We start from the raw sequence: 144179 nt of genomic DNA on the forward strand, positions 1-144179 counted from the left end.
TAACATATAAATATATTTACATATACAAGAATTACAAATGAAAACATGTTTTATGAAAAAGCAAAACACCAAAAATTAACACTATTGAAGATTCTATATTGTCAGATATATGTATGAATTGTCTACTTTTATTCACATTGATATTGTAAACTGTCAGCCTCATACCACAATCTAGTGTCGAGTTCGTATTTTTTTATACACAGAAAGACAGTCACAATTAAAATAAAGATGTAAACACACAGACCCCTTAAACCAAGGGCATTTGCAACAACAGTTAAAAAAAACATACAGACACGAACTCTACTAAAACATGAAGTGCATTCAAGTGTTTCTATAAGGTTAATGATTCCATTTACAAAATCCAATTATCTGCTTATCTTACTTCATTTCTGTTGTTTTCCCTCTCACCTCAAAAGTTTTTCGATAGACGAAATAAAACTTGATTCTTGTCCTCAGTCATTTGCATGTCCCTAAAAAGTTCTTGTCCTCAGTCATTTGCATGTCCCTAAAAAGTTCTTGTCCTCAGTCATTTGCATGTCCCTAAAAAGTTCTTTTCAGCAGTGTGATATAATCGAAGAGGCTCACGATCATTAAAGTAAGTAACCAGCTAAACAGGAATAACAACGATATTGTCACATAATTATATTTTGATACCAATTGTACTCAGATACACATCTGTCAAAATTTCTCTAAAAATATTTGCCAACACTGAATCAGAGATGTCTACACAAGATTCAAAATATAAAAATAAATTAAAAAAAGAGGCATCAACATGTCACAATACGTACTATACTGTGCTTACCTATACAAAGAAGATGTGGTGTAATTGCCAATCAGACAAATCTCCACAAGAGACCAACATAATACAGATATTAACAACTGTAGGTCAACGTACGGCCTTCGACGATGAGCAAAGCTCAAACCGCATAGTAAGCTATAAAAGGTTTATAAGATTGCAGTTCCCAATATTTTTTGGAACCAATATGCGTTCAAATTAAAAAGATTTACAACATCAAATCGTCTGCTATGGCTATACATGAAGAAACAACTATATGGATAAGGGTGCGCACTAAAAAGTAAGTATTTACTTAAACATTGAATGAAAAATCAGTACAATAGCATTACTAACACAAAACAAAACTACTGACAAAAGTACTGACAAAACCAGTACTGCAACAGTACTGAATTAATAGAATTTGTAATTGTACTATTTGTGTATAATAATAAACAGTACTGAATTAATAGAAAGTATAACATTACAAGTTTGCAGTATTTCCGAACAGTATTGATATGTAGAAGGGTAGAAATGTACATGCAAAAGAAGGTACGGTGCAATTGGTCGTGTATTCACCGGTCAATACAAAGAACTTATGAACATTTTCCCCAAGCCATCTTCCGTTTCATTTTGAAAAGTTGGTTTTTCCCGCTATAGTTTTGTTTTGTCTTGGAATTTATGTCAATTGATATCACGTGATTAATTATGTATTGTATCGTTCAGAAAAAAGGAATGTGAATAATAAGGTAAGTCTGGAAGATAAAATAACCGATTCATATCATTTGCAAATATACATATATATTCATATTTGTTCAATTTTAGTTTAATTAAATAAAAAGCATGAAATGATAATTAATATGAAGATAAAATCTACTTATTACGTAAGGGCAGAGTTGTTGTTTTTTTAGGGGGGGGGGGGTTTGACTGGATTAGTAAGTTTTTGTTGCTCACCTACCCCAAAGAGACATGTGTGTTAGTGTCATTACCTGCTTGGCAGCAATGCTAGTCATACACTTTTTCAATGAGGACATTTTCAGCCGAATCGGCCAACCCAATTTGGAATTATTGCCTTTGAAAGTCTTTTTTGATTAAATAGTTTCGATTGGTGAAGAAACAGTGATAGAAAGAAAGACACCTTATACGTAAAAAAAGAGCTACACATAATGCAACATGCTGGTAAATCGTAAAGTGATCCCTTCTAGAAGTAATTGGTCTTAAAAGACAATCATTCAAATAGTTGTTTGAACAAATTATGAACGATCGGGGAAAACTTAGAACAGAAAGTAAAAGTTCAGCAAAATAAAACCTAGAAATTAGTATATTGACAGAAATTGTCAAATGATATTGAAGTTATTGCCTTGACAGGTACATTTAAACAAAACTGTGATACATAATGGGATTCTTTATAACGCATTAATATATCTTAAACAGCTGGTACCTTTGATATATACAATCATATACAAAACTGTGATACATGATGGGATTCTTTATAAGGCATTAATATATCTTAAACAGCTGGTACCTTTGATATCTACAATCATATACAAAACTGTGATACATAATAGGATTCTGTATAAGGCATTGATATATCTTAAACAGCTGGTACCTTTGAAATCTACAATCGTATACAAAACTGTGATACATGATGGGATTCTTTATAAGGCATTAATATATCTTAAACAGCTGGTACCTTTGATATCTACAATCATATACAAAACTGTGATACATAATGGGATTCTTTATCAGGCATTAATATATCTTAAACAGCAAAATATTAATTTAAGCAACATTAACACACATAATTCCAGAAGAGCGACCAGGCTCGCACAGGCCTATTAGTGTATGTTTGTTGATATCATTTGCAAGGCTTTAGAAAAGAATTTAAAAAAATGATACAGTTTATAATGTTATCATTACCATGATTAATACTTTTGTGATTTTTACATCCAAAAAGCTTGAAGTTATAACAGTTAAAAATATCGACCTCAGTAGTTGGTTAAAATTGACAAAATACATTTCAGACTGACAAATTCATATAAAAACTCAAAAAATGTCTATACATTATATGTGTACTTCAACTTCTAATGTGAAAGGTGTATTCAGATTAGGATTTCACAATCACATTTGTAACACATTTTTTTGGTGGTTTTAGTTTTAAGTTTTCATGTGTTTTGAGAGAAAACATAATGCTGGTATCATTGCTGTCATATGTGTCAGATCTTCAGATTGTGTGAACCATTTTTATAAACGGATGAACGATTGCAAAGGAAAAGGTCTAGTAAGACCCCTTTTTGGCCCCATTATATAGCAGTTTTAAAAAATTGTTAAAAAGTTAACTTTTAGGTATTCATTTGAAGGTAAAATGCTTCTTCGACATAAATATGGGCTGTTTTTGACATAACTATTCACATTTATCGGATATTGGCATCATTAAGTATGCTAAATTACTTAAAGCTTCACAACTTAGTCAAATTTGAGACGGTTTTCGTCTTAAATGAAAGTGGCCGCACTTGTGTTCATTCTAAATATTGAAATGTAAGTTGCATTTCTTGATAATCCATAACATATATAAAGGTTGAGGATGAACACGGATGCGGCCACTTTCATTTTTGACAAAAATATCTGAAAAATGACATTTTTGGCAAATTTGATAGATTGTTCATATCTCAGCTTGAATCGGAGCGTTTTTAATGACCAAACCAGTTAAAATCTTTCAAATAAACTAATTGAATCAACTGAAATAGACACTTAGATGTTTAAAAAGTGTCCAAAATCTTTTGTCTGATGACCCTGTAATTTGAGACCAAAATCGGCCAATACTGAACCAACTCCTTTTGTGAAAAAAAAACCCCAAACGTTCCACCAGAGACCGTTGACGTCATCGTACGCCCCAAGAAACGACGAAAAACCTCAAAACACGTAGTAGCTTGTCACATTAGAGACACATGACAATACATAAGGGAAATATTCACAACATAAAGGTGTCGGCAATTCCCGTTACCCGATACCATGGTTTTTGCGACTGGTGATCAAACAACGCAAAATGATTATGCTGGAAAATTGATACTCGGACCATATTTGTGTTTTAAATCGTGAATATTTACATACAAGGAATAAACTGTATAGATTTTTGTGGTTCGTTCTGATTACATTGTACTCTGTTGATACAATCATTCTGACAGAATCACACCTATTTTACTAAGAGCAATGTACGTGAGTATGCATGTTTGTAAACACTCATTCAATATATTGCGACGCATTATGATTCTATAGATTGAACTTCATCTAGATATCTTTGTAAATAGCAAGCACAAGATACTTTCGACACGCTTTGCCTATCTTCGAATTCATTGATATTAATGAGATGCAAGCATTCATGAGGGTCAGGTGAGGATTAAGGAATTTTAAAAGAGGTTGACAATAAAGCCAACATTTTCAGAAATACTAACAAAATGTAAGATATATGCGAGTTACTCACTAAATGTATTCCATATTGGACATTTTTGTCAGTATGTACTGGCTTAATTATCCCGTTTCAAGCACATCTTAATAAACTTAAACCAGATGCTCCGCAGGGCGTAGCTTTATACGACCGCAGAGGTTGAACCCTGAACGGTTGGGGCAAGTCTGGACACAACATTCAAGCTGGATTCAGCTCTAAATTTGGATTGTGATTAAATAGTTGACACAGCATAGGTTTCTGACACAGAATGAATGTGTTCTAATGAAATTAAAATTTTTGTTTTCTCTTAGAGCAATTCACTATGCTGTTGAATAATAATCCTCTCAAAAAAATGTTTGAAGAAATTTTCTTTTTATTTATGAAATTTCAAATGAGAAAATTGAACCCAATTTTTTTAATCACATCCACCTTTCCCTTATTCCAAAACTAATCTCAATTAAAAGTTCTAATGGAGTTTGCGACAATAACTACTCATTTAAATACAGCATAAAATATTAAGATGTAAAAAAACTGCTTGTTATCACTGAATGGTAAAGATTATTTTAATTTATCAGTTGGTAGTAAAAAGTGAATATACATTGTATATTGTATATATAACAAAGATTTAAGTTGATTCTGGACAAAGAAAGATAACTCCAAATAAAAAAATTCTTACAATTAGATATTTCTTGCTTACTATTCTGGACAAAGAAAGATAACTCAAATTAAAAACAAAATTGCTATTTCACAATATTTTGCAATAAGATATTTCTTGCCATTGCGCAATACTGTGCAATTGAAAAGACTTGCTATTGCACAAAACTTAATATAATAATTTTAGATCCTGATTTGGACCAACTTGAAAACTGGGCCCATAATCAAAAATCTAAGTACATGTTTGGAATCAGCATATCAAAGAACCCCAAGATTTCAATTTTTGTTAAAATCAAACTAAGTTTAATTTTGGACCCTTTAGACTTTAATGTAGACCAATTTGAAAACAAGACTAAAAATGAGGAATCTACATACACAGTTAGATTTGGCATATCAAAGAACCCCATTTATTCAATTTTTGATGAAATCAAACAAAGTTTAATTTTGGACCCCGATTTGGACCAACTTGAAAACTGGGCCGATAATCAAGAATCTAAGTACATTTTTAGATTCAGCATATGAAAGAACCCAAACAATTAATTTTTTGTCAAAATCAAACGAAGTTTAATTTTGGACCCTTTGGACCTTAATGTAGACCAATTTGAAAAAGGGACAAAAGTTAAAAATCTACATACACAGTTAGATTCGGCATATCAAAGAACCCCAATTATTCAATTTTGATGAAATCAAACAAAGTTTAATTTTGGACCCTTTGGGCCCCTTATTCCTAAACTGTTGGGACCAAAACTCCCAAAATCATTACCAACCTTACTTTTATGGTCATAAACCTTGTGTTTTAATTTCATAGATTTCTATTTACTTATACTAAAGTTATGGTGCGAAAACCAAGAAAAATGCTTATTTGGGTCCCTTTTTGGCCCCTAATTCCTAAACTGTTGTGACCTTAACTCCCAAAATCAATACCAACCTTCCTTTTGTGGTCATAAACATTGTGTTTAAATTTCATTATTTTCTATTTACTTAAACTAAAGTAATTGTGCGAAAACCAAGAATAATGCTTATTTGGGCCCTTTTGTGGCCCCTAATTCCTACACTGTTGAAACCAAAACTCCCAAAATCAATCCCAACCTTTCTTTTGTGGTCATAAACCTTGTGTCAAAATTTCATAGATTTCTATTAACTTAAACTAAAGTTATAGTGCGAAAACCAAGAAAATGCTTATTTGGGCCCTTTTTGGCCCCTAATTCCTAAAATGTTGGGACCAAAACCCCCAAAATCAATACCAACCTTCCTTTTGTGGTCATAAACCTTGTGATAAAATTTTATAGATTTATATTCACTTTTACAAAAGTTAGAGTGCGAAAACTAAAAGTATTCGGACGACGACGACGACGACAACGACGACGACGACGCCAACGTGATAGCAATATACGACCAAAATTTTTTCAAAATTTGCGGTCGTATAAAAAATTATACAAAAGAGAGATATTTAACAGTAGTTAACGCTTCTCACCTTCTGAAGTAGGCTTTGTGCTGATCAATCAAGTTTTCTATGTTGTGTGCTAGAGGCTGTTAAAAATATCTTGTGCTAGTATCACAAGCCCAGTAGTCAGCACTTTTTAACTTTTTTGGATTCGAGCGTCACTGATGAGTCTTTTGTAGACGAAACGCGCGTCTGGTGTATATACTAAATTTAGTCCTGGTATCTATGATGAGTTTATTTACAACCACTGGGTCGATGCCACTGCTGGTGGAGATTTATTTCCCCGAGGGTATCACAAGCCCAGTAGTCAGCACTTTTTTGTGCTGATATGAATTTTCATTGATATGGTTATATTTATAAATTTACTGTTTACAAATTTTTGTATTTTTTGAATAACTAAGGCTTTTCTACCTAAGGCATAGATCACCTTAGCTGTATTTGGCAAAACTTTTAGGAATTTTGGTTCTCAATGCTCTTCAACTTCGTACTTTATTTGGCCTTTTTAACTTTTTTGGATTCGAGCGTAACTGATGAGTCTTTTGTAGACGAAACGCGCGTCTGGCGTATATACTAAATTTAGTCCTGGTATCTATGATGAGTTTATTTACAACCACTTGGTCGATGCCACTGCTGGTGGAGATTTATTTCCCCGAGGGTATCGCAAGCCCAGTAGTCAGCACTGTTCTGTGCTGACATGAATTGTCATTGATATGGTTATATTTATAAATTTACTGTTTACAAATTTTATATAAATTTTTTGAATTAGTAAGGCTTTTTCTACCTTAGGCATAGATCACCTTCGCTGTATTTGGCAAAACTTTTAGGAATTATGGTTCTCAATGGTCTTTAACTTTTATTTGGCCTTTTTTTTTATTACTTTTTTGGATTCGAGCGTCACTGATGAGTCTTTTGTAGACGAAACGTGCGTCTGGCGTATATACAAAATTTAGTCCTGGTATCTATGATGAGTTTATTTGCTATTAACAAAGATATCTATAGAATCATAAGCAGACCTGTTGACAAAGTCATTGCCAAAAAAAGATGACAAAACAACAGACATCTCCGACTTAACGAGATTGAATATGCTTTTGTGATATTCACCTATGTATTACTTGATATTATTTGTTATTGACATCTTCGTTTTTAAGGTGAATAAGACTTTAAATAAACTCATCATAGATACACACATTGTTGTCAATATAATTGAATTATATTTGACTGTCATAAAGGTAAAATGTTTAGCTAGCTATAAAGGGGGATTTAATCCACCATTGTCTACACAAGGAAATGTATGTTCCAAGTAAGTCAATATGACAGTTGTTTTCCATTCGTTTAATGTGCTTGAGCTTTTGTTGTTGTCAATTGATAAGGAACTTTCCGATTCAAAGTTTTTTTGAGTTTGGTATTTTTTGATATTTTACCTTTTACTTTTAGTTTGCATGTAGAATACGCTGCTTTTGTGATAGGTTGGTCTGTTAGGTAGACCGTGTCGATTTCTTTTTTTTATTGGCCAATCGAATAAATACGAACATTTATTTTCTATGTTTTTAAATAAAGATTCATCAACAGTTTATACATACAGATACATGTATATATACAAGTATAAGATACTACTTAAACACAAATAGTGCTAAAATAAGCACATCAAAAATACAATGTAAATCTTAATTTTTCAAGATGTATAAACATGATAAACATGATAAAGTCACTGACTTTCATTTACACGTTTGAGATGATTGAAGACAAGAAGAAATATATAACGCATGAATTTAATATTATGAGATTCTTTTAAATATTGCCAAACCTTTTCTGACAAGATCATAGAATATATGAACATTCAAATGTTTATGTAGCATCAATAAAAATAGTTTATTTTATACATGAACTTACGAATGCGTCGAAGAAAATGAATAACTATACACATTATTGATATAGGTGATAAAATGAAAAGTTTTGTTTTTAATAATTCCATTTATACTTACAAACTCGACTTCTTTTTACTAAAAGCCAGACGTGCAAAACAGAAAAACAACTTTGTTTATAGAAATCATCAGTGAAATTCGATTAAAAATATCAGAAGGCCACAAGCACACATTTTAATAACATTTAGATAAAACACAAAAAACCACCTAGTGTAGATATGTCTGATGTGATATAGGGTAGAGGCCAAGTATTTGTTTGAATATGGGTCTACAAATGTTTTATGACGTTTGATTTGTTCTGTAACACTTTCAAATATTTGAGAACATCATATAATCAAACAATTATCACTGATCTGTTTGTATTTACACACCGGTTTTATGATGGATGAAAGATAAGTACATTTGACTGAACAGATGTATTATGTTAAAAACATTAGTTGTTGAAAACCATGTTATGTAGTAATAACTATACTTACATAATAAGTAAACATCAAAACTATATTTATGAAGAGATATTTGTATTTACAAATGTACATTTAAAAGTAGCTGATAAACACCATGTACATCAAGCTACTGTAAAAAAAATCAGAAACACATTAACAACATTCTCTCTCTGAATCAGTTATTTTATTTGTGCATTCTTTATAATTCATTAGACTTAAAATCTAGACCTACATTTACTATTGATTTAACATTGAAAAGCTTTAAGATTACCATGCAAAGTTGTGAATGAACTGACATTAGTACAAATCTAATTACAGCTATGTACAATGATGTAGGTTATTCAAACTTTATCAAAATAGTACAAATATTATATTTTATCAAGTTATGACAGTTCCCTTTCAGAGAGGGACCAGATATATATATATATAATTCTTATATCATTTGCATATCTATAAATACTTGAATTGGATTGGTCAAGTAGACTTTTTCTATTGGTTTACACTTCGATAAACCATGTTTCCGAAACTACTTTTGTAATCTATTCATGCGCGATACACATTTTGGCAGGGATACTGAGATTTTCAGCAAGTTGAGATTTTAAAACAATTGCATAACAGTTGTTTCTATTCTAATGCATATATAACCAAAAAAAAAGAAATAAAATAAATGCACTAAAGCTTCGAAAATGTATAAAAATATAATTTAAATAAATTTCCGGGAAATTTTACGAATGATTTTGCGAATTTACGTCATGGCAAAACACGACGTCATACGATTGAAAACTTTCAGACGGAAGATTATTTCGTTACTTGTGCGCTTCCAATTCGCATAGTATCTAATTAAAATGATTTTTTTGAGGTAGGTGCTAGTTCATTTTAGATTCTGTTGCATTTATCGAACATTTGAGTTTATTTTAGAAAGTCAAGATGGCGGCGTACTCCTTAGTTACAACATGCCGTTGTGCTTTTGATGGTACATATAGTAGCCATCAAAGTAATAATGTAAATTAATAATCGCGTATGTTTGGATGAAGAATTATAAGGATTAAACACATTTTTTCTAGAGGTTATTGATGTGTAAACCGGGTCTCTAACTCACAAACTTGACATAAAAGTCCTTCGGACTTTTATTCAGTTTGTGAGTTAACCGCCCCGGTTTACACATCAATAACCTCTAGAAAAAATGTGTTTAATCCTATAATATTTATATACACAGGAAAAATAATAATACTAACAATCTGTTTGCAAACACTTTCAATATAGCCGTGTGCCTTTAAATATAAAAATACACTTTAAATGAATAATTTCTAAAACACAGGTTGATCTCATCCTGTCATTTAGTAAAATGTTCTATTTAATAAAACGAAAACAGATAATTTCAAAGTTAATTGATTACGGAAAGCAGCGAATTTACTCATTTGTGGGCTTATGCATAACAAATAATAAACTTCGTATATTTAAGGAGTTTATACAATCACCATGTTGATGCCACTGATGGTGTATGTTTCGTTTACGAGCTAACATCCAGCTCGATAGTCAACAATTCTCTGTTGTCATGAGGTATTATTTCTTCTAATTGCGTTTTAACAAAAGTCTGAATTATCCAAAGATTTGTACCCCTAGTTGAAGGTGACCTTAAAAATAACTGTGACAATTAACTTTATTTCCAATAGTTCTATCTAAATACACTGACATTATATGGCATGACTCTTTCAAAATGATCACATCTATTTAGGATTGAAAACTTGTAAAGGGGCTTCCTACATATGTTAGCTTTTTCCTCCCATTACGTTAACATATAACATGTGTTTAATATAACAGATTGTTATCACTAGTATATTGTAATTCATTCACGTTAATCATTTAAGTGATCAACTCATTGATTGTTTACAGCTGTCTTTAACTTGTTGTTTACAATATTTTTGTCTTGAATTATTCTATTTATAGCATGTATGAAGAGTTGACATATCTCTAGTTGTAACTGCTGTGTATTCTATTTCATCTGCAAGATCAGCATACGCGGAGTCTTTTCGTAGAGCTGTGAGAAACTCGATATATCCCTGTTCATTTATACGTAACAGTAATGTTATTAACGTCCTGTTCTTTTCCTGTGTGGTTTTACCAGATTCTATCTTTTCTCCATCATCAACTGACAATACCTCTCTTGATATTAGATGATCTACTATGCTCCCATGCTGAATACCAGTGATAACCTTGAGGTAATTCTTCTGTAGTCGAACTTTATACAACGGAATATTCCAGTCAGATAAGCCTACAAAATATAAAAAGTTTCTCAAAAGTGACTAAAATAAAAAAAAAATCAGTCTTGGTGAATAGTTGGACTATTATACTATCGGGACTGGAAACTGATCGGTCTTTTGAGATTTTATTGTCCCGATAGCGGATTATTTATTTTTTGATTGACAGCTTATTGTGTCATATGGTTAATTAGCCCTCGATATATGTAAACAATTTATTTCGATGAACATGTCAGTATGTGTATACTATTTAAATAAGTGGTTTTAAAATTTTAAAAATGAAATGAACAAATAAATTAAAAATAATATCAATATTTAATTATTATAACAAATTGAATATAATTACAAGCAAGACATGTTTTATATGGGAATAAACTAAATTAGTGCTGTTGAAAACAAATATGGTTGAAATGGCGACACTTTACTTGATCGCTAAGAAAACAATGTGTGGAAGGTTGATAGATCTTAATTAATCTTAATAAAAATAATAAGTGTGCAATTGAAATCAATGTCGAAAACTTCAGTTCAAAATTTTACCCTATAACAACAGTTACCTGGGTCTCATAAAATATTTTCATAGCTTCATTGTTTTCAAAATTTCGTCTTTACACGAAAAATTTCTCAAAAATGAAATTAGCTTGGTTTCTCTTTAGTCAGAAAAAAGTAAAATCACAAAAATACTGAACTCCAAGGAAAATTCAAAAAGGAAAGTCCCTAATCAAATGGCAAAATCAAAAGTTCAAACACGTCAAACGAATGGATAACAACTGTCATATTCCTGACTTGGTACAGGCATAGTTTAAAAGATGTTGATGTGTCTCTTCTGTTTAATTTCAAAAGGTGTAGTAAAACAGACTTTTAATATTGGGATTGGGATTACACTGATGTTGATGCTGGCAATTGTTCTGACGACCATGTGGAATCAACACACTCAAAGATGGCTAAAATGGTGTTCAGTGCCGTTAGTTCTCAAGTGTTATGACTTAATATTATTAATTCTAAATTTTGACAAATTTGATTCGTTTACGGATAGTCACATATTAAACCATATTTTCGAAGGTAGAGAGAAAACAGCGGATAGCAAAAGCATATTGCACGGTTATATTTAGAATATCTAAAAACCGATATACTTTGTGACGTCATGTAATGAATTACAGGATATTGTTAAACGATCTTAAACGTTTTGAATCAAATTATACCAGTGATCGATTATTTGACGAAAAAAAATCGTCAAATACAGAAGATGACAAACAAACAAAACTAGAGGCTCTCAAGAGCCCGTATCTCTCACCTGATTCTACTTGGGTTTTTGAAATCATATAAAAAGAAAAAATTTGGCTACAAAGTAACAACACTTGGCCAGCACCTCATTAAGAAAAGAAAAAATATGCTATGTTTGCTTTCATTCAATTCAGAGGTTTTCTAAAAGAAGACATGTGTATGTATTTCCCATAGGGTCCTATGCTAAACAAAGTCCCCTGCTGGAAGCCACATTGGTTGATGGATTGGCTACAAAGTAACAACACTTGGTCAGCATGTCATAAGGAACATTCATGCTATGTTTGACTTCATTCCATTCAGTGGTTCTCTAAAAGAAGACATTTGTATGTATTTCCTATTGGGTCCTATGTTAAACTAAGCCCCCCGCTGGGGGTCAACTTGGATGATGGATCTGCTACAAAGTAACAACACTTGGTCAGCACCTCATAGGGAACATTCATGCCAAGTTTGGTTTCATTCCATTCAGTGGTTCGAATCTCTTAAAGAAGTCATTTGTATGCATTTCCCATAGGGTCCTATGTTAAACTAAGTCCCCCGCTGGCGGCCATCTTGAATGATGGATCGGCTACAAAGTAACAACACTTGGTCAGCACCTTATAAGGAACATTCATGTCAAGTTTGGTTTCATTCGATTCAGTGGTTCGGATCTCTGAAAGAAGTCATTTGCATGCATTTCCCATAGGGTCCTATGTTAAACCAAGTCCCCGGCTGGCGGCCATCTTGGATGATGGATTGGCTACAAAGTAACAACACATGGTCAGCACTTTATAAGGAACATTCATGCAATGTTTGGTTTTATTCCATTCAGTGGTTCTCTAGAAGAAGTCATTTGTATGCATTTCCCATAGGGTCCTATGTTAAACTAAGTTCCCCACTGGCGGCCATCTTGGATGATGGATCTGCTACAAAGGGCCACAGACCACAATTAATTCCTCTATCAGTTCTTTATAACCTTTTGCATCATTAAAAAAATTGCACCATGCACTTTTGTCCAATTTTTTGTGTGTGTAATGTATTGTCCTAGTCCAAATATATATCCAAAATTCAGAAAGATTGAAGCAATCACTTTTACAAATTTAGCCAATACACATCCATACCCCTATTGACAAGTCAAGAGATGTTCCGAAAACTGTAAATATCACCTTTTTGCACTTGACCTAATCACTCATTCCATATCAAAATCAGTTAAAATACAACCTCCAAAAATTTATTTGACCTCTCTTCTTTCATTTCCACCCAAAAAGATTTAAGGAATGAGTGAGGAAAGGAAAGAAAAAAAATTAAGGAAAAATACACTCTAATTAAAAGGAACTATATTCGTGGACAACGAAAAGCGGGGTCATTAATTGTGGTCTTGGGCCTATTAGGGGCTTAAAACTTGACCAATTCTAATAAAACTTGGCATGATTCAAGCTTAGTATATTATAAAACAGCTTACAAAGTTTCAAAGCCATATGATACCAAATAAAAAAAATGTGGCATTTTTTATATCTGAATTTTGGGTGCTGAATTGTGGCGTTGAATTAGAACAATTAAAACTATCAAATTTGAGCTTCTAAAAACCAAAAGATACCAAAACTAACACTTTTTAATGTCTCTATGTATAAGTTAACATCTATTTAAAGCAACAGAAAGCATATTTCATGTATCAGACTTATGCAAAATGGCCAGAAGTTAATTTTATATGAGCCTGTGCCAAAAAATAGAGGTTTTCAATTAGGGTGAGGCCTTATATCAAATGTAATATTTTTCACTTACCACAATTTTCTGAAGTTGTTAAGTTATCAAACAAACGTTAACAGGTTATAAATGTACTTTTGATGGAAATATAAGTTTCAAATAGCATAACGCATGTGGATAAAATGGTCTTTAGCAATGTTATGCTTAAAAAAACAGATTGCCAGTTTAGGCCGTTCCCCACATTTGCATATTTAAAAGCATATAAATGATATGGGAGATGGAGATATACTTCTTTTTGCTAAAATCTGTGCTCAGATATGATAAAACATGGAGCCTGGATGTAACAAGACTGTCACTTTCAACTATATATACAGACAGTATGGTCTGATGCAAAGTTTATTTACTTTACTGTTTAAAAACTGAATGAAATGTCAGCCTCAAAAGGCCAATATTTAAACCACTAGCTATCCAACAGAAGAAAGTAAAGGTAGTCTGTGAAACAGAAATGGTTAAGCAACCAGTAATAAGTGTTTTTGATGTAGGTTCAGTGCAATCTGTTTTGGAATACAACTTTTAAGTGCATAGAACTTCACATTTCACCTGCTACGTATACTGACCGTTAGACTTAGACTATTAAAACAGCACATTTTGCACTCTTTTTATGTTTTTATCTACTTTTTTTTGTGTTCAGAGTTCACAAATAAGTTAAACAACTGAAATAAATACCACAAACACAAATAGATATCAGAAAAAAACTGTCAGAGAGAAATTAAGCATGCTGTTTTTGCAAAAATAGTGAAAAAAGTGAAAAAACTACATTTTAGGCATTTAACCTGAAAAGTGACTTTTTCACAAAATTTCTATCAAATGAAAGTGAAAATCATTTCTTCTCATATAGTTTGACAAATCAATACCAATAGATCATTCAGAAAAGATGCCAAAGTAAAAATTCTAAATTTGCTGAAATGCACCTCTTAGGCCACAGACCACAATTAATTCCTCTATCAGTTCTTTATAACCTTTTGCATCATTAAAAAAATTGCACCATGCACTTTTGTCCAATTTTTTGTGTGTGTAATGTATTGTCCTAGTCCAAATATATATCCAAAATTCAGAAAGATTGAAGCAATCACTTTTACAAATTTAGCCAATACACATCCATACCCCTATTGACAAGTCAAGAGATGTTCCGAAAACTGTAAATATCACCTTTTTGCACTTGACCTAATCACTCATTCCATATCAAAATCAGTTAAAATACAACCTCCAAAAATTTATTTGACCTCTCTTCTTTCATTTCCACCCAAAAAGATTTAAGGAATGAGTGAGGAAAGGAAAGAAAAAAAATTAAGGAAAAATACACTCTAATTAAAAGGAACTATATTCGTGGACAACGAAAAGCGGGGTCATTAATTGTGGTCTTGGGCCAAAGTAACAACACTTGGTCAGCACCTCATAGGGAACATTCATGCCATGTTTGGTTTAATTCCATTCAGTAGTTCTGTAAAAGAAGTCATTTGTATGCATTTCCCATAGGGTCCTATATATGTTAAACTAAGTCCCCTGCTGGCAGCCAACTTGGATGATGGATCGGCTACAAAGTAGCAACACTTGGTCAGCACCTTATAAGGAACATTCATGCCATGTTTGGTTTTATTCCATTCAGTGGTTCTCTAGAAGAAGTTCAAAATGTAAAAAGTTAACGACGACGACGGACGCTAAGTGTTGAGAAAAAAAGGCAATTGAAATAACAGCTTAAATTCAGCGTTATTGTCAAGGAGACAATATGATATACATAAAATGCCAACAAAATCAAATGACGATTTTGATACGTGACAAATATGTTCGGAAATTAATAATATAACAAATATAGCCTTTGTAATGAGGTCAATACAGGATATATCGACCCAAAGAAGTATATCGACCTTGGACTTCGTCCTCAGTCAATATACTTCTTTCAGGTCAATATATCCTTGTATCAACTTCATACAAACGCCATATTTGTATAATATACCTCAATGTAAGTTCTTAATTACGAACATTTATTTCTCGCCAATGCAGTAACCCTACCTGGCTTATGTATGCAGAAATTATCAATATTATACCTTCATTCTCTGCAGGTACTAATGCTGCACTTTGGCTCATTTCTTGAGAATCAAATTTCAAATCATTTGCAAGGTCATTATATCCATAGGCATCTAATCCGTCAACAAATACACCATACGTAGGTTCTCTCCTTTTAGTCACAATATCCAGCAATGCTTTGTTCTGATCATCTTGTCCAGCATGTTGTTCAATACGGCGTCTGTCATCAACTGATATCACCAAATTAGTCATCATATGGTCTAAAATCTGGCTTGTTTGTATGTCCTGTATGATTCTGTTTTCGTTTTCTCTGATTCTATCTGTTAATGAAAATATCATTTTATAAAAAAATAGAAGTTTTGTGGATCATTGAGTAAAACAATGCTTACAATTATTCTACATTGTTTTTGTGCATCACATTTCGTTGCCCTAAAAACATGATTATTTATAAGAAAATTGCCATGAAATGTATACACATATTAAATAAATTTGAGTGTCATTCGAAATTAAAAGTAAGGTGTCTGCTCTTTGGTCGGATTGTTATCTCTTTGACACATTCCCTATAACCATTCTCAATTTTATTGCACGAGAGGAAATAGAAAACATGTCAGTATATTATATTGATGTAAATAAGTTCAGAAAGAATGATCATGTAAAATTATCAGTATGAATTGGACAGATGACAAAATACACCCCTTCTAGTTGATGTTTCTTTCTGATTTTTGTGGGTTTTTTTCTACTTTTTTTTGCATAATATGTTTGCGGAGCTGCCATCACTCGGCCTTATTTAGCATGTTTTAGGAAAATAGTGACCAAGGTCCGCTAATGCAATGACTAAATACGTCAGAACAGGGTGGTAGAGGAGAGATTTTTGCTGAACTATATGGTGAAATACAATAGAAAAACTTTGTTTTATATATTTCCCTGATTGTATGGAATTTCTTTCAACAAACATAACGTCAGGGGCATTGTATAATAAAACTATTTCAGCAAATGTTTTATATATTTCTGTTATAAATCTATGATATACATATTTCCTGCACTGAATAACTGATATACATAATACCTTATAGTTCTTTGTTTTTTATTTACTCAAACCGTTCATATAGTATTACCTCTAACAATTTCTACTGCTTTAAGTGTATTGGGATCAACATCCTTTACAACCTCTTTTAAACACCTTGCTCCTTTACCAATATTTACAAAAGCTTGCTCAAGTACCCGTATTGTAGGTTTCACTGTTCTGTCTTTCCTCCATGTAAACAACACTTCCTTATTCTGTGCTGTCAAATCACGATCATATTTCTCTTTGATACTTTCTAAATCTTCTACAGACAGTCCAAGTTCTATTCCTAGTTGAAATACTATCTTGCCAATCAGTGGTGTTAATCTATCTAAAATCTCATCTGATGGAATACAATCTAAAATATCGTCAGGAATACCTATATAAAATAAAAATTAAGATAATCTACAGTGAATTTTCCAAAACTAAATCAAAGACTTGATAGTTAGTGCTACCCTGATTGTTTTTTGTACAGCAATGCGATATCAATATTAAAGTTAAATGTGTGTTATGTTGTGAGAACTTGGTATAGTGTTTTGGCCTTGCAGTCATGTTTGATGGTGGAGCAAGTATGCTGAAAACATCAAGGAATACTCACTAGAAGTTTTGTTGAAATTGGGTCAATAGTTTCTGTCTTGTAGAAGTTTGTTTTAAAAGTAGACGAAACAGGATAGCGTATCAATAAACTGTTGACAGAGATAATCTTTCGCATAGTTTACGTCGTTTAATATTGCAATTATGAACATTTGCACTGAACTATCAAATTACAAAAAAATGCGAAAAATACATTGTTTCTCAATGTCAACCGGTTTTTGATTAAGAGAATTCAACCATTTTTAAACACGAATCCATGAACTGCACACCCTAGTCTCATATCTTAGATGATTTGTCAGATTGAACATACTTTTGACCCTTATATTATAGACTAGATATGGAAGTCATTTCAGATCAACTTAGGGAACTTCCACATGTCTGATACATCTGAACCTTAACATTTTAAAAACAAAAATGTCTGTGTTCCCATTGTTTGGTGTCGACTAGATGCAGCTGATGTTTGAAAAGAAGAAGAAAATATATATTGCTGATTTTAGATGACAGACGTGAAAATGACACAAACTGGTAACAATTGCTCTCATCGGTTATAGGAATGTATAAGAATATGAGAGGAGGACTACAAAACATGAGCATTCAATTATTGCACTTATTACCTCTCTGATATGACTAAAACACAATAACGAAACAGTTGACCAATGAACCACTAAAATGAGGTCAAGGTCAACTCAAACCAACCAGACTGGCATCAATTTATTACATATATTCCATACACAACTGCTTAAAGTATTTGAGAAACGGACCTTATCGTGTTAACCTTAATCACTGATCCATGAAATGCAGTCGAAGGCAACATAAAGGTAGACGAAACAGAAAGTCTTTATTATAATATCATATACAGACCTTAATATATTACAGTACTTACTAGATTTAACTTGTTTTATCCGCCTTACCTGCAAATATAATAATATCAAAGTAGAGGTTCTCAAGAGTTTGTGTTGCCAACCTGTATCTACTGTAGTTTTAAGAAATCAAGTAAAATAAGGTTATAATTTATAGTATTACATATTATAGATTATTAGATGTTATATATTATTAGAACCTATTAAAATGGTTAAAATAATAACAATAAAACGTAAAATTTCCTTAAAATTACTAATCGACGGACAGCAAATCAACAATGGATTGTCTGAACATTTCAGGGTAGATAAATCTAATCCTGATGAACATGTCCACCTGATGTTAGATGTACTGCAAATCTAAATACACGGTTAGATTTGGCATATCAAAGAACCCCAATAGTTCATTTTTTGATGAAATCAAACAACGTTTAATTTTGGACCCTTTTGGCCCCTAATTCCTAAACTGTTTGGACTTAAACTCCCAAAATCAATCCAAACTTTCCTTTTGTGGTCATAAACCTTATTTTTAAATTTCATAGATTTCTGTTTACTTATACTAAAGTTATTGTGCAAAAATCAAGAAAAATGCTTATTCGTGCCCTTTTTGGCCCTAATTCCTAAACTGTTGAGACCAAAACTCCCAAAATCAATCCCAAACTTCCTTTTATTGTCATAAACCTTCTGTTTAGATTTCATAGATTTCTATTTTCTTTACTAAAGTTAAAGTGCGAAAACCAAATGTCTTCGGACGACGACGACGACGCCAACGTCATACCAATATACAACCAAAAAATTTCAATTTTTGCGGTCGTATAAAAATCTACTATAACCTCTCCAGGTTTTTTTTGACAAATTTAGTCATATTGACTTATTTTAGAATGATATTTTGGTAAACATTATTGCTATTTACAGCTTTGATAATATATTTAATAATATTCTGGGACAACAACCAATCAACAGGCTGTCTGAAATTTTAGAACAGATAACTCTAAACCTAATGAACATGTTAGCCCTCTGAAAGATGTGTTCTAAATGCTTTTGTTTCATAGACATAATCCAAAAACTGCAATCCGCCCTATGTTCTATGTTTACCTATGTCGGCTATGTTGGTTGGCAGGCAGGGACATCAAACATATGCATTTTTCTTTCTTTTAAATACTACAATTATGACTGTGGCCAAGTTTTTCTTATATTTATTCCATGTGTATCAGAGAAGAAAATTTAGGTAAAAGATAACGACGGACGGCGACGGACGCCAAGTATTGAGAAAAGCTCACTTAACTCACAGACTTGGCTCTGTGGACCAAGTGAGCGAAATATATGTCTAGGTAGGTTAACACGTCGTCAAGTATGTTCAAACAAGGTCGAATACGGTTCAGACTAGTACGAGTATGGTTCCGACTAGGTCGAGCGCTCAGACGCATACAAAATGTTGATTTCTGGTCGGGTAAAGGTTGAGTACAAGTTCTGCCTGTTAAATATTATGCAGGCTACAGTCGAATATTATTCAGTAAATATCAGACCAATTCGGACTGGTCAATAAAAATCAGTACAGTTGAGTTGATATACGCCATTTTAAACTTTCACTAGTTTGTACATGTAGTGTCAAGTCTGCATTGTTAATTCTTTTTACAAAACTGTTTGTAATTTCTATATACATTTTACAATGTAGTACGATGTAAATCAAATGCACAGCTTGGGTCAAGTCAGTGAACAAAAATTTGACAGATAATGTCCTCTTGAGAATAACTACATCTTCCCAAGCATAATACAACACGCAGAAATGATTTGACAACTTTCCAACATTGTAGACGAGAATAAAATTCATTACAAAAAGCTGTTTTGTTGATCTTATATTGCTGATCATTTAGTCTGTTAAGTTTCTCTATATTTTTTAGTTTTTGCTCAAACTCAAAACAAGATCAACAAAATCCTAATTTAAAGGCAAATGTTCTTGCTAAGGTTGGTAGTCTATTTTCAGTGTAAGACTCATATCAACGTCCGGTCTCTAATCGACGTCCCTTTTTAAAATGGACGTTTCAAAAGAATAACATTCTAAATTTATGGTCAATATTACAACCCTCTATTTGCATGATTGTTTTGTTATAAAATGTACGTCAAATATTTTGCTTCTCTATTCAACATCCGTTCTATAGACTTGTCGTATTGAAATCACACCTTCCTTAATAGATTGGCTAAACCTAAAACTCAAGAAGTTGTTGAAACATATTAAGTACTACATGTACTAAATCATAATATTTTCTATTATGACAAAAAAAAGCTATAAATTATTAAGGACAATAGCTTAATCTAAGTAGTCATCAGGCAATATCATCCAAATTTTCTTCATTGCAGATCTTGGCTATATATAATTTTCCTTTCTTTTCTATCTACTTATTTTAGTGTTTAGATATCAAGCAAAAACGCATAACTGGTAAACATTTTCATCAAAGGACAATCACCCTATAAGGAATTAACTGACGATTTCGACCGTTGAACTTATCTGTATAGCTTAATTGTCTTGCTGATCATTTCGGCAAATCAAAGATGTTCTCTATATATCTTAGTCTTAAAATAAAAGGCAAACATGGAAAAGAAGATAAAATTTGTCATGTAAGGGCAATTACTCCTATAAAAAGTTGTCTGACAATGATGAATAATATGAGTTTTGTGGTAATAAGTATTGTTGTAAGTTTCATAAAAATTGGTTGGGGCAAATTTAAGTAAGAGGACTAAAACAAACAAAATCAGCAATTTCAATTTGTAAAGGAGTATTACTCTACATGATCAGTTAAAGTGACACTCCAAAAATTATAAGTTGATCTGTGTTTTAAAGTATTTAGAATTGTGTATAAGTTTCATAACAATTGGTTGAAGCTAACTTAAATAAGGGAATGGAAATCACAAATTCTGTAATTTTCCATTTGTAAATGAGCATAACTTCAAACAGAACTAGCTAGAGGCTCTAAAACGCTTGTGTCGCTCACCTTGGTCTATGTGAATATTAAACAAAGGAAGCAGATGAATTCATGACAAAATTGTGTTTTAGTGATGGTGATGTGTTTGTACGTCTTACTTTACCGAACATTCTTGCTGCTTACAGTTATCTCTATCTATAATGAACTTGGCCCAGTAGTTTCAGTGGAAAATGTTAGTAAAAATTTACAAATTTTTATAAAAATTGTTAAAAATTGACTATAAAGGACAATAACTCCTTAGGGGGTCAATTGACCATTTCAGTCAAGTTGACTTATTTGTAAATCTTACTTTGCTGTACATTATTGCTGTTTAAAGTTTATCTCTATCTATAATAATATTCAAGATAATAACCCAAAACAGTAAAATTTCCTTAAAATTACCAATTTAGGGGCAGCAACCCAACAAGGGGTTGTTCGATTCGTCTGAAAATTTCAGGGCAGATATATCTTGACCTGATAAACAGTTTTACCCCCTATGTCAGATTTGCTCTAAATGCTTGGTTATTGATTTATAAGCCAAAAACTGCATTTTACCCCTATGTTCTATTTTTTTGCCATGGCGGCCATCTTGGTTGGTTGGCCGGGTCACCGGAAACATTTTTTAAACTAAATACCCCAATGATGATTGTGGCCAAGTTTGGAATAATTTGGCCCAGTAGTTTCAGAGGAGAAGATTTTTGTAAAAGATAACTAAGATTTACGAAAAATGGTTAAAAATTGACTATAAAGGGTAATAACTCCTAAAGGGGTCAACTGACCATTTCGGTCATGTTGACTTATTTGTAAATCTTACTTTGCTGAACATTATTGCTGTTAATACTTTATCTCTATCTATAATAATATTCAAGATAATAACCAAAAACAGTAAAATTTCCTTAAAATTACCAATTTAGGGGCAGCAACCCAACAACGGGTTGTCCGATTCATCTGAAAATTTCAGGGCAGATATATCTTGACCTGATAAACATTTTTACCCCATGTCAGATTTGCTCTAAATGCTTTGATTTTTGAGTTATAAGTCAAAAACTGCATTTTACCCCTATGTTCTATTTTTAGCTGTGGCGGCCATCTTGGTTCGATGGCCGGGTCACCGGACACATTTTTTAAACTAGATACCCCAAAGATGATTGTGGCCAAGTTTGGATTATTTTGGCCCAGTAGTTTCAGAGGAGAAGATTTGTGTAAAAGATTACTAAGATTTACGAAAAATGGTTAAAAATTGACTATAAAGGGCAATAACTCCTAAAGGGGTCAACTGACCATTTCGGTCAAGTTGACTTATTTGTAAATCTTACTTTGCTGAACATTATTGCTGTTAACACTTTATCTCTATCTATAAAATATTCAAGATAATAACCAAAAACAGTAAAATTTCATTAAAATTACCAATTTAGGGGCAGCAACCCAACAACGTGTTGTCCGATTCATCTGAATATTTCAGGGCAGATATATCTTGACCTGATAAACATTTTTACCCCCATGTCAGATTTGCTCTAAATGCTTTGGTTATTGATTTATAAGCCAAAAACTGCATTTTACCCCTATGTTCTATTTTTAGCCATGGCGGCCATCTTGGTTGGTCACCGGAAACATTTTGTAAACTAGATACCCCAATGATGATTGTGGCCGAGTTTGGATTAATTTGGCCCAGTAGTTTCAGAGGAGAAGATTTTTGTACAAGTTAACGACGACAGACGACGGAGGACGACGACGGACGCCGACGGACGCCGACGGACGACGGAAGCAAAGTGATGGGAAAGCTCACTTGGCCCTGTGGGCCAGGTGAGCTAAAAATTAAATGGTTGAGGAAAACTAAATTTAGAATCTGGAAATCAATTTTGGGACGTACGGACAAACGAACGGGAGTAAAACTTCATGCAACCTCCGCTACGGCGGGGGCGTAGAGGCAGCATAAAAAACTGATGGCAGAATTTATTGATACAGTCATCCCTTCGTAAATTTTACGGACGCCATCACGAGTTGGTTGACCGTTATGGAATAACCGTTTCAAAAATGATATCAGATATGTTCCTTATGTCATAACTACAATCCCCTTCCCTTTCATGAATATGACTATTTACTGGATTTGTTAAAGCATAAGCAACCTGGCGGTTGCCACATGTGGAGCAGGATCAGCTTACCATTATGGAGCCAACGAGATTACCCCCAGTTTTTGGTGGTGTTCGTGTTGCTTATTCTATCGTTTTATATTTTGTGTCATGTGTACTATTGTTTGTCCGTTTGTCTTTTTTTTCATTTTTAGCCATGGCATTGTCAGTTTATTTTTGATTTATGAGATTGATCGTCACTCTGGTATCTTTCGTCCCTCTTTTGAGACCATCCATTATTATTTGTGAAGTAGACACTTAATATGTATCTATAAGGTTTTGGTATTTTCAAATGAACTTTTTGATGTCAAGGTCAGGCGAATACTGCAGGACAGAAATGTACACCTTAAAACCAGTTATATGGATAAATCTGTTGTAGAGTTGTCACTGACTCAGACGTACTTATAAATATAATTATTTCTGTGACTGTATCTTGCATTAATTTGTAAGATCCTTTAATATAGATAATTGAGCTGATCTGTAACAATAACATCTCCATGCCTTATATATCATGTACTGTATTACGACGCTAGATTAAAACTGACGAGGAAAGGTAACACCTGGCCACCAACGTTTTATTTACGTGAAGCCAAGGTGGTCGTTTGGGCTAGCGCACCGGATACAGTGCAGGCGATTTGGTGTCACGATATCTCAGTAGCATGGGTTAAAATCCCAGCAAAGGGAAGAACAAAAAATTTGCGAAAGCAAATTAACAGATCTAACATTGTTGGGTTGATGTTTAGAAGAGTTGTAGATACATAATGTACACAGCCATGTATCACAATCAATGCTGGTGATGCGATGGATAAATCTGTATATATACAGTAAGAAAGCAAATTTACAGATCTAACATTGTTAGGTTTATGTTTAGACGAGTTGTATATATAAAGTACGATACATACAACTGACCACACCGTATATCAAATATAGTTATATACACAATATATAAAAAAGATAAATACAACTGCACCAGTCCACTGCAGTAATAACTTACCACACATAATTTATGTTGTGTTATTTCCATTTCTCTCAATCCGTTGTCCACTTCTGTGAATCGTATTTCATCATTCTCTTTCAAATGCATCAGTGTGAAAAACTTAACAAGCTGTGCATTTCCTGGGTAATTGTATTCCATATCATTCCATACCATCTCTTCCATTCCAAGATGGAGAGCCAAATCGTGAAGCATGCGTGTCTCACAATTAACAGACAGCCGGAACAATTCTTTGTCACTTGGAATCTGAGATAATGCATCTTCACTCAAACCTAATATTAAATCAAGAACACATAAGCTTTGTCAATAAAGTACGTTAATATATACACTGAGATCAGTTATAACTATTCAACATTGGAAGTTATTCAGTACGCAATATTAGCAACATATGTAGTAATCTTATCATAATTACTTTGAACTTATGTTCACAAAATACACAACAAGTGTTATCTGATATATAGCATATACTTTAATCTATTGATATCTATCATACAAATTGACTATTAAGATATATAGGATATATAAAAGTAGTTTACAGCAATTAATCTAAACTAAACTTGCAAAACAGAAGAATGTAAGATACTAGAGGAACAGTCAAACTCATAGATTGAAAATAAAGTGACCAACTCCATCGCTAAAATAAAAAAGACCAACAGACAAATATTAGTACAGAAGACACAACTTCAATAACTAAAGACTAAGCAACATGAACTTCACCAAATCATATACTTTTAATGTAAGGTTCCAGTACATGTATTTTATGTAGTTGTTAATTCAAAAGGTAAACATGTATTGCTTTTCTACTTATGTTCAAATATTGTGTAATCGTTATCAGCACGAAAGCACACCATTAGCAAGTTTATGAAATGAAATATGAAGTACATGTATTTTATGTAGTTGTTAACTCAAAGGGTACAAATGTATTGCTTTTCTACTTATGTTCAAATATTGTGTAATCGTTATCAGCACGAAAGCACACCATTAGCAAGTTTATGAAATGAAATATGAAGTACATGTATTCTATGTAGTTGTTAACTCAAAGGGTACAAATGTATTGCTTTTCCACGGATGTTCAAATATTGTGTAATCGTTATCAGCACGAAAGCACACCATTAGCAAGGTTTATAACATGAAATATAAAGTACATGTATCTTATGTAGTTGTTATCTCAAAAGGTAAAAATGTATTGCTTTTCCACGGATGTTCAAATATTGTGTAATCGTTATCAGCACGAAAGCACACAATTCGCAAGGTTTATGACATGAAATATGAAGTACATGTATTTTATGTAGTTGTTATCTCAAAAGGTAAAAATGTATTGCTTTTCCACGGATGTTGTGTAATCGGTATCAGCACGAAAGCACACCATTAGCAACTTAATAGCAAGGTTTATGACATGAAATATGAAATTGGATATTTTCATACCAGTAAGTTAAATGCTAAATGTTAAATGTTAAACCTTGTCAATAATCTGCTATTGCAGAGAGATAAATGATACATTTACCTGGACAATTAGCATCACACTGCTTTTGTTCCTGCAAAATAGAAAATAACTTTACAAGTATTCGTATAACTCCTGTAAGCAACCTACTTGCTCATCGGTCCACAAAAATACATTTCACTTTGTAAAATGTGTGAAACTAATGACACAAACACATATAATAAAAAAATATACAATATTGGCAAATGCTAATAGTTACTACAAGCAAAGTCAAGTAAATATTATCAATATAAATCTGCTCATCTACCTTACAAAAAAAGGTTAAACAAAAAGATGTCATATCAACAATATCATCCTTTGTCCCTCTGTCTGATACATTTTATGTTTAGTTACTATCATACCAACATCAGCAAGTTGGTACAGATATAAATTTGTCTCTGAATGTATGAACATGTTTACATAACAACTTAAAAGAGCTTGGTATGTGGCATATAGTTTGCTACTTGTTGAAGGCCTTAGGTGCTGAATTTTACGTCATTTGGTTTATGATGAAGAATTGTCATGTTGAAAATCATATACGATATCTTATTTCTTATATAGAGCTGAAAAATTTAATGTCTAACATACATGTATAATGCAAATATAATACCAATGTTCTGCAATAAGAGAACTTGGCGACATATGCGGAGGCTTAGACATACAATTCTAAATATCTCTCATGTATGTACCAATAAAAGTATATAAATACCCTTTTCTTGTTCCAAATACTCCAGTTAGTTTTAATGTTTTCACCGTGTTCACAAAAACATTCCTCAGCTTCTGAAACCATCTTGTGTTCTGATGTGAAACAGTTTAGTTTCGAGCAGGAATACTCGGTGTGGAAAGGTAACTTGCTGCTGGCTTTACAATGGATGGAAGACTGATAAAATTCGGAAATTCTCTCTAAAGTAACAAACAAACAATCTCGGACACTGGTGGCTATATCAGGTATTATCAAACCCTTGGAGCGCTTGTGGACTAGGTGCAATAAGATCTTATTTCCTTCTACGCAGACAACAATATCATGCTCTTTATCAACTGATAACCCAACAAACCCCGAAAACATAAGTTTCCTTCCTCTGTATTGTTTTAATGTCCACATACTGAGACATGCGCATATTAGACGGTTTGGTAAGGCTGGAGGTATGATGGTTCCTTTAAAAACGAAGGCCAAACTAACAGTCCTCTCTGGTGTACATTTTTGTAACAAGAAATCTGTATCATTTCTTTGGGTAAGCATACAGGGTACAAAGAAGTGTTCTACTGGTAGCCGGTTTCCTGTTTTTGTATCATATCTACGCTGTTCAGATACGATATCAAGGTGTATCAGCATATCGAATATGTACTCTTTAAATGGTAAAATCTGACAAAATTCTTTTTGTTCCCAAATCTGGTAGAGGTCTACTTTTTGTATCATTCCATTTTTTGACATCTTCTTGAAGGTTTTTCTTGTTTTATCTTCTTTTGGCCAGAATTCAACATCTATGAAAATGAAGGAAAAAAAATCAATCTAATGACTTCAAATCAAAACTAGAGGCTCTGAAGAGCCTGTGTCACTCACCTTGGTCAACACAGGACACAGATGGATTCATGACAAAATTGTGTTTTAGAGATGGAGTTGTGTTTTTAGATCTTACTTTACTTAACATTCTTGCTGCTTACAATTATCTCTATTTTAATGAACTTGGCCCAGTAGTTTCAGTGGAAAATATGAGTGAAAATTTACAAATTTTATGAAAATTGTTAAAAATTGACTATGAAGGGCAATAACTCCTTAGGGGGTCAATTGACCATTTTGGTCGTGTTGACTTTTTTTTAGGTCTGACTTTGCTGTACATTATTGCTGTTTACAGTTTATCTCTATCTATTATAGTATTCAAGGTAATAACCAAAAACAGCAAAATTCCTTAAAATTACCAATTCAGGGACAGCAACCTAACAATTGGTTAGTCGATTCATCTATTAATACAGATACATCTTTACCTGATAAACAGTTTCACTTCCTGTCAGATTTGCTCTAAATATTGCTTTGGTTTTTGAGTTATAAGCCAAAAACTGCATTTTACCCATATGTTCTATTTTTAGCCATGGTGGCCATCTTGGTTAATTGGCCGAGTTACTGGACACATTTTTTGAACTATATACCCCAATGCTGATTATGGCCAAGTTTGGTTTAATTCGGCCCAGTAGTTTCAGAAGAGAAGGTTTTTCTAAAAGATTACTAAGATTTACGAAAAATGGTTAAAAATTGACTATAAAGGGCAATAACTCCTAAAGGGGTCAAATGACTATTTTGGTCATGTTGACGTATTTGTGAATCTTACTTTGCTGAACATTATTGCTGTTTACAGTTTATCTCTATCTATAATAATACTCAAGATAATAACCAAAAACAGCAAAATTTCCTTAAAATTACCAATTCAGGGGCAGCAACCTAACAAGGGGTTGTCCGATTCATCTGAAAATTTCACGGCAGATAGATCTTGACCTGATAAACAATTTTATTCATGTCAGATTTGCTCTCAGTGCTCTTGTTTTTGAGTTATAAGCCAAAAACTGCATTTTACCCCTATGTTCTATTTTTAGCCATGGCGGCCATCTTGGTTGGTTCGCCCGGTCACCGGACACATTTTTTAAACTAGATACCCCAATGATGATAGTGGCTAAGTTTGGTTAAATTTGGCTGAGTAGTTATGGAAGAGAAGATTTTTGTAAAAGTTAACGTCGTTGGACGACGGATGAGGGACGCCAAGTGATGAGAAGAGCTCACTTGGCCCTTCGGGCCAGGTGAGCTAATACAAAATTTACTTATATTAAAAGGTACTACGAAAGTTATACTGCTCACCTAGGTCAAGACGTGAAAACAACACTATTTTGATACTTCAAAATAATGTCCTATTTTAGGAGTAATTAAACTTTCTTTATAAAAGGTATTCCATGATCAAAATAGAATCCTTTCTCATTTTGAAGAACATAATTACCCCATTACAAATATTTTATTTAGAAACCATGTAGTTCTCTAGTTATACCTACACGTTAATAACTATGAAATATCAGTTTCAGTTTTGACTTTAAAATTTGCAATCATGTTTTACAAAACGTAAGTTAAAACCTCCATCCTATCCAGAGGATATAAACATAATAAAATAGTTAGCTATAATCTAACAAGAATTAGTGACGCTATGAATACTTAAAGAAAAGATTAATTTTGACTAATTGTATAATAAAAAGTTCTTACAAAGTTTAAAAGATAAGTGAAAGTCACCAGTTAACAATACCCAATGCTCTAAATGTCTGGTAAACAATATTTGAGTATGTTGTTGTTTTACTACTAATTTTTATTATATCTCATTGAAAGTATTTACACACCAGTAATAAAAGATCTCATAACTTCCACCATAAGAAGGGGACTGATGATAACATTATCTCTCAGTTGTGGGGTGTCAAAATACACAATTTTCCCTAGAGAATGTTGATAATGTAGAAAATCGGTCAGCTGCTCAGGAGACAGGACAGACACCTCACTGATGGCATTTAATTCTTTAACTTCAACCAAAGACAGAATTTGTTTCCCTTCTGCCACCAATTCAGCGATCTCGAGCTCCAGTGGAACACATGCATTCGGCATCCTTTCACCCCAACATGGGTGGTCGAATGTAAGTTCTGTTATTGTTTTCTTCAGAACCTCTATTTCTGGGTCAGCTTGATCTTTGGCATTGACAAATATTAGAGGTCTAAGGACCAGATGATGTTTTCCCTCATGGTCTTTAAACAACTCTTCAATTCCACTGTAAAGCTCTTCCCGTCGTGTCTCAACATTCTCCTATTAAAACATAAAAATGTTCCGGATAAATAAACTTGAGGCTGTAAAGAGCATATGTCGGGAACATAATGTTTGTGTATCTTCAATGATGGAACATTCCAACAAGAAAATAGCTAGATTTATCTTAAATCTGCAAAGTAGATATATCTACTCTTACAGGTAAATTATTACACTTTTAACCTTGCTTCTATAATTTAAAAGATACCACTTGTAAAAAAAAATAAGTAACATTTAATAGATTGGCAATACACTTCAAACAAGCCAAGAAGGTATTAATAGTTTAGTATAGAGTACTTCAGGATTTGGGTGAAAATACGGAAAATGTTTTATTTGAATTTGCAGTTAAACAAAAATGAACTTCTTTTAAAATAAAGTATGTATCGTAATCATGCATTTCTTCTCCAGATGTGTTATATATCATGTTTTATTTCATCATCTGTTTAACAATGGTATTATGGTTTGGCCTGACACATGACCGAGAAAATATTAATTGTTGAGAAGTGCATCTGGTGCAGTACTACTATTCTTAATAATAAAGCTTCATATTGACAACATGATTGTTGAAATAAAAATAAGTTTAGTTAAACTTTAGCATGTAAACTTTAGCATGTAAACTTTAGCATGTAAACTTTAGCATGTAAACTGATAAATTGTATTTTACGTAAAAAAAACATGACTAAGAGTGGCAGAGCCAACTTATCTCCATGGAAATGAGATGACTATCCAATGGAATATTGATACAATTTCATACCAAATAATGTTTCCTTATCTATAAGTGGTACTTCATATCTTCTACTTTATTTATAGACCCCGTAATCTGATTTTAAGTGAATTACCCACAATTCAAAAAGGATCTTGTTTTTTTAAAAGTGTAGTTTAACAAAATTTTTGGTCAAGTTAAGATTTATAGACAAAACATCATTATAAGAATACAAGCTCTTATTTAAATATTGAACTCCTTGGAAAATTAAAAAAAAAATCAAAAGAATCAAATGGCAAAATCAAACGCTCACACAATCAACTGTAATATTATTCCTGACTTTGTACAGGCCTTTTCTTATGTCGAAAATGGAGGATTAAACCTGGTTTTTATGCTAGCAATTGGGGCAATTTGTACACATTTCAAAGTTTTCAAAATGACAATAACTTACTACCATATAGCTTACACTAGATCACTCACCAATGGTACTTTGTCCTTGTGAGTGGCAACAAACAAGATCTTTGGGATGCCTGCATATACAAGCTTACAATAGGTCAGGATGGAATTGACCCAATATTGCAAAAATACTACAAAATAAAATCAAAATCTGTCATAAAAGAAGTATAAAAAAGTATATATATTCTGCATTTTTCATAGTTGTGATACTACACTTTTAAAAGTTTTTCATTGTCTTTTGTCTTGTTAACCCATTATTTAAAAAAAAAAAAAGACTGAATACTTAGTCAACCTCATTTATTTAAACAGCTGATAATAGTCTTCCTTTAAATTGGATTCTCTGTCAAAAAGTGACAACTATTTCAGTGTATATGTATATTCTATATTGTTGTATTTGTTCTTCAGACTGTTTTATTAACACATAGTTTAAGGAAGGCATATTAAAAAAAAAGAGGTAACAATGCTTAAAAACGTATACAAACTAATATTTCACACCACCAAAATAATGGGCAGTTCAAGTTGCGGTCCTGTTTAGGATTTTATGGAACAGCCCTTGGATTTTGTGTTTGTTCTAATCGCTATATTGCCTTTTTGATTATTATTTATGGCCGAAAACAGTTATTCCGTAGTGTATTTCTTTTAATAAAAAAATAATTAAAATTAAAAAAATCACACCTGCTCTATCCAAAAAGATTTGTATAGTATATATAGTGTACCACTTTTGGGACGAATTATGTCAAAATTATGGAAATATCCATCAGCTCTAACTCAAACTGTGGACAATTAAAGGTTAAGAGGGTCTATAATTCAGTGTGACAGCTTTATATATACTAATTATTGACTTTTTTTCAAATGGACCAAATCCCTACTTTACCAAATTAAATGCTTGCTGGGCACAGTCTGATACGACCGCAGAGGTGGAACCGTGAACAGTTGGGGCAAATTTAGACACAATATTCAAGCTCAATGCTGTCAAAATTTGGATTGTGATCAATTTTTTGAAATAATATAGGTTTCTGACAAAAAATCAATGTAAAAGATCTTAAAAATCTATTCTCAAAACTTTTCAAAAATTGGAATTTGAAAATTAAAAAAAAAAAAATAAATATGAACCATTACAAGAATGCATACGCTGAAATGTCTTAAATATATAAGATTTCATATTATGTTGATAGTCCTAAATATAAAGCTTTATTACAACTGTCACACAAACTTAACATTAACCAAGAAAACTAAACATTGACCAATGAACCATGAAAATGAGTTCAAGGTCAGATGAACAATGCCAGGCAGGCATGTACAGCTAACAATTCTTCCATACAACAAATATAGTCGACCTATTGCTTATACATTGTTATAGATTAAGAAAAACAGACCAAAACACATAAAACTTAACACTGAGCAATGAACTGTGAAAATGAGGTCAAGGTTAAATAAAACCTGCGCGACTGACATATAGATCATAAAATATTTCCATACACCAAATATAGTTGACCTATTGCATATAGTATTAGAAAAAACAAATCAAAACATAACTTCGACCACTAAACTATGAACATGAGGTCAAGGTCAGATGACACCTGCCAGCTAGACATGTACACCTTACAATCATTTCATACACCAAATATAGTAAACCTATTGCATATAGTATAAGAAAAACAGACCAAAACACAAAAACTTAACTATAACCACTGAACCATGAAAATGAGGTCAAGGTCAGATGACACCTGACAGTTGGACATGTACACCTTACAGACCTTCCATACACCGAATATACAAGACCTATTGCTTATAGTATCTGAGATATGGACTTGACCACCAAAACTTAACCTTGTTCACTGATCCATGAAATGAGGTCGAGGTCAAGTGAAAACTGTCTGACAGGAATGAGGTGCTTGCAAGGTACCCACATACCAAATATAGTTATTCTATTACAATGTATTACTTATAATAAGAGAGAATTTAATATTACAAAAAATGGTCAAGGACATTGGACATGTAACTGACGGAAACTTCGTAAAATGAAGCATCCATATACAAAGTAAGAAGCATCCAGGTCTTCCACCTTCTAAAATATAAAGCTTTTAAGAAGTTAATTAACACCACCGCCGCCATATGTCAAACTTTCTGTGACAAAAGTCGCAGGCGCGACAATAAATATTTGGGAAAAAAATCCCCCTTCCAAATGTTGCCCCCCCCCCCCCCCCCCCACACACACTTTGGAACAATATCCCCAAGCTCAATCCCAGCCTTCCCTTTGAAGTATGGAACCTCTTAGTACAATTTTAGAGAGATCCATACACTTAAACACAAGTTATTGTATAGACACTACAAAAATTGCTTGTTTTTGGCTCCTTTTTTGCCCCCGATTCCAGCATGTTGAGGCAATTATACCTAAACTCAATCCCAGCCTTCCTTTTGTGATATGGAACCTTGTGGTACAATGCCAGAGAGATCCGTACACTTACACACAAGTTATTTTCCTGAAACTACAAACATGCTTGTTTTGGCCCCTTTTTGGCCTCTATTTCCTAAACTGTTGGTACCACAAACCCTAAAATCATCCTTCCTTTTGTGGTATTGAATCTTCTTGTAAAATCCATTGAGATCCATTCATTTAAACTACAGTTATTGTCCGAAAACCAAATGTGTTGTCGGACGACGACATAATAGCATTATACGAACCCCAAAAAATGTGTGTGGTCGTATACAAATTCATGTCCCAATTTGACAAGTAATTCCACCCCCCCCTACTTACTATTTTAGGCATAAATTAGAAACTAGAGGCTCTAAAGAGCCTGTGTCGCTCACCTTGGTCTATGTGCATATTAAACAAAGGACACAAATGGATTCATGACAAAATTGTATTTTGGTGATGGTGATGTGTTTGAAGTTCTTACTTTACTGAACGATTTTGCTTCTTACAATTATATCTATAATGAACTTTGCCCATTAGTAACAGAGAACTATATTTGGTAAAAATTTACATAAATTTACCAAATTAATGAAAATTGTTAAAAATGGACTATAAAGGGCAATAACTCCTAAACGGGTCAACTGACCATTTTGGTCATCTTGACTTATTTGTAGATCTTACTTTGCTGAACATTATTGCTGTTTACAGTTTATCTCTATCTATAATAATATTCAAGATAATATCCAAAAACTGCAAAATTTCCTCAAAATTACCAATTCAGGGGCAGCAACCCAACAACCAATTGACCGATTCATCTGAAAATTTCAGGGCAGATAGATCTTCACCTGATAAACATTTTTACCCCACGTCAGATTTGCTCTAAATGCTTTGGTTTTTGAGTTATAAGCCAAAAACTGCATTTTACCCCTATGTTCTTTTTTTAGCCGTGGCGGCCATCTTGGTTGGTTGACCGGGTCATGCCACACATTTTTTAATATAGATACCCCAATGATGATTGTGGCCAAGTTTGGTTCGATTTGGCCTAGTAGTTTCAGAGGAGAAGATTTTTGTAAAAGTTAACGACGACGGACGACGACGACGGACGACAATGGACGACGGACGCCAAGTGATGAGAAAAGCCAGGTGAGCTAAAAAATAAATCTGGATAGTGTATGAAAAAGAAATTGCAAGTTATACACTGTCACATGAGGGACTCTATTTGTAGACAAGGAAAATCAAAGGACGATAACTGTGTCCCGGAACCTTACAACAAACATTTTAAGCCAGGGAATATTGTTGAAAAGTAGTCCACATTTCCTAAGATTTATTTTCAAAATTAGTTTTATTAAGATGTCAAAACTGAAAACTAAAAAATCCTCATTTTTCCAGAATTGATATTAATGAAATATTCAATATAAACTAGGACTAATTTCAATCAGTTCTACGAAGGTTACATTATATAGAAATGTTTAACTCAATGCAATAAATGGGGATGTGGATAAGTGGGTTTCTAACGATGTATGTCATTCAATACAGATTCAATCATACAGAAATTATGTAGTGAAAAAAGTTCTGTAACTCTGAAATTACATCATTTGAAAATCATATAAAGGTAAAAGAAGCTTTATTCCTTCAATTAAAACGTGCGTTAAAGTAAGAACTGATAAAAAGAAAATTTTACTTTTTGTATCAAATGTTGATGGATCAAACTACAATATATCATATGCTTTATTTTGTCTTTAATATGGTTCAAACAAAACAACACCTTCAAAATACCAACGTTATAAATCCTTCTCATCAAAAAGCTACTATGTTTAGTCTTTGAATAGATATTTTGAGAAATCAGTATGTAAACATTCTACCATTAAATATGTTTTCTGGTTTACTCATTTAAAACAATCTGAATTTCTATAGGAAAACATTTGTTTTAACTATAATAATAATCTTTATTTGTCATATAACATTTGTATAAGTAACATTATACTTGTGACATAAACAAAAGTAATAACAACAATAAAATAACTGAGTTAAACACACACATATCTATATATATACAAGTAAAACTAACTAAGAGTCACCTGTCCTCAGCTCTAAAGACTGTTTTATAAAGGAACCTGTTTTTTTCACTTGGTTTATATTAGAAGGATTTAGTAGGACTACTAGTTTTTCAGTATCAGATAGATTTGGAAACATAGGATTATCTATTGCCATGTCATTAAAAAGTTTTATACGTAAAACATTATTAATTTGACAGTGGAGGAGAAAGTGATTTTCATCTTCTAAGGTTTTACAAATTGGACATGTTCTATTGTCTCGAGGTATTTTTAGATATCTGCCCTTCTCAATGAGTAAATTATGGTCACTAATTCTAATTTTTGTAAATAAACGTCTAGTTTCAAAATTGTGATATTTTAGATAAAATTCTTGGTCTTGTTTGACTTTAATATTTTTGTAAAGAAAAAGTTTGTTATTTTCGTTCAAACTATTAATTTTATTTTCCAGTAGTTCTGAATAAAATTTACTTGTAATATTCTTAATCCAAGTCTTTAGTTTGTTAACTTGTTCCATATTTTGACAGGACATTATTTTTTGTATATCAATATTCATTTCTTGTGTTGAATCTTTTATAAAAGTGGACCAAGTATAAACTCCTTGTGAATCAAGGTGTTTACTTAATGTATAACTTTCTTTTAGCAATGGGTTTATGTTTTCAGTATTTAATCTAGCCCAATAAAGAATTGCTTGTGTTTTTATATATTTTTCTATTGGTTGTCTACCAAGTTCAGCTTTAACACCTAAGTTAGCAGATGTTTTTTTAGTACCTAAAATATATTTACAGAAATTAACATGAACCTTTTCGAAGGGAGTCTTATCCAAATATTGGAAATTATCTATATCTTTGTTTTGGGATTTTAATCTGCCTTTTGCTCTATAATAAGATTGATATGTATCCATGTATGATATTTCAGCATTATATGTAAAATTGGTTTTATAAGAGAATCAAAAAGATTACAGGATACATTAACAGGAAAATTTCCCAAAAAGGCTGCATGTGTTTTTAATGAAAACAGAGCTTTCCTAGCTTTTTTGGCTAAATCTGTTAAACTTGCATTTAGATTTCCATTATTTTTTATCAGAGTGCCCAGAAATTTATACTCTGTAACGTTATCAATTTTTTCATTATTGAACCTTACAATGTATGGTTCCAGTTTTGTAGTTCTTTGTTCAATGATCATTGTTTTTGTTTTTTTGGTATTTAGACATAACTGCCATTTTTCACAGTAATTTGATAAGTTATTTAAGCTATTTTGAAGACCTTCTTTACTTTCGGATAAAATTATAAGGTCATCGGCAAACAAAAGACTTCCTATATCAGAATTTAATATTCTCAAGGGTTTTGAACCTTTATGGTCAAAATTTTCAACTATATCATTAATAAATAAATTGAAGAGTGTGGGACTAATACTGTCCCCTTGTTTTACTCCTCGGTCAATGGGAAAGAATCTAGAATGTTTATCATTATATTTTATAGATGCTTCAGTATGAATAAACTGTTGTTTTATTATTTCAAAGGGAATCAAAAGCCTTTTTAAGATCTACAAAACAGACATAAAGTTTTCTTTTATTTTTATGAATATATTTATTAATCAAAGTTTTAAGGATAAATACACTGTCTGCAGTTCTATGATTAACTCTAAATCCAAACTGGGCATTAGTTAATTTTTTTTCCATAGTTTTAATCATTCTTTGATTTAAGATACTACTAAATAATTTGGATATACAGTTGATTAAAGAAATTCCTCTGTAATTGCTTGGATTACATTTGTCACCAGATTTATGTACTAAAGTTATGTATGCAGAATTCCATGAAGTTGGATAGTGTCCTGTTTTTAACATAACATTAAATAGTTTAGCATATGCTTTGGTAACATTGCTTGATGACTAAGCCATTAATTGTGAATTTTATCATACATTAGTTTACTTACTTTTACAACCAAAAAAAAAACATATTTTGACACAATTAAGGATAACATTTGTTTAACAGCTATTTAATACAACGTGTTAACAAAATTAGATTTAAGGAATAACAAGTGAAACTGCGAGCTACTGCTCACTGATGATACCCCCGTCGCAAGTAGATAATATTAATAGCGTAAAAATATGCAAGTGTTCGGTTAACAGGAAGTTGTCGAGTGATGAATCTGAAAACGCATCACACGGTATAGCTGACTTATATAAATCCTGAAACCAAATTTCAGAATCCTTGTATTGTAGTTCCTGAGAAAAATGTGACGACATTTTTCAACTTGGCTATCATGTGTAAAATCATACAAGTGTTTGGTAAACAGGAAGTTGTCAAGTGATCAATCTGAAAACCCATCAAACGGGATAGCTGACTTAGATAAACCCTGAAACCAAATTTCAGAAATCCTTGTATTGTAGTTCCTGAGAAAAATGCGACGAAAAATATTCATGGGACGGACGGACTGACGGAAGGACAGACAGAGGTAAAACAGTATACCCCCCGCCCCTTGTTTTAAAGCGGGGGTATAACAACAAGAGTGCACACACTGAAATGTCTCGCCTTCTTTACAAACCATTTATATTATGTTGATAGTCCTAAATATAAAGTTTTGCTACAACTATCAAATAACCTTAACATGATCCCAGAAAATGAGGTCAAGGTCATATAAACTAAACAGAAATACATGTACAGCTTTCAATCATTCAATACACTAAATATAGTTGACCTATTGCTAATAGTTTCTAAGAAACAGACTTAACCAAAAAAAATAAACATTGACAAATGAACCATGAAACAAGGTCAAGGTCAAATGAACCATGCCAGGCAGACATGTATACCTTACAATCAATCTATGCATTAAATATAATTGACTTATTGATTATAGTATCTAAGAAACAAACTTAACCATGAAAACTTAACATTGACCAATGAACTATGAAAATGAGGTCAAGGTCAGATGACACCTGCCAGACAGACATATACACACTATAATCCTTCCATACAACAAATATAGTTGACCTATTGATTATTGACTGACATGTACATCATAAAATATTTCTATACACCAAATATAGTTGACCTATTAGAAAAAAAAAACCAAAACTAAAAAAATTAACTTTGACCACTGAACCATAAAAATGAGGTAAAGATCAGATTACACCTGCCAGTTGGACATGTACACCTTACAATCATTCCATACAGCAAATATAGTAGACCTATGGAATACTTATACAGTATAAGAAAATTAGACCAAAACACAAAAACTTAACTATAACAACTGAACCATGAAAATGAGGTCAAGGTCAGATGACACCTGCCAGTTGGAGATCCTTCAGATTGAAATAAACAATTATTTCCCCAAAGGCAACAATGGTAGCCTTTTTCGAGATACAGACTTTAGAAAGTTGATTCTTTGAACGAAACCTTGCTAGAATCAATAAAAAGTTATTAGGACAGTATTTTTTGGTCCCAAAATTATAGGTTCACGTTGCTTTTCTTAGCGTGTGTTGTATTTATCTCCCCTGCCTATTAATTTTGCCCTTAAAAATATGTGTCTTGTCCTAGCGTTTAAAAGTCATCTCAGTGCCTTTAGGGCTACGGAATAACTTTTATTTTGCCTTTTGTATAACGCAGAGTGCACGAAGTCTCTAAAAATAAAAAACAACGGGCGCACATATCGACCAATCAGGATTAGCCATACTGTTAATTCTGAATACCATGTTATGTTCATAAAATGGCTGCGCCAATAAAATCTAATGGTGTATTGTAACCTTCAATCAAGTGAAAACTGTCTGACGGGCATGAGGAGCTTGCAAGGTACGCACATACTAAATATAGTTATCCTATTACTCTTAATAAGAGAGAAATTAACATTACAAAAAAATCTCCACTCTTTTGTAAGTTGTCACTGAACCATGAAAATGAGGTCAAGGACAATAGATGTGTGACAGACGAAACTTTGTAATGTAAGGCATCTATATAAAAAGTATGACGCATCCAGGGCTACCACCTTCTAAAACATAAAGCTTTTAAGAAGTAAGTTAACGCCCCTGCCACCGGATCACTATCCCTATGTTGAACTTTCATCGACACACATTGCAGGCTGAACAAAATCGTTTAATATAATTTCTCCAAGAACAAATTCAAGATTAAATTTTAAAAATTTGATGTTGTCTGACAATAAGTGCAGCACTCCGTTCATGCTTATGATAAAATCATATACTTCATATAATAAAATCATCAGCTCCTTTTTTGTGAGAATTCACTTATTCAAAATCTAAAGAAATTTTCAGTAAAACACTTTTTTACAATATATCATGATGTAATTCTATTGTTCTTTTGACTGATTTAAAAAAAATTCAGTTTTTTTGTCTATGCTCTAATTTCCAAAAAGAATTTAAACTTGGTATATCTAATAAAAATTATTGTCTTTCTGGGGATTCATTTATTTTCATGGGTATCAATTTTCGTGGATTGAGAAAAAAAAAAGACAATTCGTGGTATACGTAAATTCGCAGATCACTGATTAAAATAAAAACAGAGACTTCATTCGTGATATCCCTTTTGATTTAGGAGATCATATAATCTCCTTTGTTTGATCAATGATTACAAAAAATCAATGAAAAGGTTTTGAATTGTCAAAATCCTCACTTGACCATTCTAAGTGATAGTGTTCCTTGAAAACTTCAATTACAATCGTGGACAGAGACAACTAATAGTTTGTTTGTCTTACAATTTATAAATTTTTGTCAGAATTTTATGAGGCATTCAACTGTATGATTGATATATGATTGAACGCTTATTTCCCCTCATCACGGTATAATGAACAATCATATAAGTAAAAGGTGTGAAAATAAACAATTTTATCGTAATTAATCCTGTAAACTTTTAATCAAAGTAAACCAATCTATGACACGGTAATTAACAACTTGCATTTATTTTCATAATATATAATTGAACAAAATACCTTTATCTTCTTTCAATAAAACACGTGTTAATTTGAAATGTTTATCGCTAGTCAACACTATAAGAGAACTGCACAATATAACCGGAAATAAACATCCGAATCCAAACACATTTCACGTGATAATTTTTCGTTGAATTCTTAAATTCAAGGTTCGCTGTGACCCCACAAAAGCCACGAAAATTGGTAAATCACGAATAAGAATGAATCCACAGTACTTCATATCAATGCTGCAAAATGCGAAACATACTGAGGTTAATATTGTAGTTTGTGACAAGCTAAAAGTGACAATGTAAATAAATTATGTAAACATTGAGGTTTGCTTAAATATTTAGAAAAGATATCACCTTGCTGTTATAAAAATGTATCCTGTTTGCATTATCTGTGTGTAATTAATATGCATATTACCTGCTGGCGTTGGTGTCATGTGCTGCCCTGGAAAACACATCACATCAGGGACCTGTTCATGCAAATCTTTGCTTCCATCAAATACTACAAGAAACAACGCTCGGAACGTCATGAAGGTCTGATGTGTTGTTAGATAAACATATTGTCCACCAAAGTCCCAGAAGATAAGACGCCCAACTTTCATCTTATACTTCCCACTTTTGAGGACTTTTTCCATTTTCCTTCTTATTTCCTCCTTAGTCATTCTTGTTCTAATTTTCTTTCCCATCTGTTTTATCGTGAGAGGCACATTGGAGGATTTCTTAGGTGGTAGAGATTGTAATGCTGCCGACTTTTCTGAGGGCAAAGAGGACAGTGTGGCTTTGGCATTACCAGTTGGACTTGTATCTGAAGCCTGGATGAACTTTTCAGTGAGTTCACTCTCCTCTTCTTTGAGAGAGGTCATTAACACTTTGTTGTACACAACATCCAGGGCGTTATAAGAGTCTGAAATTAAATTTAATACATCAGGCAAATCAAATCCAAAACAGCTACAGGCTGTCAAAACCAAGTGAAGAATATAAGAAAAATCATAATTAAGATCAAAATTAAATCTTATCAAGTGTAACATTCACATAATGCTATAAATGTATTTTAAAGAGAGTCATGTTTTAACTGCTGGATTGATGACATTATTGATTATCGAAAATAAATGTCAAATTATTCCATAATTTTAACATTAAAATTCAATTTGAATTAACTTGGTTCCTGAATTGAACTCACAAAACATATGGCTACAATGTGATGTGATTAAAATCAGTGCTATATCATGTCTGCTGATAGTGAGGTCCACACAACAGCATGTGGTAAGATGTTTCTACTTGTGTATTTCCTCACCTGGATCAATTAGAATCCACTCTTTGGTCTCAATGTCGAGGCCACAGCGACCTTCAACGAGAGAAATGCCGTCAGTTGGCTGTCGACCATCTAGTATAATGTCACCAGCTAACAGCTTCACAAGAGTAGACTTCCCAACGGAAAACTGGCCGGTTACCATGCATCTCATATCAAATGATTCATAGCTGCCCTTCCCTAATAAACGATTTAACATGGCAGACTGTTGCCCTTTTCCGATGGGATCTGAAAAAAAAATTAAGTTTGAAAGTTTAAATTTCATCATGTTTGTGAAAAAAATGAATGCATACACACACTCAAAGATAATTTCTCCACTTTTTGTCTCTGACACTGGACAATGTTTCAATAAATTTATTAAATAATACTATTAGACAGGGATATATGTATCTTATGATGCTGGAGATGTGTTATTTACAGCAATGACTTGTGACATATTTCCTATAAAGTCACAGTGGTCTTTAAATAACCTTAATTAGAAGTTTGCTGCCAGCCCTCTCTCTGTCATCAAAACAATAAATGAGTATGTTAATGTTTTGATCTGTCAGAGTGTCGATATGTCAATGTGTTGATTTATCAGTCTATATATGTGTTGATGTATATGTTTGTTAATGTGTTGATATGTCAGTTTGTTAATGTGTTGATGTTTGAATCTGTTAATATGTTGATCTGTCAGTGTGTTGATATGTCAATGTGTTAATGTACAAGTATTATTGTGTTTATGTATGAGTCTGTAAATGTGTCTATATGTCAATGTGTGAATGGTTGAGTCTGTTAATGTGTCTATATGTCAATGTGTGAATAGTTGAGCCTGTAAATGTGTCTATATGTCAATGTGTTTATGTATGAGTCTGTTAATGTGTCTATATGTCAATGTGTGAATGGTTGAGTCTGTAAATGTGTCTATATGTCAATGTGTTTATGTATGAGTCTGTTAATGTGTCTATATGTCAATGTGTGAATGGTTGAGTCTGTAAATGTGTCTATATGTCAATGTGTCAATGGTTGAATCTGTTAATGTGTTGATCTGTTGTTGTGTCCATACGTCATGTGTTGATATATGAATCTGTTATTGTGTTGATCTGTCAGTGTGTCAATATGTTAATGTGTTGATGTAGGAGTCGGTTAATATGTTTATCTGTCAGTGTTTCGATATGTTAGTAAGTTAAAACTGTCTGAGTGTCTATATGTCAATGTGTTGATGTATGAGACTGCTAAAGTGTTGATCTGTATAAGTCTGTTAATGTGTTGATGTGTCAGTGTTTCAATATTTTAATGTGTTGAAATGTCAGTTTGCTGATATGTCTATGTGTTGAAGAATCCATCTGTTAATGTGTTGATATGTCAATGTGTTGATGTATGATCCTGTTCATGTGTTGACATGTCAGTGTGTCGATGTCAATGTGTCGATATGTCAATGTGTTGATCTATAAATCTGTTAATGTGCTGCCTTTTACAACTCATTTTTATAGTTCGTTCTTAAGTTGTATCGTAACACAACAGTCCCAGGTTAGGGGGAGGTTTGGGATCCCGCTTACATGTTTAATCCCGCCAAATTCTGTTTGTATGTGCCTGTCCCAAGTCAGGATCCTGTAATTCAGTGATTGTCTTTTGTTGATGTGTTACATATTTGTTTTTCGTTCATTTTTTTTTACATAAGGCCAGACTTTTTATTTTATCTGTTAAACGAGAAAATTTGTAAAAAATTAGGGTCGAGGGGGCGAAATAAAAAAAAATAACAGTGCAAAATTGGTCAAGTTGACACTAAAAATGAAAATAAAACCATTATAAGTGCCTTTTTTTTTTTTTTTTTTAGAATGTATCAAAATACAAGAACAATGAAATGAGAACAGACCAGTATATTAACCCAGAGAAATATAAATGCATATAGTTTATATATGTCTCTGGTTAACCCTTCTATTAATATAAACATAAAAACTATGTTTTGATTCTGTATTTCCACTAATATAGATCCATGGCACCACTCAAATATATCAACCTCGCTGCATATACACTATATATGTATATACCAGTCACCAAGTCAGGAACCTCTTAGTGTATGCAGACATATATGTCTCTGGTGTAATAGTCCCAGAGTTAAGCAACTTTAACCTATAAATTGAAACAATGCTTATACATGGAAATATATACATTAATCAAGAAGATCTAACCAAAAGTATGTTAATGCCTGTGGAATGCGTAATTTTCCCTTTTGGGATCAATTTTTGTCTGTCAGCAGTGCCATTCATGCGTCTGTAGTCATTATCGCAAGAATCCGGATTTCGGTCATAGCGGGTCCGTTTCCGATGAAATCCCGATTCCGATCCGTAGTTCTACAAATTTAAATGTCGGACGAAGAAAAATTTACAAAAATAAACGATGTTTGATACGCTATTTGGAAAGGAATATGACGTTTCTAATGCAATACATGGATGACATGTTTACTTGAGGCTAATTTCATCAAGTTCTGATGAAGTAATAACTGATTTTGCCGAAAGTTAGAATGATTTGATGTACGCTCTCGTGTAACAAGTATGAAAAGCATGCCACCAGCTTAAAAATCTTTTAGAAGAAAATATATCGTTTATGCCTTGAATTTCTTTACTTTTAAATGAAAATTGCTGTTTCATTGACTTGGTAAAAATTAAATATTACTGATAACGAAATTGACTGAAAGCGAGTATCGTGAACAACACATTTTATTTTTTTCTGAGGATTTCGTAACAGTCGGCGGAAAAAATAAGAAAAATTCGTAAGGGTTCCACGGAACCCAGTGTCTCGCCTACTTTTGCTGTTAATCGCAGACTCAACAAAAATGAGGAAAAACATCAATAAAAATTTCCCTCTCGATACTGTCTTTTGATTGAAAGAAGCTTCCAAGTTTGGTAAAAAATCCAGGATAGTTTATGAATCTAATAAATGTTTTATAAACTTTAACTGCAGACTGTATGTAATGTTAACTGGAAGAAAAACTAAGTCCATTTATAAGTAAAATACGGACAAAATTTACTTCTGAATAATATCTTATGATCAGAAACAAGCCTTTGTCTAAGTTTGGTAGAAATCCAGGATAGTTTAAGAACATTATAAAAATTTTAAAAACTTAAACCACAGAGTGAATGTTTTGTTTCTGGCAAAAAAACTAAGTCCATTTATAAGTAAAATACGGAAAAATGGAAATTTATTTTTACAAAATTTTCTTCTTGATACTATCTTATGATCATAAACAAGCATCTGTCCAAGTTTGGTACAAATCAAGGATAGTTTATGAAAGTTATTAAAATTTTAAAAACTTTAACCACAGAGTGAATGTAATGTTTCCTCGCAGAAAAACTAAGTCCATTTATAAGTAAAATACGGAAAAGTGGAAATTTATTTTTACAAAATTTTCTTCTTGATACTATTTTATGATCATAAACAAGCTTCTGTCCAAGTTTGGTACAAATCAAGGATAGTTTATGAAAGTTATTAAAATTTTAAAAACTTTAACCACAGAGTGAATGTAATGTTTCCTCGCAGAAAAACTAAGTCCGTTTATAAGTAAAATACGGAAAAAATGGAATTTTATTTTTACAAAATTTACTTCTGGATACTTTCTTATGATCATAAACAAGCTTCTGTCCAAGTTTGGTAGAAATTCAGTATAGTTTAAGAAAGTTATTAAAATTTCAAAAACTTTAACCACAGAGTGAATATTTGTGGACGCCGCCGCCCCCGACGACGACGACGGAATGTAGGATTGCTTAGTCTCGCTTTTTCCACTAAAGTCGAAGGCTCGACAATACAAGTAAGAAGCACTACTTTTATTTTTATTCTAAAATCGGGAAAGGTGGAGTTGGTGGATCTCGTTAAACAGATAATAAAAAAAAGTCTGGCCCAATTTAGGCTGTTAGTTTTCTTGTTTTAATTGAATTACATTTGTCACTTCGGGGCCTTTTATAGCTGACTATGCGGTATGGGCTTTGCTCATTGTTGAAGGCTATACAGTGACCTACAGTTGTTAATTTCTGTGTCATTTGGTCTCTTATGAAGAGTTGTCTGATTGGCATTCATACCACATCTTGTTTTCTATATGATCTGTCAGTGTGTCAACATGGCAATGTATCAATGTATGAGTCTGCTTTTGTGTTGATCTGTCAATTTGTCGATATAAAATTGAGAATGGAAATGGAGAATGTGTCAAAGAGACAACCCGACCAAATAAAAAACATCAATCTCAATATGTCAATTTGTTAACTGGTCATTGTGTCAATATGTCTATGTGTCAATGTTTGAATTTGATTCTCTTTTGATTCCTCAATTTTGAGATGTTGATCTGCCAATTGATTAATATGTCGATTTGTTAATAGGTCAACTGGTCATTGTGTCTATCCTTCTATATGTCAACTGGTCAAGGTGTCTACCTGTCTATAGGTCAACTGGTCAATGTGTCTATCCGTCTAAAGGTCATATGGTCAAGGTACCTATCCTTCTATAGGTCAATTGGTTAATGTGTCTATCCGTCTATAGGAAAACTGGTCATTGTGTCTATCCGTCTATAGGTCAACTGGCCAATGTGTCTATCCGTCTATAGATCAACTGGTCATTGTGTCTATCCGTCTATAGGTCAACTGGTCATTGTGTCTATCCTTCTATAGGTCAACTGGTCAAGGTGTCTAGCCGTCTATAGGTCAATTGGTTAATGTGTCTATCCGTCTATAGGAAAACTGGTCATTGTGTCTATCCGACTATAGGTCAACTGGTCAATGTGTCTATCCGTCTATAGGAAAACTGGTCATTGTGTCTATCTGTCTATAGGTTAACTGGTCAATGTGTCTATCCGTCTATAGGTTAACTGGTCAATGTGTCTATCTGTCTATAGGTCAACTGGTCAATGTGTCTATCCTTCTATAGGTCAACTGGTCAAGGTGTCTATCCGTCTATAGGTCAATTGGTTAATGTGTCTATCCGTCTATAGGTCAACTGGTTATTGTGTCTATCTGTCTATAGCAAAACTGGTCAATGTGTCTATCCTTCTATAAGTTAACTGGTCAATGTGTCTATCCGTCTATAGGTAAACTGGTCAATGTATCTATCTGTCTATAGGTTAACTGGTCAATGTGTCTATCCTTCTATAGGTTAACTGGTCAATGTGTCTATCGTCTATAGGTTAACTGGTCAAGGTGTCTATCGTCTATAGGTTAACTGGTCAAGGTGTCTATCCGTCTATAGGTTAACTGGTCAAGGTGTCTATCCTTCTATAAGTCAACTGGTCAAGGTGTTTATCCGTCTATAGGTCAACTGGTCATTGTGTCTATCGTCTATAAGTCAACTGGTCAAGGTGTCTATCCATCTATAGGTTAACTGGTCAAGGTGTCTATCCTTCTATAGGTTAACTGGTCAAGGTGTCTATCCGTCTATAGGTTAACTGGTCAATGTGTCTATCTGTCTATAGGTCAACTGGTCATTGTGTCTATCGTCCATAAGTCAACTGGTCAAGGTGTCTATCCATCTATAGGTTAACTGGTCAAGGTGTCTATCCTTCTATAGGTTAACTGGTCAAGGTGTCTATCCGTCTATAGGTTAACTGGTCAATGTGTCTAGCCTTCTATAGGTTCACTGGTCAAGGTGTCTATCCGTCTATAGGTCAACTGGTCAATGTGTCTATAGGTTATCTGGTCAATGTGTTTATCCTTCTATAGGTAAACTGGTCAATGTGTCTATCCTTCTATAGGTCAACTAGTCAAGGTGTGTATCCGTCTATAAGTCAACTGGTCAATGTGTCTATCCGTCTATAGGTTAACTGGTCAATGTGTCTATCGTCTATAAGTCAACTGGTCAAGGAATCTTTCCGTCTATAGGTTAACTGGTCAAAGTGTCTATCCTTCTATAAGTCAACTGGTCAAGGTGTCTATCCGTCTATAGGTTAACTGGTCAATGTGTCTATCGTCTATAAGTCAACTATTCAAGGTGTCTATCTGTCTATAGGTTAACTGGTCAAGGTGTCTATCCGTCTATAGGTTAACTGGTCATGGTGTCTATCCTTCTATAGGTTATCTGGTCAAGGTGTCTATCCGTCTATAGGTCAACTGGTCAAGGTGTCTATCTGTCTATAGATTAACTGGTCAAGGTGTCTATCTGTCTATAGGTTAACTGGTCAAGGTGTCTATCCGTCTATAGGTTAACTGGTCATGGTGTCTATCCTTCTATAGGTTAACTGGTCAAGGTGTCTATCCGTCTATAGGTCAACTGGTCAAGGTGTCTGTCTATAGGTCAACTGGTCATTGTGTCTATCGTCATAAGTCAACTGGTCAATGTGTCTATCCGTCTATAGGTTAACTGGTCAATGTGTCTATCGTCTATAAGTCAACTGGTCAAGGTGTCTATCTGTCTATAAGTCAACTGGTCGATGTGTCTATCGTCTATAGGTTAACTGGTCAAGGTGTCTATCTGTCTATAAGTCAACTGGTCAAGGTGTCTATCGGTCTATAGGTTAACTGGTCAAGGTGTCTATCCTTCTATAGGTTAAATGGTCAAGGTGTCTATCTGTCTATAGGTTAACTGGTCAATGTGTCTATCGTCTATAAGTTAACTGGTCAATGTGTCTATCTGTCAATAGGTTATCTGGTCAAGGTGTCTATCCTTCTATAGTCAACTGGTCAATGTGACTATCTGTCTATAGGTTAACTAGTCAAGGTGTCTATCTGTCTATAGGACAACTGGTCAATGTGTCTATCCATCTATAGGTTATCTGGTCAAGGTGTCTATCCTTCTATCGGTTAACTGGTCAATGTGTCTATCCATCTATAGGTTATCTGGTCAAGGTGTCTATCTGTCTATCGGTCAACTGGTCAAGGTGTCTATCTGTCTATAGGTCAACTGGTCAATGTGTCTATCGTCTATAAGTTAACTGGTCAACTGTGTCTATCCATCTATAGGTCAACTGGTCAATGTGTCTATCCATCTATAGGTCAACTGGTCAAGGTGTCTATCTGTCTATAGGAAAACTGGTCAAGGTGTCTATCTGTCTATAGGTCAACTGGTCAATGTGTCTATCCTTCTATAGGTCAACTGATCAAGGTGTCTATCCGTCTATAGGTCAACTGGTCAAGGTGTCTATCCATCTATAGGTTAACTGGTCAAGGTGTCTATCCTTCTATAGGTCAACTTGTCAATGTGTCTTTCCTTCTATAGGTTAACTGGTCAAGGTGTCTATCCTTCTATAAGTCAACTGGTCAAGGTGTCTATCCGTCTATAGGTTAACTGGTCAAGGTGTCTATCCTTATATAGGTCAACTGGTCATTGTGTCTATCCTTCTATAGGTTAACTGGTCAATGTGTCTATCCTTCTATAAGCTAACTGGTCAATGTGTCTATCCATCTATAGGTCAACTGGTCAATGTGTCTATCGTCTATAAGTCAACTGGTCAATGTGTCTATCCTTCTATAGGTTAACTGGTCATTGTGTCTATCCTTCTATATGTTAACTGGTCAAGGTATCTATCCGTCTATCAGTTACCTGATCAATGTGTCTATTCATCTATAGGTCAATGTATTAATATGCCACAAACTACTTATTCTGTATAATCCAGTTGAGCCAATGGCTGGATTTGGTTGTCAACTGAACAGGTTGAGAATGCTATATAAATCGGGTGAGAATGAATCTTAAGTTTAATGTGATCTGAAATTAACTGGTTGAGGAAAGAATAAATCGGATGAGAATGAAAGATGTCTATTTTAAAGTTAATATGATCTGTAATCAATCAATCTTCATCAATAGCCTACTTTACTTTTCCTATTAATTTCTGTATTTTTTATTTTAACATTATATGCAAATATCAAGGTTTCCATATATTAGAAATAAGAAACTGTACATTATTCCAGCCAGTATTTATAATAATTAACATTAGATGATTGCCTTGTGTGATGAACCAGTAGGAATGATAGTACCGCCATTTTAAGCAGACATCAAGGTTTCCATATATAAGAAACAAGTAATTATTATTTCACCCAGTATCTGAATAATTAACATTAGATGATTACTTTCAACTACTGGTGCTGCAGGATCTGGTGATTGGGTGTCAGGAGTAACTTCTGGGGATGTCTTTGACATGACGGTCTACAAAAGAAAAACATGTAATAAACTATCATGCCTCATGTAAAAATTTGTCAAACAGCTTCATTGAAAGACATAGAGTGACCTATCGTTTTTAAATTATGTGTAATTTGCCGATTAGGATCATCAATTTGTAATAAACTATCATGATTCATGTCTGAAAACTTGGTAAATAGCTTCATTGAAGGCCGTAATATGACAAATTCTATTAAATTTTTGTAATATTCTGACCTTTTTCAGATAATTTATATATTTTTTTTTGGATTTCTTTCAGAAGCAGCTATTGCCAAGTTCAACAAGAGTGCACACGCTGAAATGTCTCGCCTTCTATACTAATCATTGATTATATGTTGATAGTCCTAAGTATAAAGTTAAGCTTCATAACAACTGTCACATCAACTTAACATTAACCAAGATAACTAAACAAAGACCAATGAACCTTGAAAATGAGGTCAAGGTCAGATGAACCATGCCAGGCAGACATGTACAGCTAACAATGCTTCTCTACAACATATATAGTTGACCTATTACTTATAGTTTAAGAAAAATAGACCAAAACACAAAAACTTAACACAGTGCAATGAACCGTGAAAATGAGGTCACGGTCAAATAAAACCTGCGTGACTGACAAAGATCATAAAATATTTCCCTACACCAAATATAGTTGACCTATAGCATATAGTATTAGATAAAAATAAAAACTCAAAAACTTAACATTGACCACTGAACCATAAAAATTAGGTCAAGGTCACATGACATCTGCCCGCTAGACGTGTACACCTTACAATCATTCCATACAACAAATATAGTAAACCTATTGCATATAGTATGAGAAAAAAAGACCAAAACACAAACATTTAACTGTAACCACTGAACCATGAAAATGAGGTCAAGGTCAGATGACACCTGCCAGTTGGACATGTACACCTTACAGTCCTTTCATACACCGAATATACTAGCCCTATTGCTTATAGTATCTGAGATATGGACTTGACCACCAAAACTTAACCTTGTTCACTGATCCATGAAATGAGGTCGAGGTCAATAGAAAACTGGCTGACAGACATGAGGACCTTGCAAGGTACGCACATATGAAATATAGTTATCCTATTACTTATAATAAGAGAGAATTCAACATTACAAAAAATTTGAACTTTTTTTTCAAGTGGTCACTGAAATATGAAAATGAGGTCAAGGACATTGGACATGTGACTGACGGAAACTTCGTAACATGAGGCATCTATATACAAAGTATGAAGCATCCAGGTCTTCCACCTTCTAAAATATAAAGCTTTTAAGAAGTTAGCTAACACCGCCGCCGCCGCCGCCGGATCACTATCCCTATGTCGAGCTTTCTGCAACAAAAGTTGCAGGCTCGACAAAAAACCGTAGTGTTATCAACCATAATCATAATGGAGTAAATACATAATTTCTTAAAGTATGTGTTACTATATTTGTTTTTATTTCTCCCATTGTTTAATTGCAAATAAAAGCACAAATTCAGGTTTTAGGCTATTTTCTTATTTTTGTGATTCCATGTGTATTGCTTTAAAGGTATCAGATCACCAATTCAAAATTCCAAACTATTCCAACATTTTTTTTCAATTTTCACAGCTTTCTAAATTTTTTACATAAGTATAACTTCACAAAAAGGTGTATAATGAATCGTACATGTATCATCTTTCTACCTGCCAAATTCTAATTCATGTTTAATGTCTTGTAGTAACATACCAACGGACAAAGGTAACTACTAAACATAGCCCCTGTTTTTTTCTGGAAATCTTAAATAAATATAGTATGGGGCGCATTAATCCTCAATCTTTAACTCATAAGCATGATAAGCAAGTAAATTATGTCTAAAAATGATTTAAATATATTTCTCTTTCAACAAAAGTTTTATTTCTGCAAATTGTTTGGTTAGTTTAAGTAAAAAATAACATCAAGAGCGCTATATATTTTTTAGGAAAGGACTACTTTTATATACTGTGAAAGTACTTTAATTTGTGGGTATCAATTATCGTGGTTTCATCAACATTTACATGTTCATGGGTTTTTTAATTCGTGGATTTTAGTTTTCTAATAATAATAAAATTGACCCAGGGCGCAGCTTTATACGACCGCAGAGGGTGAACCCTGAATGGTTGGGGCAAGTATGGACACAACATTCAAGCTGGATTCAGCTCTAAATTTGGATTGTGATTAAATAGTTGACACAGCATAGGTTTCTGACACAGAATGAATGTGGTCTAATGATTCAGCTCTAAATTTAGATTGTGATTAAAGAGTTGACACAGCATAGGTTTCTGACACAGAATGAATGTGGTCTAATGATTCAGCTCTAAATTTAGATTGTGATTAAATAGTTGAAACAGCATAGGTTTCTAACACAGAATGAATGTGGTCTAATGATTCAGCTCTAAATTTGGATTGTGATTAAATAGTTGATACAGCATAGGTTTCTGACACAGAATGAATGTGGTCTAATGACTAAGCTCTAAATTTAGATTGTGATTAAAGAGTTGACACAGCATAAGCTTTCTGACACAGAACGAAGGTGGTCTAATGATTCAGCTCAAAATTTAGATTGTGATTAAAGAGTGGACACAGCATAGGTTTCTGACACAGAATGAATGTGGTCTAATGATTCAGCTCTAAATTTGGATTGTGATTAAAAAGTTGACACAGCATAGGTTTCTGACACAGAATGAATGTGGTCTAATGATTCATCTCTAAATTTGGATTGTGATTAAAGAGTTGACACAGCATAGGTTTCTGACACAGAATGAATGTGGTCTAATGAACTGAAAATTTTTTGTTTGCCTTTGAGCAATTCACTATGCTGTTGAATATTAATCCTCTAAAAAAAATGTTTGAAGAAATTTTATTCTTTTTTTAAGAAATCTGAAATGAGAAAAATTGAACCCCACCCCAGTTTTTTTCACACCCTCCTTTCCCTTATTCCAAAACTGATCTCAATTCAAATTTCTAATGGAGTTTGCAACAATAACTACTCATTTAAATACATCATAAAATATTAAAATGTAAAAAAAGTGAAAGTGCTTATTATCACTGAATGGTAAAGATTGTTTTAATTTATCAGTTGGTAGCTAGTAAAGTGAATATACATTGTATATTGTGTAAAACAATGATTTAATTTGATTGAACTTCTATTCTGGACAAAGAAAGGTAACTCCAATTGAAAATATCTTGCTATTGCGCAATATTGTGCAATTATATATTTCTTGCTATTGCGCAATGCTGTGCAATTGAAAATACTTGCTATTGCACAATACTGTGCAATTGAAGATTTCTTGCTATTGCACAATACTGTGCAATTGAAAATTTCTTGTTATTGCACAAGACTGTGCAATTGGAAATTTCTTGCTATTGCTGAATACTGTGCAATTGAAAATTTCTTGCTATTGCACAATACTTAATATAATTTTGGATCCTGATTTGGACCAACTTGAAAACTTGGCCCATAATCAAAAATCTAAGTACATGTTTAGATTCAGCATATCAAAGAACCCCAAGAATTCAATTTTTGTTAAAATCAAACTTAGTTTAATTTTGGACCCTTTGGACCTTTATGTAGACCAATTTGAAAACCGGAGCAAAAATTAAGAATCTACATATACAGTTAGATTCGGCATATCAAAGAACCCCAATTATTCAATTTTTGATGAAATCATACAAAGTTAAATTTTGGACCCTTTGGGCCCATTATTCCTAAACTGTTGGGACCAAAACTCCCAAAATCAATCCAAACCTTCCTTTTATGGTCATCAACCTTGTGTTAATTTCATAGATTTCTATTTACTTATACTAAAATTATGGTGCGAAAACAAAGAAAAATGCTTATTTGGGCACCTTTTCGGCCCTGTTTTCCTAAACTGTTGGGACCTCAACTCCCAAAATCAATCCCAATCTTTCTTTTGTGGTCATAAACCTTGTGTTTCAGTTTCATTGATTTCTATTTACTAATACTAAAGTTATTGTGCGAAAACCAAGAATAATGTTTTGTTGGGCCCTTTTTGGCCACTAATTCCTAAACTGTTGGAACCAAAACTCCCAAAATTAATCCCAACTTTCCTTTTGTGGTCATAAACCTTGTGTCAAATGTTCATAGATTTCTATTCACTTAAACTAAAGTTGTAGTGCGAAAACCAAGAAAATGCTTATTTAGGCCCTTTTTGGACCCTAATTCCTAAACTGTTAGGACCAAAACTCCAAAAATCAATCCCAACCTTCCTTTTATAGTCATAAACCTTGTGTCAAAATTACATAGATTTCTATTTACTTATACTTAAGTTATAGTAGGAAACCCCAATGTCTTCGGATGACAACGACGTCAACTCCAAGGTGATACCAATATAAGACCAAAAAATTTTCAATTTTTGCGGTCGTATAAAAATTAAAGTAATTTGAAACGAAGGTTACAAATTGTCTAGATTGAAGGAAATTGCAAAGTAAACATTGACCGTGTAAATCGTAGTGATCACTCATTAGCCAAAGATAGAGTGATCAAAAGATTATAGACCATCGAAGGTGTCAATCAGGCCATAAACATGTCACAAAAGGAAAACAGTTACATAAACAAATGCTATAAATGTATCTTGAATTGTAAAATAATTCTTATCAAAAGCAAAGCCCAGCATAAAATCATTATTTCTCATATGAAAGAGAATTATGAGATATAAAATGAACAATTTATCATAGCATATTAATACCGGAAATCTGACTTTCATCAATCCAAATATTTTTTTATGAGAATTAAAAGATCAAAATTTGTACAGTTTAGGTTTTTAAAGATTAAATGGGACTACTCCTGCCTGCAGTTGTAGTTCATAGTGCATTTGCCCAGTGACTACTATTATAGATCATTATGGTATTCTCAGATTTGGCAATATTCAATATATTCTTTAGATCATATTAGTAATCAAACCTACATGTGGATCTTTCATTGTCTTGATTTGGACAACAATTGTTTTATTTCATTGGACACTTAAATTCGTGGATAAAGTCATCCATGAAAACCACGAAAATTGGTTCCCCACAAATAAAAGTACTTTCACAGTAGAACTTTACATTCTAAATAGGAATGAATGGATTAGTGGTCTGACATCTTTACCACATGTTAAATAGGAATGAATGGATTGGTGGACTGACATCTTTACCACATGTTAAATTGGAATGAATGGATTGGTGGACTGACATCTTTACCACATGTTAAATAGGAATGAATGGATTGGTGGACTGACATCTTTACCACATGTTAAATTGGAATGAATGGATTGGTGGACTGACATCTTTACCACATGTTAAATTGGAATGAATGGATTGGTGGACTGACATCTTTACCACATGTTAAATTGGAATGAATGGATTGGTGGACTGACATCTTTACCACATGTTTAATTGGAATGAATGGATTGGTGGACTGACATCTTTACCACATGTTAAATTGGAATGAATGGATTGGTGGACTGACATCTTTACTACATGTTTAATTGGAATGAATGGATTGGTGGTCTGACATCTTTCCCACATGTTTAATCCCCACAGTAATTGTTTTTCCTTCTATGCCATATCACACTTGAGTAAAATTTACCGCACACTGCCTATTTAATGATGATGTGATTTATTTGTTTTTGTATGTAATTTAAAAAGGTTGTGCAGGAAAGTTAACGTTACTGAGTTTACTGATTTCATAGAGGTTTTATCTATGTAGGTGGCTTTGTCTACCCGCTTTATACTGAAAGCTTTAAAATCTATACACAGGTTGACAGCATACTAAACATTTTGTTAAAGACAAATCCTTCTATTCAGATCGACCAATAATATTTTCTTTATATTTTGTTTTTAGTTTAGGCTAGGCAAAAGCTTCAAAACCTAGTTTTCAATTTAAAATGCCATCTTTTTCATGGAATTTGGAAATCGGGAATTCTAGCCAATAGCAGTGTAATATTTGTTTTAAAGTTGGTATCCCATAAAACTTGTTTGTTCTGTTAACCTAGTTGTTAATACAAACTTTTTTAATAATATTACCATTTTCTGAGTTGAAAATAACTAGAGGCTCTAAAGAGCCTGTGTCGCTCACCTTGGTATTTGTGAATATTAAACAAAGGAAGCAGATGGATTCATGACAAAATTGTGTTTTGATGATGGTGATGTGTTTGTAAATCTTACTTTACTAAACAGTCTTGCTGCTTACAATTATCTCTATCTATAATGAATTGGCCCAGTAGTATCAGTGGAAATGTTAATAAAAATTTACAAATTTTATGAAAATTGTTAAAAATTGACTATAAAGGAAAATAACCCCTTAGGGGGTCAATTGACCATTTCGGTCATGTTGACTTATTTGTAAATCTTACTTTGCTGAACATTATTGCTGTTTACAGTTTATCTTTATCTATAATAATATTCAAGATAATAACCAAAAACAGCAAAATTTCCTTAAAACTACCTATTCACGGGCAGCAACCCAACAACGGGTTGTCAGATTCCTCTGAAAATTGTAGGGCAGATAGATATTGATCTGCTAAACAATTTAACCCCATGTCAGATTTGCTCTAAATGCTTTGGTTTTTGAGTTATAAGCCAAAAACTGCATTTTACCCCTATGTTCTATTTTTAGCCCATGGCCATCTTGGTTGGTTGAACGGGTCACGCCACACATTTTTAAAACAAGATACCCCAAAGATGATTGTTGCCAAGTTTGGATTAATTTGTCCCAGTAGTTTCAGAGGAGAAAATTTTTGTAAAAGATAACTAAGATTTACGAAAAATTGTTAAAAATTGACTATAAAGGGCAATAACTCCTAAAGGGGTCAACTGACCATTTCGGTCATGTTGACTTATTTGTAAATCTTACTTTGCTGAACATTATTGTTGTTTACAGTTTATCTCTATCTATAATAATATTCAAAATAATAACCAAAAACAGCAAAATTTTCTTAAAATTACCAATTCAGGGGCAGCAACCCAACAACGGGTTGTCCGATTCATCTGAAAATTTCAGGGCAGATTGATCTTGACCTGATAAACAATTATACCCAATGTCAGATTTGCTCTAAATGCTTTGGTTTTTGAGTTATAAGCCAAAAACTGCATTTTACCCCTATGTTCTATTTTTAGCCGTGGCGGCCATCTTGGTTGGTTGACCGGGTCATGCCACACATTTTTTAAACTAGATACCCCAATGATGATTGTGGCCAAGTTTGATTTAATTTGGCCCAGTAGTTTCAGAGGAGAAGATTTTTGTAAAAGCTAACGACGACGGACGACGACGGACGCCGGACGCCAAGTGATGGGAAAAGCTCAGCTAATAACGATAAGTTGCTTTAATAGTTTTCCCGCCTTTTTTTTATTGTGAAATAACTTTAAAAAAATTATGTTTAATAAAAATTGACCAATAATTTCTCTTTGAGTATTCAACAGAATAAGCGTTGTTTATATCTAAATGAAGTCATGAAATAAAAAGATGGGGTCACCGGAATGGAAAAAGAGATATTTCTAAAAAAAAAAAGGTTAAGAATTTGAATTGGCAGGAATACATTGCGCCAATTCTTAAACAATGTCGAAAGACATTCGGCCGGTTTTGGCGATATTCTTACATAATACGGACAACACAGTTCTCGTTATTTGCTGTTTTGTTGTTTGTTTGTTTTCAACTACAATAAATGCACATTAATTTACACATGATAGTAATTGGTTTTCAGACAGTTTCACAGACACATAATAACTAGAGGCTCTAAAGAGCCTGTGTCGCTCACCTTGGTCAATGTGAATATTAAACAAAGAAAGCAGATGGATTCATGACAAAATTGTGTTTTGGTGATGGTGATGTGTTTGTAGATCTTACTTTACTAAACATTCTTGCTGCTTACAATTATCTCTATCTATAATGAACTTGGCCAAGTAGTTTCAGTGGAAAATGTTAGTAAAAATTTACAAATTTTATGAAAATTGTTAAAAATTGACTATAAAGGACAATAACTCCTTAGGGGGTTAATTGACCATTTCAGTCATGTTGACTTATTTGTAAATCTTACTTTGCTGAACATTATTGCTGTTTACAGTTTATCTCTATCTATAATAATATTCAAGATTATAACCCAAAACAGTAAAATTTCCTTAAAATTACAAATTTAGGGGCAGCAACCCAACAACGGGTTGTCCGATTCATCTTAAATTTCAGGGAAGATAGAACTTCACCTGATAAACAAATATACCCTGTGTCAGATTTGCTCTTAATGCTTTGGTTTTTGAGTTATAAACCAAAAACTGCATTTTACCCCTATGTTCTATTTTTAGCCATGGCGGCCATCTTGGTTGGATGGCCGGGTCACCAGACACATTTTTTTAAACTAGATACCCCAAAGATGATTGTGGCCAAGTTTGGATTAATTTGGCCCAGTAGTTTCAGAGGAGAAGATTTTTCTAAAATATTACTAAGATTTACAAAAAATGGTTAAAAATTGACTATAAAGGGCAATAACTCCTAAAGGGGTCAACTGACCATTTCGGTCAGTTTGACTTATTTGTAAATCTTACTTTGCTGAACATTATTGCTGTTTACAGTTTATCTCTATCTATAATAATATTAAAGATAATAATAACAAAAAACAGTAAAATTTCCTTTAAATTACCAATTTATGGGCAGCAACCCAACAACAGGTTGTCCGATTCATCTGAAACTTTCAGGGCAGATAGACCTTGACCTGATAAACAAATAAACCTATGTCAGATTTGCTCTAAATGCTTTGGTTTTTGAGTTATAAACCAAAAACTGCATATTACCCCTATGTTCAATTTTTAGCCATGGCGGCCATCTTGGTTGGATGACCGGGTCACCAGACACATTTTTTAAACTAGATACCCCAAAGATGATTGTGGCCAAGTTTGGATTAATTTGGCCCAGTAGTTTCAGAGCGGAAGATTTTTGTAAAAGATTACTAAGATTTACGAAAAATGGTTAAACATTGACTATAAAGGGCAATAACTCCTAAAGGGGTCATTTGACCATTTCGGTCAGTTTGACTTATTTGTAAATCTTACTTTGCTGAACATTATTGCTGTTTACAGTTTATCTCTATCTATAATAATATTCAAGATAATAACCAAAAACAGTAAAATTTCCTTAAAATTACCAATTTCGGGGCAACAACCCAACAACGGGTTGTCCGATTCATCTGAAAATTTCAGGGAAGATAGAACTTGACCTGATAAACAAATATACTCTGTGTCAGATTTGCTCTTAATGCTTTGGATTTTCAGTCATAAACCAAAAACTGCCTTTTACCCCTATGTTCTATTTTTAGCCATGGCGGCCATCTTGGTTGGAAGGCCAAGTCACCGGACACAATTTTTAAACTAGATACCCCAAAGATGATTGTTGCCAAGTTTGGATTAAGATTTACGAAACATGGGTTAAAAATTGACGATAAAGGGCAATAACTCCTAAAGGGGTCAACTGACCTTTTCGGTCATGTTGACCTTTTTGTAAATCTTACTCTGCTGAACATTATTGCTGTTTACAGTTTATCTCTATCTATAATAATGTTCAAGATAATAACCAAAAAGAGCAAAATTTCCTTAAAATTACCAATTCAGGGGCAGCAACCCAACAACGGGTTCTTTGATTCATCTGATAATTTCAGGGCAGATAGATCTTCACCTGATAAATAATTTTACCCCATGTCAGATTTGCTCTAAATGCTTTGGTTTTTGAGTTATAAGCCAAAAACTGCATTTTACCCGTATGTTCTATTTTTAGGCGTGGCGGCCATCTTGGTTGGTTGGCCGGGTCACCGGATACATTTTTTAAACTAGATACCCCAATGATGATTGTGGCCAAGTTTGGTTTAATTTGGCCGAGTAGTTTCAGAGGAGAAAATTTTTGTAAAAGTTAACGACGCAGGACGACGCCGGACGCCGGACACAAAGTGATGGGAAAAGCTCACTTGGCCCTTCGGGCCAGGTGAGCTAAAAATACGGTGGTTGGAAAACAATGCATTGTACTAATGTACTCACAAATGCTTCTATTAACAACGTTTCTATTCAGGTTATTTATAGTGCTTACATGTCTGTGTTGAACAGAAATTCTTCTTAAAATTAAGTGAATACATTTTTTATATTATTTCATAGTATATTTTGAAAGACTTTAAAAATACCACCTCCTGGATTGCATTTAATATCGTTGCAGCTACATAGGGCTACGTAGATTTATGACTATTGAACGAGTAGTTAGTCTAGCTTATGTGTTTTATTTTGTTTGAAATAGGGTTTTTCCCGTTTGCTATTTGTAGTTATTATTTATAGATGGGAACTAGTATACCTAGTTCGGATACTGGTTTTGTAATAGTATGTACTATTTATAAATTTGATGTTAGGTGCAGGAGGCACGAGGAAAGTTTTGGCGGTTTTTACGGGTGGGGTTTAAATTGGTACTATATAAAGTTTGGCATTTAAATGTATTAGTATCGAAGGTGCTCGCAGTTACGTCGAATTGAAGTTGGTCACATAGGTATATATGCAGTTGCTGCTATGTTTATTGTACGTACAGGCGATGGAGGTATTAGCCGAGAAAAAAAAGAAACAATGCGAAAGAGAAACAATGTTATACGTCATGTATTTATATATTGTTTCAATCGAAGAAATATGTATAATATCGTAAAATAAAATATTGTATCGCAAGAGAAAATAAGATGTTACTGCGAGCAACTAATCCTATATCTGTGTTTGTCTTAATTATAGCCTATTGAATTTAGAGATTAAATACTTTAAATTCGGAAGAGCAGGGCGAGGGAGAATTTAACTATCAATATCTATATAGTAGCTAGGCTAGCTACACGTTCAAGTCAAAAATATAAGTAGCCCAATGTAGCCGCTACGATATTGAACGCAACCCTGATATTTGTTTAAGTATAAACGCTTAGATACATCTAGAGTTCAAAGTGTTTTTTGTAGATATGAAAATAAATCTGCGCATGGTCAGTTTAATATTCTTATAAGTAACTGATTTCAGTGTTTCATCCATATTCTCAAATGATTTGGCAGAACATAGAGATAAAAATAAAATAAAATGTATATGACTTTTTTGCATCATTCTTCAGAAAGATAAATAGAAACAAGAGGCTCTAAAGAGCCTGTGTCGCTCACCTTGGTCTATGCACAATTTTACAAAAAAATGAGACGAAAGACATGATTTTCATTGGATATGCTGAATGATATATGTGCAAAGTTTCAGAAAAGGTATTACTTCAAGCGATTGAAATCCTACTTTTAGCCAAATTTTGGGGAAATATGTAACAGCTTTTCCCCCCTTTTTGCAATATTTTATAACAAATAAAAGCAGATTGTTGCCATGGATACACCCCAAAGAAATTATATTTTACCATTTTATATACTAGATATAAATTCTATGGAAGATTCTGATTACATACATATGCCCATACATGACACAAACAGTAAGCTTGATATTGCAAGAAAGCAATGAAAAGGGGATGGTAAAATTTATAAGGGCAAATTTTAAAATTTTCCTTAACTGTTTATTGCTACCTCCAACAGATGAGACACTGATTTCAAACATTTGTCTTTTGCATATGCCAACATCTGTATTAGGCAACAAGCTTGGAATTGTCAACTACCGGGTACATTGTTAACTGACAACAAATACTACAATGACATTGAAAACAACAGGCAACCGTTTTATTGTAACTTCAATGTACCAAGTCTGTTGTGTCTCTAACAATCTGTCAACATATTTGTAAATATCTCTTATTAATTAAGACAGAATATTTACCTTTAGGAAGTCCATCACTTCTTTCTTCTTCCTTTTATTCTCTTCAGAATAATAGCTTCCTATTGTTACCATATCATAAGGAGTCTTACCCTGAAATACAATCAAAAAGTCTTTTATCAATTATACAAATCTTCTTTAAATAAAAGGCAATTGGTGTAATAACTTTACCTATACAATACTTGACATAAAACCAGTCAACCTAAACCAACAACAAACATGAAGTGACATAATAAAGAGATACATGAACAAATAATTGAGATTTTACTGTTTAAGAACATGAATAATCTAGACATCATTGAAATGGGAGCCATCTCTGTGGGCTCAGCTGTAAATAATTTGTGGTAAAAAATGTGTATCTTTACCATAGGACAAGGAGTTGTCAACAGGGTATGATTAGTTGAAAGTATGTTGGTAGTGTCTGATTGATTGAAGGTATGTTAGTAATTTATGATTGGTGGAAGGTATGTTGGTAGTGTAAGATTTGTGGAATGTATGTTGGTAGTGTATGATTGGTGGAAAGTATGTTAGTAACTTATGATTGGTGGAAGGTATGTTGGTAGTGTATGATTTGTGGAGGGTATGTTGGTAGTGTGAAATAAGTAGAGGGTATGTGAGTAGTGTATAAATGGTGGAAGGTATTTTGGTAGTGTATGATTGGTGGAAGGTGTGTTGGTAGTGTATGATTGGTGGTAGTGTGTGATTGTTGAAAGGTATGATTGAAGTGTATGATTGGTGGAAGTTGTGTTTGTAATGTATGATTGGTGGAAGATGTGTTTGTAATGTATGATTGGTGGAAGATGTGTTTGTAATGTATGATTGGTGGAAGATGTGTTTGTAATGTATGATTGGTGGAAGGTTTGTTTGTAATGTATGATTGGTGGAAGATGTGGAAGGTGTGTTTGTAATGTATGTTTGGTGGGAGATGTGTTTGTAATGTATGATTGGTGGAAGGTTTGTTTGTAATGTATGATTGGTGGAAGATGAGGAAGGTGTGTTTGTAATGTATGATTGGTGGAAGATGTGTTCGTAATGTATGATTAGTGGAAGGTGTGTTTGTAATGTATGATTGGTGGAAGGTGTGTTTGTAATGTATGATTGGTGGAAGGTGTGTTTGTAGTGATTGCTAGGTGATCATTGTATTGCCATGCTTTGATTGGGTATCCCTTTGTTGACATTGTTTGAATTATGGTTTATCAGTTTTTATGACTCATGTTAATCAAGTGACTGCACCATGTTAAATACTTTGATTATTTGTCTGTGTTGATTGGTGATTTAAAGTGTGGTCTATGGGTTGGTCTGATTAATGTTTGTAATTCTAGTGACTACACCATGTTAAATACTTTGATTATTTGTCCCTGTTGATTGGTGATTTAAAGTGTTGTCTGTGGGTTGGTCTTAAATAAAGTGACTGTACCATGTAAAATACTTTGATTATTTGTCTGTGTTGATTGGTGATTTAAAGTATGGACTGTGGGTTGGTATGATTAATGTTTGTAAATCAAGTGACTACAACATGTTAAATACTTTGATTATTTGTCCGTGTTGATTGGTGATTTAAAGTGTGGTCTTAGGGTTGGTATGATGAATGTTTGTAAATCAAGTGACTACACCATGTTAAATACTTTGATTATTTGTCTGTGTTGATTGGTGATTTAAAGTGTGGTCTGTCGGTTGGTCTGATTAATGTTTGTAAATCAAGCGACTGCACCATGTTAAATACTCTGATTATTTGTCCGTGTTGATTGGTGATTTAAAGTATGGTCTGTGGGTTGGTTTGATTAATGTGTGTAAATCAAGTGACTACACCATGTTAAATACTTTGATTATTTGTCCGTGTTGATTGGTGATTTAAAGTGTGGTCTGTGGGTTGGTCTGATTAATGTTTGTAAATCAAGTAACTACACCATGTTTAATACTTTGATTATTTGTCCGTGTTGATTGGTGATTTAAAGTGTGGTCTGTGGGTTGGTCTGATTAATGTTTGTAAATCAAGTAACTACACCATGTTAAATACTTTGATTAGTTGTCCGTGTGTTAAAGATATGATTGGTGATTTAAAGTGTGGTTTGTGGGTTGGTTTAATTAATGTTTGTAAATCAAGTGACTGCACCATGTTAAATACTTTGATTATTTGTCCGTGTTGATTGGTGATTTAAAGTATGGTTTGTGGGTTGGTATGATTAATGTTTGTAAATCAAGTGACTACACCATGTTAAATACTCTGATTATTTGTCCGTGTTGATTGGTGATTTAAAGTGTGGTCTGTGGGTTGGTCTGATTAATGTTTGTAAATCAAGTAACTACACCATGTTAAATACTTTGATTAATTGTCCTTGTGTTAAGATATGATTGGTGATTTAAAGTGTGGTCTGTGGGTTGGTATGATTAATGTTTGTAAATCAAGTGACTACACCATGTTAAATACTTTGATTAGTTGTCCGTGTGTTAAGATATGATTGGTGATTTAAAGTGTGGTCTGTGGGTTGGTATGATTAATGTTTGTAAATCAAGTGACTACACCATGTTAAAAACTTTGATTATTTGTCTGTGTTGATTGGTGATTTAAAGTGTGGTCTGTGGGTTGGTCTGATTAATGTTTGTAAATCAAGTGACTGCACCATGTTAAATACTTTGATTATTTGTCCGTGTTGATTGGTGATTTAAAGTGTGGTCTGTTGGTTGGTTTGATTAATGTTTGTAATTCTAGTGACTACACCATGTTAAATACTTTGATTATTTGTCCGTGTTGATTGGTGATTTAAAGTGACTACACCATGTTAAATACTTTGATTATTTGTCTGTGTTGATTGGTGATTTAAAGTGTGGTCTGTGGGTTGGTATGATTAATGTTTGTAAATCAAGTGACTACACCATGTTAAATACTTTGATTATTTGTCTGTGTTGATTGGTGATTTAAAGTGTGGTCTGTGGGTTGGTTTGATTAATGTTTGTAATTCTAGTGACTACACCATGTTAAATACTTTGATTATTTGTCTGTGTTGATTGGTGATTTAAAGTGTGGTCTGTGGGTTGGTTTGATTAATGTTTGTAATTCTAGTGACTACACCATGTTAAATACTTTGATTATTTGTCCGTGTTGATTGGTGATTTAAAGTGACTACACCATGTTAAATACTTTGATTATTTGTCTGTGTTGATTGGTGATTTAAAGTGTGGTCTGTGGGTTGGTTTGATTAATGTTTGTAATTCTAGTGACTACACAATGTTAAATACTTTGATTATTTGTCTGTGTTGATTGGTGATTTAAAGTGTGGTCTGTGGGTTGGTTTGATTAATGTTTGTAATTCTAGTGACTACACCATGTTAAATACTTTGATTATTTGTCCGTGTTGATTGGTGATTTAAAGTGTGGTCTGTCGGTTGGTCTGATTAATGTTTGTAAATCAAGCGACTGCACCATGTTAAATAGTCTGATTATTTGTCCGTGTTGATTGGTGATTTAAAGTATGGTCTGTGGGTTGGTTTGATTAATGTGTGTAAATCAAGTAACTACACTATGTTAAATACTCTGATTATTTGTCCGTGTTGATTGGTGATTTAAAGTGTGGTCTGTGGGTTGGTCTGATTAATGTTTGTAAATCAAGTAACTACACCATGTTAAATACTTTGATTAGTTGTCCGTGTGTTAAGATATGATTGGTGATTTAAAGTGTGGTTTGTGGGTTGGTTTGATTAATGTTTGTAAATCAAGTGACTGCACCATGTTAAATACTTTGATTATTTGTCCATGTTGATTGGTGATTTAAAGTATGGTTTGTGGGTTGGTATGATTAATGTTTGTAAATCAAGTGACTACACCATGTTAAATACTCTGATTATTTGTCCGTGTTGATTGGTGATTTAAAGTGTGGTCTGTGGGTTGGTCTGATTAATGTTTGTAAATCAAGTAACTACACCATGTTGAATACATTGATTATTTGTCCGTGTTGATTGGTGATTTAAAGTGTGGTCTGTGGGTTGGTATGATTAATGTTTGTAAATCAAGTGACTACACCATGTTAAATACTTTGATTAGTTGTCCGTGTGTTAAGATATGATTGGTGATTTAAAGTGTGGTCTGTGGGTTGGTATGATTAATGTTTGTAAATCTAGTGACTACACCATGTTAAAAACTTTGATTATTTGTCTGTGTTGATTGGTGATTTAAAGTGTGGTCTGTGGGTTGGTCTGATTAATGTTTGTGAATCAAGTGACTGCACCATGTTAAATACTTTGATTATTTGTCCGTGTGTAAAGATTTGATTGGTGAATTAAAGTGTTGTCTGTGGGTTGGTTTGATTAATGTTAAATACTTTGTTCACATAATATCAAGTGAATTTTTGTTCTATATATCAATTTAAAATGTATACATTTTTTGTTAAGAAAGATAGCGAATAAAAAAGAAAACTGAATATTACCTGTTTTGATTTCACCCACGGACTACATCCTTGATCTGTTAGCCATTTTGTTACATCAATCTGTCCATACTGAGCAGCAAGATGTAAAGCTGTTTGTCCAAGCTATAACAATATAAAAATATAAACATGTTAATGGTGTGTGATAATAAATCAAGAGAGGTGTCAAACAATTTATCAAAATGTAAGAAATATAACATCAGAGAAGAAAATATCCAATTATACTTATGTATAAACTGATAAATGGTAGATTAAGATATACAAAAATGATATATAAACTAAATATATATTTTCTGATTCAGTTCTACAAAACAGGTAAAAATAATAGCAAACCCTATTTAATATAAGTCTAACAAGTATTTGTTGTCCATTTAACATGTCTGATTAACAACATGATTTTATGTAGATTCTGTCATGTCTGTAGAATAATCAAAGTTGAAAAAAAAAAAAAAATCAAGAAACATTAAAACGAGTTATATTTTCTGATTCAGTACGAAAAGACAAGAAAAATAAGACCCCACTTTATATAATTCTCTCAAATATTAGGTCTCCATTAAACCCGTCTGATTAACAATGATTCAGTAGAATAATCAAAGTGAAAAAAAAAAACTTTTTTTCAAGAAACATAAAACAAGTTATATTTTCTGATTCAGTACGATGAGACAAGAAAAATAAGACCCCACTTTATGTAATTCTGTCAAATATTTGTTATTTTTAAAAGATGTTTTACATTAGATCTGTAGAATTAACATTATCTGACTAAAGATGTTAACACAACTTGTTCTCATCAACTTCTCATTAAAATCAGATGTTTACAAAATAATTTTTTGTCAGGAAACAAAATAAACCTTTACTATCAGATTCAGTTCTGTGTTACGAATAAAATGAGACCCCATTTTATATAATTCTAACAAATATTTGTTGTCCATTAAACCTGTCTGATTAACAACATAATTTTGTGTAGATTCTGTATAAAGTTGAGTTTTGTCAGAGTAAGGTTATTATATCTATCATTACCCTGGTGGATGTGGCCTCTAACTGACTGCCCTGACTGATGAGGTACATCAATACCTCCAGGTGTCCTCCCGCAGCCGCCAACATTAATGGTGTCCATCCATCCTGTAATATCAACATATAACAGACATCAAAACTTGTGTCATAAAATGGACAATGTTGTGTAATAAATATAAACAAAATATATATCACATGAATCAGTGGTCAAAACTGAATAAAATGACCAGTCACACTTGTATTTATATTCTACATAAACAACAAATAAACAACATGTTTTATTGTGAGATGTCAGAACTTCCATCAGAACTGTCAGGTTAAAAAAAAAACTTTTTTCAAGAAACATTAAAAACGAGTTATATTTTCTGATTCAGTACAAAGAAACAAAAAAAATAAGACCCCACTTTATATAATTCTGTCAAGTATTTGTTATTTTTAAAAGATGTTTTACATTAGATCTGTAGAATTAATATTATCTGACTAAAGATGTTAACACAACTTGTTCTCATCAACTTCTCATTAAAATCAGATGTTTACAAACTATTTTTTCGTCAGGAAACAAAATAAAACCTTTACTATCTGATTCAGTTCTGTGTTACGAATAAAATGAGACCCCCCTTTATATAATTCTAACAAATATTTGTTGTCCATTAAATCTGTCTGATTAACAACATGATTTTGTGTAGATTCTGTATAAAGTTGTGTTTGGTCAGAGTAAGGTGATTATATCTATCATTACCCTGTCTGTGGCCTCTAACTGACTGCCGTGAGTGACTAGGTACATCACTACCTCCAGGTGTCCTTCCTCAGCCGCCAACATTAATGGTGTCTGTCCACTCTGTAATATCAACATATAACAGACATCAAAACTTGTGTCATAAACTGGACAATGTTGTGTAATAAATATAAACAAAATATATATCACATGAATCAGTGGTCAAAACTGAATAAAATGACCAGTCACACTTGTATTTATATTCTACATAAACAACAAATAAACAACATGTTTTATTGTGAGATGTCAGAACTTCCATCAGAACTGTCAGGTTAAAAAAAAACTTTTTTTCAAGGAACATAAAAACGAGTTATATTTTCTGATTCAGTACGAAGAGACAAGAAAAATAAGACCCCACTTTATATAATTCTGTCAAGTATTTGTTATTTTTGAAAGATGTTTTACATTAAATCTGTAGAATTAACATTATCTGACTAAAAATGTTTACCCAACTTGTTCTCATCAACTTCTCATCAAAATCAGATGTTAACAAAATAACTTTTTGTCAGGAAACAAAATAAAACCTTTACTATCTGATTCAGTTCTGTGTTACGAATAAAATGAGACCCCACTTTTTATAATTCTAACAAATATTTGTTGTCCATTAAACCTGTCTGATTAACAACATGATTTTGTGTAGATTCTGTATAAAGTGATGTTTGGTCAGAGTAAGGTCATTATATCTATCATTACCTTGGTGGATGTGGCCTCTAATTGACTGCCGTGACTGACCAGGTACATCACTACCTCCAGGTGTCCTTCCTCAGCCGCCCACATTAATGGTGTCTGTCCCCACTGTAATATCAACATATAACAGACATCAAAACTTGTGTCATAAACTGGACAATGTTGTGTAATAAATATAAACAAAATATATATCACATGAATCAGTGGTCAAAACTGAATAAAATGACCAGTCACACTTGTATTTATATTCTACATAAACAACAAATAAACAACATGTTTTATTGTGAGATGTCAGAACTTCCATCAGAACTGTCAGGTTCAAAAAAAAACTTTTATCGAGAAACATAAACAATATTTATATCAATGGACTCAGCTGGACAAGACAATTAAAATGAGACCTCACTTTATATAATTCTAACAAATATTTGTTGTCCATTATAAATCTGTCTGATAAACGATGATTCAGTAGAATGATCAAAGTAAAAAAAAAACTTTTTTTCAAGAAACATTAAAACAAGTTATATTTTCTGATTCAGTAGGAAAAAACAAGAAAAATAAGACCCCACTTTATATAATTCTGTCAAGTATTTGTTATTTTTAAAAGATGTTTTACATTAGATCTGTAGAATTTACATTATCTGACTAAAAATGTTAACACAACTTGTTCTCATCAACTTCTCATTAAAATCAGATGTTTACAAAATAATTTTTTGTCAAGAAACAAAATAAAACCTTTACTATCTGATTCAGTTCTGTGTTACGAATAAAATGAGACCCCACTTTATATAATAATGTAGAATAGTGGTTGCCAATCAAAGATATATATTTACGAATTTGAAAAGCGTCACCAGCATATGGAGTATATGTGTCTCAATACATACGTTATTCTAGAGCTATAGCTCAAAGTACGTTGATTTTGTTGAATACTGCTTTCTCAAAAGTTGCTAAGACAGGGCTATAAATCAATCAAATTAAGGTCATCACTCAAGAAATTTTATGGTCGCCATCATGAGCTGATTTGCCATTATGACAAAAGTGTGTCAGAAATCATATCTGATATTCTCCCTCAGTCATAATAACCTTCCATCATTACCGCACTGAACAAAGAAATAACACGACAGGTGCCATATAAGTTGCAGGAAATGCGTACCCTTTAGGAGAACCTGATTTCATTCCTGGTTTTTAGTGGAGTTCGTGTTGTTTCTTATTTATTATTTTGTAACTGTTGATGTAAATGTCTTTTGGTTTTATGGTTTTTGGTTACTCCTTGGTTTTGATTGTTATTGTCTTATACACAATACCTTATGCATGTGTTTTCATGATATAAGCTTATTATTAAAATTGCATATATGAATAACACGTGACAACAAAGTTTCATATATGAAATAAAATTTAAAAAATAAAATCCTCCCACCCGCCCCATTTTTTTCAAAAATTTGGATGAATCTACTAATTAATTTTAGTTGGCCTAAAAGGATTAAATATAAAATTAATTTAATGCAAATGCATATTAGAACATTTAATTTAAATTATTTTCACTTCAAAAATAAATATTTTGAAAATTATATTTTGCATCTTTACTTCCATTAACTGATCTATCAGGTGCAATGAAGCATAAAAAATTCACAATATTTGTTTACAAACTTGGTGAGACTGGTATTGTAACAGAAACTATATAATAAGAAGGAAACAGCTTCCTAAAATGGTAACAGCATCATGACCATAGATTTATGAAGTCAAACATATAAAATTGTGCCAAAAGTATTGAAATATATTACATTTTAACTGAAACTCGAATTTAAAGAATGCATAATAAAAGTTATGTGTTTATTAATTATGAGGCTTAAATAATTGCCTTTTTTCAGTGATATTAATTAACGGGTAAAATTGCCCTTTTTTCAATGACATTTACCATAAAATTGCCCTTTTTCTGACTAGCACCCTGCCCTTTTCAAATGTTGGCTAGAACACTGAAGTTGCTTCATATCATATGTGTTGCTGTGTATCAGGGTAATATAGTAATGGTGTATGTTGTGTTGAGTATAAGTGCAAAACTTCAATAAGCTGTGTTTGTACTTTTTGTTTGCGTTGCCTATAAATGTGATATGTTGCATGTTTGTGAGTAGTGTAAGAGTGTCATTGCTATGTAACATATTGGTGTTGAGTAAAAGAGTGCCATTGCTATGTCACATATTGGTGCTAAGTATAAGAGTGTTATTGATATATCACATGTTGGTGCTGAGTATAAGAGTGTTATTGCTATGTCACATGTTGATGCTGAGTATAAGAGTGCCATTGATATGTCACATGTTAGTGCTGAGTATAAGAGTGTCATTGATATGTCACATGTTGGTGTTGAGAATAAGAGTGCCATTGCTATGTCACATGTTGGTGTTGAGTATAAGAGTGTCATTGCTAGGTCACATGTTGATGCTGAGTATAAGAGTGTCATTGATATGTCACATGTTGGTGTTGAGTATAAGAGTGCCATTGATATGTCACATGTTGGTGTTGAGAATAAGAGTGCCATTGCTATGTCACATGTTGATGTTGAGTATAATAGTGTCATTGCTAGGTCACATGTTGATGCTGAGTATAAGAGTGTCATTGATATGTCACATGTTGGTGCTGGGTATAAGAGTGCCGTTGTTATGTCACATGTTGGTGTTGAGTATAAGAGTGTTATTGCTATGTCACATGTCGATGCTGAGTATAAGAGTGTTATTGCTATGTCACATGTTGGTGTTGAGAATAAGAGTGTCATTGCTTTGTCACATGTTGGTGCTGAGTATAAGAGTGCAATTGCTATGACACATGTTGGTGTTGAGTATAAGAGTGTCATTGCTAGGTCACATGTTGGTGCTGAGTATAAGAGTGCCATTGCTATGACACATGTTGGTGTTGAGTATAAGAGTGTCATTGCTAGGTCACATGTTGGTGCTGAGTATAAGTGTGCTATTGGTATGTCACATGTTGGTGCTGAGTATAAGAGTGTTATTGCTATGTCACATGTTGCTGTTGAGTATAAGAGTGCCATTGATATGTCACATGTTGGTGTTGAGTATAAGAGTGCCATTGATATGTCACATGTTGGTGCTGAGCATAAGAGTGTTATTGCTATGTCACATGTTGATGCTGAGTATAAGAGTGTCATTGATATGTCACATGTTGGTGCTGAGTATAAGAGTGCCATTGCTATGACACATGTTGGTGTTGAGTATAAGAGTGTCATTGCTAGGTCACATGTTGGTGCTGAGTATAAGAGTGTTATTGCTATGTCACATGTTGATGCTGAGTATAAGAGTGTCATTGATATGTCACATGTTGGTGCTGAGTATAAGAGTGTCAGTGATATGTAGCATATTGCTGTTGAGTATAAGAGTGTTATTGCTATGTCACATGTCGATGCTGAGTATAAGAGTGTCATTGATATGTCACATGTTGGTGTTGAGTATAATAGTGTCATTGATATGTCACATGTTGGTGCTGAGTATAAGAGTGTCAGTGATATGTCACATATTGCTGTTGAGTAAAAGAGTGCCATTGCTATGTCAAATGTTGATGCTGAGTATAAGAGTGTCATTGATATGTCACATGTTGGTGCTGAGTATAAGAGTGCCATTGCTATGACACATGTTGGTGTTGAGTGTAAGAGTGTCATTGCTAGGTCACATGTTGGTGCTGAGTATAAGAGTGTTATTGCTATGTCACATGTTGATGCTGAGTATATGAGTGTTATTGCTATGTCACATGTTGATGCTGAGTATAAGAGTGCCATTGATATGTCACATGTTGGTGTTGAGAATAAGAGTGCCATTGCTATGTCACATGTTGGTGCTGAGTATAAGAGTGTTATTGCTATGTCACATGTCGATGCTGAGTATAAGAGTGTCATTGATATGTCTTATGTTGGTGTTGAGAATAAGAGTGCCATTGCTATGTCACATGTTGGTGCTGAGTATAAGAGTGCCATTGCTATGACACATGTTGGTGTTGAGTATAAGAGTGTTATTGTTATATCACATGTCGATGCTGAGAATAAGAGTGACATTGCTATGTCACATGTTGGTGCTGAGTTTAAAAGTGTTATTGCAATGTCACATGTTGATGCTGAGTATAAGAGTGTCATTGATATGTCACATGTTGGTGCTGAGTATAAGAGTGTCAGTGATATGTCACATATTGCTGTTGAGTAAAAGAGTGCCATTGCTATGTCAAATGTTGATGCTGAGTTTAAGAGTGTCATTGATATGTCACATGTTGGTGCTGAGTATAAGAGTGCCATTGCTATGAGACATGTTGGTGTTGAGTGTAAGAGTGTCATTGCTAGGTCACATGTTGGTGCTGAGTATAAGAGTGTTATTGCTATGTCACATGTTGATGCTGAGTATATGAGTGTTATTGCTATGTCACATGTTGATGCTGAGTATAAGAGTGGCATTGATATGTCACATGTTGGTGTTGAGAATAAAAGTGCCATTGCTATGTCACACGTTGGTGCTGAGTATAAGAGTGTTATTGCTATGTCACATGTCGATGCTGAGTATAAGAGTGTCATTGATATGTCTTATGTTGGTGCTGAGTATAAGAGTGCCATTGCTATAACACATGTTGGTGTTGAGTATAAGAGTGTTATTGTTATATCACATGTCGATGCTGAGAATAAGAGTGACATTGCTATGTCACATGTTGGTGCTGAGTTTAAGAGTGTTATTGCAATGTCACATGTTAATGCTGAGTATAAGAGTGTCAGTGATATGTAACATATTGCTGTTGAGTATAAGAGTGTTATTGCTATGTCACATGTTGATGCTGAGTATAAGAGGGTCATTGATATGTCACATGTTGGTGTTGAGTATAAGAGTGTCATTGATATGTCACATGTTGGTGTTGAGTATAAGAGTGTTATTGCTATGTCACATGTTGGTGCTGAGAATAAGAGTGACATTGCTATGTCACATGTTGGTGTTGAGTATAAGAGTGTTATTGCTATGTGACATGTTGGTGCTGAGTATAAGGATGTCATTGCTATATCACATGTTTCTTTTAAATATAAGAGTGTCATTGCTATGTGACATGTTGGTGGTGAGTATAAGAGTGTCCATGAATGTCACATGTTGGTGTTAAGAATAAGAATGTCATGGCTAGGTCAAATGATGGTGTTTAGTAAAACAGTGTCAGTGCTATGCATATATTGCTGCTGAGGATAAGCATGTCTTGGTTATGTCAAGTGTTGGTGTTAAGTATAAGAGTGTCATTGCTATGGCACATGTCGGAGTTGAGTATAAGAGTGTTATTGCTATGTCACATGTTGGTGTAAGTATGTCATCGCTATGTCACATGTTACCAAGTTACCTATGTCATGTTTAGTACAGGTGTGGTAAATATATGTTGTTCAGTACAGGAGTGGTTAATGTATATGATAAGATCAGATATGACATGTCATGTTTAGTATTGAAGTGGTAAATGAATGTTGTATGATCAGGTGTCAATTGTCATGTTCAGTACAGGAGTGGTAAATGAATGATGTATGATCAGGTGTCCCATGTCATGTTCAGTACTGAGGAGGTAAATGAATGATGTATGATCAGGTGTCACATGTCATGTTCAGTACAGGAGTGGTAAATTAATGTTGTATGATCAGGTGTCACATGTCATGTTCAGTAGAGGAGTAGTAAATGTATGTTATATGATCAGGTGTCACATGTCATGTTCAGTACAGGAGTGGTAAATGAATGTTGTATGATCAGGTGTCACATGTCATGTTCACTACAGAAGTGGTCAATGAAAGATGTATGATCAGGTGTCACATGTCATGTTCAGTACAGGAGTGGTAAATGAATGATGTATAATCAGGTGTCACATGTCATATTCTCTACATGAGTGGTAAATGAATGTTGTAAGATCAGGTGTCACATGTCATGTTCACTACAGAAGTGGTCAATGAAAGATGTATGATCAGGTGTCACATGTCATGTTCACTACAGGAGTGTTTTATTATCAGGTGTCACATGTCATGATCACTACAGGAGTGTTTTATTATCTGATTTCATACATACTTGTTTGTATAACATTTAAAATGACATGTTTCTGATGACCAGTAATTAACACCTGTTTCGATCGTCCATGTGGAACTTTAACATATTTCACCTGATATAAATACAAAACAAACTTAAATGACCAGAGCGTGATCAGATGAATGGTTAGAACCAACATTCATTAAAGTGGTACCAAACACCTCGACTGAAATTAATTTGGCTTGTTTAGTTTTCATAAAATGTTGACAAAATATTGACCTTGACCCTTTGACAAAAATATAAAAACTTGAACTACACACTTTATCAGAAAAATTTCATTGGATATATATAGCAGTTTGACAAACACTAATTTTGATCATTGAGAAACTTAATATTTCCTTGATAGAACGTAATTAAAACGTTCATCTGATTTTTATAGATTTATATATCATTGACCTTGTGTAAACTGTAAGTAAATATCTTTATATATTTTAATTATTTCTACTTCACTTACATAACCACTTTTATATTCCAAATTAGCTCCATTCCTCAAAGATAATTCCACATCTTTAAGATTTCCATACTCAGCAGCTGTACAAAGTTTCTGTAAGTAAAACAAAGCTTAAGCATTTCTCTCCTGCACATAATAATGTATTACAAATGTCATAATTCAAATCAACAAACTGCTTTTTATAGTCTGAGTTATTCTACTTATGATGTCTACTTTTACAGTTTACTTCTCAAATCCAGTGACAACAACTGACCAAGACAGTGAAATTACTGTTTGTAATTTCAGAGTTTTTGGAGAAAACACAAAAACTTTTGACGCTGTATAATGTATCAGGTTTACTCCTTGAAATTTTGTCCATCACAATTCTTATAACTCTTGTCATTTTGATTTTCTTCTTTTTTCCCTCTATGAATACAATGAACTACACACATGTACCTTTCTGTACAGTTTAAAGACAAAAATAGGTCACATGACTATCGAACTTTAAGAAGAAAATCTTACCTCATCCCAATCTTCCATTATATCCTGCAAAAAAAGAAAAGAACACATTTCAAATATAAATATTAGTTTAAATTCTTTGACTAATATTTTAACCATTGATTTTGGCCATACCTTTTCTCCACTGTGTAAAGGTTAATGTATCCATCATCTGTGAAGAAGTAAAGGGTTGACAAGGCATACAGACATAAATTTACTAAAGACAGTTGATTTTATTATCTCCCCTTTAACATGTAAACTTTAGTTTACCATAAACAATATATATCCAGTTGTTACAACGACAAGGTACATGGACATATAGACAGTATATTGAAGTAAGTTGATTTGATTATCACCCCTTTAACATGTTAGACCACCAGAAATAATCTCTGTCCAGCTATTACACTGACAAAGTACATGGACATATAGACAGTATATTGAAGTATGTTAATTTGATTATCTCCCCTTTAACATGTTTAGACCACCAGACACAATATCTGTGCAGCCGTTACACTGACAAGGCACATATACATATGGACAGTATTCTGAAAAAAGTTAATTTGATTATCTCCCCTTTAACATGTTAGACCACCAGACACAATATCTGTCCAGCTGTTTCACTGACAAGGTACATGGACATATATAGACAGTATACTGAAGTAAGTTGATTTGATTATCTCCCTTTAACATGTTAGACCACCAGACGCAATATCTGTCCAGCTGTTTAACTGACAAGGTACATGGACATATAGACAGTATATTGAAGTAAGTTGATTTGATTCTCTCCCCTTTAACATGTTAGACCACCAGACACAATATCTGTCCAGCTGTTTCACTGACAAGGTACATGGACATATAGACAGTATACTGAAGTAAGTAAATTTGATTATCTCCCCTTTAACATGTTTAGACCACCAGACACAATATCTGTGCAGCCGTTACACTGACAAGGCACATTTACATATGGACAGTATTCTGAAAAAAGTTAATTTGATTATCTCCCCTTTAACATGTTAGACCACCAGAAATAATATCTGTCCAGTTGTTACACTGACAAGGTACATGGTCAAAAGGACAGTATATAGAAGTAAATTAATGTGATTATCTCCCCTTTAACATGGTAGACCACCAGAATTAATCTCTGTCCAGCTATTACACTGACAAGGTACATAGTTAAAAGGACAGTATATAGAAGTAAATTAATTTGATTATCTCCCCTTTAACATGTTAGACTACCAGAAACAATATCTGTCCAGCTGTTTCACTGACACGGTACATGGACATATAGACAGTATACTGAAGTAAGTTGATTTGATTATCTCCCCTTTAACATGTTTAGACCACTAGAAACAATATCTGTCCAGCTGCACTGACAAGGCACATGGCCATACAGACAGTATATTGAAGTAAGTTGATTTGATTATTTCCCCTTTAACATGTTTGACCACCAGAAACAATATCTGTCCAACTGTTACACAGACAAGGCACACATACATATTTAGTTATATCGAAGTAAGTTAATTTGATTATCTCCCCTTTAACATGTTAAGACCACTAGAAACAATATCTGTCCAGCCCTTACACTGATAAGGCACACATACATATGGACAGTATAGGTACCAGTCTTGTATTACAACTCCAGTTTCTGGTGCATTTCAAAACATGGAGGGAAACAAAATTGTGCATTTTTTTTCATTTTTTTCTGAACTCAATTTTTTCTGTTTGATTATAGGTTTATGCTGAATTGAAATATATATATAGACATTAAAAAAATCTAGCATCTTTTTTAGAATATCAATCCATGAAAGTGGAAGGATGTCATGTTTACTGGAAGTGGTGCGGCCTAGTTAAAACAGAAAACAGAAAGTAGAAAAAAAAATGTTTTGACTTCAGGATTACGTAACCTTTTATTCTTCATGGCATGACCCACTTTTTTTTCGATTAAATCACAATTTCACATTAGTACATACCACCCCCATGATATGGACATGAAATTTTTTTTCTATGTAGCATTTTTTATTTTTTTATTTTCAAAGATCAGCTGTTTTGCATGTAAGACTATGGAGCAGTCAATTACAAGACTGCAACCTGCATTCTGAAAAAAAATAATTTGATTATCTCCCCTTTAACATGTTAGCCCATCAGAAACAATATCTGTCCAGCTGTTACACTGACAAGGTACATGGTCAAAAGGACAGTATATAGAAGTAAATTAATTTGATAATCTCCCCTTTAACTATGTTAGACCACCAGAAATAATATCTGTCCAGCTATTACACTGACAAGGTACATGGTCAAACGAACAGTATAGAAGTAAATCTCCCCTTTAACATGTTAGACCACCAGACGCAATATCTGTCCAGCTGTTGCACTGACAAGACACATGGACATACAGACAGTATATTGAAGTAGGTTGATTTGATTATCTCCCCTTGAACATGTTAGACCACCAGAAACAATATCTGTCCAACTGTTACACAGACAAGGCACATGGTCAAATGGACAGTATATAGAAATGATTTAATTTTGGATGTAACGCGTCTTCTGATTGGCTGATGTTATTTTGTTATGAGCCCATATACATAATTTAGTCATGTGACCGTGATGTTATCAACTTTTTTTCATGGTTTTCTACAGCTTAAAATGGAATTTAGAATTAAATTATAAGAAATGACTGTGATATTTTTTCTGTCTATTTAAAATAACATAAAAAAATGTGGTGCACACTATTAAATAACCCGCTACGCACGTTATTCAGTGTGCACCAAATTTTTAATGTTATTTCTTCATGGACAGAAAAAACATTACAGTCATTCCTTAATAAAATTAATTTGATTATCTCCCCTCTAAAATGTTAGACCAGAAACAATATCTATCTACCTGTTAGTCACTGACAAGACACAGACTATATATGAACAGTATATTGAAGAAAGTTAATTTGATTATCTCCCCTTTAGCAAGTTTGATCACCGGAAATAATGTCTGTTTAGCTGTTGCAATGACAATGTTTTTATTCTTTGGCTCATGCCATCAAAGCTAATAAGATTTTATATATTACTTATAAAAAGACTTGATGTAGTGAATGTCCAAAAAGAGACACTTACACCTATACATCAGAGATATATATATACCGAGTATGATTAAATACCCAAAGTCCCAAACAGAAGTCTGTTGGTTCTAGTCCTGAAACTGTTAACAACTACAAATTATCCTTCATAAAACTCCATTTCTAACTTCAGCTTATTTCAAAGGGTGTCATCATGGCGTTAATACCAGCTGCCACAGGTCAATAACAATCTGCAAATAAACGTTAACATCAAATTTAAATCATGTAAACATAATAGATATCGTCATATGATGCTGGATAAGCCAATCGAATTAAATCAGTTTTTGTATTACGTTTTTCGTATCTTACTCCTTGCAGTGTGATAAGATATATCTCTTAAATCGATAACAGGTCACAACTATAAGAAAATCATTTTTATTTGATATTTCTTCCATTCCTATGGTTGAAAAAATGATAATGCTACGGATTGCACATATTATTCAGCAAATTAAATTCTTATAAATGATAATCAGCACTGTTGTTGTATGGGAATTGTAATCAGGTACTTAAGGAACAAATATTATTTCTAGTTAATCCTGCATAATGACGATTACAGATGCTTGATGAACTTTAATAGAACTAGAATACAGGCGATCCCCCTCTATCTGGTAAATGACATCACAAAGGCACAAAACGAACTTTAATAGAACTAGAATACAGGCGATCCCCTTTATCTGGTAAATGACATCACAAAGGCACAAAACGGACTTTAATAGAACTAGAATACAGGCGATCCCCTTTATCTGGTAATTGACGTCACAAAGGCACAAAACGAACTTTAATAGAACTAGAATATAGGCGATCCCCTCTGTCTGGTAAATGACATCACAAAGGCACAAAACGGACTTTAATAGAACTAGAATACAGGCGATCCCCTTTATCTGGTAAACATGGTAAATGACGTTACAAAGGCACAAAACTAACTTTAATAGAACTAGAATACAGGCGATCCCCTTTATCTGGTAAATGACATCACAAAGGCACAAAACAAACTTTAATAGAACTACAGTCCAACCTCGTTGTGTCGAAATCGAAGGGACCGGACCAAAGTATTCGACTCATCTGAGGTTCGACTCATCGAGGTCGAGTGTGTTGTCATAAATTTTGAATGCATGAAATACGGTATGAGATTTTAAACTAGATACAATGAACAGTGTGCCTTTTCCATTCAATCTCCGATTTTGATCCTTCGTAATAATTAAAAACATACCTGTCAACTCACCCGTTTTTTGCGGGTGACACCCGTTATTTTCACCTCTCACCCGGGAGTTTTTCTTTACCCGGCGGGTCCCGGGAATTTCTAACATTACCCGTTTCACCCGGATTTCTGACCGGAATTGTTTCCGGTATTTAGAAGTAATGCGACCTTCGGTTTTATCGGTCTTTTTCAATGTAACCAAAAGTCAAAATGTAGGACTGTTTACCTGAGCTGTGAAATAGCTTCAGGTTATTCCTGTGGAAAAACTAAAACCACCCAAATAGTAAAGAGGGCCCTTTCAGTTGAAAATAACAAAGTGGTAGTTGAAAACAAGCCAAGATTTTTTGTTTTGTCAAAACTTGCTAAAACATTACTGGTTTTGCCAAACAGCAATGCAGACAGTGAGAGGGCATTTTCTTTAGTAAAGAAAATAGCTACAGAGTGTAGGGCTGATCTTAATAAGGATACACTGTGTGCTCTTCTTTCTTGTAAAATGAATACACATTTGCATTGCTATGAACTGAAACCAAGTGCAGTTCTTTTAAAGAATGCCAAGTCTGCTACTATGGAATATAACAATAGTCTGAAATAAACTTGTATACATGTTCTAACTGTTTCATATACATATTGACTATATAAATTATATGTAAACATATTTTTGTTCTTCAATTGAGCCCGCAAAATGTCATGCGCGTTATGACCTGAGATTTTTTTTCTCAATGCAGGTCATGACCTGACTTTTCATTTTCAGAGGTTGACAGGTATGTAAAAACACAAGTATAGATACAAATCATGCACAAATAAAATCAATAGTCTATACACAAATATTTCAAAGGTCAGTCAAAATGTTCTTGTCATTTTTTTTTCCAATTGAAATGTTTGATATTCAATAATTCTAAACATATTGTGTAGTCTTTGTCAATGACCAAAATATCTGAAACTGGTGACCACTAGTCTTAAAGGTAACCTTTAAAGACAAGAGTGCACACACTGAAATGTCTCGTCTTCTTTACTAATCATTGATATTATGTTGATACTCCTAAATATAAAGCTTTATTACGACTGTCACATAAACTTAACATGAACCATATGCCAGGCAGACATGTACAGCTAACAATGCTTCCATACAACAAATTTGGCTGACATATTGCTTATAGTTTATAGTTTAACACAAAAACTTAACACTGAGCAATGAACCGTGAAAACCAGGTCAAGGTCAAATAAAACCTGCACGACTGACATATAGATCATAAAATATTTCCATACACCAAATATAGTTGTCTTGACCTATGACATATAGTATCAGATAAAAGACCAAAACTCAAAAACTTAACTTTGACCACTGAACCATAAAAATGAGGTCAAGGTCAGATGACATCTGCCCGCTAGACATGTACATCTTACAATCATTCCATACAACAAATATAGTAAACCTATTGCATAAAGTATGAGAAAAACAGACCAAAACACAAAAACTCAACTACATGTATAACCACCATGACCACTGAACCATGAAAATAACAAGAGTGCACACACTGAAATGTCTCGCCTTCTTTACTAATCATTGATATTATGTTGATACTCCTAAATATAAAGCTTTATTACGACTGTCACATAAACTTAACCTGAACCATGAAAATGAGGTCAAGGTCAGTTGAACCATATGCCAGGCAGACATGTACAGCTAACAATGCATCCATTCAACAAATATAGTTGACCTATTGATTATAGCATGTATAGTTTATATTAAGAAAAAAGACCAAAACACAAAATCTTAACACTGAGCATTGAACCGTGAAAACCAGATCAAGGTCAAATGAAACCTGCACCACTGACATATAGATCATAAAATATTTCCATACACCAAATATAGTTGACCTATGACATATAGTATTAGATAAAAAGACCAAAACTCAAAAACTTAACTTTGACCACTGAACCATGAAAATGAGGTCAAGGTCAGATGACATCTATCCACTAGATATGTACACCTTACAGTCATTCCATACAACAACAATGAACAAAATATATAGTAAACCTATTGCATAAAGTATGAGAAAAACAGACCAAAACACAAAAACTTAACTATAACCACTGAACCATGAAAATGAGTTTAAGATCAGATGACATCTGCCCGCTAGACATGTACACCTTACAATCATTCCATACAACAAATATAGTAAACCTATTGCATAAAGTATGAGAAAAACAGACCAAAACACAAAAACTTAACTATAACCACTGAACCATGAAAATGAGGTCAAGGTCAGATGACACCTGCCAGTTGGACATGTACACCTTACAGTCCTTCCATACACCAAATATACTAGACCTATTGCTTATAGTATCTGAGATATGGACGACCACCAAAACTTAACCTTGTTCACTGATCCATGAAATGAGGTCGAGGTCAAGTGAAAACTGTCTGCCGGGCATGAGGACCTTGCAAGGTACGTACATACTACATTGTAAATATAGTTATCCTATTACTTACAGTAAGAGAGAATTTATCATTACAAAAAATCAGAACTTTTTTTTCAAGTGGTCACTGAACCATGAAAATGAGGTCAAGGACAATGGACATGTGACTGACGGAAACTTCGTAACATGAGGCATATATATACAAAATATGAAGCATCCAGGTTTTCCACCTTCTAAAATATATAGCTTTTAAGAAGTGAGCTAACACCGCCGCCGCCGTAGCTACCACCGTCGCCGCCAGATCACTATCCCTATGTCGAGCTTGAATTAACTCTTTCTGCAACAAAAGTTGCAGGCTCGACAAAAATGAGGTTAAAATTAGATGACATCTGCCCGCTAGACATGTACACCTTACAATCATTCCATACAACAAATATAGAAAACGTGTTGCATAAAGTATGAGAAAAACAGACCAAAACAAAAAAACTTAACTATAACCACTGAACCATGAAAATGAGGTCAAGGTCAGATGACACCTGCCAGTTGGACATGTACACCTTACAGTCCTTCCATACACCAAATATACTAGACCTATTGCTTATAGTATCTGAGATATGGACTTGACCACCAAAACTTAACCTTGTTCACTGATCCATGAAATGAGGTCGAGATCAAGTGAAAACTGTCTGCGGGGCATGAGGACCTTGCAAGGTACGCACATACTAAATATAGTTATCCTATTACTTACAGTAAGAGAGAATTTAACATTACAAACCACATGCTCCGCAGGGCGCAGCTTTATACGACCGCAGAGATTGAACCCTGAACGGTTGGGTCAAGTATGGACACAACATTCAAGCTGGATTCAGCTCTAAATTTGGATTGTGATTAAATAGTTGACACAGCATAGGTTTCTGACACAGAATGAATGTGGTCTAATGAACTTAAAATACTTTTTTTTCCTTTGAGCAATTCACTATGCTGTTGAATATTAATCCTCTCAAAAAAATGTTTGAAGAAATTTTCTTTTTATTTATGAAATCTGAAATGAGAAAAATTTAAACCCCCCCCCCCCATTTTTTTTCACATCCCCCTTTCCCTTTTTCCAAAACTGATCTCAATTCAAATTTCTAATGGAGTTTGCAACAATAACTACTCATTTAAATACATCATAAAATATTAAAATGCAACAAAAGGTGCTTGTTATCACTGAATGGTAAAGATTGTTTTAATTTATCAGTTGGTAGTAAAAGTGAATATACATTGTATATTGTATAAAACAATGATTTAAGTTGATTCAACTACTATTCTGGACAAAAAAAGATAACTCCAATCAATTGAAAATTTCTTGCTATTGCACAATATTGTGCAATTAGATATTTATTGCTATTGCGCAATACTGTGCAATTGAAAATATTTGCTATAGTAATGCACAATACTGTGCAATTGAAGATTTCTTGCTATTGCGCAATACTGTGCAATTGAAAATTTCTTGCTATTGCACATGTTGCACAATACTGTGCAATTGAAGATTTCTTGCTATTGCTGAATACTGTGCAATTGAAAATTTCTTGCTATTGCACAATACTTAATATAATAATTTTGGATCCTGATTTGAACCAACTTGAAAACTGCGCCCATAATAAAAAATCTAAGTACATGTTTAGATTCAGCATAACAAAAAAGCTCAAGAATTCAATTTTTGTTAAAATCAAACTTAGTTTAATTTTAGACTCTTTGGACTTTAATGTAGACCAATTTGAAAACGGGACTAAAAATTAAGAATCTACATACACAGTTAGATTTGGCATATCAAAGAACCCCAATTATTCAATTTTTGATGAAATCAAACAAAGTTTAATTTGGACCCGATTTGGACCAACTTGAAAACTGGGCCAATAATCAAAAATCTAAGTACATTTTTAGATTCAGCATATCAAAGAACCCCAAGGATTCAATTTTTCTCAAAATCAAACTAAGTTTAATTTTGGACCCTTTGGACCTTAATAGTAGACCAATTTGAAAACGGGACCAAAAATTAAGAATCTTCATACACAGTTAGATTCGGCATATCAAAGAACCCCAATTATTCAATTTTTGATGAAATCAAACTAAGTTCAATTTTGAACCCTTTGGGGCCCTTATTCCTAAACTGTTGGGACCAAAACTCCGAAAATCAAACCCAACCTTCCTTTAGTGGTCATAAACCTTGTGTTTAAATTTCATAGAAACTAAAGTTATGGTGCGAAAACCAAGAATAATGCTTACTTGGGCCCCTTTTTGGTCCCTAATTCCTAAACTGTTAGAGCCAAAACTCCCAAAATCAATCCCAACCTTCCTTTTGTGGTCATAAACCTTGTGTCAAAATTTCATAGATTTCTATATACTTAAACTTAAGTTATTGTGCGAAAACCAAAAAAATGCTTATTTGGGCCCTTTTTGGCCCCTAATTCCTAAAATGTTGGGATCAAAACTCCCAAAATCAATCCCAACCTTTTGTGGTCATAAACCTTGTGTTAAAATTTCATAGAATTCTATTCACTTTTACTAAAGTTAGAGTGCGAAAACTAAAAGTATTCGGACGACGACGATGACGCAGACGCCAACGTGATAGCAATATACGACAAAAAATTAAAATTTTTGTGGTCGTATAAAAATCAGAACTTTTTTTTCAAGTGGTCACTGAACCATGAAAATGAGGTCAAGGACAATGGACATGTGACTGACAGAACCTTCGTAACATGAGGCATCTACATGTATATACAAAATATGAAGCATCCAGGTCTTCCACCTTCTAATATATTTAGCTTTTAAAAAGTGAGCTAACACCGCCGCCTCCGCAGCCTGTGCCGCCTCCGCAGCCTCCGCCGCCTCCGGATCACTATCCCTATGTCGAGCTTTCTGCAACAAAAGTTGCAGGCTCGAAAAAAATTAGACAGTTTTTAAACACAATTTATTTAACAAAAAATGTTTGATAAAAATATTAAATATTTCTTCAAAAAGCTGCATGTACATTTGTAATTATATAAATGCTTCCAGTGTTAGTCTAATGATGGCTATTTTTCATAATTTAAACCATTTTTGAACCAAAATATTAAAAGAGTTTTTTCCTGAGGTGTCCCGTGATACTCATGATACTCATTTTTGACTTCATGTGAAACACAAAATGCACATCTGATTATGGCTAGGCCGTAAGGAACATTCAGTGAAAGTTAAGAAGTATTACGCCCAGTAGTTTCAGAGGAGAGGTTTTTTAAATGTTGGCAAACATTGGTGGCCTTTGGCTGTTATCTGCTCTTTGGTCCGGTTGTTGTCTCTTTGACATATTCTCCATTTCCATTCTCAATTTTCATGATTTTATGATGAACGAATAGTGTACAATTGTCTATAAGAGGCATTAACTTCTTGAGGGGTCAATTGACAATTTTGGTCATATAACTTTTTTGTAGATCTTACATTGCTGAACATTTTTATATTTATCTTCAATAATATTCAAGATTAAAGATTATAGCCAAAAACTGCAAAATTTACTTAAAATTACAAATTTAGTGACAGCAACAGTGGCAAATCAGGGGGTGGGGGGATTGGATTTAATTTGAAAACGAGTGCATGGACCTCTATTTTTTAAAACGACATTTTGTTTCATTTTGCAGGGAGATTAAAAGGACCAAATTTTATAAAACTGTAAATAGTGCAATTTTATTAATTTTGATAAATATACATTTGTACAGCAAAAATGACGTTTTTTTCTCAATTCATGACCATTTGATAAATATGAGTTATTTCTGAAGAAAAAAATCCATATATATTTTCTTAGGATACTTATCAAATACAGAAATTACAAATTATTTAACAAAAAACAATTTGTGTTTATCTTTTTAAAAAAAAAAGTTATGACTTTATTTCGAAAGGAAAAATACCGCCACCAATCCGAATTTTAAGCAAATATACAAAATTTTTATTTCATTTTACTAAAAAAGTAGCACATGAAGGTATATTTTTTATTACATATTTGATTTAATCAGGCAGAAAATAGCCTATATATGGAAATTTCATCGAACTGTAAATACGGGATCAAAACTATCGTATGCCCTTAATATGCATGATCGAACCCCTTGATGCAAAACTGTAATTGTACATACATGTACATTGTATATGAATATATGCAAACTTAGGCTTCATGTTTTTTGAACATATGAACTCAAAATAATATAAGAATACTACGTTTTTTTTAACCCCAATTCAATCATGTGATAACTTATAAGAATATACCCCAATCATGTGATCAGAATACTACGTTGTTTTATACTCCAATCATGTGATAAGAATACTACGTTGTTTTATACCCCAATCATGTGATAAGAATACTACGTTGTTTTATACTCCAATCATGTGATAAGAATACTACGTTGTTTTATACTCCAATCATGTGATAAGAATACTACGTTGTTTTATACCCCAATCATGTGATAAGAATACTACGTTGTTTTATACCCCAATCATGTGATACGAATACTTCGTTGTTGTATACCCCAATCATGTGTTAAGAATACTACGTTGTGTTTTATACCCCAATCATGTGATAAGAATACTACGTTGTTTTACACCTCAATCATGTGATAAGAATACTACGTTGTTTTATACCCCAACCATGTGATACGAATACTACGTTGTTGTATACCCCAATCATGTGTTAAGAATACTACGTTGTTTTATACCCCAATCATGTGATAAGAATACTATGTTGTTTTATACCCCAATCATGCCAATCATGTGATAAGAATACTACGTTGTTTTATACCCCAATCATGTGATAAGAATACTACGTTGTTTTACACCTCAATCATGTGATAAGAATACTACGTTGTTTTATACCCCAATCATGTGATAAGAATACTACGTTGTTTTATACTCCAATCATGTGATAAGAATACTACGTTGTTTTATACTCCAATCATGTGATAAGAATACTACGTTGTTGTATACCCCAATCATGTGTTAAGAATACTACGTTGTTTTATACCCAATCATGTGATAAGAATACTACGTTGTTTTATACCCCAATCATGTGATACGAATACTTCGTTGTTTTATACCCAATCATGTGATAAGAATACTACGTTGTTTTATACCCCAATCATGTGATAAGAATACTACGTTGTTTTATACCCAATCATGTGATAAGAATACTACGTTGTTTTATACCCCAATCATGTGATAAGAATACTACGTTGTTTTACACCTCAATCATGTGATAAGAATACTACGTTGTTTTATACCCCAATCATGTGATAAGAATACTACGTTGTTTTATACTCCAATCATGTGATAAGAATACTACGTTGTTTTATACTCCAATCATGTGATAAGAATACTACGTTGTTGTATACCCCAATCATGTGTTAAGAATACTACGTTGTTGTATACCCCAATCATGTGTTAAGAATACTACGTTGTGTTTTATACCCCAATCATGTGATACGAATACTTCGTTGTTTTATACCCAATCATGTGATAAGAATACTACGTTGTTTTATACCCCAATCATGTGATAAGAATACTACGTTGTTTTATACCCAATCATGTGATAAGAATACTACGTTGTTTTATACCCCAATCATGTGATAAGAATACTACGTTGATTTATACTCCAATCATGTGATAAGAATACTACGTTGTTTTATACCCCAATCATGTGATAAGAATACTACGTTGTTTTATACTTCAATAATATTCAAGATTAAAGATTATAGCCAAAAACTGCAAAATTTACTTAAAATTACAAATTTAGTGACAGCAACAGTGGCAAATCAGGGGGTGGGGGGATTGGATTTAATTTGAAAACGAGTGCATGGACCTCTATTTTTTAAAACGACATTTTGTTTCATTTTGCAGGGAGATTAAAAGGACCAAATTTTATAAAACTGTAAATAGTGCAATTTTATTAATTTTGATAAATATACATTTGTACAGCAAAAATGACGTTTTTTTCTCAATTCATGACCATTTGATAAATATGAGTTATTTCTGAAGAAAAAAATCCATATATATTTTCTTAGGATACTTATCAAATACAGAAATTACAAATTATTTAACAAAAAACAATTTGTGTTTATCTTTTTAAAAAAAAAAGTTATGACTTTATTTCGAAAGGAAAAATACCGCCACCAATCCGAATTTTAAGCAAATATACAAAATTTTTATTTCATTTTACTAAAAAAGTAGCACATGAAGGTATATTTTTTATTACATATTTGATTTAATCAGGCAGAAAATAGCCTATATATGGAAATTTCATCGAACTGTAAATACGGGATCAAAACTATCGTATGCCCTTAATATGCATGATCGAACCCCTTGATGCAAAACTGTAATTGTACATACATGTACATTGTATATGAATATATGCAAACTTAGGCTTCATGTTTTTTGAACATATGAACTCAAAATAATATAAGAATACTACGTTTTTTTTAACCCCAATTCAATCATGTGATAACTTATAAGAATATACCCCAATCATGTGATCAGAATACTACGTTGTTTTATACTCCAATCATGTGATAAGAATACTACGTTGTTTTATACCCCAATCATGTGATAAGAATACTACGTTGTTTTATACTCCAATCATGTGATAAGAATACTACGTTGTTTTATACTCCAATCATGTGATAAGAATACTACGTTGTTTTATACCCCAATCATGTGATAAGAATACTACGTTGTTTTATACCCCAATCATGTGATACGAATACTTCGTTGTTGTATACCCCAATCATGTGTTAAGAATACTACGTTGTGTTTTATACCCCAATCATGTGATAAGAATACTACGTTGTTTTACACCTCAATCATGTGATAAGAATACTACGTTGTTTTATACCCCAACCATGTGATACGAATACTACGTTGTTGTATACCCCAATCATGTGTTAAGAATACTACGTTGTTTTATACCCCAATCATGTGATAAGAATACTATGTTGTTTTATACCCCAATCATGCCAATCATGTGATAAGAATACTACGTTGTTTTATACCCCAATCATGTGATAAGAATACTACGTTGTTTTACACCTCAATCATGTGATAAGAATACTACGTTGTTTTATACCCCAATCATGTGATAAGAATACTACGTTGTTTTATACTCCAATCATGTGATAAGAATACTACGTTGTTTTATACTCCAATCATGTGATAAGAATACTACGTTGTTGTATACCCCAATCATGTGTTAAGAATACTACGTTGTTTTATACCCAATCATGTGATAAGAATACTACGTTGTTTTATACCCCAATCATGTGATACGAATACTTCGTTGTTTTATACCCAATCATGTGATAAGAATACTACGTTGTTTTATACCCCAATCATGTGATAAGAATACTACGTTGTTTTATACCCAATCATGTGATAAGAATACTACGTTGTTTTATACCCCAATCATGTGATAAGAATACTACGTTGTTTTACACCTCAATCATGTGATAAGAATACTACGTTGTTTTATACCCCAATCATGTGATAAGAATACTACGTTGTTTTATACTCCAATCATGTGATAAGAATACTACGTTGTTTTATACTCCAATCATGTGATAAGAATACTACGTTGTTGTATACCCCAATCATGTGTTAAGAATACTACGTTGTTGTATACCCCAATCATGTGTTAAGAATACTACGTTGTGTTTTATACCCCAATCATGTGATACGAATACTTCGTTGTTTTATACCCAATCATGTGATAAGAATACTACGTTGTTTTATACCCCAATCATGTGATAAGAATACTACGTTGTTTTATACCCAATCATGTGATAAGAATACTACGTTGTTTTATACCCCAATCATGTGATAAGAATACTACGTTGATTTATACTCCAATCATGTGATAAGAATACTACGTTGTTTTATACCCCAATCATGTGATAAGAATACTACGTTGTTTTATACTCCAATCATGTGATAAGAATACTACGTTGTTTTATACCCCAATCATGTGATAAGAATACTACGTTGTTTTACACCTCAATCATGTGATAAGAATACTACGTTGTTTTATACCCCAATCATGTGATAAGAATACTACGTTGTTTTACACCTCAATCATGTGATAAGAATACTACGTTGTTTTATACCCCAATCATGTGATAAGAATACTACGTTGTTTTATACCCCAATCATGTGATAAGAATACTTCGTTGTTGTATACCCCAATCATGTGTTAAGAATACTACGTTGTGTTTTATACCCCAATCATGTGATAAGAATACTACGTTGTTTTATACCCCAATCATGTGATAAGAATACTACGTTGTTTTATACTCCAATCATGTGATAAGAATACTACGTTGTTTTATACCCCAATCATGTGATAAGAATACTACGTTGTTTTACACCTCAATCATGTGATAAGAATACTACGTTGTTTTATACCCCAATCATGTGATAAGAATACTACGTTGTTTTACACCTCAATCATGTGATAAGAATACTACGTTGTTTTATACCCCAATCATGTGATAAGAATACTACGTTGTTTAATACCCCAATCATGCCAATCATGTGATAAGAATACTACGTTGATTTATACTCCAACCATGTGATAAGAATACTACGTTGTTTTATACCCCAATCATGTGATAAGAATACTACGTTGATTTATACTCCAATCATGTGATAAGAATACTACGTTGATTTATACTCCAATCATGTGATAAGAATACTACGTTGTTTTATACCCCAATCATGTGATAAGAATACTTCGTTGTTGTATACCCGAATCATGTGATATTGGTCAATGCGGTCAAATAATTTTGTTGTACAAGTCAGCATGAGCATGATGAGGTATCAAAACTACTGAAATTTTGTTATGTATCAATATTTTGAATAAAAGGAGGACATGCTGGCACCCTAAATTTATGCGAACAAAAATTTTTTGTTATTGTATTGCAATATTGCTGTCCATTGTATTGTACATTGAATCTAACACAAAAATATGGCTGATTTACTATGCATGTATACATGGTATATAGATTAACAAATTAAAGTGCACATATGGTCAGTTTTAGTCAATGCGGTCAAATCATTTTGTTGTTCAAGTCAACATGAGGTATCAAAACTACTGAAATTGGATAATGAAAAACATCCAGGGGATACACCAGAGAGTGAGGAGAACTTGCTTCTTGCAAGACACTTTCTGTGAAAACAATTAGATATATGAAAACAACATTTTGTTGGGTTACACTAAAGACCTGAAAGTGGGCCTGAAAAGACCTGAAAATATACGACTAAAATTATTCAAATTGCAATCTAACTTTTTTATTATGGGATGGAATTTCTTCAAGTTGGGATTTTATTAATTGTAAATGTCCATATTTCAGTAAAATTTAAATGTTTTAAATTAAAAACAAATGTTTGATGCCAAAAGTTGAACCTGAAGGGAGAAAGAAGGGACCTGAAAATCTATGGTTGGATATTTTTCAACTTTTGATTTTGTGAAACAAAAAGTTCAGTATAATGATAAAATAAAAATAAAATTATATGAAAAATATCGTTGGGGTGTGCAATTGATGCATTTGGAAAACAAGATTTGGCGCAAATGATACCCCTGGAAAAAAAACCAGTAATTGGCGCAAAAGGACTGCTGCCATTATGTTCGTGTAACAAGATATAGTGATAATCCAATTAAACATGTTAAAAGATTAAAGTGAAAAGTTTATTTAGACTAATGATCCAATTACTGTCTAGTCTATAAAAGGTGTGAATTACAACCGGCACACGTTTGTGTAATTAAACATGGGCTAGGATGAAATTTGAAAAAAAGGCAGGACAGGATTTTGAGTAAAAAAAAAAGGCAGGATGAGTAACTTGGCAAAAGAAAAAAAGGCAGGATGACAATTGTTGTAAAAAAGTCAGGATAAGCTAAGAAAAAAAGGCAGGACCGAATAGACTGAAAAATAAAAAGGCAGGACACAATTTTTCATCCTAGCCCCCCCATAAAAATCAAATGGTAGCTCCCTTATGGGGAGGCAACACTATTATTTTCATTTTATAAATAAAAAAGTGTAAGACCTGCTTTAATATATTTTAATGCAGTTTAAGCAAGTTAATTGAATTAGTTTGAATAATTTCAACGGGCAATCTTTTTTTTTCTTTATGATGTCAGACCAAGATTCATCATCAACAAGGTATTTTGTATCCAAATATGTTCTTGTATAAATATAGAGTCATTCGTTCTCTTCAATAGACTGACTTTTGTCTAAAGTAAAAACAAATAGAAAAAACAATGCGAGTTTAAATACATCTACCCCTATGATCCATTCATGTCTTTTATTTCCCCGACAAGGTCCGAATTTTGTAACTCATGCAACCATTATATTTTCGAAAAAATTATTTATCATTTTAATGACATATTATACCTTTTCTATAACAAAATTCATATTTCAAGGAGATTGATTGAAAACAGTTAAAGATCTTGTATAAATCTGACCGCAGTCTTTTCAAGCAATTTTTTTTTATGTTATTAAATTTTCCGTTTAGGTCCAAGTTTTCACACCCCAACGATATTTTTCTTATAATTCTATTTTTATTTTATCATTATACTGAACTTTAAGTTTCACAAAATCTAAAGTTGAAAGATAACCATTGAATATTAAAAAAGTTATTGAAGTTAGAATTAGTCCGACCATAGATTTTCAGGTCCCTTCAGGTCTTTTCTTTTCTCCGTTTAAGTCCAACTTTTGGCATCAAAAATTTGTTTTTTATTTAAAACATTTAAATTATAATGAAAAATGGACATTTACAATTAATAAAATTCCAACTTGAAGAAATTCAATCCAATAATAAAACAAGTTATGCAATTTGAATAATTTTAGTCGTATTCTTTCAGGTCTTTTCAGGTCCACTTTCAGGTCTTTAGTGTAATCCCATTTTGTTTCATTTTTTTTTTTTTTTTTTTTCCCATTTTTTACATGAGGCATTTGTCTCATTTGCCTCAATGTAGTACGGCCCTGCATACGTTGATAGTGGTTCTTCCCATGGATAGAAACAAGTGTTCAGACAAGCTTTTTATAAAAAAAATACTTGTTTACAAAAAAGTGGACAAACAGCAGCGCCGCCTAGTGTCTAAAAACTATTGAACAGTTCAATGTTTTACTGTCTTCTAACTTTCAAATTTAGTTTCACAAATATTTTTACCTTGAAGAAAATAAAATTACTCAGTTAAATGTTCAATTGAAATTATCTTCTCAGTCATTGTTCCGAACATTGATACAAAGAAGGAGAGATATGGAAACCCGGAAATATGTCAAACTGTGTTCAAACTCAAAAATATTTTTAAAATCACCTGCTAAAATGAATGTGTCATATCTTCACCCGAGTCAGATATAACAGAAATATTAAAAACTTACCCTTTAAAGCCATTGAAATGACGTCTTCTTGGTGAAAAAGAATTGTTTGCAGTCTGTCGATAGCAGTTTAAATTCCGAGAAGAGCAGGAAGTTTTTGTCAAAACGAGACACTGAATAACGGTATTAGGACAAGTCGGACCAAGAAAACTCGGACCAGTTTTAAAGAAACTCGGATTAGGTTGACAGACAAATCGGACCAGTTTGAAACACTGATTGGACCGATTTAAAGGCAATTTTCTTTTCAAAAACAACTAGGAGCAATGGAAAACACTGATTGGGTCCATTTAAGAACATTTCTGAGTGGTTGATTCAGGGGGAGGGGGTACGCAGTGGCGGATCCAGCCATTTTAAAAAGGGGGAGGGTCCCAATCCAGAGTAAAAGGGGGGGGGGGGGGTGTTCCAACTATATGCTCCCATTCAAATGCATTGATCGGCCAAAAAAAAGGGGACCCCCCTGGATCCGCCACTGGTACGTCACGGTAGTACGACCCGGCCCACCGTTTCATTGTTTCGATTCGTCTTTTAAACAAGTGTGATTTGTTTTAAAACTAATCCGAGTTATCTTAAAATGATTTTGACAAACTGTCAATGCTTTATACATAAATGTCTATATATAAATTATTATTATGAATTATTATATTATTATGTATTAATCAGTATTATAAAAAGATAAGTCAAACGGAACCATTGATTCACATGCCAATGAATATTGACTGATTGCTGCAATTCAGGAGGATCTTTTCCTTTGTCACCTCCGTGAGTGAGGGTCTGGAATGGGGGAGGGGTCATTCAGTATAAACAGGCAAAGTACCATCTGACTGGAACCACGCAAACTGCGTCACACCTGTATTAAAAAAAGGGGATAAACATAGCCCAGGTAACTACAGACCTATATCCTGAACATGCATAGCTTGCAAATCACTTGAACATATTCTTGCAAGCAGCATGATGCATCATCTAGAAATCAATAACACACTTTATGAATTCAGTACAACATAGATTTAGGGCAAAGCGATCATGTGAGTACAAGTTATCTCTCTGATTCATGAACTATCACAAAACAATGACAAGAACATACAAACAAATCTCATAATCATGGATTTTACTAAAGCTTTTGACAACTGGGTACCACACAAAAGATTAATATACAAAATGAAATACTTTGGCATATCAGAACAAATGATAAACTGGATAGAATACTTTCTTTTAAACAGAACTCGAACAGTACTTTTAGAAAACATGACTTTGTCATCTTCAAAAATACCAGTCATATCGGTATTCCCACAGGGTACATACTAGGACCTATACGTTTCCTTATTTACATAAATGACCTTCAAGGATACATCCAGCATAGCAACATCAGACTCTTCGCAGATGACAGCTATAATTTACAGACAAATTAAATCCCCAAACGACTGCCTCAAGCTTCAAACCATTAAAGACTGGAACCTCCGACATAACTAAAATACCACTACAGAAACCTTCAAGGATTAACTCACTCACGATGTGCTCCTTGATACCTATCTACACCTGAACATGCTGAAGTAAACAGGCAATCATGATTTTATCTTAAATTAAAAGTAAAACAAGAAAGTGTCCAAAGTACATGGATGCCCCACTCAATCATTTTCCATGTTCCATGGACCGTGAAATAGGGTAAAAATCTAATTTTGCATTAAAATTAGAAGGATTGTACTATAGGGAACATGTGTACTAAGTTTCAAGTTAATTTGACTTCAATTTCATCAAAAACTACCTTGACCAAAAACTTTAACCTGAAACTTCCAGTTTCATTTTCTATGTTAAGTGGAGCGTGAAATTGGGGTCAAAAGTCTAATTTGGCTTTAAAATTAGAAAGATCATACCATAAGCAACAAGTGTACTAAGTTTCAAGTTGATTGTTCTTCAGTGGCATCAAAAACTTATTATAAAATACCTTGACCAAAAACTTTAACCTGAAACTCCCACTTTCATTTTCTATGTGCAATGGACCGTGAAATTGGGGTCAAAAGTATAATTTGGCTTTAAAATTAGAAAGATCATACCATAAGCAACAAGTGTACCAAGTTATAAGTTGATTGGACTTCAGCTTCATCAAAAACTACCTTGACCAAAAACTTTAACCTGAAACTCCCTCTTTCATTTTCTATGTCCAATGGACCGTGAAATTGGGGTCAAAAGTATAATTTGGCTTTAAAATTAGAAAGATCATATCATAAGCAACAAGTGTACCAAGTTATAAGTTTATTGGACTTCAGCTTCATCAAAAACTACCTTGACCAAAAACTTTAACCTGAACGAACGAACAAACGAACGAACGAACGAACGAACGAACGAACGAACGGACGAACGGAGCCACAGACCAGAAAACATAATGCCCCTCTACTATCGTAGGTGGGGCATAATAAAAATAGGATGCCCTTCAAAAAATGGTAAACAAAATATCCCCCGCCCCATCTTTTTAAAACCCCCTTGGAGCAATAACCCTTAACGGACGAACGGACGAACGGAGCCACAGACCAGAAAACATAATGCCCCACTACTATCGTAGGTGGGGCATAATAAAAAAAAATATATAACGTGTAACCAGGCGTTTATATCATAAACGAACGTTCCAATAAATACTTGGATCTAAGTTGTCCACAAACAATACGGCAATATACTACAACCATCTACGTTATGCACAATGAACTAAAATATACACACTGACTCTTTGTCGATATACAGTAACAACGGACAATTATATATATACAAATATAGAACAATAAAACAGCCTGTCCAGAAGATGGGACGGTATGTCACTGTAAGACAATGTGGCTGGTACAGCTTGTCCTCCGAGTGGGACAGTCTGTCACTACCAGACAGTGCGGTCTGGTACAACTTGTCCTCCGTCAATCCTGTACACGTGTACGTCCACTTTGTACCCAGTACAAAGTGTCCTGTGAATATAAAGGCTCTTCTAGCACTTAATATATCCGACGTACGCTCGGTTGAAGGCTGACAGCTCATTGACAGCCAACCGACAGCCTCGAGTGCCGTTTCTCACTCTCTTATATAAAGTAAATAGAAATCAATTAAATTTTAACACAAGGTTTATAACCACTAAAAAAACATAAATAATACGCCAATATGTTTTTTGTTTTATTTCGTATATTATATGGTCCAATATAATATACGAAATAAAACAAAAAACATAAATAATACGCCAATATACAACTTATTGAGTCGACCACTGATGAAGCCGGACTTGGGGATCTTTTCCCCAAACACGGCAGAAACACCGGGCCTAACATTCATGCTCATTGGTGAGCTCGGATGGGCTATTTAAATACTAAATAAATAAAGTACCATCGTATAATGTCAAAGTACCACCATATAATGTCAAAGTATCATCGTATTATTAGTATAATGTCAAAGTACCATCATATAATGTCAAAGTACCATAATCGTATAATGTCAAAGTACCATCATATAATGTCAAAGTACCATCGTATAATGTCAAAGTACCATCATATAATGTCAAAGTACCATCGTATAATGTCAAAGTACCATCTTATAATGAAAGTTTTTAACATAAGGCAGTTACGGCGTTCCATATGTCACTATAAGACAATGTGGCTGGTACAGCCTGTCCTCAGAATGGGACAGTCTGTTACTACTAGAAAGTGCAGCCTGGTACAACTTGTCCTCCGAGTGGGACAGTCTGCTATGTCAATCCTGTAAACGTGTACGTCCACTTTGTACCCAGTACAAAGTGTCCTGTGAATATAAAGGCTCTTAATTCTAGCACTTAATATATCCGACGTACGCTCGGCTGAAGGCTGACAGCTCATCGACAGCCAACCGACAGCCTCGAGTGCCGTTTCTCACTCTCTTATATACCCGTGGTCGATTTGATTATTTCCTGGATAGGGGTGTTCTCTATATGTTACCCTTATGGAGCATAGAGAGTCCTTTACGATCACCCCATTAACTTTCGACCCGGCCACTTATTTTCCCGCCAAACGTCTAAATCTATGTAACTCTTTCTCAAGCGCAAACCATGTATTGCTACACTAAAATTCTAATTGATTGTAACTTTAACTACCAATAAACATTACAATTATATTAGGAAAATTAAATAAAAACAAAAAATCTTAAAACAAAGAAAAATTGTAAAAATTGATAATACATAATGTATATATAAAAAAAAATATTTATTATGGAAAAAAAATAAAAATTGTCAATCTACGTTTACTAATATACTTAATAAATTATAAATTTCTAAACATTTACCAGAAATGCGCCGGAAAGTAAACATCAGTATTTTAAGGGTTTTCTGAAACTGAAGAAGAGAAGAAAGAAAAAGAAGAAGAAGAAGAAGAAGAAGAAGAACAGGGGTGTCGTGTAAAACAACTAATCACTCAGTGACATATGTAATTTCAGAAGACAATTGGCAATGTTTTTTTTGTAGAATAGTATGTGCACTTTTCTTGTTGGCTTTATTTCAAGAAAAATATTATTGACCTGTTCCTTTGGTAAATACAGGATTTACACTTCCGAACACAAAAGTCTTAACACTTTCTGGTATGTCAAATCCTCTGTTTGCTAAGCAATTATCTCCTGGTAAAATTTTCGTTAACAGTCGGTAATTTTCAGTGATTTTCTTGTTACTAGATCATCCACCCTCGCGTGAACCCAAACTTTAGACTGTATATAAGAGGGTGTATATGGGGTATACAGACAGAATAGAGAATAGTGGGGAGGGGAGTAAAGAAAAGAGTAAAATGGGCAAACAAATAGAGAATAATATATTAATGGGTGCTAAAATATAATGAATAACTGCAAAATTAAAAGAATTGGGTAAAAATATACTGATTAAAGAAAAGATAAATGTCCAGAATCCACAAGTAATTGCAGAATAGCCATTATTTTTAAAAGATAAAGAGTAACGAGCGAAAATATTAAAGAAAACAGAAATGAACCGGAATCCCAATCAACACCCTCATATATGTCATATAATGACACAGATAAACAAATCAAAAACTTCACAGTTACTTGACCAGGCTTCAGCACGGGTAAGTAAATTCTAAGGTGTCTAACACAGTTAAAAACAATGTTACAAAAAACTTACCCTGTCACAGAAATATGTAACTTTACCCTGTCACAGAAATATGTAACTTTACACTATCCCAGAAATATGTAACTTTACGCTGTCACAGAAATATGTAACTTTACCCTGTCACAGAAATATGTAACTTTCTGCTGTCACAGAAATATATAACTTTACTCTGTCACAGAAATATGTAACTTTACACTATCACAGAAATATGTAACTTTCTGCTGTCACAGAAATATGTAACTTTACCCTGTCACAGAAATATGTAACTTTCTGCTGTCACAGAAATATGTAACTTTACGCTGTCACAGAAATATGTAACTTTACGCTGTCACAGAAATGTGTAATTTTACGCTGTCACAGAAATATGTAACTTTACGCTGTCACAGAAATATGTAACTTTACGCTGTAACAGAAATATGTAACTTTCCGCTGTCACAGAAATACAGACCTTCTAAAATTCAAACTGACCACACGCACGATACACGCACGCACGGTGAATGCACGATACACGCACGGTACACGCACGATACACGATACACGCACGATGAGCGATGAGCGTTACACGGAGGATTAACGCAAAATGAATGATGAATGATGAACGCACGATACACGCACGATGCACGATGAATGATAAATACACGATACACGCACGCACGATACACGCACGTTGAATGATTCATTGACGACTGAACAACGAACGCTTTTTACACGATTCTCAGAGCTATTTTATTTAGAAGAGTATTTAAAATTGATATGCATTTTCATTAAAGGCAATACTTGTAGCTGTTTTTGCCGATACCACCATAATAGATAATATGCTATTTTGCCAACTCAGATTCAAATATCTTAATTAAAGTCGGCTATTTTATAGGCACCGGAAATATTTTTGAACTTGGACAGAAGCTCATAACAATCAAAATATAGTGTCTTGATTTTGTTCAGCCTCACCCTGAGAGTTCAATTTTACGGCAAACGAAGGCGAGACATTGTGTTCCGCGAAACTCTTACTAATTTTATTTCATACAGTTAAAAATCGAGATTTTATTTTTATGCATACAATGTCCGACGCATTATATCTACAGAGAGTGACTGGTTCTAGAAATGATTTTAACTAACATGTTTGATATAATTGATTGCAATAAATGAATGATCTATGTATTTTTATATGTTATATATTTTTTCACTTTGACGGATACGTTTTATAAACGATTATATATGTATATATCTAAAAAATATTGTAAGCTGTTTTCGTTTCCACTACAAGCATAGCAGAAATTATTTGATTCTTTTATGTTAACATTCACTGCAAATTTTTGTAGTTCTGTACATATATACTTATCAACAGGACATATTAGGTTATAATTTCACCAATAAATGAGTAGTTGAACAATCTTTAGAACGTGTCGGTTTTTCCTTCATATTGCCGAAAATCAGTGATCCGACTGACACAAGCGAACTGACATAACACCTGATTAAACAATCATAATTTCTTTTTTTAAGTTACAAAGTTCCTTATATTATCCATTGTTATCAGAATCGTATGTGTTAATTGAGAGCAAAAGATATTATTTTGTCAGAAAAATTTAATTCGTACAAATTAATTAGAACTACCTAAGAAAATGACATTTACTAAATAATTAGAAAATTTAAACATTTGTTATACCAAATACTTCATTATATACTTCTGAAACGACTTTTCGTCCTGAATATGCATGAAATATTTGCCACTGGACGTTTGAACAACCACTGAATAATCAATTAATCAAATTTTGATCTCAGTAAAAATGACTTCCACAATATAAGACACAATTGGTGTCTGTTGTTTGTTTGTACAGTAAACATACTGCATGTGTTTATATTCCTTTCCAATTTCAAGTATGTAAGAAAATTCATACATATTTTCAAACATCTTAGCTGACACTTCAAATTTCTAGGAGGTGAGATTCACGGGGATTTACCTAAAACTCTTTGGGAAAATGCAATTTTTAATTACAATTTGAAACCTAACGGTAATAGATATCCCAAGGTTTTTTTTAAATGCATGTCTAATTTGATAAAGAGATTTGAAGAATCTATCTCAATGGTAGTTGAAATTATTCAGTGCAATCATTTTGTGTCCGTCGTTGTCTTTCATACATATCAATGAATTGGTGTATCCACTGTTTGCTGTTCGTAATCTGTTGTTTATGGCAGTCAGGCCTCGCGATTGATTCCAAAATTTAAGCTCCCACTTAGGTAAATTAATGATCATTTATAGGGGAGGGGCTATTTTTCTCGATGCAAACATTATTTTCCTTCCTGAAAAAAAACCAGCTTAACAATTTTCTATATGTTTTCATTAAATCATAAACCGATGCATATTAAATGATTTTTTAAAAATTTAAAAACATATTTTTATGGTAAATATATCTAAATGTCTGGGTAATTTTCCTCTCTAAATAATTTTTTTTTTTCATTTTTTGAGGTAATAGTGTTATCAGTTATGTAATTTGACACGTGTCTTATAGTGAATAATTCAAACCCATTTGTCTTTTAAATTTAGCACATGAAGATATAATTTTTAGCACATATACACATGTACAAATTGATTTTGTAAAAAAAATCACTGTCGGTCTAAAACTGTATCGCATGCCCATAAATGTCCTAAAGCTTTAAATGTCAGATCATGAGGGTCTGAATGGGGATTCAGTATTTCTGTATTCTATATTTATAGGCAATTTGTTTTATAAACCGTTTTACCTTTTGCCGATCATTCTTTATTCCATATATTCTAGTACCTCATCATTTTCTTTTCTATTTGTCTGGTTATTTTTTGTATTCTTTATTTTTTTGTCTATAATTTCCTTCTATAAACCCCCATTCACACCCTCATGTATAATGGAAGACGATAAACATTTTAGTATACATACCACCCGTTGTCACCTTCACCTGACATACAAATCACATATTGTTATTACGGCCCGTTATTTCCACCTGGACACAGGACTTATATAATATATATATTACGTAATAATAACGGATATAGTAAATTCGGTAGAATATAACATGTATCAACGCACTGACTTCTTAAATGTATTTTGAACTGACAATTGTAAATAGTATTTTTAGTTATTTTAAAACTAAGAATGAAAATTGGGAATGTGTCAAAGAGACAACAACCCGAAAAGAACAATTGACAGCCGAAGGCCACCAGTTATATTTGCTAATGTCTTTGTTTCGAATAAGGCAAAAGCCATTGTATTTTCAGAAAATCTCTAAACGGGTAATGAGAGTTTAGCGACCTTGACTTGCTAACAGCCCTAGCACTGTCTCTAAACATTGTCGAATTTAAGAGCCTATACCAATTAAGGGATATGCTACCTAGCTTTTAGAGTTTACAAAAATATACATTTCAGAAACTGGCTTCTTTATATTTATACCAAAATTGAGTTCAAGGCAGTATTTTGTCGAAGAGAACTATTACCCAAAGTGCAACATGCGAGAAGAAGTTTCATTTCCCTTATTGTTTTTAGTGATGTGACTAATCTTTCGAGGTTACGTCACGGAAATATATCTTAAATGAAAAGTTGCAACTGGGTGCATCCCTGAAAAACAAATTAAAAAAAATGCTTTATATACTGACATTGAAACAAATATACTGCTCATAATAATTGCACATATGTAGACTTTAATCAGTAAGATATCCCGCGTTTTATAAACCATCGCACTCCATTGCGCCAAAGTCGTCAGCTTGAGTTGTTCGTGGAGCGTTTTCACAAATTCTGGTATTAATACTTTGTTGTTTCCAGTTAATTTTCAATACGTGTTTTAAATATTTGCAAATGATACTTGTCCACACATGAACATGTTGTAGCTGGTTACGAGGTTTCAATACATATTCGTACAATCGTTCTTAAAGTTTTTGAAAATACGTGTTGAAATTTTGATAATAAGAAAAAGATGTGGTATGATTCGGGATGAGACAACAATTATGATCGCAAGAAATAAAATGACACAGAAGTTTTCACCATAAGTCACCCCACGGCCTTCAACAGTGAGTAATGAACACACCACAGTAATTATTTCATAAATTATCTCATACAATATGTTAAACAGACAATTTGTTAAAAAAAATGAGGAAATAAATCAATAAAATATTCCTGTTGATTGAAAAAAGCTTCTGTCCAAGTTTGATAAAAACCCAGGACAGTTTATGAATCTAATAAGTGTTTTAAAACTTCTTGATACTATCTTATGATTATTAACAAGCTTCTGTCCAAGTTTAATAGAAATCCAGGATAGTTTAAGAAACGGTCATTAAAATTTCAAAGACGCCAACGGAATGTAGAATCGCTTAGTCTCGCTTTTTCGACTAGAGTCGAAGACTCGACAAAAAACATACAAATCAGATTTCTTTCTGACATACGGGCGCACTACGCTTTTTTATACGCCCGTCAATATTTTGACGGGACGTTTTATGGTATACAAATGTCCGGTGTCCGTCCGTCCGCATGTCGCACTGTAACTTTAGAACCGCTTATCCATTTCATGAAACTTAACATAGTTGTTTCTTATGATGGTTTTCGGAATTTACTCATATTTTTAGTGAAACCATTTGTATTTACACGCATCTTTGTCGGAATTAAAATAAAAACAAAACACTTATAAATATATATATTCCTTTTGTCTCTGTATATCTTACATAAACATTTTAACAAGCTGACCACACTCTTATTTATAAGTTGGCGCATATCTCTACAAGTGCTCCTATGGCAAACAATTTTGTTGCAAAAGAAATGAAACAACAGCAAAATTATTTGTCCTTTTCATCATTTTAAATAAGGACAACACATTAATTAAATATTTGAAGCATAAATCTTTTCGATACAATTGTTTTAAATCACTTAAAATAAAAAAGATCGTCATTGTTTAATCAGTTGCTATATATATGTGTTATTTGGCACGTGTCAAACGGTTCATTGATTTTCGGCATATCAAAGAAAAACCGGCACGTGTCTAAATAATGTTGAATATCTCGTTTATTTATGATTATTTTTCTGTAAAATTTGAAATTTATGCATTAAATGTCAATCTCTAACACGATATATAAAAATAATACATATAACAGCACTCCTTCTATTCCTTAGTGGCATTGTATAGTCAAAGCCTTAGTGCACTAAGGATTCCTTAGCAGTGTTAAGACGTACCGAAAAAAAAAACAACATCCGTCATTCTTTAATAATCATAGAAGGTTAACAACTAGTTTGTTTCCCGGCCGTTATTGAAATTCTTGACACTACCTTAATATTTGTATGTTCCGAAGGCATACTGAATGTTTTACGGAGGGGACCAACCTAGTCAGTAACAACGTACTATTGTGAATTATTTTTCGGATAATAATCTTTTAGACATACATTAAAAACGTTGTCATTGATAGGCAACCATGAACACAATGAAAAATGTATCCGTGAAAGTGTTCTATGTTTATTCCATTCAAGTAAAGACTTGTTATGATAATACCATATATTTAACTAATTTATATATAAAAAAAAAAAAAAAAAAAAAAAAAAACAAGATTATATATCTTAAAGGGGCACTAGCTACGATATATATAAAAAAATAAAGTATGATTTTTTTTTAGATCAATCATTAATTAAATTGGAATAATGAAATAATAATTGGCTTTTAGGAATCAATTTCCTTTAATTTTGTTGAAATAAGCGATTAAACATAATTTTTGACTGATTCACTTGCAAGTGAAAACGTCATCATCATTCTAACCGGTATTCATGTGAACTTCAAGTTAACCCCTAGCTAGAGATTGACAACGCATGCATTGTACGTGTACTGGTTATTTAAAGAAAAAGAATGTAAACAATGAAAGTGAAACTACGGTAAATCATTTGATTACTAATTCGATGCACATAAAATCATTCTTATATGGTTAAAAACAATGAGAAACATCTATTTTTAATCTATAAAATAAAATCAAACAGACCTATAAAAATGCAATTGCACGTGTTGGTTTAATCTATTCGTATCTTTATTTTTGTTTACATCGCTTATATGGTCATCTGAGGTCAAATCGATAGTTAATTAGATGGCGTCTGGACTAAAATACACACGAAACGAACCTATATATTATCTACCCCATGCTCTGTAAACTGTTTATTTTAGACTTTTGATAGTTTGGATAAATGTTTTACATTGTTATAAACCAAATATGAGAATTTGAGTCAAATCGGTTACAATGAATTTGACAGCTAGTGCCCCTTTAATGTATTTTCGGACTGATAAGGTGAACAAAGTAAAGTACAATAATCTGTAAAGACAATATGTTGGTGTACTCTTATTGACCTTTTACTATCTCTGCTATGACTTGGTTGATACGATGTGTGTATTCACGGTTCTGTGGCAATACTCGTAGATGGCTTGTTGAAAGGCAAATTGTTATTTGCACTTCGGTATTTAACCACGCCTCTAGGGCACACCTTGCCAGGTGTGACTGTCTATTCGGATCAGTGAATTATAAAACAAGGGAGCATTTAATACACACATTTAAAATATATATTCAAGTTGGTGACAAATAAAAATTGATCGCCGTGGAATTATTTAATTATATTTGGTGCTATTATTTATTTGAATTAAAATAAGTTACTTTACTAAGAAATACACAATTTTCGGTTAAAGACGGGAAACTTAATTCATATGTCAGATTGAAATGATTTACATCTGTTGTCCTTGATTGATGTCTAATAAAAAGGAGAACTTAGAAATTAGAAATTAGAAATAGCTTTACCAAAGTATTTTTATTTGTCTTTATTAGGCGAAAAAATGTACGAGAACACTTAGATTTAGACTTTTAAAAGCCATGTATTAATTAAGAAATTAGAAATAGCTTTACCAGAGTCTACAAGAAAGTAAGTATGACTGTAAATTTTATTTAAAGTCGGAACATACATATATGTTATATATATATACATATACTTTAACCGCTCTATAACCGACTATCATATAAAAACCGCAATGAATTCATGAACGTTACACAATAAGAGATGAACGTTTCACAAATGCACGTTATCTGATCTACACAATTATACACGATTGACGAACGCACGATACACGGTTAAGAATGAATGATTGATGAACGCACGATACACGCACGATACACGGTTAAGAATGAATGTTTGATGAGCGCACGATACACGCACAATACACGATTAAGAATACACGATGCACGCACGTTACACGGAAAATACACGGAACGATGAATGATGAACGCACGATTGGTACACGCACGATACACGCACGATGCACGCACGCAACACGCACGATACACGATGAACGCACGGAATAATGGTCAGTTTGAATTTTAGAAGGTCTGTATGTAACTTTACGCTGTCACAGAAATATGTAACTTTACGCTGTCACAGAAATATGTAACTTTACGCTGTAACAGAAATATGTAACTTTACGCTGTTACAGAAATATGTAACTTTACGCTGTCACAGAAATATGTAACTTTCCGCTGTCACAGAAATATGTAACTTTCTGCTGTCACAGAAATATGTAACTTTACCCTGTCACAGAAATATGTAACTTTACTCTGTCACAGAAATATGTAACTTTACTCTGTCACAGAAATATGTAACTTTACACTATCACAGAAATATATAACTTTACTCTGTCACAGAAATATGTAACTTTACACTATCACATAAATATGTAACTTTACGCTGTCACAGAAATATACAACTTTACACTATCACAGAAATATATAACTTTACTCTGTCACAGAAATATATAACTTTACACTATCACAGAAATATGTAACTTTACGCTGTCACAGAAATATATAACTTTACTCTGTCACAGAAATATGTAACTTTACGCTGTCACAGAAAAATGTAACTTTACGCTGTCACAGAAATATGTAACTTTCCGCTATCACAGAAATATGTAACTTTACGCTGTCACAGAACTCATCAACCCGATCACAGATCTACATATATAAATGCACCATGTCACAAACATATGTAACTACTCTGTAATAAAAATGTAAATTTACGCGGTCACAAAAATATGTAACTACATTTGTATATATACCATAACACAATGTTACAATGTTACAACAATATGAAACTTGTTATGACTGCCATGTAACAATAATATATAACTAACTTGATGACAACTGTCTGCACGTTAGCCACTAGTCCGATGCCCTAGACTAGTAAAATCTTATTCAGATAAGTAAGTATTTGCAAAAAAATTGTTTACACATAAGCAGAAATTTGAATGTCGGAATATTGGTCAGCGGACTAGTAGTTGGAAAATATTTGGTGGCAGATTGTGACCACATCTCATTTTCTTTCTCCTTTTTTTCAGATGAAGACATTTGTCAGCCTCTAGATTCTAATGTCAAGCTATCCAGCAATTCTCATCCTGCAATTCTCTTTATAAATAGCTATCCTGCAATTCTCTTTATAAATAGCTATCCTGCAATTCTCTTAATATACATAATAGCTATCCTGCAATTCTCTTAACATACATAATAGCTATCCTGCAATTCGTCATCCTGTAAATTGTATACAAATAAGTTATCGGTCGCTACCACGTTATTTATAATGGTGGGTCGCAAGTCGAGAAGATAATATTGGTAATACATGTCTCCGAATTGACAAAGAACTACTTAGTACAATACATGCAGTTAGATAAGATTTAAATATTTGTGTGTACTAAACTATGCATGTGTAAGAAATCGCGAAAAACGTCCGTGGATTTACAAGAAGGAATGAACATAGTGTGAAAATGAATCGTTAAATGATGCTTGATGAATGAATAAAATTGAGAATGGAAACGGGGAATGCGTCAAAGAGACAACAACCCAACCAAAGAGTAGAAAACACAGTTAGGTCACCAATGGGTCTTCAGGAGTATTAACGTTTAATAATTGTTTTCCATTAGTTAATAATTCAATCTACAAGCTCTACCTTCAAGTTCTGTCGCTGATTTATTAAATTGTTGTAATGAGTTATAAGATCATTATGGAACGGGAAAACCACATTAGTAAACAATATCAGATTTACGAAGTCAACGATAGTATTTACGGAGTCAGGGGCGTAGGTATAGTATTTAGTCAACTGTAGGCACCAATCGGCAGGGGTTCTGGGGGCCGGAAAACGGTTTTCAGCGTTTTAGCTGCAAAATTTTATGTACAAAAATATCAAATTTACTGGTTATTTAATCATGATAATTATAATATTCATTTTTATTACATAAATAAGGCCGTTAGTTTTCTCGTTTGAATTGTTTTACATTGTCTTATCGGGGCCTTTTATAACTGACTATGCGGTATGGGCTTTGCTCATTGTTGAAGGCCGTACGGTGAGCTATAGTTGTTAATGTCTGTGTCATTTTGGTCTTTTGTGGATAGTTGTCTCATTGGCAATCATACCACATCTTCTTTTTTATATGATGATGAAAAGTTTGAAGAATTATGAATAATGTACCATAACATCTGACTAGTGAAAATTTTTAAATAACGCAGTACAATTCGTAATATATATAAAAAATTACAATATGCATTGCCCAGCGTAGATCAGCGTATCCCTTTAATTAAGCAGTACCCTTCGGTATTATTATATCTATCCCTAGCCACACAAACACATACAGACATAGTCGATGCCTAACAAAATTCAAGAAATTCGTATTTCTTTATATCCTCTACTGTAAAATCCATACCAGCTTAGGAATTTAATAGTTGTGGCCATAACACGCAGATTTGAGAGTTTTGAGATTGATTGTATTTATTTACATCCAGTGTCAAATATTTATGCAAGTTAAAGACCGTTGAATTTTATTTTTTTTTACAATAAATACAACTCGGAGCTAGGTCCTGTAATAGTCACGGTGTCGTCAAGGACGAAGCCAGGTCTGGAAATTTAAAAATGCTATGCATTTGAAAATGAAGGATTATTTGATAGGAGCAGAAATGATAGTTTGCCTTTCAGTAGACCAACTACGAACTTCTCAAACAGTTGCATTCTCTCTACAACTAGGCATCAAATTTATTGTCCCCATTCTGACCAGACGTAACTGCGTATTTATACGTCCTGCACAGCCAAACGGACGACCAAAATTGACAAGTTGGATGAAGACAAAGTGGAAAGCTAGTTGAAAACTAACAACAACTAATAAATTAAAAAACTCACGTGTCTAAGTTGAGGTTCATTCAAGTATTTTTTGATAGAAGTGAAATGATCTGAACCAAAGTTCTAGTTTATAGTTTTCATATAAGGTAAAATCGTAAAAACATTCAATTCTATCCAATATTTCATTCACTGATGACGAGAGACTAGTGTACACATCACATTCGAAAATTAAAGAGTTTTGACAACTTCACCGGCTTTTATCTACAGATACACCCAATCCTATACCTTTTAGCTTAGGATATAATATAAGAAATATTTTAGGTTTTTTAGCCTTCTTATATAACTAACAAATTAAGACCGTGGGACAATACGGTCTAACAAATTTCTTATAGAAGCAATAATAAGTATCATAATCTGTACTTCCCCAGCATAACTGTAAGACGTTACCGCATCCGTTTTAACTTTTATATGGTTTTATAGACAATAGACAATAGACAATATTTTATTGGCACAAACGCATTTACAATAAATGGTAATGACCGAATGGATAAACAATTTGCTATACATGGTAGTAAAATACAAACAATTATATATATATATGTAAATAAACGATTAAAGGTATAATGAAAATCTATTACAATAGATTACTTCTTGCATTAAAACAATTTGTTAAGAAAGAGGAAGATAATTTTAGTGCCTTATAAGATGTATTATTAAGTATAAGATTTATTATATTTTTATCACACAATGTGGTTACACTTTTTCCTGTAATATTAAACATTTTTAATACAAAAGACTCTCTAATACTGGAGTAACCGCTACAGTGTAGCAACATGTGCTGTTCATTTTCAATTTCGCCACTTTTACAGATTTCACAAATTCTTTGATCTCTGGGCATTTTTAAATATCTTCCTCTTTCAATGGCAAGGTTATGAGCACTAACTCTTAATTTACATAATGATGATCGATCTGATCTATTTTTTAAAGCATCAACATAACCTGCCCGTTCATTAATTTTGTAGACACTCTGCACTCTGGAAAAAAATTATGAGCAAGCTGTCGCCATTATCACGCTTAAAATGTTGGCGGGAAATATTCTCTCTTGACTTTTCATAGCTCTATCATTGACAAGTTTAAGTTCTCAAAAACTATTGAAAAATAATTAAACTTTTATAAGACTTTTACAGATGGCTTTTAAAATCATGTTAAAGATTTATATAAAAAAAGCTAAATGGGGGTCAATGGCAGTGGCGGATCCAGAAATTTTCAAAACTTGGGGGCCCACTGACTGACCTAAGAGGGGGCCCGCTCCAGTCACGCTTCAGTGATTCCCTATACAAGCAACCATTTTTTTCCCAAAAAGGGGGGGGGGGCCGGGCCCCCTGCCCCCCCCTAAATCCGCCTCTGAATGGGCAATTTTTAAAAGGCATTTCAAATGGATAAGACCAGAGGATTCCGAAAATCTGACAAACATGACCATGTATTCTTAATTCATCCCATCAGATAATGAAAACAATTAAACTCACGAAGTTATGACCAAATAAACAATAAAACTTCAGACATTTCTACTTCTTACGATACATATATCTATTTTTATAAAAAATCGCTTATAAAGTTAGAAAATCAGGGGGGATAATCCGACTCTAGTGACGTAGTCGCCTTGGTGATATCTAAATATTTCAAGATGGCAGCCAAGTGTAAATAAAGCCAAAACAATATCGTTTTAACTAGTTTTGTCCATCGAAGTGCGACGTATCTTTTAATTTAATTGTTGCATGGTACCATAAAATCTACAGTCCGAGTAAGTAAGATAAATGATCCAAAATTGAACAAGTTTACCGCTCTATAATTTTCAGCAGGTGCTCGTTCAGCTGATCAGCGCCATGTCGCGTTATACTAATATTTCATAATCTTACAAGTTTATAGATACACTTTATTTAGACAATTGTTTGCTTAGATAGTTTTATTAAAAGCCAGGTTCACCCATTACAGGTTACTTTAATTGCACTTATATTATTGATGTAATTTTTGGTTCATCAAACATCACAACAAAAATGTACGTGTCTACAGCATGTCTTTTGATGAATTTCCTCTTCTGAGACAGAAAAACCTGTGCAGCTTTCTTCTCAATGTTTAGAAGTGATGACCATCTTATTGATTATTTTAGTTTGTTTTACGCAACATTCAGGCCATTTAAAAGATTATGTTTGTTTGCCCGAACACTACCAGTATCAGGACCGTTCGCGCCCAATACACTTTTGTACCCTACTCATTTCCACCTCACATGTTCGCCCCCAAAGATTGTTCTTGCCCAATTTTTATTCAAATTTCAGATGAATTAATAGATATTTGTATAGCAATACACCATTTTGTACACGCTATATCCAAAACATGATAACGAATGTCGAATTATTCAACACAACAACAAAACATTGTCAGAATCCTTTTGAAACAATGAAAAAGGAATATTTATAGCAATACACTAACCAAAACATCATTAAGATTTTTCAACCCATTAAAAATCGTTGTCAGAATCTCACTATATTAAGAAACAATGAAAAAGAATAATTTACAGTATTATAAGCAATACACTTACGATGCTGACCATTTTTTCGACACAAATAAAAAACATGGTAAAAATCTCATTTTATCTACTAAAAACAATGTAAACAAGAATGTGTCCAAAGTACACGGATGTCCCACTCGCATTATCATTTTCCATGTTCCATGGACTGTGAAATAGGGTAAAAATCTAATTTGGCATTAAAATTAAAAAGATTATACTATAGGGAACATGTGAACTAAGTTGTAAGTTGATTGGACTTCAATTTCTTGACCAAAAACTTTAACACGAAACTCCCACTTTCATTTTCTATGTCCAGTGGACCGTGAAATTGGGGTCAAAAGTCAAATTTGGTTTCAAAATTAAAAAAAGATCATATCATAAGCAACAAGTGAACTAAGTTTCAAGTTGATTGGACTTCAGCTTCATTAAAAACTACCGTGACCAAAAACTTTAACCTGAAACTCCCACTTTCATTTTCTATGTTCAGTGGACCGTGAAATTGGGGTCAAAAGTGTAATTTGACTTTAAAATTAGAAAGATCATATCATAAGCAACAAGTGTACTAAGTTTCAAGTTGATTGGACTTTAGCTTCATCAAAAACTACCTTGACCAAAAACTTTAACCTGAAGTCGGAAGAACGAACGAACGAACGGACGGAGCCACAGACTAGAAAACATAATGCCCCTCTACTATCGTAGGTGGGGCATAAAAATATTTATAACAATACACCAACCAGCTAACCAAAAACATGATTAAGAATTATAAATACTGATTGTCAGAATCTCACTTTATTTAAAATCAATGACAAAAAAATGTTTATAGCAATACACTTACCATGAAAATTAAAAACTTGCCTGGATTTTTGAAGCGTGTTTTTTAAGTCTGCAAAAGATAATAAAGAAAGACATGAGTTTCATTTGTTACAGTCAATTCAGTTACTCAGTTCATAACCTATTGGTTGTGTATCCCAGTCTTACTTTATTGTCCAACTTTTGTCATTTTCAATCAATACTAAGTCAATTTACAACAATAATTTTATGAGCTTCTGAAACCTCTTTCCAAACTCTTTTTTTTTTCACCTTCTGCAGTGATGAAAGAAACAGAATAGCAAAATTCAGAAAAAAATTATAATTTTCTGAAACAAAATTAAATGCCTTAAAACTGCTTCAGGTGCACAGAATGTAAATTTATACGACCATAATAGCCAAAAAGATTATGATGAACCATAACATCAGTATAAAATAAATACAAAATGTTCAAACTTGAACTGAATGGTAAATTGACAACAACTAATCAGTAAAAGTGAACTTCATGTAACAAAATGTCCCCTTCGCAATGATTTTTAAGGCTTTATCATGCTAAGAAATGAGTTAAAATTTTTTCTATAAGAATCTGTCCACTTCCCAACAGATTGTGTCCACTTTGAAACGAAATGTTGCATTAGTGGACATATGTACATGTTTGCGGTCATTGTTGATTCATGCCATTCAATGTTTTTGTGATTATTACTTTAGTCAGATAATACTTTTTATTTCATAAACCCAACTTTTTTTTATAATTTCTCGGAGGTCAAAATTTCTTTTAAAAAAAGACGTTAGCATATATAAAGCCTATAGAAAATTTGTAATTTGTTGAACATTTGAATTTGTTGTTCATCTGTTCCTACGAAATCAATGAAAATTGGTTTCCAATAAATAATAATGTATTCAAAGTACAAATATATATATCCAGCAAATAAATTGACATTTTTCTATTAAAAGGCCTGTTTTTTTCTGTTACAGAATGTCGAAGAAGAAAGACGACCCACCTAAGATCCATTTACCAAAGGAACAATCAGTCCAGTTTAGTAGAACCAATACAGACATGGTCAGTTATGAAGATCTATTGATTGCTCAGTATCTTGAGGAACTGAGAAAAACGAAAGGAGAGATGAGGAAGAAGAAAGAGTAAGTCATGGGGGGGGTTGTAAAAACAAAGAAAAATGAAAGGAGAAATGAGGAAGAAGAAAGAGTAATTCATTTGGGGGAGGGGTTGTAAACACAAAGAAAATTGAAAGGAGAAATGAGAAAGAAGAAAGAATAAGTCAGGGGGGGGGGGGGGGGGGGTTAAAACAAAGAAAGTGTTGTTAGCCTCTCATGAAAAGTATGCTTCACATTAGTATTATATAGTTATCTGCATTCCTACATCAAATTTTGCTGACTTGATTGAAAATTTGGAACTTAGGATTTATGTTTTTTGCAATCCAAGATGGCAGAGATACCCATACTACCTAAGAAATTACAAAATATTTAAGAAATGATAGTTATGAAAATACTTAAACCATAAAGGACAAAAGGAAAGGTTAATAAAAGCGGGATGAAAGATACCAGAGGGACATTCAAACTCATAGATTCAAAAATAAACCGACAACACCATGGCTAAAAAAAAAGAGGATAAACAGACGACAAATAATAGTACACAAGACACAACAAAAAAAACTAAAGACTAAGCAACACGAACCACACCAAAAAGTTGGGGTGATCTTATTTTTTGACAACTCACATGTAATTAGATATAAGATGTAGTATGAGTGCCAATGAGACAATTCTCCGTCCAATTCATAATTTTGAAAAGTTAACCATTATTGGTCAAAGTACAACCTTCAATATGGATCCTTGACTCACACAGAACAAACTATGAAGGGCACCAAAAATGACTAGTTTTACACCATTCAAACAGGAAAACAAAGGTCAATCTATATAAAAAGAGAAACACTTTTAATATGTCAATGCTAGTCATGAATTTATTGATAAGTGGATTTACATGTATTTAGGTTTATTTGTAGATCTTATCTTTCTGGTCACTATTTTAAGCTATAGTTTTCTCTTTCCTTGATTATTCCCTGCATAAATGGATAGAATTGTCATACAAGGGCAACAGCTCCTTTAAGTGAACTGACAGTTCTTGTCTTGACCTTATTTTCATGGTTCATTGGTCACACTTAGTTTTTAGTGATGAGATCCATTTCCAAGATACTTTGGAGAATTATGTCAACTTTATTTGATTCTTGAAAGATTCACATATTTTCATAAAAAAAATTGTTTCAGTGTCCCAAGATCACCTTATGCTCAGCGTGTATCTTCAGCGACAGAATATAAATATAGCAAGAGACGATCCATGTCTGCAACATATCCAGTCAGACCACCCTCTGTTAACAAACCAAAAATAGATGCAAATGCATTGCAGACCCCAATCCCTGGGACCCGGCTACTCTCAGGGAGAGAATAACAATAACAACAGCAACAACAACTGCCACCAGGCAACAAATTAAAAATCGGCCTGTAAGTGCTCCAGCTAAAAATGAAGGGTAATTATTATTAGAATTAAGTGCCATTTTGTTGGTACATTGCACCCGATTGAAAATTAACTTTTTAGCCATAACATGCCGTAAGCTGCACCATATTTTTATTTTCAGACTGAGGATTTGAGTAAAATACCAGACATGATAATGTTGTTGGCCTGTAAATTTATATAATAAAAACATATTGATTTAACCTACTTGTTTCTTTCTGTCAATCAGAATTAAATATAAATCCTTGTAATCTTTGAATTTTGCTTGCAAGGATTTGATAATGGAGAAAAGTCTCAATTTAGATGTGATGTTGTCTTACTAATGGCTATTCTATTGAAATGGATAAGTTGGGTAGGAAGGAAAAAAATGACAAATATAATTGAGAAATGAAACTGTTAATGTGTCAAATAGAGAACAATCCAAACAAGGAGCAAAAACAGCCCATGCAAGCATGGTCAACAACGAGTCTTTAATGCTGCAAGAAAATCATGCACTCTGAGGTGTCGGGTTTTACAATATGGATAGAGGAAGGTTAGGCAGGAAAATTAATATCATCCACCTACATTGTCATATGTTTAGTTTAAGTTAACAACAGAAAAATGGTTAGTCAGAAATTTTAAATTCTCTGATTTTATCCATGTAGTGCTTGTTGATATGTTGCCTGCTTAGCACCACTACTTTTCTTTTCATGATTTCATAACATAATTATATAGTTAAAAAAACCATGTGAAAATCTTATGTAACTTCATTTGAGTGTAAAAGCATTAACAGAAGTACATTTTGTATGAAGCACAGAAATTATCAAGTTTTTATTTAATTAATCTTTGCCCTCATTGAAATAACCTTCTCGTGTTGACAATTTTGGAATAATGTATCATAATGAAACCTACATTTTATGTTATTATTATTCATTATAAATTCAATTGATAATGTTCAGTCTTTTAAATAGCATACTATATATATGCTAGACTCCAATCATGATTGACTATAAAATAAGCGTGGGTCAGTAATTTCTCTTGGGAATCTGGCTTCATCTACCAATTAAAACTGGCAGCTACTAAATAGCCCAAAAGCAGATTAACACAACTTAGGCAACAATCAACAAATTAAATTGTATGCCTGTTTTTATAGGTTAAACAGCAGACCAATGTCAGCCACGTCCAATTTATCCTGGTTCTATGGCAGATCAACAAGACCATGGTCAGGTAGATCCTTTGGTTCAGGTAAGAATATAATAGTATTTACCATGTTTACTGTATTCTTATAAATAACTTCAGGCACAATCTACTGTATATTATTTCATAATCAGAAGTATGTATTTATATCAGTACTCAACGGCCTTCAGAGTAATTGAATCATCTTAAATGTCTGTTGGGTTTGTTACCTAGATTTTTAAAGTGACTGTCTGCTTAATTAACTCAGAGTCTGTCTGTCTGCTTAATTGACTCAGCCTCTGTCTGTCTGTCTGTCTGTCTGAAAGAGATCTGTGATTGTTTGCTGATAATTTTACAACACCGAAATTATACACTATGTAAGTAAGCAATTATCATGTTTATACCCCACCTACGATAGTAGAGGGGCATTATGTTTTCTAGTCTGTGCCTCCGTTTGTTCGTTTGTCTGTTCGTTCGTCCGTTTGTTCATCCGTTCGTTCGTCCCGCTTCAGGTTAAAGTTTTTGGTCAAGTAAGTTTTTGATGAAGTTGAAGTCCAATCAACTTGAAACTTATTACACATGTTCCCCATGATAATTTTAATGCCAAATTATAGTCTTGACCCCAATTTCATGGTCCACTGAACATAGAAAATGATAGTGAGAAGTTCAGGTTAAAGTTTTTGGTCAAGGTAGTTTTTGATGAAGTTAAAGTCACATCAACTTGAAACTTTAATACACATGTTCCCTATGCTATGATCTTTCTAATTTTAATTCCACATTAAAGTTTTGACCCCAATTTCACGGTCCACTAAACATGGAAAAATATGGACACATTCTTGTTTTGTCATTTTCCGAGTCCCACAAGGCCTCATTTCCCGTTTTCACGACACAATAATATGACTTTCACGTGTCACGCTTACAAAAAATTGGCAATCCCTTTTAGACCTCAATGAGACCAACTACATGAACATTTCATCAAACTTTCTCTTCTGTATCTTTTTAATAGAATGAGTTAAACCTTGGTTTGCAGCTTAATTGATAATATTGAGACTCAACTTGAGTTGTAGAGATTTAGCAATTTTTACATCTGCTGTCTATCCACTTCCTGTTTGCTAAGGGTTAAACATTTTACAACACTCAATTTTTGAACAAGGAAATATTTCCTGGCTTCATTGAGAGTGAATTATCAGTTATTTTTCATTGTACCTTAATCATTATATGCTTGATCCAATCTTTATCAAACATAAAGTGTTTGATATTATGTGACATTATTTGAAGATACTTTAACTTTCGTTGGGTTCAAATCCTATCTACTTTGAACTAAGGGATGAAATTATTCTAATAGGGATAACTTCCTCATGACTGTTTCACTAAATGTTTTGGAATGATACAATTGATATACACATAAAGGCATGGTTGTATAATTATGTAATTAAAAATAATAAAGACAGATGTTTGAAAAATATCAAACAGTCGCACTCAATTTTGCAGTTCAAATATGTAGGGATACAGATAATCTATGAAATGCTTAAATGACGTAAGAATCAGTGTATTGGAGAAGAGTATTTCTGGAAATGGAAATGATATCATATGGATTAAACGTATTGCATGCACTGACGCAGGTCCAAGTCTGGTATTACTGTTATTATTGTGTAGTTTTTATCAGGTGTTATACTCAAAACACGCTCTTTTCTAAGTGATATCAGTAAATGTATCTTTTTTTAGCATTCTCTGGGCGTAAAATAAAATCTCAGTACAAGAAACAGCCACTAACCATTAGAGTAGTTGCATATACAAATGGAAGTAGAGAAAGATTTGCCAAAAATTGCAGCTCCAACCATGAAAATTGTATCAAAAATAAAATGAAAGGAAATTTGTATTCTCTATTATGCTGATAAAATTTTAGGTTAAGGTTAGGCCAATTTATATCTTGCCTGCAATTATTGAGACAAAGTTATAGTATATACGAGCTGCAGAGGATTTTTTTTCTGTTATGATGGATTGAAAATATGTCCTTTTCTTAGTCCTGGCCTAAAAGACATAAAACTTTGCTCAGTGCACGGAGCACAAAAATCATGCTCGAAACATAAAATCCAGCAACTTGATTGGTTGATTTTCGAGTCTGAGTACAAAACTCATGCTCGAAAGTTTTATGACCGTGAGGCCAGGAGTTGTAAGGTTTAGAAGTCTTAAAATTACCTTTTAAAAAAATCATAGATTTCTGTCATTTGAATTTCCATCACAAGTATGTGTTATGGCTAAAATGTAACAATTAATAACAGAATGCAACAAAATTAATTAAAAACGTATCATGACTGTTTATTTTACAACCAAATACATGTAAAAATGATGGATTTCCGGTTTGGGCGTGTATAATACCGGACACAATTTCGGTAAACACACGATTTATTTCCGGATTTTGACATTAAAAAAAAAAAAAAAAAAATATAAAAAAAATTGCGGACCTACCGACCCTATTTTTTAAAAGTATGTTACGGGAACCATACATATATTTTTATTTCGCCTAAGATTGATAGTAAGTATACTGAATTGTTCATGACTTACGATCAATCTTAGTCTTAAGTATTTTTGTGGAATTGACTCCAGGAGGTGTAGACACTGATACCCTCCTGTTACACCTCTAACAATACAAAATGTACTAATATGCACTTTGTGAGAAAAAAAGCTCACAATACTGGTAGGCCTTTTCTAGGCTGCAGAACCTATTAGGTCCTTATGATATTTTTATTACAATTGGCCGTCTACCAGGGTTGGCAAAGAATTACCTGCCGTGGAAAACCCAGGTGGGCCAACCGGGTTTTCCCGGGCTGGGCAATGCTCCCAGAAACGGGTAATACTGGGCAATACTGGGCAATATGATTTTTAACCTTATTTCAACACAAAATAGTAAAGACTTGTTGTAGTGTAACAATATTATATCTAAATATATACATTTTATACAGATAACAATTAAGAGTCATTTCTAGAAGATTGAAAATTCAATTTCATTCTCTTCTCCACTAATTTTATGTAGGCAGAAAACAAGATTTGCATATCTTATTGTCACTGTTGTACATTGATAAAGAGTGAGATACATATTACGATTAGAAACTAAGTGGTAAATTGTCGTTTCTTTCCCCGATATATCAGATTAATGTGATAGAAGCTCGATGCTATGAACACAAATTTGACATGTTAATGGCCCAAAGAGGTAATTTGAACGTTATTAATGTAATAAATGTCTTTTAATATGCATACTTGATATATTCGCATAGTCATTTTGATATTGTGTAAGGTTATACTGCGATTTGTTTATATTTGGTATGCAACAGGGGTTTTGCATTTAAACTTATTTAGTGTTCTTTTTTGTCTACTTTCAGTTCTTAAGTAAACCTGCGTAACAACGTATACTAGGCCATGAACTTTGTATAATGTTAGACAACTGGATGAATGTATGCGATGCACTGTATGTTTATTTGACCTTTGCGACATGAATAAAGTATCAGAACTTACAGTGTATTTTCTTTACGACGCCCACAGCTACACTGATGATACCTTGTTTAATTTCCAAAAATCGTTTTAATAATCCAAGCTTGCAAAAAAAATGCATTTTATTGCAGTGTTTAAGTAAATTGTAAATTTAAATTGTTCTGCAATCATATAGCTTAAAATAAACACCCTACAGGGTCATGTCTTAACACTTATAGAAATGAAAAAGACTAATTATTGTTATATAAACATATCTGTGTTCTAATCTGCGGCCCGTTACGTTTGCGCTGATTGGTCTTACATTTGCGCCGAAGAAAATACACGTTTGTGCGAAAAAACGCATCACGTTTGCGTGAAATTTACCTGTTCAAAAGTAACTACATTTGCACGGATTTATACAAAATTAAACATATGAAAAATAAATCTATAACTTTTTATAAAAAATAAAATGCTTCGCTGGGCGCAGCTTGATACGACCGCAGAGGTCAAACTTTTGTTGGGGCAAGTATTGACACAACATTCAAGCTTGATATAGATCTGAATTTGGATTGTGATTAAATATTTGACACAGCATAGATTTCTCACACAGAATGAATGTGGTCTAAGAACTTTTTTTTTAATTTACCTATTATGGTCCAATATCCAAAATACAAATACATGGTAAGATTCAGCATATCAAAGAATTCAAAGAATCAAATGTTTGATGAAATCAAACAAAGTTTAATTTTGGACCCTTTTGACCTCAATATGAACCAATTTGATAGCGGGGCCCACAAATCAAAAATATCAATACCTGGTGAGATTGAGCATACAAAAGAACCCCATACATTCATTTTTTGTTAAAATCAAACAAAGTTTAATTTTGGACCCCTATTTTGACCAACTTGTTGGCCCCTTTTTGGACCCAAATTCCTAAACCATTAGAGCAATTACCCCCAAACTTTAACCCAGCTATTCCTTTGTGATATGGAACCTTGTAGTACAATTTCATAAAGTTATTTTCCTGAAACTAAAAAACAAACTTGTTTTTTTGTCCCTTTTTGTCCCTAATTCCTAAAATTTTGAGGGAATTACCCCAAAAATCAATCACAGCCTTCCCTTTGCGGTATGGTACCTTGCCGTACAGTTTCAGAGAGATCCATACACTTGAACACAAGTTATGGTCTGTAAACTAGAAAAATGCTTATTTTTGGCCCCCTTTTGGCCCCTTATTACTTAACATTTTGGGCAAATATCCCCAAACTCTATTCCAGCTTTATCTTTGTGATATTGAACCTTGTAGTACAATTTCAGAAAGATCCATACACTTACACACAAGTTATTGTCATGAAACTAAAAAAAAATGCTTGTTTTTTGCCCCTTTTTTTCCCCAGGTAACTCCTAAAATTTTGAGGCGATTACCCCCAAAATCGATCCCAGCATTCTCTTTGTGATATAGAACCTTCTGGTACAATGTCAGACAGATCCATACACTAACACACAAGTTATTGTCTTGAAGTTACAAACATGCTTATTTGTGGTCCCTAACTCCTTAAATGTTGGTACCATAACCCCCAAAAGCAATCCACGCCTTCCTTTTGTGGTATTGAACCTTATGGTAAAATTTTATAGAGATCCATTCACTTCAACTAAAGTTATAGTGCGAAAACCAATGTGTCTTCGGACCCCGCCAGACGACGACAACGCCAACGTCATACCAATATACGACCACAATATTTTTTTGTCGTACACAAATTACTTGATATTGTTAAAATAAAATGAAATTAATTTGAACAAATAAATACTTGATAAAAAAAAACTAAAAAAACTAACAAGATGGAATTTATTATCTCTCATACAACGGGCAAGCGTCTTTTCATAGCCATTACAATGAACAGTTTTATTTAACTCATCCAGCCATCTACATTTTCGTTGAGATTATTCTACAAGTTTATGCGTCTACTTACACGTGTACATTAAAATTCGCGGCAGCGATAACCAAGTCCTTGTAAAATGCACAAACAAAGAGAAAATTCAGTTTACCGTTCAACAATTTCTGAAATTTCAATCTGGTGAAATTTCCCGTCAATGCTAGATCTCAAATCACTAGTATATAACAAGTACCAGGCAAGGACTTATCTTTAGATGATTCCTGTATAGATATCAACCGCATGTATACTATGGTATTATTGCGTAACAATTTTCATATTGGCTTAGTTATAGGTCCGAGGGTACCAATATGGCTGCCCGAGGACCTATAACTAAGCCAATATGAAAATTGTTACGCAATGATACCTTTATTAATTAACCAGTCCAATATGAACTCTAGCCGGGCCAATATGAAGATTGAAAATAGTGTGAAAATCTGACATTCAGGACTTCAATAGTAGTGATTTGAATATGTATCAATGAAAATTGAGGATTTTAATCAAAACAATAAAATAGTAACAATTTTATTAAATAATCAACAGTAAATAAACACAACAAGTAAAAAACATGTTTTTATCTAGTTTTCAGATTAAAGCTCTTGGCTGCAGTTTATAGTATTCTTTCTTTCCCCTGAGTATATGTTAATATTGAAAACACCACCTGTTATAGTTGCACCTGCAAACATGGCCATTGGGTTGTCATGTTTGTTAGCAGTTTGATTATTTGTATTTGATACATTTGCATTTAAATTATTATGAACTAATGTATTTGAGTTTGAAAGTTCACAAGGTTCCTCTGAATCTGATGTCGTCTGTAAATCTGAGTTCGGCAACATGACCTTAGATATTGTGTGAGAAGCTTGTTGCTGTTGTTCAATAGACGGTACTGAATAATGAGTTAAGGTACTAATGCCTTTCCAGCCTCCTAATTGAGCAACTTCATTGGCAGGTCTACCATTTTGAAGTAGTGTGGTAGCAAAAGTTTTACGTCCCGAAAGATTAACCTTTCTTCCTTGAAGATCTCCTTTTTCTGCCATATTTTTTACCATTTTACCTAATTTATCTTTGCCTATGGTTTGGCGAGTGTACCATATTTCCTCATGTTTATTATCTAAAGGCCTCAAATAAAATCTATGTTCATCAGTTAATGTGTCTTGAGGTCTATCCCGTTTGTATTCCTTGTAAACATGAATAGGGCAATTACTTCCTCCTTCCCCGAAAATCTTTGGCGTAATATCCCGGAAATCCCTGCTTTTTGCTCCACTACGGGTTTTGGTGCTTCTTTCTGAAAAAGTATGCTTATGTCAATATTTAAAGAAGAATTATCCTTCCTGTCTGTACAAAACTTTCACTTTTATATAACAAAAAACATGTATTGCATAGTAAATAAGATTTGTTTTGATAAATATAAAACAATGGTTAATATCCTTAAAAGCACAAATTACCAACTTTTGTCAGGACTGTTGTACATGTACATCCATTATCCACAGAAGTATATATTCTGTGATTTCTAAAAGATTTAAAATATCATAACATAATCTCACCATTAAATTCCAAATACTCCTTTCCATCAGATGTAGCTTTTAACTTGACATCTCCCCATGTCATGTTAACATGGTCTTGTCGACCTCGTAGACCAAAGTATGTTGCATTATTTAAAAACACAGCATTCAGTAATGCATCAGGGTTTTCTGGAAAAAGAAAAAAAAAGAACTTAACTAAAATACATGTATCTTAATGTAAATATCCAACTTAAAATAGTATTTAAAGGACAAATACTGTATCAAAATGCAAAAGACCTCTGGAGACACTCTCATTGTTCAAGACCTTATGTGTATTTTAAACATTTTTTATTAGAACAACCATTTAATAATCAGGGATGGATAGAGGGCGACAAGGAAATAAAATAATTTGTTTGCCACAAGGTTAGAAAAATGTTTAATTAAAAGTTACTGACTGACACGCTGGAATACAACATTTTTTTTAAACTTACGTGTTCCAATAACGCCTTTCTCCCTCAAGATTTGGATTTCCTCAGTCGACAAAGGTTCAGCTCTGTTTGGCTTACTGCCCTTGCCCAATGACTTTAATGCCTTTCGCTTCGCTTCTAATACCCGTCTTGTGTGGTTGAACTCAGGATCCTTTTTAATACTGAAACATTAAAGAAAAGATATGCATAATATCTGACATGTAATTTTTGTATGTACATGTTTTATACTTATAGCAAAGAGAAACCAAGGAATATTCATTGTACACAAGCTTAAGATCATCAAAACCACATTGACCCAGATGATATATATAGTTTTTACCAAAAAAAATGACACAAGGCTAAAATTAAAATATTGGCACTGAATATTCGAGTCATAATGCTTGACAGAATAATGCAAAGGCTATCATGCTATATCAAGACAAGGGAGTTACATGTCTCACAGATATCAAATAATCTACATGAAAATAATCGTACCTTATACTACTTTTTGAGTCCTTCAAATGTCTATCCAAGCTGTTGAACATAGAGGATAAAGAGTCAGGCTCATATTCGTCACCATTTTTCTTCAGGACTACAAGAAAAAATCTTGATAACAGACTGTCCAAGTCTTTGGCAGGTATTTCCACTGAATCACGCATTTCTCCAACAGATATGAAAAAATCCAGCATCACTTTCAAGTCACTCTTTGTTTTAGTTTTTGTGTTCTTGTTAACACTTAAAGCTAGAAAACAGTCAGTGTCTTCATCAGTGATAGAGCGAAACCTCTTGCTACTCGAGCTATTTTCTTTGTCTGATTCGTCAATCTCATGATTCTGTGCATTTTCAATGTCCTGCAGAATTTCATTTGGGAAGTTGAAATTCGCTGAATCAACTTCTTCCAGAATCAAATTTTCTTCCCCATTGACATCCGCGAGATTTCTCTTGATGTACTCTGCCTCCCTATTAGATAAATCGTCGTAGTGAAAATAGTCTTCAACTAACGCATCCATCGCATCATCTATATTTTGTAAAGAGCTATTGCTCCATCGTTTTGTTGTCATTTTCTCCTGTCAGACGACACTAGCCGTAGTTCTCTAGAGTTATCGGGATTTCAACCGATTAGTCTAGAGCTAATCGAATATGCTAATATTGGGCTTGCTAAACCCGGGCCAATACGGAAAAATCCGTTTTGGCCTTATAGGACAAAATTATCGATTTGGCAGTTTTACTCGTATTTAGTCAAATAAGCTCCAGTTAATTAATAATGCGTTTTATTCATGACTATATACTTTGAATGTTCTTTTCCGTCATAGTCGCTGTATTTTATTCAAAACTTTTCTTTTACATAAATGTAGGGCTTTTTAATGTTTACATAAACAAATGAAGACTTATCTAATATATGTTTATCAATATTTATATGAAATAACAAGATGTGGTATTTTTGTTCAAAACAATAATCGAAAAACAAATTATAGATAAACAAAAAACACTCAGGTAACTACAGGTGAATTCACGCAAACGTAATACCATATCTCCGCGCAAATGTAGGTCGTCCCTAATCTAAATAATTATTTATTAATTAGTGGTGTACATATAAATTATTTAAAAGTAATTTTTCTTACATGTAATTGTTAATTCTTAATATTAGTTATATATATTTTAAAAAAATGAATTCTTTGCCTTTATGTGAACAGTTTGACCAATCTAGACAGAATGGTCATTTAATAGATTTTCAATGATTTCCAGGAGAATTATTGAGAAAGGCTTTTTCCATTAATATTTGTCTAATGTGTCTACCTGTACACTTGTCTCAGAGTTGCTAGAATAAGACTTTTTCAAATGTATACACTTGTATTATAAGACTCTCAAACAAGTAAACTTATTTGTAAATTAAAATAGGTTTATAAATATCTGAATCCTCTTTAAAGTTCAGGCCAGTATTTTATATTACCTAGTATTGCCCAGTATTACCGGGTAAAACCCAGTAAAACCCGGGTTTTCCCAGTATTTCCCACTGGGCTGGACAATACTCATAAACCCGGGTTTTGCCAACCCTGCCGTCTACACAAATTGTAAAAAATATCATGAAACATACTTCAAGACATTTTATACTTGAATGTCAACAATATTATAGTTAAATCTGAAAAAAGGTATATAAAATAAATGAGGAATGTGTCCCCATGGACACATATAATGCCCCCGCTTGCTTACAACGTTATTATGGGACATAACACTCGCACGATAAAAAATATTCTACCTAAATTTGGACTGGATCTGAGTTTTTTGGTAATAAGCATTGGGTGCGGGAATTTCTCGCTACATTGAAGACCTGTTGATGACCTTCTGCTGTTGTTTTACTATGGTCGGGTTGTCTCTTTGGCACATTCCCCATTTCCATTCTCAATTTTATTTGTATAAGTTTCATAACATTTGGTTTAGGCAAACTAATGTTAGAGAATTGAAACGAGAAATTCAGAAAATTCAGCAATTTTTCAATTTGTAAAGGGGCATAACTCTAGAATGGTTTAAGTGACACAACCGAAATTCAAACATGATCTGTGTTTTGTGATAATAAGCATTCTGTATAAGTTTCATAACATTTGGTTGAGGCAAACTAAAGTTAGAGAACGGAAATGAAAAATTTTCAATTTGTAAAGGGGTATAACTTGTATAACTCTAATATGTAACCCCCAAAATCAACCCAAACCTTCCTTTTGTGGTCATAAATCTTGTGTTTAAATTTCATAGATTTCTATTTACTTACATGTATACTAAAGTTATAATGTCTTCGAACGACGACGACAACGACGACGACGACGACGACGACGCCATCGTGATACCAATATACGACTAAAAAAAATCAATTTTTGCGGTCGTATAAAAAGCGAGACATAGCAATCCTACATTCCGTCGTCGGCCTCGTCGTTGTTGGCGGCGGCGTCCACAAATATTCACTCTGTAATTAAAGTTTTTAAAATCTTAATAACTTTCTTAAACTATCCTGGATTTCTACTAAACTTAGAGAGAAGCTTGTTTATGATCATAAGATAGTATCCAGAAGTAATTTTTTTAAAAACAAAATCCTGTTTTTCCGTATTTTACTTATAAATGTACTTAGTTTTTGTGCAAGGAATCATTACATTCACTGTGTCGTTAAAGTTTTTAAAATCTTAATAACTTTCTTAAACTATCCTGGATTTCTACCAAACTTAGAGAGAAGCTTGTTTGTGATCATAAGATAGTCATCACATGGTCATGAAAGTATCCAGAAGTAAATAAAAAAAAAATCCGTCATTTCCGTATTTAGCTTATAAATGGACTTAGTTTTTTCTGCCAGGAAACATTACATTTACTCTGTGGTTAAAGTTTTTAAAATTTCAATAACTTTCTTAAACTATCCTGGATTTGTACCAAACTTTATCAGAAACTTGTTTATGATCAAAAGCTAAGATCTAGAAGGAAATTTTGTTAAAATTTTGTACCTGTTTATCTGTATTTCACTTATAAATGGACTGTTTTTCTTCCAGTTAACATTACATACAGTCTGCAGTTAAAGATTTAAAACATTTATTTGATTCAAAAACTATCCTGGATTTTTACCAAACTTGGACAGAAGCTTCTTACAATCATTTGACAATCTAAAAATAGTATCGAAAGGAATATTGTTATTATTTTTTCCCCTCATTTGTGTTGAGTCTGCGATTAACAGTATGAACAGCAAAAGTATGTAAGACACTGAGTTCCGCGGAACCCTTACAAATTTTATTTTCTCATGGCTGACGTGTTACTATATTTAGGGCCCCAAGATTTTTGTTTCCCAAATGTGTCATTGTACCCCTAATGTACTTAATATTTTCTTTGAGAATTTGGACATCACGACAGGTGCCACACGTATCGCAGAGGATGCTCACTCTTCCGGAACAGTTGATCTTATTCTTTGTTTTATGGACTTCATTTTTTCGATGCTGTAGTTATATGTTTGTTTCTTAGTTATTGCTTAAAACATGTTAGATACACTTGTTTTGCCATATTAATTGGTTATGATTTTGACCCCTCCTGTAGGTATGCTTCACTTTTGTTTATTGGTGAAAAGTTGTCAATAAAAAAACAGCTACATTTTTGGCCAAAACGTGGGAGACAAAACATGACAAACATGACAAAAATGCCCCTAAATGAACAGAAAAAAATTACCGCCTTATGCCTTACCTCTTGAATCCATCCCTGAGTTATGTACTCATTGTCCATGCTAAGTTTGCAAAACATATATTTTGTTTTTTAATTTCTTAAAAACTTCCTGGATACAGCAATAAGTTTTTCACGGAAGGGTACTTGGAAGATATAGGTATCTATGTACAGAAGTCATTTCGGGATACAGTTTTCGAAATGCAAAAATCATTACCGGAACGTCGATGATTGTAAACCGTACATACAAACAAGTCATCACTACTTTTGACAACAAATTTTGATTTTACGCTTATTACAATTATGATTTTCCCGTATTCTATTCTATTTTTTTAGTAATTTTACGTGTCCCGCGCAGCTTTGTTATCCGTTTTCAGGCACAATAATTTGACTTTCATGTGTCCAATTACCAAAAATCAGCCAATCCTGCATCTCGCTAAGACTCCAATGAGACCCACTGTGATGACTGAAAGGCGTTATTACTGTAATAAATTTGAGATTTGATTAATTCCCCTTAATTTTTACAGATCAATTATTCATTAATAAAATGTTTTTTTTAAGTTTAATTTGATTTAAACATATTTAGATACAAGTAAAGATTGTTAATTTTACTGTTTTTTATGCTTTTATGTTAAGGTTGTCGTGAGAAATTACAAGTTTGGAATTTCATTTGATGTTCACTCGGAGGTGGCCTTGCACAGCCCTCCAACCTTGCCGGGGTTAAAATAATCCTACCCATCCTACCCCAGAACAGAGTAAGCCACCATTTTGGAGCAGTAAGCCAGAGTTAGTCACCCCTTTTAGGTGCAAATTTCACTACTTTAAAAGCACAAAATGAAGTAAATTTAATATGATACTTAAGACTAACTCTGGGAACACTTTCTTTTCATTTTATATTTGAAACCCTTTATTTTTGAACTTCAATTAAGAAAGTTTTCTGACTCTTGTTTATCCGACTTTGTTTAATGCATTTATTGTACATTTGTGAATAACTATAGTTTTCATTTGATTTATTGTCTGTTGTTCAGCCATCATCTGATATCAGGTATCCAGATGGTCGAATAGGGACGAAGTACTGGCCACTACACGTCCAAGGAGGTGTCCTCACCGACCCCCTCCGTTACATTACATACAGACATTGGTTCTTTTTAAAATAACCTGTTATTTCAACACAATTCATGACAGGATATAAATCAATAAGAATTCCCCCCAATAACAGAAGACCTAAAATGGACCACGCATATATATCCCAAATATAGCCAAGAAAGCAAATTTGACACTCGGCTTTCTAAGAAGAAATCTACACTTCTGCCAAAAAGATTGCAAAAAGACCGCATATGTATATCATTTGTACGATCAACTATGGAATATGGTGCCATAATATGGGACCCATATACACAACATGATATAAATCAATTGGAAAGAATATAACGCACAGCAACTAGATTCATAACAGGCGACTATAGGTCTAGAGAAGAGGGGTCGGTCACCAAAATGATAGCCGAGTTAGAACTAGACAACCTACAAACAAGAAGAACAAGTCAACGACTGGTGTTTCTGTACAAAGTGGTTGAGGAGTTGGTCCCAGCTATTAATCCCGACGATTTTCTTGTTAAAAGAAAACCTAAGAGAAAAATCAAACCTAAAACATTTGACAATTTTGTAAGTGCCAATATAGTGACAAATTCAGTGAAGAAAAATTCTAAGGCACTACAAACTATTCATAGCAACACAGATCCATATAAGAACACCACCAATAGGTGTCTCTCTCACCCGTTGAGTAAAAGCCAGAATTGGTGTCTTCAACGTATACATACAGATACAGAATGAAAAGTATGCCTGTTATTTTCTGAAATAACTTGTTTAAGCTACATGTATACCTTTGGTGGTACATGTATATAATAATGTACAAACTTTAATATTGTCTCTAGTCCAAATAATTATGATGTCTTGCAAGGCTATTTTGATTTTTTTCTGGAGGTCATAATTATTTGAACTAAATTGTCTTGGTAAACGGACAGAAAGTCTGTCACAGGACAAAAAGTCACAGGACATAAAGTCACAAATTTGGTAGGACAAAAAGTCAAAGGACAAAAAGTCACAAATAATCTGTTGACAATTATTTGAATATATAAGAAAAATATCTTGAAATATTTACTTTTTAATACATATATTCATATTAAAGTGTAGGAAATGTGTCATTTTACTTGAAAAATGAAGACTTATTTAATTTTAATCATGCAAAGGGTATATTTCTTGGCACCATGAAGCCATTTAAGTGCAAAGCAACGTTAACATTTTGTTCTTTTAACAATTATTTGATCATCTTTGATATTTTTTGGATAAATTTTGTTTGCAGTATTGGTTTATATACAATAGTTAAAAAAAATACAAAAATATTTTTGTAGACATAAGTGTTTTTTATTCAAAGAAAATATTCAGAAAAAATGAATTGTGACTTTTTGTCCTGTGACTTTTTGTCCTGTGACTTTTTGTCCGTGACTTTTTGTCTGTGACTTTTTGTCCTGTAACTTTCTGTCCTACATTTTATTGTCTCATACCCAGTGTGGATGAGGAACCTAACTTGACATGCTTGATGTTAATAATCAGTTCTTTATTTTTTTTAAATTTTCAAATACAAAGATTTTATATTGTATGCACACTTTTTATTCTATACGCATTATAAATGAAGGTTCAGACAAGCTTTTAAAAAAAAAATTCTTGTTAACAAACAAAAATGTGACAAACATCAGTGCCGCCTTGTGTCTAAAAACTCCCCACTTTTCAAATGCACTTTTTAACTTACAAATTTGTTTCCATAAACAAATTTTACCTTGAAGAAAATAAAATCACTTAGTTAAATGGTTTTAAATTAAACATTTCTTCTGTACTTGTTCAGAAAATTCCGTCGTAATGCGAAGAAGAGATATGGATACCCGGAAATATGTCCATCGACCTGTTGCTGTGTCAAAAATGTCAAAAATATTTTTAAAATGAACTAAAATGAGTATGTCATTTCTTAACATGAGTCAGATACAACAGAAGTATTTAAAACTTACCCCTAAAAAGCCCTTCTTGTTAAAAAGAATTGTTAGCAGTTTGTCGACAGCAGCAACGCGGAGTTTTGTCAAAACTGAATGTCGGGATTGGGACATGTCGGACCTAGAAAACTCGGACCACTTTTAAAGAAACTCGGATTAGATTGAAAGACAAATCGGACCAGTTTGAAACAATGATTGGACCCTTTTAAGGACGATTCCAGATATTTTCAAAGACAACTATGACCAATGTGAGACACTGATTGGGTCCATCAATTTCTCATTGGTACAAATACTGATTTGATCTGTGCACTTTCAATATTTTATAAAACCAGTTGATTGTTGATAGATGCCTTCATTCATAACGCATCATTGTAAATATAACGGAATTTGATGCTTTTTGTATTTTAATTTTGCCATGTCATTATGGACTTTCCGAATTGATTTTCCTCTAAGATCAGTATTTTTGCGCTTTTACTTTTTTTTTCAAATGGAAAAAAAATAAAATAAATTCGGAAGCTATTGATTCTATTTTAAACAAATAAAATGCGTGTTGGACGCTTTGGTCTTTTTCATAACCATATTTGTTTTAACTCTTGAAAAATCGGCCATGTATTTCATATAAACGTTTGTTTAAGTTATCGTCATATCACGATATATGTTTATACATTGAATGGTATCAGAAGACGACTTGTACCATTATCTATAAATCTGTTTACATTTGTATATTGTATCGTATTACTGCGTCATCTATTATCTTATTTGTTTTGTAGGTACATTATATGGGTTTATTAAAGTTCATTTTCATATTCCATGTGTATAGGTAGTGTGTGATAAGATACAGAAGACAGACAGATCATACGATATGTGTCCGAATTCTTCAAGGTTTAATTTATATCATTATCATTTTTGTCAATTTGATGTGTGTAATAAAGTTTATTAATTAAGTAATCTATACACAAATGCAAAATAAAATGTGCATAAACCACTTCCAACGGATTTAATAAAGAGAAACTATTTCCAAACACAACCATTCAATTAGCTAAACAAAAACTTTTTTATAACTTCAAATATATGTTTGAAACATTAGAATACAATGTATAACCGATACTATCATGTAACTTATTGGACATTCTGATATTTTAATCAATACTTGAAGGGTTGCTTCTTTCCCACGTTATCAAGTTTCAACTTCATATTCTCGTCTGAACATCATATAACAGTCTTATCATAGCGTGAATTTTCATGCAATTTTTTTCGAGTTGACGTCCACAACGCGTTGAACGTAACCAAAATAACTCTAACAAAGTAATTGTTATATTCACAAATATTTCAGACGTTCAAACACAAATAATAAAAACAGTGAAATCTGTTTTGAATTAACAGCATAACAATGTTCCCTTAAGACGGATGGTTTTTTTATACAGGTTCAATTTATATGATGGATCTAAATTGATTTTTTTATTTTACACAGGGTTTTAATTTATACATTGGTATATTAAACAGGTTTGACTGTAGTTGTAATTGACACTGGAAATACATGTATAATGCTCAATACTTTGTATTTCTATTGATTGCTTTTTAAAATTATACTTTGTGACAACTCTTTTTGCGAGACTGTGTTCAAGTCAGCACCGATAAGTTGACCTGATATATGAAGTATTTATAAGTGTCAGACCACCAATTACTCCCTCCGATTGATCACGTTTGTGCATGTAGCCCTTCTTTGACACAAAATAGTGCTTTTGATGTCCTATTTATTCAACTAACCCACAAATTTGCAGAAATGAAACTTTTGGCGAAAGAGAACTATATTTAGACCATTTTGAGCCAAAGTTACTTGTCTATGAGTTTGCATTAAACATTGAGGATTAATGCACTCCATAGTATGCTTATTTAAGATTTCCAGAAAAACAAGAGGGTTATTTTTTAGTACGTCTTTTTAAAGGTCAGGTGTTTTTTTTCTTAAGGGGCTTTAAAGGTTGTTGAAAATTGGCATGCAGAAAGCTGATACATGTACAAATCAGGATAAACCTAGTTTCGATGAAGATACACTTCAGGTATCATATTTAGAAAGCTGTGAAAATTGCAAAATTTGGTTGAACTGATAGGAATATTTAATTGGTGGTCTGACACCTTATAGTTTCTTGTCATAAAATAGTGAATTCTTTAAACATTCTCGATAAATACGCAGTCCTGAATAACAATCGCTTATTTTTTTTTAGGAATGAAGGTACTAGTTGTAAAATCCAATTACATGTGTATGTTTGATCAATATTGAAACCAAGTTCGTTCAAACAGGTTATATGTTGGCACTTTAATTTAAAATGAAACCAACCATCATATATTCCGCCATACTTATGTAGTTCATATTAAACATTACCCCACCTGATTAAGGAATGAGACTACTTCATTCAAACAAAACATTTTTAAAACGATTTTTGTAATGGTGAATTGTTTGCTGGAATTATAGTTATTGGCGACTCCTAACTTTCAGACTAAAATTGGTTTACAAAACCCTGAAACCAGAATCAACATATCAAATATTGAGCTATTTATTTGTACTTTTATTTTATTAGATTATTGTTTAATTTAATGGTATTACAATAATTCAATAATTCTTCACTTATATAAACATGTTTTGATATGTTGGAGAGAGGTACTTTCCTGAACTTCTTCCAATTCCAATCCAGAACTCAAACAGTCATTAGCCTTCGTTACCTTTCTCTCACACATGAAATATAATTTCAATCCTACCCCTATCTGCCCCGACAGTCCCCTTGTGTAACAGTCTGGTACATACATCTGCAGAGCACATTCCTGATTTATCCTTTAAAACCCCGATGAGTTATTCGAAAATCAAGTGTGGAAATTAAGAGCAGATTTTGCTGCGCAGAAGAAAAAAATACGATGCAATTGGATATTGTGAACTTAAAAAGTTTAAAAATCAAACGTATCATAACCGGTATACACAACATCAACATCCTTCGAATATTTTAGAAAATAATTAGAAATCGAAATAATTCCACTGTAGTAACTTTGTTTATTTGTGTTAATCTTTGTGTGTACTTTTGTGTGCTTATTTTATTTCTTAAAATATAATTATAATTACAATTGTATTTGCTATCAAATGATTACAGTAAAGCTTTCAAAAACATTGTCTGCTTCAACATATATACGCATATGTTTGTAAAAACAAAGAAAATCATACGGTTCAAGGTAATCTCTAGTCTTTATTGTTTCTTTGATCTTTAATTGGTATTAATATGTCACCTGTAAGTATTAATCTAGTTTGTTCATTTATTGGATTAACAGGGTTGAAAATATGTCATGACATCGATATACTTATAAAAATGAAGATGTGGTATGATTGCCAATAAGACAACTGTCCACATGAGACCAAAATGACACAGATATTAACAACTATAGGTTTGCGTAAGGCATTCAACAATGAGCAAAACCCATACCGCATAGTCAGCTATGAAAGGCCCCGATATGACAATGTCAAACAATTGAAACGAGATAATTAACGGCCTTATTTATATATAAAAATAAGAGCGAACAAAAAATATATAACACATAAACAAATGACAACCACTGAATTGCAGGCTCCTGAATGGGACAGTCACACACATACATAATGTGGCGGGGTTAAACATGATAGCGGGGTCCCAAGCATCCCCTTAACCTGGGACAGTGGTATAATAGTACAACATAAAAACTAACTATAAAAATCAGTTGAAAAAAGCCTAACTCATCAAATTTACAAAAATACAAGCGGGTACTTGTACATCCAGACAACAAAAAGACACTAAGGACATATCTTAGAGTACTCACAGTTATCTGACAGCTAGTTCAAAGCCACTAACTACTGATAAAAAAATCATGCATTTAAGACTAAACTATCAATCCGCACTTATCCAAAATCCAATAGAATTAATTTAAAGACGTCAGAAAAAACATGACTTTTTGCAATGCCAAGTTACAGTTATCGACAGATGGTAGATCCATGAATGTGTATATTTATATAACATACTAGTACTATTTAGTTTGCTTTTAATTTATTTATTACAAAACCAATATTGATACCAAAAAAACAATATTCAATGATCTTATTACAGTGTTGAATTGATAACCTTTTAGAATACGTTTATTTAAAGGAGCGATAAGTTTACATGGATCACTCCTTAATTTCTGGGCACGGTGAACAACATTTCCGTAAACATGAGGATTTGATATCCTGTTTGAAATACGTTTTCTATAGGTACAACCAAACTTAAAAACCAATGGACAAATTTAGTACAGGTTTTAAGAAATTTATGATGACGATATCCCTGGTTTAATAAGGTAAAGTTTACAAGACTAGTTTTCAGTTAAAAGGTTGAATTTTAGATGCGCGTGTATTTATTTTCGCGATGATAAGCCAACCGCGAAAATAAGTACAATTACAGTATTGCTGGTTTCATGTATGTTGCAATGCTCTGTCTACAGTTACCTTATAGATTTCAATGAACACACATGTAATATATGGTACTGGTAAACATTGAATATTTCAATATAGAAAAACTTAAAGCTTTAATTGAATTATTTTTATTTGAATGAATATTTGGTTATTCACTGACGCGTAATAGGTGCATGTAACATAATTATATAACAAACAGGATATATATTCCAAATTCATTTTACGATGACCTTGTTTTTAAAGACCGCAAATATAAAAACGATATAAGACAACTTATTAATGCATTATTAAATAAACTTATTAATTACTCATTTTAATATGATCTTAGAACAATTTCTCAAATACTGATGTCGTTTGAGAATGTTTAAAATTTTATAATTTGACGAAGAATTATAAATGTTTCAATAATGTAATTGTGTTTGTAGCGTCGGTTTGGAAATCAGCCATGTCTTGATCATAACCTCGTTTGTATTAACTCTTGAAAAATTGGTCATTTATTTCGTAAATGCGTTTGTATGTATGTTATCTTCATATCTCAAAATATGTGTGTACAGTGAGTGGTATCAGGAAAAGAACTGGTACTATCTTACCATTATCTGTAAACCTGTTTACATTTGTATATTGTATCATAACACTACGTCAGCTATTATCTTATTTGTTTTGTAGGTACATTATATGGGTTTATTAAAGTCCATTATTATATCCAGAGCTATTTCTGTGTATAGATTGTGTGTAATAAGATAAAGAAGACAGATCATACGATATTTGTCCGAATTAATCAAGGTTGAATTGATATAATTATTTATGGATCAATATGATAGCGGTACTAAATGTTGTTAAGTAATCTATAGACATTAAGTGCAAATAAAATGTGCATAAATAAAGGCAACAGTAGTATACCGCTGTTCAAAACTCATAAATCCATGGACAAAAAACAAAATCGGGGCAACAAACCAAAACTGAGGGAAACGCATTAAATATAAGAGGAGAACAACGACACAACACCAAAACTCAACAGCACACAGAAACGGACCAAGCAACAGACAATACACCACGAGAATAACAAATATAACATCAAAACCAAATACATGAATATGGGATAGACAAGTACCGTGCCACGTCTTATCTCAAAAATAAGCGAAAACTTTTTGCAACACACAATCTTTCAAATAGCGAAACGAAAATCTTTTTATAACTTGAAATATATGTTTGAAACATAAGTATACAAAATATAACCGATACTTTATTATGGCACTGACTAGACATTCTGATATTTTAATCAATATTTGATGGGTTGATACTTTCCTACGTTATCAAGATTCAACTTCATTATCCGTCTGAACATCATATTATAATCTTAACATAACGGGACTGTTCGTACATATTATTCGCAGTTGACGTACACAACACATTGAACGTATCTAAAAAAAAACTCTAACAAAGTAATTGTTATATTGTTATATTCACAAATAGTTCAGACGTTCAAACACAAATAATAAAAAAGTGAAATCTGTTTTGAATTAAGAGCAACACAATGGTCACTTAAGACAGATGGTCTTTTAATACAGGTTCAATTTATATGAAATGTACTACAGACGGATCTAAATTGAGTGTTTTTTTAACACAGAATTTTAATTTATACAGTGGTATATTAAACAGGTTTCACTGTAGTTGTAATTGACGCTGGAAATAAATGTATAATGCTCAATACTTTGTATTTGCATTGATTGCTTTAAGTATACTTTGTGACAACGCTGCGTGACTGTGTTCAAGTCAGCACCTATTCATTGACCTGATATATGACGTGTTTATAAGTGTCAGACCACCAATTACTCCCTCCGATTTAGTACAAATGTATATGTAGCCCTTCTTTGACACAAAATAGTGCTTTTGATGTCCTATTACTTCAACTAACCAACAAATTTGCAGAAATCAAACTTTTTGGGAAAGAGAACTATATTTAGACCATTTTGAGTCAAAATTTAATTGTCTCTGAGTTTGCATTAAAAAATGAGAATTAATGCACTCCATAGTATACTTATTTAAGATTTCCAGAAAACTAGAGGGTTATTTTTGGAGTACGTCTTTTTAAAGGTCATTTTTTCTTTTTTCTTAAGGGGCTTTAAAGTTTGTTGAAAATTTGCATTCAGAAAGCTGATACATGTACAAATCAGGATAAACCACGTTTCTATGAAGTTAAACTTCAGGTATTATATTTAGAAAGCTGTTAAAATTGTAAAATTTGGTTGAACTGATAGGAATATTTCATGGGTGGTCTGACACCTTATAGTTTCTTGTCATAAAATAGTGAATTCTTTAAACATTCTCGATAAATACGCAGTCCTGAATAACAATCGCTTATTGTTTGGGGGAATGAAGGTACTACTTGTAAAATCCAATTACATGTGTATGTTTGATCAATATTAAAACCAAGTTCGTTCAAACAGGTTATATGTTGGCACTTTAAATTAAAATGAAACCAAGCATCATATATTCCAACATACTTATGTAGTTCATATCAAACATTACCCCACCTGAATAAGGAATGGGACTACTTCATTCATAAGGATATTTTATTATATTCTGGTACATCACTAAAAGTGACTAGATAGATATTTTTTCAAGTAAATCATGTTTTATTGAGAGTTTTCACATTTGTTAGTGGATACATGAAATACCGGTACCTGATCCCGGCCTCGTTAACCGTTAGCAGTGTATAATAAATTTTGTAAGTATTTGTTAGTTTAATTTGTCTGTAATACATACATTTATAAATTATAATATATCCAACTAATTGTTAGTCAAGATACATAAGTAAATATTTTTTACGTTATGTTTCGCAACTATATATAAAACTATGTTTACATATTTTATAATATAACAGTTTAAAGAATTTTTTGAAATTTGCAAATTAGATTACTTTTACGTTTTTTTACACATCTGTTCAATTCAAAATACAATTCAAATTCGTTTTTGAAGATGTTGTAGATGTCGGCGGATTTTGTTCTTTGTTCCGACGTGTAAAATGATTTGTAAATTGAGAAACCTATCAACATTATGATAAGATTGATGTCATTATAATGTCGGTCTTTGATTTTATATCCAAAATCTATATCTATTAAGTTTATTTTCTTACAGAAGTTTATGATAATCATTTTTTTTGTTATTCTATTCCACATGTCTTTTAAAAATTCACGATCGATAAAAAAATGTTGATAATTGTCTGTGCATTTACATAAAGCACACTCTGAGGTATTAGATATTTTACATTTGAAAAGATTTTCGGTGTTCGGTACTACATAGCTAAATAATTTCCAATTATAAACTTTAAGCTTGTTTATGTATATTTCTTTGTTTGTAAAGGATAAGGAGTGTCTAATTTGTAATGGTTTTGTTTTCTTTGCCATTGTATTATTCCAATATTTGGAGTGATTTTGTTTTCTTATAAAATATTGATAGACGGTTTTGTTATCAAGATCTGCTAAATTTATTTCTATTTCATTCATTCTGATTATGTTTTCGTTAATACTCACAATAACAGATTTTTTCTTTTCATGATATCTATCCTGCATTTTGGAATAGATTTTTTTAGTATTGATAGTTCGGCTGTCCAGTTGTGTTTTATTTCCAACTAACGCAGTATTGTCTTTTTGTTGATTTGACCGTTTTCGTCAATAAGTTCATTGATATTGATTATATTGCTTCTGATCCAATGGAGCATCAATAATGGTTTATTTTTTAATTTTCATGTTTTGATTACCCATTATAATTTCTTTGCGTATTTCTCTAAAGGTAGTGGGTGATTTAGTTTGACCTCCACCTTTCCGTATCCAGCATTTTACAATATCTAGATAAAATTCTTGCAATTCAGTTGTAATTTTAAGTGGTTTCAAATTTTTTAAGTTCTAAATTAATTTGGAGAGTTGGCCTTTTACTTAATTTTGTCAAGCGTTCCAAATGAGCTTAAAAATTTCTTTTTTCTAGATTGTCACTAAACGTTTTATTTATGACTGTCATGCTTGCTAGGTATGTTAATTGTGGAATAATAAGTGATTCGATTATAAGAATTGTACCGATGATAATAAGATGTCATTTATCCAAAGATTTCATGAGTTTTTTGGCTTTTTCAAAATTATTTTCCAAATTTAGTTCTGCGCATTCTGCTTTATTTGTGCCAAAATACAATTCTAACACTTTAACGGGTTCATCTGTGAATTTTATATCATCTACTTTATCTTTACATTTTTTTTATTTTTCCTATCCAAATGCCTTCCGTTTTGTTTTTATTTAATTTTAGACCAGAAAATGTGTCAAATATTTAAATAACGTTTAACAAATCGAGAACTCTAGATTTCCTGGCGTCAGAATATATTGGCATAGTAATTTCCGAAACACAACTCCAATATGGCCTTGAAAAACTGACCAATCGACTCAATAAACTACAATGCATTGTGGGCTCCTACAAGTTTACTTCACTGAAAAACACGTCGAATAAGTTGGAAAAGTGTCAACTAATATAGTATCTTGGACTGTCATAATGAATGTTTTTGTTCTGCGAATATGTTTTTGGTAAAATATATAGCATAATCTTCAATTTGCATGCTCAGATTAAATATATTGATTACGGGCTTCACTATTTGACTTTCTTTTTTCGCCTTGTAAAAGTAGTTGAACAGGTTTGTACCATTATTATGCATTGTACCTGTGCAATAAGTGAAACAGTGAAATTGCAGATGAAGTGACCAGTGTCCAGTATGTAATTTTTTTTAGCTTTTTAAAACCTGTATAATGTCATTTTAAAAACATTTCTGCTTTTCAAAAAACACGAAAACTGGCACTGAAACACTTCTATCAGTACTGGATGTGTTAACTTTTTATCAGGATCTGAATTGAAAGTAAGAACATCATAATATTCAGTATGCTAAAAATAAGTGTTATAAAAGCGGGTAGAAATTGTACTCGATATTCGAATGATGAATACATACTTTTTTAATTAGTTTAATTGAGGTCTGGAGCTTGCATTTCAGTATTACTGCTAGTAGACTAGTCATTTGTCAATGTATGTATTATTGTCATTTTTGTCTAGTTTATTTTGTGACCTATTCTGACATCGGACTCGGACTTCTCTTAAACTGACTTTTACTGTGCATATCGTTGTGTGTTTGTTTTTCTACATTAACTTGAGGTATAGGGGGAGGGTTGAGAACATGTTTCACCCCGCTGCATTTTTGCGCCGGTCCCAAGTAAGGAGCCTCTGGCCTTTGTTAGTCTTGTGTGATTTCAATTTTAGTTTCTTGTGTTTAATTCGGAGTTTAGTATGACGTCCATTATCACTGAACTAGTATACATATTTGTGTTGGAGCCAGCTGAAGGACTCCTCCGGGTGCCGGAGTTTCTCGCTGTATAAGACCCATTGGTGGCCTTAGGCTGTTGTCTGCTCCATATGGTCGGGTTGTTGTTTTTTTGACACCTTTCCCATTTAATTCCATTTCTCAATTTTATTCGGTAAATAGCTTAACTTATTTTGTAAAGTTTAACCCATCGATAAAGTCTGTATGTTGCTTATTTTATCCCAAAATATACCTCAGAGGTATTTTTATCGTTCGACTGCTGTCCCATTGACGTATGTGCGATATTTTCAATTATTTAAATCCTCTTGTTATATTGGGTGCCATATTACCTATTAAGTTTTCTAAAACGTGCTTTGTATATAGAAAGAGGGGATGAGGTATGAATGCCAAATGAGACATCTTTCCATCCCAGACACAATCTAGTATAGTAAGCAATCATAGGTTCAATGCAGAAGCTATGTAGGCAATAAAAATTACGTGTGTAAAACAATCCAAACAAAAATAAAACAATGGACTAATTTCATATACAAAAGGAGAAGAAATGTATCCAATAAATAAAAGAAATATATAAATTAGATCCAACGCTTCATTTTCACAAATCATATCAAAGTTCCCACCTTGTCGCACATTAACATGGTTAACATCATTAATGATTTTATTAAGGTTAGCAAATGTCCGTGTCCGTGAAAAAAACTTTGCAAAGACGAAAACAAAATGAAACTACAGTTGCTTGCTTCACTACCTCCAGAACACGGGGAACAGTTTGAAAGTCCCAAATACTAAAAATTGGCAAAGATCAATACTTATAGAATCTTTTAACACTGTCATGTATGTAAATATTTCATAATGGAAAACCGAGTTTTAACCTTTTTTTACGACCACAAAGATTAAAGATCACACATATTTCTTTAACTATCTTTACGAAAGTTGTTGCCCTCATAAATATTAGCACCGGCTGTTTACACTAGTAAGTTTGTCTTATGAGTAATTGTGTTTTTCACTGTTGTTTCGTTGCTGTCTGGTTGAAGCATACATGAAATCTCCGTGTCATCACCAAACATTTGAAATACCCGATTATATACACTTCAAACTGCTCAGAGTCTGAATTGACCAGTGTTTGTGCTCGACCAGTAAAATCGAGCACACATTTTACTCGACTAGTCTCGACATTGTCTCGACTGGACTTAACTGTACTTAAGTGTACTCGACTAGGTCTCGACTTTACTTAATAAGTCTGAAATGGTCTTGACCAAGGCTCGACCTGTCTTGACTAGTCTCGACTCAGTCTGAACCAGTCTCGACCTGTCTCGACTAGTCTCGACTCAGTCTGAACCAGTCTCGACCTGTCTCGACTAGTCTTGACCTTCAAATTTAGATTTGACTGGTATAAAGAAGCCCATCTAACTAAATTAAATATTGATCTTATAAAATTCAAGCTTTTTAGGTAGTTTGATTACTGGCTGTAAAATGAAATAAATTTTTTTTTACAATAGGTAAAAATAAAAATTATTATATAAATTCAGATAGGCATCTTTAAATTTTCTAATAACTTTTTCAAATCAACTTGGGTTTTCATCAAACTATGCACCTATCTAAGATATATATCAAGCTTACTGAATCCCATTTCATTTACTTTTTTGTTGTATAGCTAAAAAATTTAAGAATTAAAGTCATCTCGGTAAAAAAAAGCTAGGATTTGCAATTTGGACAAACGAGAGATAGGCATCTTTAATTTTTTTAAAATCTTTTTTCAAAATAACTTGGATTTTCATCAAACTATGCAGCTATCTTAAATGTATATCAAGCTTACTGAATCCCATTTCATTTACTTATTGTTGTGCTGTTGTAAAATTTAAGAATTAAAGTAATGTTGGTAAAAAAAGCTAGAATTTGCAATTCGGACAAAATAGAGATAGTACACTTTAATTTTTTTAATAACTTTTTCAAATCAACTTGGATTTTGATCAAACTAGGCAGCTATCTTAGATACATATCAAGATTCTTGAATCCCAGGTTATTTAGATTTTAGTTGTATTGCTGTAAAATTTAAGAATCAACGTATTCTAGGTAATAAAGCTAGGATTTGCAGTTTTGACAAAATAGAGATAGTACACTTTAATTTTTTCATAACTTTTTGAAATCAACTTAGATTTTCATCAAACTCTATAACTATCTTTGCAATATTCTTGCTAAACATCTTACTAAACCATAAGTTGTTATTTAGTTTGGTGTATTTCTGTCAAATTTAAGAATTTAATTAATCTACATGTAGGTCAAAAAGCTTTGATATTAGAAATATATCTTTCTTTGAATAAAAATATTAAATTTTTGTTTTAACAAAAAAAAAGGTGTCTTTTTTAAGATTTCATATCTTTTTCAAATCAGCTTAAACAAAATAAACCCCTTTTTTGTAGTAAAACAAAAAAATAATATCATGAACTTTCATAACAATCCTTGAAAACCTTTTAAAAAAAGAAATGTGTTCCAAAGTTACAGTAAAAATTTTATTTTAATCAAAACTTAAAATATTTTTTTGTCAAATTTAATGACATGGCACTATACAATGTGGTTTAATTACATCAGTACACCTGAGTTTTACAGGTAAAAAGAAAGCCCTACTTTTCTTAAACTCGTGTATTACTTATCAAGAGAATTAAAAAAACCTTGCGATTTAGATTTAACAGGATGTTGCAACTTTGAATAAATGTTATTTAGAATTTAAATCTCTCTGGTAGATGTGATCTTTTTAATAAGTTTGCCCCAAGCAGAAGGTATTGCCTTATAAATCATCACAAATAAGAAGAACTATTTGAATTTTTTCTTTAATTTTTCTTTGCTTTTTGATATATTTATAGGATATATATATCAAAAGGAATAAAACATTAAAGGAATTATATAACTAATTTATATATACTTTTTCCAAAATTATGAGGAAAGATTTATATCTGATATTGTAGCTTTTTGACCTACATGTAGACTTATTAAATTCTTAAATTTGACAGAAATACACTAAACTAAATAACAACCAATGTTTCAGTAAGACTGATACATCACCAATGTAGCTATATAGTTTGAATAAAATCCAAGTTGTCAGATTTTAAAAAGTTATTAACAAGTTTAAAGTGTATGATCTCTTTTTTGTCAAAACTGCAAATCCTAGCTTTTTTTACCCAGATTAAATTAATTCTTAAATTTGACAGCAATACACCAAACTAAATAACAACCTGGGATTCAGCAAGATTAATACATCGATCAACAAGGTAGCTATATAGTTTGAATAAATCCAAGTTGACTTGAAAAAAATTAAAGTGTACTATATATCTTTATTTTGTTTGAACTGCAAATTCTAGCTTTCTTGACCTAGATTAAGTAAATTCTTAAATTTGACAGCAATTCAACAAAAAACAAAATAACCTGGGATTCAGTAAGATTGATATATATCTAAGAGAGCTGCCTAGTTTGATGAAAATCCAAGTTGATTTGAAAAAGTTATTAGAAAATTTAAAGTGTACTATCTCTATTTTGTCCGAATTGCAAATCCTAGCTTTTTTTACCAACATTTCTTTAATTCTTAAATTTTACAGCAATACAATAAAAAAGTAAATGAAATAGGATTCAGTAAGCTTGATATATATCTAAGATAGCTGCATAGTTTGATGACAATCCAAGTTGATTTGAAAAAGTTAATAAAAAAATTAAAGATGCCTATCACTATTTTGTCTGAATTGCAAATCCTAGCTTTTTTTACCGAGATGACTTTAATTCTTAAATTTTACAGCAATACAACAAAAAAGTAAATGAAATGGGATT

The 144179-nt window shown here is 32.8% G+C and overlaps 3 protein-coding genes across 3 annotated transcripts; 1 reads left to right on the top strand and 2 right to left on the bottom strand.

The window, feature by feature from the left end:
• Positions 1-9886: 9886 nt before the first annotated feature.
• On the bottom strand, positions 9887-93879 carry LOC139482708 (uncharacterized). The gene is made up of 20 exons (XM_071266773.1): positions 93689-93879; positions 78672-78837; positions 75565-75588; positions 75067-75156; positions 67813-67911; positions 67080-67181; positions 66066-66167; positions 61648-61737; positions 49766-49841; positions 41730-41972; positions 40854-41339; positions 31065-31171; positions 29431-29884; positions 26771-27543; positions 26086-26116; positions 24582-24853; positions 18525-18552; positions 17100-17426; positions 16005-16304; positions 9887-10952 (listed from the first exon to the last, which is right to left on the bottom strand). The coding sequence occupies exons 3-20, from the start codon at positions 75580-75582 to the stop codon at positions 10618-10620; spliced, it is 3933 nt and encodes a 1310-aa protein (XP_071122874.1). The 5' UTR covers positions 75583-75588; positions 78672-78837; positions 93689-93879; the 3' UTR covers positions 9887-10617.
• Positions 93880-110590: 16711 nt separating this feature from the next.
• On the top strand, positions 110591-114753 carry LOC139483472 (uncharacterized). The gene is made up of 3 exons (XM_071267494.1): positions 110591-110720; positions 113268-113432; positions 114573-114753. The coding sequence occupies exons 2-3, from the start codon at positions 113269-113271 to the stop codon at positions 114751-114753; spliced, it is 345 nt and encodes a 114-aa protein (XP_071123595.1). The 5' UTR covers positions 110591-110720; position 113268.
• A 7091-nt stretch (positions 114754-121844) lies between these two features.
• LOC139482423 (uncharacterized protein KIAA1958-like) lies at positions 121845-124087 on the bottom strand. The gene is made up of 4 exons (XM_071266322.1): positions 123832-124087; positions 123361-123518; positions 122912-123058; positions 121845-122652 (listed from the first exon to the last, which is right to left on the bottom strand). Exons 1-4 carry the CDS (start codon positions 124023-124025, stop codon positions 121958-121960), a joined length of 1194 nt encoding a protein of 397 aa, XP_071122423.1. The 5' UTR covers positions 124026-124087; the 3' UTR covers positions 121845-121957.
• Between the last annotated feature and the right edge of the window lie 20092 nt (positions 124088-144179).

The sequence above is a fragment of the Mytilus edulis genome, chromosome 7 (genome assembly GCF_963676685.1).
Source record: "Mytilus edulis chromosome 7, xbMytEdul2.2, whole genome shotgun sequence".
Lineage (NCBI taxonomy): Eukaryota > Metazoa > Mollusca > Bivalvia > Mytilida > Mytilidae > Mytilus > Mytilus edulis.

Excerpts from the sequence above, each read along its gene's own strand:
- LOC139482708 (XM_071266773.1), bottom strand. Across the intron at positions 67,182-67,812 it reads AGTTAGAGGCCACAGACAGG|GATGGATGGACACCATTAAT; the intron begins GTAATGATAGAT and ends TTGATATTACAG. Across the intron at positions 26,117-26,770 it reads GTATTTGGAACAAGAAAAGG|GAACAAAAGCAGTGTGATGC; the intron begins GTATTTATATAC and ends TCTATTTTGCAG.
- LOC139483472 (XM_071267494.1), top strand. The coding sequence starts at position 113,269 with ATGTCGAAGAAGAAAGACGACCCACCTAAGATCCATTTACCAAAGGAA. Across the intron at positions 113,433-114,572 it reads GAGATGAGGAAGAAGAAAGA|TGTCCCAAGATCACCTTATG; the intron begins GTAAGTCATGGG and ends AAATTGTTTCAG.
- LOC139482423 (XM_071266322.1), bottom strand. The coding sequence starts at position 124,025 with ATGCTGGATTTTTTCATATCTGTTGGAGAAATGCGTGATTCAGTGGAA. Across the intron at positions 123,059-123,360 it reads GAAAGGCGTTATTGGAACAC|AAAACCCTGATGCATTACTG; the intron begins GTAAGTTTAAAA and ends TTCTTTTTCCAG. Across the intron at positions 122,653-122,911 it reads GGAGTATTTGGAATTTAATG|AAAGAAGCACCAAAACCCGT; the intron begins GTGAGATTATGT and ends ATACTTTTTCAG.